At 45.5% G+C, this 111,988-nt stretch overlaps 1 protein-coding gene across 1 annotated transcript; it reads right to left on the bottom strand.

The window, feature by feature from the left end:
* Positions 1-6,949: 6,949 nt before the first annotated feature.
* Positions 6,950-106,367, bottom strand: NLRC5 (NLR family CARD domain containing 5). The gene is made up of 47 exons (XM_059713294.1): positions 106,203-106,367; positions 104,280-104,659; positions 95,347-95,398; positions 94,734-94,833; positions 88,030-89,782; positions 87,356-87,439; positions 73,186-73,269; positions 73,010-73,093; positions 71,971-72,060; positions 70,394-70,444; positions 69,403-69,468; positions 65,566-65,670; positions 64,376-64,459; positions 62,393-62,482; positions 61,320-61,385; positions 59,291-59,362; positions 58,232-58,315; positions 57,200-57,283; positions 54,506-54,595; positions 54,324-54,371; positions 53,517-53,591; positions 52,306-52,389; positions 51,437-51,520; positions 50,050-50,139; positions 49,856-49,918; positions 49,017-49,100; positions 47,764-47,847; positions 46,569-46,658; positions 45,666-45,731; positions 44,116-44,199; positions 43,915-43,998; positions 42,354-42,440; positions 42,056-42,136; positions 40,745-40,828; positions 32,998-33,081; positions 30,299-30,382; positions 28,733-28,816; positions 28,104-28,187; positions 27,275-27,358; positions 25,140-25,223; positions 23,362-23,445; positions 19,502-19,585; positions 15,496-15,579; positions 14,993-15,076; positions 12,473-12,556; positions 11,096-11,179; positions 6,950-9,954 (listed from the first exon to the last, which is right to left on the bottom strand). The coding sequence occupies exons 1-47, from the start codon at positions 106,365-106,367 to the stop codon at positions 9,873-9,875; spliced, it is 5,862 nt and encodes a 1,953-aa protein (XP_059569277.1). The 3' UTR covers positions 6,950-9,872.
* Between the last annotated feature and the right edge of the window lie 5,621 nt (positions 106,368-111,988).

Raw genomic sequence — 111,988 nt, 5'->3', positions numbered from 1 at the left:
GACTGCCCACGTCCCAGAATCAGCCATGCCAAATTCTGTGATTCTCAATGTCTGAGATCTCACCACACTTGAATGATTGGAGATTTTTCCTCCCCCTGACTTTTGCAACATGGATGAAACTGGCTCCTGAGGCAGAAGAGTGACTCACTGGCTGTTAGGACTGAACTCCTTGTTCAAGAGGTGATCAGAGCTCTGTGCTCTTCATCAGGCAGTCACTCAGCTGCTCTTGCCTAGAATCCCCTTCTCCACACTGGAATTACTTCTCTCCTGGGCATTCTTTTGCCCTGACTGCAAACACTCTACAAGTGGCTACAACTTGTATGTGCCAAGGAACCTTTTAAAGTACATACAACTACTCAGCATGAAGGTTAAAAAAAAAAAAGTAAGCTTGCTGGATGTATCCACTATAGAACCAGCAATGTAAGACTAGAAGAGACCTCAGATCATCCCCTCCAAACCCTGCATTATGGCAGGTTCATGTGTACCTCCTAGACTATCCCTGACAGACATTTGTCCAGCCTGTTCTTGAAAACCTCCAATCGTTGGGGAATGATTCAGGTAGTTCAGCCTAGTAACTGGAGTCAAGGGTAGATCTAGTACACCAGGTGAACATCAGTTGCCCAAGGTCTACAGCTGACCCAAAGTATCAGAAGCCAGAGACCGAAAGCCAGAAGTCAATCCAAAATCAGGGGCCAGAAGTCTGGATCCAGGATAGGAACAGGAAAGAAGGGTAACAGAAGGGGGGGGGAACTGATTGCAATCTGGAAACCCAATGAGTTATGCAGCAAGAGTGAGATACTAGTCCCCCAATGAGTTATGCAGCAAGAGTGAGATACTAGTCCCTTAAATGAGGAGCTGGAGCCAATCAGATGTTTGAGCAAAAGACGTCTTGGAACCCAGCTGGAATAACTTATCTTATTTGGCTGGAAAGCAGAGGCTTAACCTTTATACCAATGAGGGAGAGCCCACAACCACATCCGGTTCTGGGGTTTAACTGTGTGTACAGCAGAAAAAGCTTCTCCCCATATCTAACCCAGATTTTCTTTGCTACACACAAAGCTGATTTCTTCTGCACCTACCCCCATGTAAATGGAGAACAATCAGTCACCATCCTCTTTATATTATGACCAGTTTTCTATCTGGACATTGACTTCATGTGCTCTGGCCTCATGTTAACACCTGCAGTCCTGTGTTGATCCTATTTTAAGATGAGACCTGAGTAGAGAAGCTTGGGCACAGAAGAGAATTTACTATAAATGGAAGAGCTGTTCAGGTTTTGATTGTAACTTTCTTTTTTGTGTGTTTCAAAGTTCTGTTCAGGAGTGTGGACAGGACCCACTCAGGCTCCTGGATTTAAAGATCATTCTAAAATAGAGGGAGCTAAGAAGAGGACTGAAAAGGTGGTGTATCATTGAGACACAATTGCCATCATCATTTTAAGCACTGTGTTCTGGATAGCAACACAAAAGAATGTTTCTGAAACTAAACAGGCTCTTTGGTCAGAGCTTTATTTACAGATGCTGCAACTGGAGCTAATATTCTATTATAATAACTGGGCACAGAGTGATATACTGGTTTCTCCTCCAGACTCTTTTCTCCTCCGATCCCTGCCTTTCCCTGCAGGTACTATGCAGGTTATTACAAGTCACATACCTACGTAGTTCTCCCTGCCATGAAAAACAATGAGTCTGGAATGCTACATAGAAATACAGTCTTAACATAGACACTCTGTGTCAGGGACTGGACTGGACTGGACTGTCTTGAGGCTTTGCCACTGGCCCCTGGCCCATTGAGAACTGTCGTTGAGGGTACTAAAGGAACATCATGGTAGTGTGGAATGGTAGAAGCCAAAGTTGGAAAAGTCTGAGCATCTGTTATGTTAGATGTCATGCAAACTGCAACGTAAAGACCCCCTACGTGGGTCACAGCCAACATACACAGCACAGCCCTTTACCCCATCAGCTTAAAGGACTAACTCTGTCAGCTGGTAAAAGTGGTAGCCTGTTTTTCTTTATGACTGGGACACAAAACACACTGCACAAGAAGGTTGTATCATGGCAGCTTTTCATCTTGATAGTAGTAATTTTTCTATGGCAAAATTGCCCAGACATAATGTTTCTTAGTGGAAAGGCAAGATCTCTCATATTCTTAAACACCCGTAAGTGCCAGGCACTGAAGCCTAACAATGACAAGATCTGGGCACATTTCTATCAAGCCCTCATTATTTATGGATTAAAGGAGGTCAGGATAAGGATCACCATTTTACCAGTGGGGAAACTGAGGCACAGATAAGCTAAATGACTTACTCAGAGTCAGTTAGCAGAGTCAATGACAGAGCTAGGAATAGAATCCAGATCTCCTGACTCCCAGTTCAGCCAATACAATGTGCTTGACTAGGTAGAGTAGTGAACTGAGCTTTTCTCTTAATTGGGTGTGGGTTTTTTCTGGCTACATCCTCTTCTTCCTCCCGTTCAGCAGACAAGGTTATTTGGGTGACTCTGATACCTTTATTAGACCAACTTAAATAGTTAGGGAAAAAAAAATTTAGCAAGCTTTCGGGTTTAAAAGCCCTTCATCAGGCTGCAGTTGGTGTGTGGTCTTCCTGGATGGAATGAATGCATGCTAAAGCTTGCTAAAACATGTTTTCCAACTATTTAAGTTGGTCTAATAAAAGATATGAGATTCACCCAAAGAACCTTGTCTGCCTATGTCCTTAGACCACCACAGCTACAACCTACAAGCTTTCAGGTGCAATCACCCTTCTGCAGGCATAGGGAGTCCCCGCTGTTCTGAGATCTCCAAAGAATGAAAGAAGCTAAGTGTGACAGGATGTCAGTGGGAATATAAATAGGTGGAAATTAGGGACACAAAAAGTAGAGAAGGAAAGGGAGGGGGTGAAAGTACACTTCTCTTTTTCTCTCTTTTCCTCCCCTCCCCTCCTTTTCTACCCTGTCTTCCTAATTTCCAGCTATTTTCTTTTTCAGAGACAGCCTCCTTTCTACCTTGGAAAACTACTACAGTAGAGTCTCCCTTACTTACCTTTGACTTTCCTTCCCACACACCTCATTTTCACACCACACTGCCCCCCCCCCTTTCTCTACCCTTTGTTTTCCTAATTTCCACCTATTTACAGTCTCACTGACATCCTGTCACACTTTTAGCTTCTTTCATTCTTTGGAGATCTCAGAACAGCAGGGACTCTATGCCTGAAGAAGGGTGATTGCACCTGAAAGCTTGCTAAGAACTTTTTTCCAACTACTCAGTTGGTTTAATAAAAGATATTAGATATTCATTTACCCAAAGAACCTGGCTTGCACCTGCTTCAATGTTTTTTTGGTACAGCACCCTCTATTGGGCATAATCACCCCTGTGTCCATAACACAGAAGCTCTATCCTTTCAAATCAAATCCTTAAAGTACACCTAAGGTGTTTAAACAGGCAGTTGTCCATTTCTTTGTTTGCCCCTTAGAGCCCAGTTCAAATAACTCCCAACAGTTCCTGCTTCAGATCAGAGGCCAGTCATAGCTTGGGCCTGCCCAACACTTGCAGTTAGTTTCTATAAGAAAACTAGATATTCAGATCTGGCCTTATCTTTCTGAAGAACCTGTACGTATCATAAAAGATGAAGTACTGTACAGATTTTCAGCCACTTGGACATGATAAACTTATACCTGATTGATTCTGCTGGACATTAAAACTGTTTCTTTTCTTTCTCCCTTTTAAAATAAGATGAAGTGAATCTAGGACGAGTGGGAGATGCTAGATTAGGGGTGGGCCGCATGTGGCCTGCAGGCACATGCAGCCTGCCAGGCCATTTTATTGAGCCCGCAGAGCCCCTAAAACATTTAGAAAATTAATATTTATCTGTCCCTGGCTGCCTGTCATGCAGCCCTCGATGGCTTGCCAAAACTCAGTAAATGGCCCTCCTTCCGAAATAATTGCCCACCTCTGTGCTAGATTCACAACTGAGTGAAAATCCCTTTATTCTCAGTCAGTTCTTAGGCTCCCTACTGTTAGCCAACTGAGATGCTAATTAGCACCCCTAACGCTGGTCAATTCTGCTTAGAAGTTTAGCCATTCAGAATTAGCCTTGGAACAACAATAGCATCAAACAGCTTCAAGACAGTAGTGAATCTGCAGTCCCTACAAAAAAATGTAACCAGTGGCAGAAACTGAGCAGAAGGAAATTTCAGCCCAAGAAATTAAAGTCTGGCCAGGTTAAAACCAACTGAAAATAGGGTCTAATAACAGAAAGGGCTAATAACTGTGGGCATTTCCCCCATGTCCTCTATGATAAAAAAGAAGCAAACACACATAGATGCCATCACAAAGGGACTCTGCCCTCCTGAGGGAAATACCACCTTTGGCTCTGAATGTTATTCTATCTGTCCCTGTGAGGCTGACTGCTGCATTCCTGTTTAGCAACATGAGCTGATACATATCCAAAATTAATCCAGGGTCTCGGACACATCTATACTTTTGTCACTTACAGCATAGACAAACCTGAGCTAGGTTTTAAACAAACTGATACGAGTACTAGTTGCCATCCAGCCACAGCAGTACAGAGCTCCCTGCAGCTAATTTACACTTAAGTTATTGACCTGTAGACATGCCCCCTGGAAGATGAGATCTAGATAGAGGACATGTTTCCTTAGATTTAAATAATGTTAGGAGAACATGGTCACCTTGTCTGACCTCACCACAGGTCAGAGAATCTCATCCAGTGATTTCTGCATTGAATCAATAACTTCAGGTTGAGCTATAAATGTCTGCTTTATTCCCAGAATGTATGAAGGAGAAGTCTGAATTCCTAAAATCAGGTCAGTGGGGCAAAAGATAAAAAGATGCTACTTTGGAAAAATGAAAAATAGCAACTCATGCAAAAAGAATTTGGAGAGCTGCACAAGAATACTGGTTTGTTTACTTGTAGGGCTGCTGGGCTGGATATGCTGCACTGCTATTGTAGGGCTGATCAGGAGGGTGAGGGTAGTGCTTTTTTTTAATGCACACTGAAGCATGTACTTAAAATTGCAAAGATAACAAACTGCATGGACTTTGCAAATAGATTAAGAGGGGAAAAGAAGTGCCTTAGACCATAAACCTCGTAGCACAGTCAGCATCTACTTGAATGTTCAAGCAATGAGCCGGATCTGTGTACCTCTTGGCATAGCTCTTTGCATCAGCCTGAGATCTGCCCCAGAGTGTTTGTAAGTGTGAATATCAGTTTTCATGATCAAGCATGGAGCGATCTAGCTGTTTCCTATTAACACCCTCTGTCTGTCTGTCTCTCAGATTCATCTGAAAGGTACCAGCATCACATTATCACTTCAATGTGTGAAAGATATGGAAGCAAGAGCAGAAGTACTGCTACAAGCACAGCATCCTACTTTCTGCCAACCTAATGGTCTGGGGAAGCAGCACAGAGAAACCCAGAGAGGCTTTTGTGGCTCTGACAAAAAGTACAGCAATGGGACTGGGTCTCCGGAGCCTCATGTGGGAGTGGGTTCCCCTGTGCTCTCACATTCTGAAGTGTTTAGGGCCAAACAACTGATGCAAGAAGATGATAGGCACTTGAGGAGGAAGGGCTGAGCTGAGACTTAGCTGAAGGGACAAGTCACCTCAGTAACCAAATGAACCATTGGATGTGAGGGGAAATGTAGGCTGAGACAGGTGTCAGTGCTGGCTTTTGCTGTCACGAAACATCCACATCACAAAACCCAATACAAACCTCAGCTTTTTTACAATTAAAATTAAGAATTTCCAGTCCATTGCATCTGAGTGACATAGAATCCAAGAGCCTTGAGCAGTAATTAAGCCCAATCCAGCTCCCAAGAACACATGACCTTGAGTTCACACAGTTCAGGTCAGAATGTATGTGCTCAAAATACAGCAGCTAGCCCTATTGTGTACCTGGTTTCCAGAACAGGGACAGAACATTCCCCTTAAGTTATACTGACACCTGCTGTTTTGGAAGAAATGGGATTGGATTGCATGCCTGCATTATCACTTGGATTATTAATTTTTTTCTGCTTTTGCTGCTAGAATGAGCTTCTATATGAGGCAGTGCCATCCAACAGTGCTGTTCATCTCAACAAGTGACACCTTACTGGTCAAGTGTTTGGAGGCTGGTCTTGAATCTTGAAAATGGTGCTATAAGCCAGCTAAACCTTGCATTTCATTTTGAGAACAGAAGATGGGATATGATGTGCCAGATCTTATTTCACCTATTAGGCATCTAAGTAGCTTTTTAGTCTTTGAGAAGCTGTTAGCATGTGCATTTTGTCCATCTTAGCATTAAGACAAAGTCAGTAAAAGTAGCAAGGAAGAGGATGATCCACCCACCTTTTGTGCTAACTGTCTTTCAGGGACTTGAGTAAGCAGAATAAGATTGCACTTAGTTTTTTAAGTACCACTTAGATGCTTATAGGTGGAATAAGATCTGGCCCATAATACATAATGTGAACAGAAATTGTCATGAATTCCATTGTTTTGCAGTTTGAAACATTGCAGTGTTGCCAACTCTCACAATTTTATCCTGCTTTCACACTATTTGGTACATGACTTAAAGCCTCCAACTCTCAGTCATGTAACTATAATCACTTTGTAGCCCTCAGAGTTGCAGAAAAAGGCATGAAAATGCAAACCACACAACTTAAAAAAAAATCAAAATGGGTAAATAAAAGAGAACTTAAAACTTACTTTAAAAATTCCCTCATTGTCCAGGGACCTGGTTTTCAATTTGAGTAGTTGGAGTTGGTAACTCTGCATTTGCTTAATTAGACTGCATGCTTACAACATACCATATTTATACTGTGCTTGGTACAATGGGACCATGCTGGTTACACAAACAATACTTTTAACCCCAATACAGTTTTGATTTAAACCCTAAGACCCAGAAAACAAAACTGACCAGAAACAGAAAATGAAGTTATATACAATCATCAAACGGTTGCAGTTTCCAAGGCGTTTCCTGTTTATTCACACACAGGCTCCCATCAAAATAAACAAAAAAGTGAACAGAAACAAATGAAATTGATGAAAAAGGTAAATAAACATCTATAATCCAAACAGGTTAAAATGTAGAAATTGCAGCATTATGAGGAAAATGACAAAACAGTTAATGGAATTTGTTTTTACAAGTGTCACAGTACACATGTGTTTACTTATGGAATGAACAGGTGTGCACGCCTGTGATAAAAGCAATGGACTTTTGCAAAGGTTGTTCGTGTGAGGGTCAAAATATAATGATTAATTTTGTGCACCACGCCCACAGCTTTTCTAATTCAGATAGCGCAAAATTCTGCCTCCATTCCTCATGTGGAGCAGCACTTAACTCTGACTAGTCTCACTGTAATTACAGCAGCGCAGGCTTAAAAGGCAGGAAGAAATCAACACAACTAAATCCCAGCCTGGGTTTCATGGATCTGAAGGTCAGAAAGGACCATTATCATAGATCTTATCTGACATCTTAAACTCCCAGAAGCAGCCTGGCAGAATGCAGGTAGGGAACAGCTAGTATGCCAAGTACACATTCTGAATGAAACCTTCTCTAAACTCCATACCATGGCTATGTTAAGAGGTGATGAGTAGAGGGTGCACATGGGTCCAAGTGTATCTGCTGAGCATGGCAGTGCACCCCCTACAAAAAGGCACTGCTGACACTGCCAGCAGTGACTGCGGCTGGTCGCTGCCCCTAGGTCAGTGTTCGGCATCCTGCGGCCAACCGTGTGGGTGGCATCTGCAGGAGGTACCCCCCTTACTGCTGCCACGCTCCTGCCACTGCCGTTCCCCTGCAGCCACCGGGCAGGGTTCATGTGTCGTTCATGGCTGTGTTGAATCTTGAGTAAGGATTCCTACAATTACAATACAATCCCAAAGTTGTTGTCACCAGATCAACAAAGCTAGACTCAAACCTCAGGCCAACCTACTACAATACCAACCCCATGAAAAGGACAACAGAATCCCTCTGGCTGTCAGCACAGCCCCCAGATCAAACCTCAGACTCCATAATGGACGAATGATTAATTATGGAGTAATCTAGCTGTTTCCCACTAACAATCCCTCTCTCCTCCCTTCCTGCCTTTTGTACTCTAATTAGTCTCATTTTATACACTACTCTGTACATGTCCTTTATGAGTTTGGGCTCATGAAAGCTTATGGTATATATCTCTGATTTAGTTACTCTGTAAGGTGCAAATCTACCCTGCCTTATGCTTGCAAAACCACTGGTGGAGACAACTGTTCCAGCTACTGCTTAGGGAAGCGGGTGCAATTCTGGAAGCAGAAAAATTCCTACTGGAAACGTTAAATCCAGAACAGGGGCGTGGCCACCATACAGCTGCAACCACAATTAAGGTCCCATAAATCCTGATAAGTAAACTAAACCACAGACAACTGCTAAGGGCAGGAGTCAAGTTCATGGTACATAGTTGTGTTTGGGTTCAAGTGTCTACACCATGGCTTCCTGAGCTCCTTAGTCACTAGTGGCTAGGCTGACAGAGAAATATTTTCACTTACAAACAGAGCAAATTAGATCTAGAAACGGAGGAAGCGAGGAAAGTCCAGATTCAACAAAGTGCATATGCACTTTGAGCACATGCTTCACTGAATTGGCTTGAATTATGGAAACTCGTTGCATCTTTGCTTAAAACACACACACACACACACTTTTCAAATGTAACTGCTCTGTAAACCACCAATCCCTTTCCCAGAAGAGTCCTATAACTCAAAACCAAAATACACATCCCAGGAAACCCAGCATGAGAATGGCTGTTATTCCATGGAATTGAATGTACTGCCTAAGAATTTATCAGCATTCTCCTTTTTTTATTACAAAAAGCTGCCTCTTCCAAATCAGACTCCCAATCCAAAGCCAGTAAATGAGCAAATAAATAATCCCATTTTGGACATTGAATACTTACAGTACAAAAGACAAAAGTCACTCCCAGAGTGAACTTTTTTAAATAAGGTGCACATCTTTAAATAGGGTGAATATTTTTAAACCAGAGCCCCAATTTGCAACTGGATATGTACCTGTGTGCACAAAAGGGGCCCCTCTCACATATCAAATAGCAGGATTTGGCAGTATTTACACAACACGCAGGCATCTTTTCTTCAAATAGTTCAGTGCAACTTTAAGTACAAGTGCTTTAAGCCATTTAGTCACTCAATTCTAACAGATTTAACTGAGCCAACTAAAGCTACATGAAAGAAGGGAAAAGCTTCCCCCAGATATTTCACATACAATATTTACAGCTTTGTTGCAAATCATTTTACCTGTCCCAAAAATTGTTTGATACAAAACAGCTGTCTTCTCATTGGCATGCATGGGGAAATATTCTTTACATCATCCAGGTGTGGCTATTGTTGAAGCAGTTTTGCAATGTCCATTGTTTGAGGTTTTAGCTGAAAACTATGGATCACAATTTTATTGTTAATATTTTACTCAGACTTGGAAAATATTTGAGGGTATTTGTAAGAGGATTTCTTATTTCCTCACTTTCAGTTGCAAAATTCTTCTGATTCACCCTGAGTGTAAGTATAAGGATCCAGATTAAGGATACAGCGATATTCTCCTGAGTCACCCTGACAGCCAGACCAAGTTGGATTCAGTTAGCTTAATGCAAGGGAATAAAAATGTGAGGGTTTTTTTTAATAATCTTAGACTATCCAACCTCACTAGGAAGAGCCTTTTCTGCAGTTTATATTCAGTGTTAGATTCCACAGTACAGAAACACCTGATTGAGTGAGCACATACACATGTGCTCAGTTAGCAGCAGGAAAGGAAAATCATATATAGAGAGTTATGATTTCCCACTTCTTTCTGGCAGATCTTCTCAGCCACTCTCCATCCATGTATTGCTCTTTCTTTATTAAAAAAATGAGAAGTGCAATCTTGAGTCTTGCCTCATTAAATTCTCTTCAACATCCTTGGCTATTGCATTGTTCCACAACCTAAAACAACAGTAAGTGTATGATAGGTTAGAAATGCTTCCCAAATCATTTTTCCTTTTTCCTGATGTCATGTAACAGCTCAGAATTGTCAGATCACAGAGGTTGTGGTAGAGAAGGCCTGAATTACCATTAAGCATTCTCAGTGGTGAGAGGTGATTAAGACACAGAGGCAGGGCAGTAGCTGATGTTGGGGAATATGGTGGCTTATTATCTGTCAGTGAGTGTGAGTTATCTACCTTAGGAGAAAGATTAAAGATTCGAATGACAAGAGTCCACTAGGATATCTGAAGCTGGAAGAGAAGCTGATCTAACACAGAAAAATACTTACAATAAATGGGAGAAAAGCAGGGATGCATAAGACCTAGAGCCAAGAGGCACAGCAAGAAGTTAGAACTTTGCTTGCAGCAACGTGGACTAATACAATGACTTCTTCAAAGACATCATTCTATAGGACAAGGAAGCAGCTGTGGTGTAACTGCATGGAACACTGTGCTCAGTTCTGGGTCCCTCCTTACTGGAAAGATGTCAGCAAGGAGTTCTGATTAAAGGAAGTAAAATCATCTGGGTGGCCTGGCAAAAATTTAAATGGCGCTCAACTGGGAGAGTTCAGCTAAACAATGCCTCAAGCTGGGGAAACATGAGCAGTGAAAAGATGTAGGCATCAAGATTGAGTAGAAGATCTGGGAGTATAACTAGGGGTAATGAGAGAGAGAGAGAGAGAGAGAGAAATGTGTAATGGAATATGACTATGTCATACTAGGATAAGCTTCCCACCAGTGAGATACAGGGCTCTCCAGAGGGCAGAAGCCCCATAATTTGCTCCATTTGAAATAAGAGCAATAGAAAATGTGCAATAGGCAAAATCTTATTCTGGGTGAAAGGATGGATTAGATGGGACCTGCTGAATCTTGTCAATTATTTATTTCCATCACTTGTTCTGGGAAGGGGTAGCTTGACTAAGCAGTAGTGTCTGGGAAGCCCACCATATCTTCCTTTTTAGAGGGGGCACTGATTAGCATTTCAATCTACTTCAGCTTGCCTGATACTGATCACATCAATCTCAGAAGCACTGCCTTGCAGATGGGCTACCTCCTGGTGTGACTGGAATCCCTGGTGCCACCTGGCCTGGGCATTTACTCACCGTATGACTTGAATTCCATAGCACTTGGTGAGTTCCTCTGCCAGCCTACTAGCACCACGGGCTGAGATGCGGTTCTTGTCCAGACTTTCAGAAACAAAGAGAGCGTTACAGATGAGTTTCATAACAGAACAAGAAAAGTGGCAAAAACTTCTCAAAGTCTTTTCTCCCCCAACCTCCTTGGGAAAAGGTTCAATGTCTGCTATGTACTGTGGGAAGCCACTCTCCATAATTCACTTGTCAGATTCAGGCTTTTTTCCTTCATCATTATTTACAAAAGGAAAATGCTGATGCATTCTCCACAACAACCTCCAGAGATTCATAGATGCATAGGTTATTAGGGGCTGGAAGGGACCTCGCAGATCATCACGTCCAGCCGCCCTGCTCTAGGCAGGAAGATAACTGGGGTTAGGTGACCCCAGCAAGATAACGGTCTAGAGTCCTCTTGAAAACCTCCAGGGTAGATGACTGCACCACCTCTGGACAGAGTTTATTCCACAGTCTGGACACCCTGACTGTGAAGAAGTTTTTCCTGGTATTAAGCCTGAAGCAGCCTTCCAGGAGTTTGTATCCATTGGTCCTGGTCTTTCCCAAGGGTGCCCGAGTGAACAGTTGTTCTGATCTGCAATGAGATCCATTAGTATGAACTCCAGCACTTATAAACAGTCTCACTGGGTACCATCCAGTCAGAGAAAACTGGAACCTCAGAAAAGAGACCATTAGCCTGCCCTGAGACAGGATCAACTATATCTAAACCATTCCTGACAAATATTAATCTAACCTGTTCTTAGGAACTTCCAGAGCTGGTACCTCTGGAGACTTATTAAGCAGATTTATTTAATTCATTAGATCCTGTGACCAGATCAGGGTCAAAGATAGTTAAGAATAGACCACCTCCTCCTCAAAATACAACTTTCCTGCTAGTACCTGAAAAACAGCTAGTAAAACTGACCTAGTTTTCTTGCTGAAGTTGGGTGGCATAGAAAAAAAGAGGAAAAAGTTCAATAATGAAAATTAGCTTTAACTATCTATTCCTAGAGAAAAAGCTCAAGAAAGCTCCTAGTTCATCAAAATATGTTCTCACTCTCTTCTTATCATAAATTTTAATTTTACCTAAAAGTCAACAGATATTTCTTTAGTGCATATAATGATGTATTTTCTGGCAGTACATTACTGACTATGACACATCTCCCTTCACGGTGTCATGTTCCAAGGTTTGCTCCATGGTACACAAGACAGGAACTCCAGCTGTGTGGAAGTCTGCTTGTGTCTACAGTTTGTAGCAATTTCAACAAATGTCTCCTATTTAAAAGCTGTGATTCCATGCTCAGAGAGTTCAGTAATTAAAATTCTCCTTGGGTTACTTTTGATAATACTCACTCCAGTATCCTCAGCTTTGTCATTCCTGGGAGAATCTCAGCCAACTCGAAGGCACTGTCATCACCCAGGTGGTTCCAAGGTAATCTAAACAAAAAAAAGGATGAATTGGTCTGGCAAGGCAAGTGAAAGTATAAACACAAGAGAGGCAGCTTTGGTGTGGCCTCCTTCACATTTAGGAGACCTGTGGCAGGTCACTGGAGCTGGCAGCTGCCAGGTGCCTGATTAGGGCAGCCATTTTGGGATCTGGGGCTGCCCATATAAACAGGGCAGCTCGGCTGCTGGAGGCCAGGCAACAACTTCACCTGGCTGGAGGGCTGCTGATATCATCTGGAGGTCAGGGAGGAGCTGTAGGGGATGGTCAGGAGGCTCCTGGTCCTGGGTACGACCTAAAACTGCACCTTGCTAGGAGGGTGTGGCCTGGTGGGGCTCTCAGTGGCATGGCAGGAGCCCCCAGGAAAGGCCAGGCCAGTTACCACCCCGGTGAAAGGTGGGTCGGGGCGCCTTAACCCCAGCCCCCACCGCAGGGTGGGTTACCCCTTGTTTTGGAGGGCCTAGAGGGTGGACCCTCAGAAAGAGGAAAGGGCCATTAACTCAGGACCTGTCTGAGTTTCCCCTGACTGGCCCATGCTGGGGCCAGGACTGGAAGGGTCGAAGGGCCAGGGGGCCACTGCGAGGGATGCCCAAGAGCTGAGGGCCTGGGGTCCCAACTGGCCTGGAGGTGGGCCAGGGCTAGATGAGCCGAAGGTCTTGGTGTGGGGAGCACACTCGAAGGGGAACCAGCTCGGGGAACTATAGTGCCCGGTATGATGGCGGAAGAGTCCGCTTGAAGGGAGCAATCCAGGTGGGGTTCAATAGTAGGGTTCTGGGGCCCAGTGTGGGGGCCGGTGATTAGAGGAACATCTAGATGCCACCTGTGAGGCTTGGGCTGCGGTGTACGGGAGGAAAGGAGCTGCAGATAGCGCCCCCTGGCATCGGGGCATGAAATGGGCAACCTCCCACTTAATTAACATCGATTAATTAATTATACCATCAAGGCATGGCAGGAGAGAAGGTGGGCAGTTAGCCCAGGAACAGGTGGGTGGGCCGCAGGGAAAGCGGCCCCAAGAAGGTCCCCTGTTACAAGACCCCAGAGAAAACCACAAGATATTTGCTTATTTCCTGTATTTAGTTTATTGCACCTTCACCATAAAGGAAAGTGTTCCCTGGTTAAAGCCCAAGGAGACTTTATCTGTTCTCTGGCTATGTCTACACAAGACGCTGACTGCACAGTAGCTCACTACTACTGTGCAGTAATGTCGCATGGCACGAAATGTGATGCAACGCTCTTGTGCAGTCGTAACAAGCTCCTGCGTAGTCAGCATCACCAAAACACGATTTGGGGTTGCTACCACGCAGTAACTCTGGTCACCGTGCAGTCATTTAGTGCTTGTGTATGCAAGTACTAAATGACTACGCAGTAACAACTGTGCCATCATCATCTCATGTACATGCAGCCTCTGATTGACACCTTTAACCTTGGGCAACTGCATCATGGCCACTGTATGTTTTTATGAAAGACACGACTCCAAAAATTACCATGCTGGGGCCTGATACTACATCTGAAGTACTGAATGCCCAGGGAGAGAAAGATTAAGAACATGGGAATCAAATCAAGATTAGGGCTCAATCTACTTATACCATTGAAGTATCAGGGTAGACTGTAGCTAATGGAACCTACAAATATACTTGTAAAATCTCCCCTGTACTCTCAGCTCTGTGGAACAGGATTTCATCTGACATTTCAGGAGGAAATTTAAAATAGGTTGAGTTTTTCTGAATGGAAGGGGCTTTGTTTCCAATTCTGGGACACCAGCTGAATGGGATGACTTTGCAAACACTGTGCCAGGCTTACTCACCACCCTAGAAGCAAACATGTCATGAGTCAGTTCGTGCTTTCTAATCTGACTAGTTACTCAGTCACTCCCATGATTTCCTTACCATGGGCACTAGGTGTGTCAGAATTTCTGTCTTACATTTATAAAAAAAAAGAAGAATAGAATCGTTTTCCATGCATAGGGCCCTATAATCCAACAAATCAATAAGCCATATAGGGAAGTCACAAGTATCATTACCTTGCAAACTGGAACCACATTTCCCAGGGACAGAAGTGATAGCTGTCAGGTGTCACAGTGAAAGGCTGCCCCCAGGCTGCTCAGATGTAAATGGACATGAGGTCATTCAGGCAGATGGATATAATGCTAACCCCACCAGTTCCTGATGTACTGTTGGTTACAGAAATTTCCATGCCTTAAGCATGCTAACCCAAAGAGCCTTCTTGGCTGAAGCAGGCTGTGACTAACTAATGCCAATTCCAAGGGGCCCAGAGGAACATTATAGTTTCATATCTGCTGACCTGAACTGGCATTCAGGTTTAGCAGAAATTAATAGGCACTGTCACCATGAGGCTGGCAAGTGCTTTGTAGAGAAAGAAAGATATGTTAAGACACTGATGTGATCTACATACTCATTCTCTATACTTACATAATCTCTTCAATGAAGGGACACTGACTGAAGCCAAAAACAAGGGGCTTGGAAACACCATCACCAATTTCACAGAGCTTCAATCTAAAGGGAAAAGCATTACTAGTAAATATAAACTGAAGAGTCAGCAGATGTGATTGGAACATAGTTTGTTAAGGGGCGGGGGGGGGTCAGTGACAGCATTATTATATCTAGATGTGTCTTTGAATTATTGAGTGTCTTGGTCTGACCCCGTTGATGGAGGAGGCCAAGTGCCTCCTTTGTCCTCCCCCACACCCATGGCCTTTCTTGATATCAAGTATAAATTAAAGCAGCTGCAGGCTGCAACCACTGGGCCAAATCTGTGGCTGACATAAAAGGAGGTATTTCTACTGAAGTCCATGCCAGCTGAGAATCTGACCCCATTGGCTGTATAATCTCCTGCAGTCTCCTCCTAGAAGTGCTACAAACTGAAAACCAGCCATGGAATGAACCTGACAGAGTCCACAGAATCCTCAACTTACTCGATCCTCCTGAGCTGTGGGAAGTGTAGAAGCCCCTCTGAGAGAGCGTGGATGCCTTCTTCACCAATGTTGTTTTCTGACAGACTGCAAGGACAATTGACATGCTTTGAGTGGCTACCAAAAGCTACAATCAGGGCTGAGTCACAGTTAGAAAGCAACCATGTCCCTTAGGGAATAGCAACCAGCCCCAGGGTTGAGGAGACTATACAAGAAAAGTGACCGTCCAGTGATTGGGGAACCAGTTTGGGACTTGAGAAACTCAGATTCAGTTCCCTCTTCTGCTACAGACACCAAGTGTCATCTTAGCTTCTCCGACACTCAGTGATGGAAAGTACCACACTGTGCTACCTCACTGTGGATTGTGAGGATAAATATATTAGAATGATGTCAAGATACTCATGTACTACCATAACAGAAGATCATATTAGCATGGAAAATGCAGTGATGCTGTTTTCTATAATGAAGCAATGGTTCAGTCTATCCTTTTGTTTGCAATTGGGGATAATACATCCTATTACACTCTGTGATTGGTTTATTTGCTTCTGAACCTTGCTTTTTGGAAGTCTCATAGCTGATAGCTCAAAAAGTAGCCTGAGGCTAGAGGTAAGTGCATTCTCACTCTTACCAGTAGATGGACCCAACCTGTTGTATTAACAAGCATCAAACCAGGTGAAGTGAGGTAATATCTTTAATTGGACCAACTTGCAGTTAACGGCTATAAACCAAGCCATTAATTATGAGTGGGTCCACAAACTTTGCTTCCTGCATATTCTCTGGACCATCATGGCTACATCAATGCTACAACATGTTTTCTAACAACACATGCATGACATCATAGTGATTTCACCTCTCAAATATCTTTTAAGTCCCACAGTTACCTATGTTCTACTTAAATGTGGTGTCCCTTTCAGCTATTTTACTGAAAATTATATCAGAAATAAAGACACTGGAACTACAGAATGAGTACTTAACCATAAAGGAAAGAAGCCCAAAGCATTCTCAGTTTACTGCATGCACGTGTATTTGAGTGTGTGTGTGGGGGGTGGGGGAGAAGGAAGGGAGCCAAGACATTCACTGTGGAGTAGACTAACTAGCTCTGCAGTAAATGTCTTGCATCTACATGTGCAGGGCTATTAGGTTCCAGGAAACTGATAAACTCCACAGCAGGGTAGTACTTGTAAATACAAGTACTATCCTACAACAGGGTCAGTTATAGCACAGCAGTGCACATATAGACACTGATCCAGGAGTAAATGGCTCCCAGCTAACCCAGCCAGCAGGGGGCCGCACTCCTGCCTGCTGCCTAGTTACACGGCTCAGCAGCTGCAGGAGCCTTGAGGCCCAGTCAGATCCTCCACTGGCCAACACAGCCACCTGCTGCCTGAACCTGGCTCACCCCCACGCCCGCCACCTGTGCCCTCACACCTGGGCAGCTGCAGCTGGAGCCTGGTGCTCCCCTTGGCTGCTGCAGGGGGGCAGAGCATGGCAGGAGCAGCCCTGGCCTAAACTGCTCCTCCCTGGTTCAATTTGCTGCTGTCTAGGGCAGTGGTTCTCAACCTTTTTTGTACCAGGATTCATTTGTAAACATTGGTAGCCAGTCCTGACCCAGTGCCCCTCACTCCCAACCTGCTGCCCCCTGCCCCCAGGCCTCAGCACCCCAAATGTGTGGGGCAGCAGGGGAGTTATATGGGGGGTCCCAAGCAGCCCCCTGCAGGCTGGAAGTATGCCAGCCTGCAAGGGAAAAGCCAGCTTCTCATTTTTTTTTCCTTTAAAAGAGAATCCATTTTTTTAAAGTTTGTTGATCTATTTTTTAAGTTTGTTCATGACCCTTTCATATATTTCTGACAGGAGGCCAGGAGAAGGCCAGGTCTCAACATTGGCTCACTCACCTGTTTATGTGGGGCAGTCCGCCCAATCTCGCCTGCCACAACTTGCTGTTTGATAACCGGTGTAAATTGTGGGAGGCTGCTCCTTTTAATGCCCCGATGCCAGGGGGCCATTGTACCCAGCTCCATACCATCCCTACACTGTGGCCCATGCCTCGCACATGGCATCATAAGTAGATCATAACTCCAGCCTGAGTTCTGCCTCTCCCATTCTACTCTCACACTCCGCTCCCTTTCACAGGGCCTCATTCACTCCGCCCGCTCTCACAGGGCCTCTTACACACTGCCCTTCACTAAGTCACTCTCAACCCACCCTGCTCCTCTTGAGTGACCCCCTGGGCCATCAGGCTTACCTACTCTCACGCTGGTCAGTGCATAGGCAACACCTTTGGGTTGCTCAAGCTTCACTACTCTACGAGGCACTGACCTTATGCCCTGCCCTGAGTGGAAGTCAGCCTCTAGCCCCTCACTGGGCAGCTTGCTCCTATTTTCACTCACATGGGGGTTGGCCCATATGGTGCCATTCAGGTCACCCCATGCAATCCTACTCTGTACCCACCAATGCCCAGTCCACCAGATGCCACCGTGCACCCTACTCTGGGTGAGCCACACAACTTCTGTCCCATTGACTGGGACCATTCTCTTCCTCTGCCCCCTCTCTGGGGCCTCCAGGGTCTTACACCCCTGTGGGGCTCAGGTGCCTCTCTCTAGGCATGCCTGCCCCTTCCACCCCCGTTCCCATTCCTAGTTACCCACTGAGTAGTGGGGGCTGGGGTTATAAGGTGCCCCTACCCATCTTTCACTGGGGAGGCAACTGGCCTGGCATTTCTGGGGAACTGCCCTGCCACAGGCAGTCCCACCAGGCCATCCTTCCCCAGCAGGGCACAGTTTCAAGTCATACCCAAGGCCAGGAGCCTCCTGCCATCCCAATAGCTCCTGCCCTTACCTCCAAGATGTTCCAAGCAGCAGCTCAGCCAGGTGTTATTGTTCTGGCTGCCAGTAGCAAACTGCTGCCTCAGTCATGAGAGCCTGGATCTAAAATGGAGGCAGCTCAGCCCTCTCCTCTTATCCCAGGGTGCTCCTGCAGTCATGTGACTTCCTCATTAGGGCTAGCCCACACCTGTAGACTGCCCTGCTGCCTGCTCAGAAACCTTAAAGTGGCAGGCACCAAAGGTGCCCTGCCACAATATTCTTGCGACCCACTTTTGGGTCACGACCCATTGGTTGAGAAATGCTGGCCTAGAGTGCATGTGTAGACACTGGGCCTGGGAGTAGTTTACTGTGGAACAAATTGCTCCACAGTGTATTTAGTCACAATAACTGCACATGTAGATGCACCTATGGTGTGCCCCTTTTCTGTCTTAGCTAGTTGAGGTGGTGCTTAATAACTGTGGGTGAATTTTTTTACCAGAGACTTTTTTCCTGAAAAAATGCAAATCTGTGTTGTTCAAAATCTTTCATGTCAATTCTTGTCAAGTTTACTGACTTGTTTTGGTCAAAACTGAAACATTTCTTAGGAGTCAAAACTGTTTTTTTTCGAGATTTCTAAAATGAAACACTTTCCTTTTTGTTTAAAACAATGCTTTGTTTCAAAATTTGTTTTGATTTCATTGAAACTAAAACAAAAATGCTCAAAAGTTAAACAATAGAAGAGCATTGTTTGACCCAAAATGATTCATTAAAAATTCAGGATATTATTTCATTTCATATCAATCTGAAATCATATTTTTCAACGTTATGGTTCTATAAAATGACCCCCCAAAATTGTTTTTTCACAAAACTCTGGAGGTTAAAGAAAAGAAGCCTGATACTGGTGTTACAAAACAAGGAAAATACAGGGAAATCTTTCTGCTGCTTTTTGCTCCCCATTTTCAGCCAGGGTTCATAAAAGCACTGTGCATTTTCCCATGGGCAAAATCCTGACCTTGTAACCACCGAGAATGTTGCCATTGACTGCAACCGAACAGTCTATAGCTAAGTGGAAATTGTACAAATTCATGTTGCTGCATACAGTTGTTTGTAAACTTTGCATTAGAGAAAAATCCATATATAATGCACACAGATGAAGATGTATCAAGTCATAGTTCTTAAAGCATCTAGGTGTTCCAGGCAGCTCTTACCTTATCTCCTCTAACTGCTGACATTTAACCAGGGCTCTGGCCATTTGAGTCCCTCCAAGTGAACTGATGCCATTGGACTGCAGGCTGGTGGAAGAAGACATTCAGGCACAAGCTTTTAAAAAAAATAGCTAATACTTTTATATTAGCTGCTTCTCTTGAGCTGGTATTCAAACTGAACTGCAAACTTGTTATTTTTACATCTTTTACACTTCAGCTGCTATAAGGAACAATGGGTTTTTGAATACTGCAACCAATCAATGGAACAACAGTGATCAGAGATGTGAGATTATATTCATACTAGCCTGCACTCATACATATTGTGTATACTCATAATAACAACTCACACATGCATATTATATAACAACTCACACATACATATTGTGCTTACACTCACCTAACTATACCCACAGTTAACACTGGGACTCAATGGGAAAACCTCTAGAGGAGTTTAATGGGCCCAAAATTTCATCTGTAACCATATCCAGGGTGGACATGCCATGTGGTAACTATGCTATTTAACAAAGCTGACATCACTTAACAGAAAGATTTACTCTTTGTTAATAAAATGATGAACCAAGAGTCTGCCGGCATTGTAAGAAGTCACATGCTCAGGAAATGTAAAGCTGCCTTGACTTAGTGTACCAGACCTCTGCCCAGGTCAGAGGGATTAGTCTAAGTCAGGGGCAGGCAACGTGTTTTGGCCAGAGTGCTGAAAAAAACCACAGTGCCTACCTTGGAAGGTGGCGGAGTGCCAGCATGCCACAAAAACAAAATGAGGGCAGGGGGTACATGGCAGGATGCCCTGCTTGTGCCCCTTGCCCCCCACCCAAAGCCCCTGCCCCCCAGCCCTGCTCGTGCCCCTTGCCCCCCACCCAAAGCCCCTGCCCTGCTGCCCCTTGCCCCTCCCCCCAGCCCAGGCTCCATGGCTATCAGGAGCTACCCAGAACCTGGGTCAGCTACAAACAGCTGCTGCCTCCCCGGCCCCCGCCCCAGCCCTGGCCCCGGCTGCCTCCCCAGTGGGTGCCGCACTTCAAGAGGGATGTAGATAACCTGGAAAGGGTTCAGAGGAGGACCACATGTCTGGTTAAAGGCCTACAGGAAAAACCCTATGCGGACCAATTGATGGACCTGAATCTCTTCAGCCTCTTCAAGAGAAGGCTGAGAGGTGGTCTTGTGACCGTCTACAAACTCATCAGGGTGGGGAGAGCAGGAAATAGGAGATACGATGTTTACCAGGGTACCCACCAGGGTAACTAGAAACAATGGCCACAAACTGAAGGAGAGCACATTTAGATTGAACATCAGAAAAAAATTCTTTACAGTGAGGGTTGCCAAAATATGGACCCCAACACTCTTTCCTGCCCAGGGCACGGGGTCAGACTCAACGATCTAATAGGTCCCTTCCGACCCTAAAATCTATGAAATCTGAGTCATCACAGTCAGTCTCATGCAACTGCATTGTATAATCCTGTTCGTTATCTGATCAAGCCTTATCGTAAATTTTTCTGTGTCTTTTGTCCAAAACTACTCCTATCAGAAGACCATTCCAGATCCTCACTCCTCTCATAGTTAAAAACCTCCTTCTGATTTCAAGCCTAAATGTAGTCATGGTCTGAATATATTCATGGCCAATTTATAAGCATTTTTTCCTGTGCCAACAACATCGTTTAGCTAAAACAGCTTTCCTCCCTCCCTGCTGTTTACCCCTCTGATGTATTTATAGACAATAATCTTACTCCCACTCAGCATTTGTCTGGCTAGGCTAAACAAACCAAGCCCTTTCAGTCCCTCAGTCCCCGCTATTTGGCTGCTTTGGCACAGCATGGCACTATTCTATTGACTAGAGGTTTGGAAAGATTTCTACACAAGGTTTAAGAAAACAGCACTGTTTAGTTAATGAGTAGAGATGACTAAGAGGAAAAAATGAAGTGCCATACGCTGCTTTTATACTCCCGTATCACGGTAGAACAAGAGGACATCCAGTGGCATTAAAAGAAAACATATTCAAAACTGTTTACAGGATTATTTTAATTCAGTTGCAATTAATCTGTGGAATTCATTGTCACAGGATATTTCTGAATCCAAGAAGGAAAGAAGAAAGGACAGGACATTAATTATAGATTCACATATGTTAATGAATAATCATGAAATCATGTTAGGTTGCACTGGGGGGGGGGCTTTAGCACAGGTTACCTTTATAATTTCAGGTATCTGTGAAATTGTATGGCATTTTTAAAGCAGTCTCAAGTGAAGGCTTCATGTCATTTCAGACCTGCATAACTGTGACTTCCCACTAGAGGACTGGCAAGCAGGGGAATGGACAGGAATCAGGACTATTCCTCCCGTGATGGGAGAGGAGGGGGAGTGTTGCATGTAGCTAGGAGACAGAGAAACCAGCATGGGGTCTTCCTTCCCTCCATACCCAGCAGGAGCACAGCAGCCAGAGTGGAGGGTATGAGGGGAGAAATCTTGAAAAACTGTTTAAAGTGAGACTGGATCGGGTTGGGAGAGAATAAAGAGAAAGAAGTGAAAAACAGACTTAAAAAAAGTTAAAGGACAAAAATCTCTTGCATGCATTTCAGTGAACTGGGATTGGGTCGGAGCAGGGAGTGGGATTGGGGGCAGCAGGAGTTGTGCTGACTGGAAGGCTAGGGCTTGCTTCCCTGGCTCCAGCGTCCCACAGCTGTTCAGCCATTCTGTAAGCAGTTGCATCAACTTCAGCCTGAGCACAGACCTTCAGGGAGGCTACTTCTCTGGTGCTCTGTGCTCCTGCTGAAACTGAGGAGGCCACTCCATGCTTAAAGCAGAGGGACAGGGGCTTGGCCAGAGCACAAAGCCCCTGAAAAACAGCTTCCTCAGGGCTCTGTGGTCTGGTTGAAATTGAGCTTCCCACATCCAGGCGAGGTGGATGGGGGAAACAGGCTTCCCCATCTCCATGGTGTCTCTGCAATTAAGATCAGAGCAGTTTCCCTAGAGTTCTGGAGGGTAGGAAGGGCTAGAGTGGCCAGGAGCTGTGCACCCTGGGATGCTGGAGGAATGAAAGTAAAGCACCATTCAAACAATACCCTGAAACAGCACAAGTAAAAGTTTCCAAGACAAACCTTTTTGAGTGGCTTATCTTTTAGAGGGTAATTATGGTGGTTTAACACCCCTTAACTAATGACTGCTCTCATTTTAATGCCTTTAAGATGTTTTTTAAGGTAGCTTGTGCCAAGGCCCAAAGGTTAGGTGTGTGCCAAGGTAGCTTGTGCCAAGATTAAACTGACTCTTGTTAATTCTTTGTCCATGTAATGAATTCTGGATTTATTAACCAGATCAATACACCAATTCATTTTCACCTGCTTCAATATTCAGTCATTTTATCTCATTTCCAGTATTCGCAGGATGTCTTGCCTCAACTCTGGAACTCTCTCCCAAGCCTGAGCCTGGACATCTATATTTTTTAGAACGGGGCGGGCAAATATTTTGAGCAGAGAGCCATTTACTGAGTTTTGGCAAGCCATCAAGGGCCACATGACAGGCAGCCCAGGGCAGATAAATATTAATTTTCTAAATTTTTTAGGGGCCCTGTGGGCCGGATAGAATGGCCTGGCGGGCCGCATCTGGCCCCCAGGCCACATTTTGCCCACTCCTGTTTTAGAAGCACTGTAAGACCTTCCAATTTGGGCGAGCATTTAACAAACAAAGCTAGGCTGGGATATTGTTTGTGGGGGTGGCTGTTTCATATTGATACTGTGGTTGCCTTTTAACAGTATAACTTATAAAACAGGAGAATAAACAGGGAACAAAACAACTCTAATTGTTTTTTGAGTTGGGAAGGGCAGCAATCATACAAAAAACCAAACAAAGTATGCACCTACTGGAGAATCTTCAAGTGGCACATGCCAGGCAGACAGAGGGACAGTTGTGCTGCAGCCTTGTCACCAACAACAATTCTAGCTAATCTGAAAATAATAGAATATGAAACATAAATGATGATGGACTAAAACTTGGTGTAATTTATCACCCCAATGCATGTGTGTTGGTGTCACCAGGAATTATATCTGTTGAGGGTAGACCATAAATGTTGTTGATCCTTGGAAATGGTCACAAACAAAAACAATGTTCACATTTTACAGTCCAGTGGTAGAAATTAAACAGTAGATTAAAGTATTGTATAATTAATTACAGTGTTGGTTTTGTTCCCTGATACCACTGTAATTATAATTCATATATCTAAAGGATTAATTAAATAATTCAAATTACTTATTTTCTTTTAGACCCCCAACATGCATTACATTATTGAGAAATCTGTGTGTTAATAGTGTAATAAATCATTACATGCCACACGTTCAGCCAACTTACTATACAGTAAAATAGCGTATTAGCCATAAAGAAGTTCCATATTAAAGGTGGAACATCTGTGTGGCTAGTTTTATCTCACTTTAATTTGAACATGTGGCATGTGGCCTGGTTTTAGGCTGTAAGGTGTAGCTGTAATGTCCACAGGGACAGGAAGCTCATTTGCCAGCTTCATACAAACCATTTCAGGGTGCAGGGCACAGGCACCTAGGGACTGAGGAACTCCCTAATCCACAACTGCCCACATTGCAACAAACATGTGAGATGGGAGCTGAAGAATTTTATCTCAAATCCAAACAATTGTGTGTCCTGCCATAGCAAACCTTGAATGTTTGGCCTGGCAAGACACATGATTGTTAAGATCCAGGAAAAAAATCCTCAGATCCCAGTGCGTGATTAAATTAACATCTGTCAGAGGCCTTACCATCATAAAATTAGGCTCTGATCTTGCAGTCCAAGTAGCCAGGGTAATTAGCGTTTAAGACAGAACTCAGGACCTTCCACAAGAGCTTGAGCTGAGGACAGAGTCCTACAACTCCCGGCAATATTAGTCTGTTGCCCATCTATCTGTACTGGCCATTAAAGGGAGAGGCAACATAAATTTCACAAGTGTTATGCCCTCTGCATCTATGTGGAGTGCCATTGACCCAGTAGACTTGAGTGTAATGACCATTCACAACTGATGGAACAATATGACTGGGGCCTTGCACTGTAATTATGCTTAAGTTATACCACCTTCTGGAGGCTAGTTGAATGGATCACTCATCTTAAGTGCAACAGAAATAATTTCATCCATTCTGCTTTTGAGGTTTTATTATTCAGTAGGGTATGGACACTGCCCCTTGCAAACTAATAGGAAATTAGATAAATGGTACTAAATTAAACAGTAATCCTCTGCTTAAAATAAAACCTCAAATCAGCCTCTTCACTCCATTTTTATATAACGACAACAGAGATTTAAAGTTGATTTCTGAGGTAGCATAGATATTAGGAGAATGTGCAAACGGACTGTAAACCCTGCATTTCTGAAAACCTAGCTATTATTCTGCAGACAGCACAGATTTGAGTTCTCCTCCACTAACACAGCATTTACAGTACAAAGCTACCAATGACTGCAGACAACATACTAGCTCTGAAGCCTCAGAACGGGGCACCAAATGATAAAGGCAGTGTTTCTTTCTTGCTCCCATTGTTGTTGACAGTAACACTCAATCTGGCTTCAATGGGGCAGCATGAGGTTTGCTTCCTATAACCCTGATGCCTCTGCCTAGTTCCTGAAAGGGCATATGAGACTTACAGTAATTCTTCAACCTGCTTGCAGTGGGACAGAGCCTCTATCAGCTTTTCCCCTCCAACAGGACCAATGCTGTTCCCAGAGAAGCTAGAATAAGAAAGGAAACAAGCAGTATCTCATCAATTATTCCATCCAGAGGAGACAGAATGTACAGGAAAAAACATAAGCTATGGCATGGATGGTGCTTTAGCTGATTGCTGTTTCACTGGTAATTGGTATGACAGGAAGCACAGGGCACTACAATGATAAGCTGTGGCTGCTGCCAGTGTGGAGATGCCTGTCCAAACCTCAACCAAATACAATTTCTCCAACAAACAGTTTGAAAAAGAAAGGCTTTCTAATGCTTTTGATACTGTCCTGGTATTCCTGACCCTGCACGCACTGTGTATCATCCATTTGTTACCTAGAGCTGAGAGAGATACTGTTTACCTGCCTCACAATGAGACTTTGGATCTTTTGGTGGTTCAGGTCTCTGCTTCAGAACAGAAATTATTTGTATTAGGTTTCCCACAGCCCACGTGAGTGCTCTAGCAACCCAGCTGTTAGCTATTTTGAAATGTGAAGATTTCTCCCTTACTGACTTTGATGATATTGGAGACCCAAGAAACACTCCTTGAGCAAACATTAGGCAAAACTGAATGCACTCTTGGGAAGAGTTTTGGTTTCAACAAGTCAATGTTTTCTTACAAAAAAACTGCCAAAATAATGTAGAGCTAGCTATAGATAATTGAGTCAATAAGTGATGCAGAAGGAGAAAGAGCTCACTGAGTGCACTGAGTGATTGGTGTTACAAAGCTAAGGCTCTGCAATTCATAAGCAAGCAGCCTAGTCCCAGGTTGCACTGCTGAGTTCCCTGAGGTTACACTAAAGCAAATCCCTCCAGGAATCTTACCCCTATTTCTGCAGTCCCACATATCATACAACATACTAACCAGTGCTTTTCTCTGACTGGAACAGTGACCTCAAGGGGGATATCCACACGAGCAGGAGTGTGCCTTTGCAACAGCACAAAGAGTAACGGCACAAATTTGTGCCACGGGGACTAGCCATCCCCTGCACTGAGGCACCCTGTGGCCCGGCCAGCCAGGGAGAGGCACATGGAGATGGGGAAGCAGGCAGCCCAGGGCTGCCTGCTCCCTCATCTCCATGTACTGCGGAGCCCTGCTGCTGAGGCATTCTGTGCCCCAGCCAGCTGCTCCCTGGCTGGCTGGGGCACAACGTGCCTTGAAATGGAGGAGCAGCCAGTCCAGGGCTGCTTGCTCCCCTGTCTTGAGGCACCCTGCACTCCAGCCAGCCAGGGAGCAGCTGGGGAGCACAGGGTACTTCAGCACAGTCCTCTGTCTCTGTGTTTGTCCCAGTGCCCACAACTTTGGCATGGTTTGCGCTGCTTTTTTTCCAGGGGTTTCTATTTATTTTTTTTTTGCTATCTGGAAATCACGGAAGTAACTTTTGCCTCAATGCTGCACATTAGCAGTGCCACACACTGATTAATGTGCAACTCATGTGGTTTGTGGTGCTACAGAGAGGTTTGCAGTGCCACAAACCACACGTGCCTGCACATCTGGATCCAGCCAAGGAGTCTATGGCAGGTCTCTTCTATACAGCTTGAGATTTGGGCTGAGTATTACCAGAGTCTGAACAAGACAAAGAGGAAATAAATCTCATTTTTATCTCTACATTTGTTAGTAAAAGGAAAATGATGAAGTAGTGAAGTCCTACACAATGAAATCCTCCACATAGAAACAGAGCAGTTATTGTGCATGACTCTTCTACTCAGCCCAGAGGCAAGGGTAAGTCACGGTCTGTGGTAAGTTCAACCATTGGCCTCTGCTGATGCCAGCTTGTGCCAGGCGGTACAGTTTTTTGTGCTGCAGACATCTGCCTGCAAATAAGTGTTCTGAGATTATATCACAAATACACAGCAACTTTCACTCTCAAAGGGTCTGATTCAAAGCCAGATTAATTCAATGGTAAGGGTGTCTTTCTTTTAACATTTATGGCTTACCTATCAAGCACTTAAAGACAGAATAAAAGTTTACATTATATAGAAACAGGTAATATAAAAATCAGACATGAACATCTCCTGCAGTCTTAGCACTAACTAGTTCTGTTGCTCGAAACAAAAGAAAGTGACTCACTTGATTTTCTTTAGATTTTGCATTTCCAGCAGGGTTGTGGCTATTTTTACCAGGCCAACATCTTCAAATTTGTTAAGGCTTAAACTTTAAAGGGAAAAACATGCCATATTATTAAAGAGAACGCTGAGCTCCATCCTGACTACAGCATTTTATTTAACAGATCCCATCCACTGGATGAAATTAAAGCTGCTCCAATATTCACAGAAGAAGGTACTTTGAAAGTCAAAGAAAAAGTTTTTTTTTTTAACTTTCTGAGGAAGAGTTCAAACTACTTTATGAGCTATTAAACTATCACATATCTAATTAGCTGGTCCCATTAAATGGTACAGTAATACATTCACTTCTTTTGAGAAAATACATTCTGTACCTTGTCCTGTTTTAGAGGAGAGAGAAGACTGGGTTGCAATGAAGAAAACAGTCAAAACAGAGATATGCTGAGGCTAGAAACAAAATCAAGCATTTCCAGAGCTTGTAAATGTTGGTACTGGGGTACAGGATTTAAGTCTAGTCCTTGATAAAGGGAAGCCAAATACAGTACTTAGTTCTTGATCCAGATTTTGCCAAAGAGCATTTTAATCTGCAGGCTTCTTAAGCAGGCAGCAGCTGTTTAACTGGAATCAGTCTTCAGCTACTTCATATTTTGGAGCTAAAATCTTGATTTGCTCCCCATGTATGTAATTCTGACAGTTAACTATTTTGTAGTCTTTATAAAACTTGTTTATTTCCTATACTGGCACTTAAGAACTCATGGAAATATATCCACTTCTGTGCCTGATGCATAACTGCCACCCACCCTTTTTGGCAGACAGATTTCAAGAAAGGAACCCACTTGATTTCTTCCAGGCGATGAGTATCCTTCAGGGCTTCTGCGAGATGGATGCAACCTTCATTACCAATACTGTTATTGTTCAAGCTGGAAAGAATATTCCAAAAATACCATGTATTAAGTAACGTAACTTTATGGAGAGAGGATGAAATTCACTACACAGTGCAAAAACTATAAAACCAAAGTCCCATGTAAGCCTTCAGAACTGTATCTCATTGGCTTTGGGAGTACCCATACCGATCAGATTATAAAAGAAAAAATAAAACATTTTATGCACGATGCTTATTAGAAAATGAAACCTATTGTCATCCTGTGAAAAAGCTGCAAATGCTCTTGATAGGCAACCAACAGTGCACTTATCAGGGAAATGCTCAACTCAGTGGTGGTTTGTAATAACTGTAATGCTTCATGCTTCCATATTGAAAATTATGATGGCATTGCCAGTGAAATTATGCTCTTGGCTACATGTTTGCAAGGTTACTCGATTTGACATATCAGACCACTCTGAGCAGCTAAACTGGGCTTCAGTGGAAGATTCAAGGAAAGAACTGCAAATGTTCCTTCTCTCACTAGGAATTCATATGGCCCCAAGAACACTGTAGTATAGGAATGCTTCGGACAGGCATACTTACATAAGTCTTTTCAGTGAAGGCATTTTGCAAATGCTAGGCACCAGCATCTGAATGGCTATGTCATCAAGTTTCAGGAAGCCCAGACTAGGAAGCAAAGGGACACAGGAATGAATGTTCACAGATTTAACTGGCTAATTCAGGAACAGCAACCTTCTTGGTAATCAAGGAGCTGTCAAAGCAGAGGGGGGCTGAAAGATCTCAGTGGTCTGCATGAAAACTGTCATGAGGTTAGTTGATTAGGCAAGGGAAGCATCATAACAGCCGTATTAATGTTTTGTAGTTATGTCCTATACAGTATAGAAGGCTCTAATGAAAAATCCTCATTTCTAAGATTGAAAAACAAAAAGGGCTTGATTATAGTCCACTGAAGTCATGGGAGTTTTGCCACCACCTTCAACAGAAACAGAATAAAACCAGAAGTGTATGATTCATGTATAGATATGTTTCAGAAAAAAACAAGCTCTTTTTTCCCTTTCAGGTAAAACTGTCCCCAAGAGAGATGTGAAGAAAAGAAGTCTTCCTTCTCTAAGTCTGCAAGTTAAAAGGGGCAGAGACCTATAAGTTCACTAGTAATAGATCTGGCTGGAATTTGTCAAATATAATCATACATTATCATTTTTTTTTTCAAAACAAAAACATCATGAAATCATTTTTTTTCCTCAGAGCAAAATTCCTTTGTTTTTTAAAATGTCCACAGTGGAACTTTTAATGAGAAAAATCAGTTTGTTGATTCCTTTGTAACAACATATTATTTCATGCATTTGTTTTATTATCACTTTTCACTGGAAAATATAGACATAATGTTGAGAGGGTTCACTTCTAAAATGAAACTTTTCCTTTTAGGAATAACCAAGGGATTTGAAAGGGTTCTGTGACTTTAGGAATTTTGACAACCACTGCATTAAACCAAATGGCTTCAGACACTACCAACCCTGAACCTTTTCAAACTGAAGTGTCTTTAGAACAAGAATGGTGTTTAACATAGATTTACAGAGCTCCTAGCAAAAGGAGGATACCAATATGATGGATGTTTCTACAGAGATATAAATGATAACTTCCTGTATGCTCTTCAGGTGGTAACACCCATGCTAGGGATGTCTTAGGCTACTGCTAGACTTTGGCCCAGGTGGTGGCAGACCAAGGTCAGAGCTGTGTTGTGTTAGCATAACTTTACCCGCAGAAGTGCTTCTGTAAATACCACTAACTGTCACTAGCAGATGTTGCCTTCCAGTGCACTTTCTAACATGACCAGTGTCATTCCTGAAATTACCACCTTTCTGAATCAGGACATGGGTGTACATGTACTTCAGAGGTACTGAGGATACCAAGGACAGCTACAACCAAAATCCCTGAGGATACCAAAGCACTTGAGCTGTCTACAGCCTTCTGTCCCACCCCTGCTTTTATGCCCATCCCACGTTGCAAACCTGAAGACATTCAAACATCTTCCCCAGCTGATGTTTACTAGCCATCAGTGAAGTTACACCCATCCAGGCCACAAGCTGGAAGGTAGCTATAGTTTAATAATAAAGCATACAGTGGCCTCACAGATTAGAGTTAACTTACTTCAGCTCTTCAAGGCCATGACACTGTTGCAGCCCTGCAACCAGCTGCCTTATTCCAATGGGCACAATGGTACTTGATGTCAGCCTGAAAAATAAGCATAGCACTGAATTAGAGCAAAATAGTTCACTAGGACAGGAGTGACAGGAATCCCTTTGCCCACCACAGATGTGCAGTCACTTCCAGGGTAAAAAATGAAAGCTTTTTAGCAGCATATAAGATGACTGTTTAGGATAGGAAGTGACTAACCCCAATTTCTAACAACATATTAAAACACCTAAAACAAACAGCTTCATTCCAAATGAAACTACAGGAGAAAATTGAAATCAACATAGATTCATAGACTGTTAGAGGCTGGAAGGGACCTTGCAGATCATCAGGTCCAGCTCTCCTGCTCTAGGCAGGAAGACAAACTGGAGTTAGGTGACCCCAGTGAGGTGACTGTCTAGTCTCCTCTTGAAAACCTCCAGGATAGGTGACTGCACCACCTTTGCAGGAAGTTTATTCCACAGTCTGGACACCCTGACTGTGAAGGAGTTTTTCCTGGTATTAAGCCTGAAGCAGCCTTCCAAGAGTTTGTATCCATTGGTCCTGGTCTTCCCCAGGGTGCCCTAGTGAACAGTTGTTCACCGAGCTTCTGATGCACTCCTGTGATATAGCGGTAAGCCGTTATCAAGTACCCTCTCAACCTTCTCTTCAAGCTAAAGAGGCCCAGGTCCCTCAGCCTTTTCTCGTATGGCTTGCCTTGCAAGTCCCTGACTGTATGGGTGGCTATTTCTGGACCCTCTCAAGTTTTTCTACGTCCTTATTGTGGTGCCCAGAACTAGATGCAGTACTTCAACTGCGGTCTCACTAGTGCTGAGTACAGCGGGAGCATCACTTCCTTAGTCTTACACGAGATGCGTTGGTTGATGCATGCCAGTGTGTTGTTTGCCCTGCTGACCACTGCCTCACACTAACGGCTCATATCCATACAATGGTTGATTATTACCCCTAGGTCCCTTTCGGCCATGGTGCAAGTCAAGCTGTGGCCATCGAGCCTGTTTGTATGTTGAGGGTTGTTTGCCCCCAGATGGAGCACCTTACACTTGGAAGTGTTAAACTTTACCTGGTTCCAGTCTGCCCAACTCTCCAGCCTGCCTAGGTCCACCTGTATCTGCAACCTAACATCTGGCATGACCACACTGCCCCATAACTTGGGTGTCATTCACAAACTTGGCCAGTGAGCTTTTCACTCCTCCATCCAAATCATTGATAAAGATGTTGAAAAGCACTGGTCCAAGCACGGATCCCTGAGGGACACCACAGGCCACTTTGCATCAGAATGACACAGACCCATTCATGAGAACTCTCTGGGTCCTACCGTGTAGCCTGTTTTCCACCCACTAAACTGTCGAGCAGTCGAGCCTGCAATCTTCCAGTTTTCCCACAAGGATATCGTGGGATACTAGATCAAAAGTCTTTTGGAAGTCTAGGTGTACAACGTCTGCCATGTCTCCTGTCTCCAGGAGACATAATTTAATTAAATGTCACAGGATTTAGTCATAGAACAAGAGCAGATAGCTGTACCTTTGTAAAAGCATCAAAGGACTGTTGGTGTGAGTGGACCTGGAATTTGGGGCTTATGCTCATACAGTAGAGCTCTGCAGTTATTTCTGCCTATGTTAACTTTCTAAGAATTTGCATAAAGGATTCCCCTGGTCCCTTGAAGCTTTGCCCCAAATTCAAGTTCAGGTTCTGGGCAGAGTTAAATCCTGAAGAGTCAAAATGCTGCAATAGAGCCAGTTCTTGTGAGATTTCAGAGAGGCATCCAAACATTAACAGGAACAATGTCCACAGTATTTCCCTATAGAAAGACAGAGGCTCTAGTCCTGTCTCTCATCCACACTAAGGCTACTCTGCAACACTCTGATAATTTAGATGGACTTTAAAATAAGGGTCAAAGATTCCTACATCACACTAGACCCTTCATTCAACATGACTAGAGTCAAAGGGTGCTGACAGATGTGGGGAAAAAAACCCAGTGCTTTACCAGAAGAGGAACTGCGTCATTTTGACTCAAATCCCCAACATCTGTATACCTCACATACTTCAGCAGGGCTTTTGGTGCTTTTATCAAATTGTTGATTTAATCAGCTATTAAATAAAAGCACTAAAAAACCCCATTGAAGCGCATGAGCTATACAGATGCTGGGCGACCTGGGTCAAACTGACATGATTCCTCTTCTGGTCATGTGTTGTGCTGGGTGTGAGGGCAGGCTGAACTAAAAGTAAAGCAGTGGGGTTTTTTTCCACATCTGTAAGTACCCATAGGCCACGTCCAGACGAGTTTGGCTGTGTGGTATATGGGACTGCAGATGCATCTGGATTCCACTTTTCCCAGCATCTGGGCTTTTGGTTTGATCCATTATAAAGTTAGGGTCTAGGTCTGGAGTCCTAATCCTGCTTTAGGTCTGTTTTTTGTTTTTATTTTCAGAAAAAAACCTATGGCACATGCTGTTCCCAGAAACCAAAATTTCAGGCAGATCATGGAAACACCATGTTCGATTTGGTCTTCTCAACAGACTTGAGAGAAACATTCAGAATGCGAGAATTTCACAAAAGAATAAGGTAGGGAACTGCAACAAGCTGCATCTTGTGAAGGAGGAGATTGTAAGAATGTACATTCAGCAGTAAAATAATTTTTTAATATAATTACATACTCAAACTTCTTCAGCTCTGGAAGAGATAGAAGAGCACGGGCTAGAGTTGCTGCTTCAGTATTGTTGAGATCAATGTGAGACCATCTGTAAAGACAAAACACCATCTACTTTGGAGGTTATGAACAGAATCAATGATAATGCTCTGACCATAGACCACAGGTGCATTGGAGGGTTGTGATATTTGCAATTATTCTATATGAATTTCTGATCAATGTGAGCCTGGAGTGATTTTTGCCAGACCCATGGTCCCCTTCAAAATACATTAAGGTATATGGAGTAAGCAAAACTTTGGTTCAAAGTTCTTATATCAACATAATCTCATTATGATACCAGGCCAGAAAATCCCTGCAGTCTGAGGACCAAGTAGTAGATGGAGTTTGGGTTCATCAGATATATCATGCTTATAACCTGGACTCCTCTATCTCTGACTACCCCAGGTTCTCTTCCAGGAGTTCTATTAGCAGAATGTACTAGCAAGTAAAAAAACAAAGACTTTAGCATGAAGAGTTACTGCAATTAGAGATAGTCCTCTTCTAGCAGCAGCAGTTTACTCTATTATCAAATCTTAAATTTACTTGTACATATGCAGGTTACTATTTAAAATGTGATTAACCTGTTAATTGCATCTTAAATGTAACATGTCAGGGGCCTAAGGAGAATTTTCAGACCCACCAAAATGCCAGTACATGGTATGTTGCAAAATGCTTCAAACTTGATATCTAACCTTCTTGTGCCCTGTGCCCCAACTCACAGCAGGGTATATACACCTGCCTGAATGGTGACAAATCCTCTCATGTGCAGGAGGGCACAAAGCAGAATGTCAGACTGTACTGGTACAGACTCACAGAATCACAGAAAATTAGGGTTGAAAGGAACCTCAGGAGGTCATTTAGTCCAACCCCCTTATCAAAGCAGGATCATCCCCAAATAGATCATTCCAGCCAGAGCTTTGTCAAGCCGGGCTTTAAAATCCTCCAAGGATGGAGATTTCACCGCCTCTCTAGGTAATTTGTTCCAGTGCTCCACCACCCTCTCCTAGTGAGAAAGTTTTTCCTAATATCCAACCTAAACCTCTCTTGCTGCAACTTGAGACCATTGCTCATTGTTCTGTCATCTGTCACCCCTGAGAACAGTCCAGCTCCATCCTCTTTGGAACACCCCCCTTCAGGTAGTTAAAGGCTGCTATCAAATCCCCCCTCAGTCTTCCCTTCTCCAAACTAAATAAACCCTTCCCTCAGCCTCTTCTTATGAGTCATGTGCCCCAGCCCTCAAACCATTTTCATTGCTTTCCGCTGTACTCTCTCCAACTTGTCCATACCCATTCTATAGTGGGGGGCCCAAAACTGGACACAGTACTCCAGATGTGGCCTCACCAGTGCAGAATAGAGACAAATAATTACTTCCTTTGATCTGCTGACAATAATCCTACTAATGCAGTCCAGTATGCTGTTAGCCTTCTTGGCAACAAGGGCACCATACTGACTCAAATTCAGCTTCCTGTCCACTGTAACCCCCAGGTCCTTTTCTGCAGAGCTGCTGCTGAGCCAGTTGATCCCAAGCCTTAAGTGATGCATGGGATTCTTCCATCCTAAGTGCAGGACTCTGCACTTGTCCTTGTTGAACCTCATGAGATTTCTTTTGTCCCAATCTGCCAATTTGTCTAGGTCACTCTGAATCCTAGCCCTACCCTCCAGTGCATCTACTACTCCCCCTTGCCTAATGTCATCCATGAACTTGCTTAGGGTACAATCCATCCTATCTTCCAGATCATTAATGAAGATATTAAACAAAACTGGTCCCAGGACCAACCACTGGAGCACTCTACTTGAGACCAGCTGCTAGCTAGGCATGAAGCCATTGGTTGCTACCCAATGAGCCCAACAATCCAGACAGTTTTCTATCCCCCTTACAGTCCATTCATCCAGCCCATACTTCCTCAGCTTGCTTGCAGGAATGCTATGGGAGACAGTATCAAAAGCCTTGCTAAAGTCAAGGTATACCACATCCACTGGTCTCCCTGCATCCACAGAGCCAGTCATCTCATCATAGAAGGCAATCAGGCTGGTCAGGCATGACATGCCCTTGGCAAACCCATGTTGACTGTTCCTAACCACCTTCTCCTCCAAGTGCTTAGAAATGTATCCTTTGAGGACCAGGTCCATGATTTTTCTGGGGACTGAAGTGAAGCTGACTGGTCTGTAGTTCCTCGGATCCTCCTTCGCTTTCTTAAAGATGGGCACTATATTTGCCCTTTTCCAATCGTCCAGGATCTCCTCTGATCACCACGAGTTTTGAAAGATAATGGCTAGTGGCTCTTCAGTCACATCAGCCAACTCCCTCAGTACCCTTAGATGCATTGCATCTGGCCCCATGGACTTGTATATGTCCAGATTTTCTAAATAGCCCCTAACCTGTTCTTTCACCAGGCTGACCTCCTCCCCAAACTGCACTGCCCGGTGCAGTAGGCAGCAAGCTGAGGTAAGATGGAGGTAAAAAAGGCTTTGAGCACTTCAACCTTTTCCTCATCATGTGTCACTAGGTTGCCTCCCTCATTCAGTAAGGGACCCACACTTTCCCTGACTTTCCTCTTGTTGCTAACATACTTTTAGAAACCCTTCCTTTTACCCTTCATGTCACTTGCTAGCTCCAACCCCAATTGTGCTTTGGCTTTCCTGAATTCATCCCTGCATGCCTGAGCAATATTCTTATACTCCTCCCAAGTTGTTTGTCCAAGCTTCCACTTCTTGTAAGCTTCCTTTTTGTGTTTAAACTCACTGAAGACTCCTCTGCTAAGCCAAGCTGGTCACCTGCCACATTTGCTATTCTTCCTGCACATCAGGATGGTTTGTTCCTGCACCCTCAGTAAAGTTTCTTTAAAATACAACCAACTTTTCTGGGCTCCTTTTCCCCTCAGACTTGCCTCCCAGGGGATCCGCCCTATCAGTTCCCTGAGGAGCCAAAGTCTACTTTTCTGAAGTCCAGGGTCCATACTCTGTTGCTCTCCACCAATTCTTCCCTGTTTGTGAGCAGTAGATCAAAAAGAGCACCGCCCTCAGTTGGCCTCTCCAACACTTGTACCAGGAAGTTGTCTCCAACGCTCTCCAAAAACTTCCTGGATTGCCTGTGCACTGTTGTACTGCTCTCCCAGCAGAAATCAGGGTGATTGAAGTCCCTCCTGAGAACCAGGGCCTGTGATCTGGAACTGCTCCTCCTACTCACTTCATCTCCTGGAGGCACTTAGGCGCATGTCCAGAAAGGTATTTAGGTATCTAACTCCTAGTTAGGTGCCTAAATAAATTTTAAGGATCTGGCCCTTAGACTTCTGACATGTTACATTTAATATGCGAATAACAGGTTAATCATGCCTTAAACCAGGGGTGGGCAAATACAGCCTGCAGCTGCCCCTGGGGTGCTCTGCAGGGGGTCAAGCCCCAACCACTCACACCAGGGCAGCCTGCTGCTGGTGCCAATGGTCCAGCCCTGACCAGCATGCGCAGCTTCTGGCAGGGCTGGTCCCAGTACACCTGCACCCAGGTGCTGCTCTGCTCCCCCTGACTCCAGTGGTGGCTCCTGCTCCTGATCTTGCCCCTACCATGCTGCGATGCACCATGCCATGCCACTGTGGATGAGCAGCTTTAGCCAGGCAGCTCCTGCCACAGCACATGAGGATCTGGCTCCAGCTCCCGGCCACTTTCTGTCTTAAGGTGGCTGGTAATTGAAGCCAGAGCCCCATGCACTGGGGCAGGAGACACACAGCTGAAGTTGGCTACCTGCCCACCTGCTGGGAGTGGCATGGCATGGCGTGGTGTGGGAGATAGGGGGAGCACCACTGGAGGTGGGGGGAGCACAGCAGCACCTAGCCAGCTGCAGTTGCACTGGGAACAGCCCTGCAAGAAGCTGCTCAGCACAGTGTGGTATGGCATGGCAGAGGCAGGAGCCATCGCTGGAGGCAGGGAGAGCGGAACAGCTCCTGGCTGGGCTAAGCTGGAGGCACTAGTGGGGTATGGCACAGGCTACCCCAGTGTGAGTGGGCAGGGCTCAGCCCCATGCAGAGTGCCACAGGGGCAGCATGCACTACACCACCCAGACAAGCTCTGCTGCATGTGCCCCCCGCCCCTCCCTCCCTCCCTCCCCCACTCACCCATGGCAGGTTCCTGGGACCTAGTGCCCAGGCATCCACACACATATGCACCCCCCCCAGCCCCCTCCCACACACACCCCACAACACTCCCCCCCCCCCCCCCAAAAGAGGGCAGAGCCAAGTAGGGAGCAGCCCCAGCTCGGAGATGTCTTTGCCCTGAGACTCAACTTCTTGATCCCAGCTTTGCCTGCCCATCACACTCCTGAACACTGCTCCCCACCTACTGGCAGCCCCATAGGGAGTTTTGGTGAATTGTTGCGCTGGGAGAGTGACGTGGGTGGGGTGTGCTCACCTGGCACATGACAGCTCATCAAAACTCCCCATGTGGCTCTTGGGCCCAAATAATTGCCCATCCCTGCCTTCAACAGTGACCAGCCACATGTGTAAGTAAAGTGTGATAATAGAGTAAATGAGTCACAGGATTATTTCATATATAATGTGGAATAACTTTGAGGCTCTTTTGTATCATGCCTTAAATTTTGTATGTGGCCACTCATGCCCTGGGGCCTGTCAGAACTGTGTGTGCTGCCCAACTGGACACGTGGTTTTGTAGGTCCCACTGCAGGGAGATCTGGGGATTGGGCTGCTGCAGCCCGATGCCAGGATCCCTGTGTGGTGGAAGAAATAAAACCATGTGTGCTGCCCAGCTGAGTGGCATATAGGTTTTTACTCATCCCTAGAGCACAGGGACCCTGGGATCAGGCTGCAGCAGCCCAAACCCAGATTCCCTGTGCACTGCAGCTGCAGTTTTAATGATCAGTTGACTGTCAGCTGGGGCTGGGGACTGGTTTGGTTCCTGGCCCCAATTGATAATCAGCTGGCTGTAAGCACCCCAGTTTCATCTTGCTGCTGCAGGGGGATCCCAGACTCATGAGCCCAGGCTACTCTTGTACCAGCCAGTAAGACATTATTGGGACCTAATCCCTGATCCCAAGTCCTGCCATACACGGGTGGCATGGCAGGAAGCACAACTGTTGGGATTGCAGATTAGATCCCATCATGTCTTACAGTGAATGTCTATCAGGGGCCCTGAAGTCAGAATATTACCTCTGCAACATCCATGGACTTCACTGGAGTTGGGCAGTGTGTGTACATCAAGGAAAAAGTGTTTAACCACTGCTGATAAGACTATCTAATTCCTCATTTCTACTGGTCATGACAACATAAGACATGCCAGACTGGGTCAGACCACAAGTCCATTTGACCCACTCTCCTGCCTCTCAGTGGCAAAGACTGGATACTAAGAGGAAGAGTGCATATGCGTGGCCTGTCCAGACTGTTATGCCTCAGCTCTGTGTTCTTGGGCAACCCTGGCACAGGATGCAGTCTGTCTGACTCACAAGGACTCACCCCCCCTCCCTCCCCTCCTCTACATAAACGAGACTGATTAAGATGCAGTGAGAGACACACCTAAGACCCTCCAGATAAGGGTGACAAGAGTGAAACAACTGTCCTAGGTCTCATTTGCATCTGAGATGGAACCAGATGACCATTCATTTACATGAGAGATGGAGAACAGAAAGCCTGAAGCAGAGACTGCAGTGAATTCTGGGACCAGAGAAGCACTGCATGATGGGGAATCTGTGCTCCAAATGTTAATCAACCCATGTTCACACACACCCAGCTCAGCATTTATCAGACCAGTTCTAATCTGGATTTACTAAGGACTTTCCCCCCCCCGCAGACACACACACACCTCTAAGTTTAATAGGCATCTTGGGCCATACATTCCCCAGTCCCACTATGGGAGGCCTATTTAAACTTGATTGACTAAAAACTCGGTTGCTGGGTTAGGGAATGCTGAGGCAAGAGACCGAGTCAGAGGGGTTATGGGCAACATTTGAACAATGGTTAAGGGTTCATCACAGCATCCAGCCTGTTGGAGCCCTAATCACAGGTGTTGTCATACTTTTGCCGAGACGACTGGTGGGAGTCCTCTCCACAAAAGGTTATGAACACCCCAATAATTGCTTTAAGTCTGTTAAAAGTCTATAGTAAGATCTGGAAAAGTCATGCTAAGCTGAGGCTTGTGCACAACAAGTGAAAATCCAAAATCCTGATGTTGCAAGCTATCTATTGTTTCTGAAGAAACCATGAGATATCCCATCAGTATATCTGCTATCCATAGGAATTTCAAGCTGGCTCCGAAGTATTTGGTTAATCCCTAATCTTAAGTGTTTCTTGATTATCAATCAGTTTCTTGAGATGTTCCAAACCAGATAACCCCTTGTCAATAGAAAAGACAATGATTTACACAATTAAGGATGCTTTGAAGCAGATGAACTGAGGGTATAAAAAAATGTAAAAAGTGTGTGTGCTTCAAGAAGAGGAAGAGAGAGGTGCTTCAGAAAGAAGAAGAAAACTCCTGTGCTGACACCATCCCCTGTCGTTCTTGGGACACTGAAAGAACAGATCGTCTCTCTCTTCAAGAATTGTGCTACGGACTGTGCCTGTCAGCTTTGCAGCCCGAGTACCTTGGACTGGTGAGATCCCACCGCTCTCTCTCTCTTTTCTCTCTAGGCATAAATTTCTGAACCTGAACTGTATTAGTTAAGCTTGAGCTAAGTTTCCCCAAATACTTAGTGAAACCAGGGTAGTACTGTAATTGCTTGTGTTTTTCCTTTGCATGTCTATTACTACTAGTACCATTATATATTTCATATGCTTAGCAATAAATAACTTTTATAGTCAAACTGGTAGTAATTGGGTATATTTTTCCTTCTCTGCTTCTCTTTCCTTCTGTGCTCTGCAGCAACGCTTCTTTTACCTAAGCTAAAGATCCCTGTGAAGCCCAAAAATATTGTGGGGTCTGCTCATCAAGAGGCCAAAGACTGGGACGTGCTGAGTTTGAAACACATAAGGGGATCAGCTTGTACAGGCTGATTGACCCAGTTTGACTCAGACGTGCCCTTATGAATTGAATGCTGGTCCATGAGGGTGTCAGCTGGACACCCAGCCGGATTCAGAGGGATTCTGTTTACCTGTGTGCTTGTGTCTGACTGCATTTTATTGTTGCTCTTATGAACTGATTCTTGGCATATGAGGGTATCAGCCTGTCCATGCTGATCAACCCGGCCGGGTCAGGCATGTCACGTTAATTTGTGTGTGTTTGTGTGTATGACTGATTTGGTGACTGGAGGAACCCAGCCCCACTGAGATTGAGTCCTGCAAGATAGCTCCATTGGGGGTGAGGGCTTGCAGAGGGGAGAGATACAGCTCCGTATAGTAACACAAGCAGCACACTGACAGAATTATCAAGACCCTAGAAACTATCCCTAATGTATGAGCACACCCAGAAGTAATGGGCAAATCTGGTAACAAGACATATCCCTCCCCAGCCCCTCTCCCCCTATAGCTTCCAGCATTCAGCAGCTTAGGAAGGCCTAATTTGGAGGCTGCACCCCTATTATGTTTAATATCCACACGTGGGCCTGTCTTCCATGCACTTATCCAATCCACTTTTAAGCTTGGTTTAAATAATCAACCCCAACATCTTGTGGCAATGACGTCAGCCCAGGTGCAGAGAAGCACTATTCTCTCTTCATGGCAAGGGCAGTAAATGGTTGCCTTCCAAAGGGAAATTGTTATGGTGTGGGGGGAACTCACCTCAGTTCCTGAAGCTGGGTACATTTCTCAATAACCCTTTGGAGAAAGTGAAGGTGCTTGGCTTCCAGCTCACACTGATTCAGCCTGAAAAAGGCAAACATGAACACAAACATGAATGATCTCTGTAAATGAAAGTCCAGACTCACAATTACAGCTAGCCTTTTAGGCTGCAGCATCCCAATGGCCTTTAGACCAATATTCCCTCTAAGGAGCAGCGTTCTGTGAGCGCGCCACCTTGGTCCATTGAGCGTGCCATCTCAGTCTGGCGTGGGACACTTACCGAAAGGGGCTGAGGGCTGGGAGCCGGAGTTTGGGGGCTGGGACCAGGGGCCGGAGGCTGGAGCCGGGAGCCAGGGTCTGGAGGCTGGGGCCAGGGGCCGGAGGCCAGAGCTGGGGGCCAGGGGCTGAAGTCGGGGGCTGGAGGCTGGGGCTGGGGCTGGGGCCAGGGGTCAGTGGCAGGAGCCAGGGACCAGGGGCTGGGGCCGGGGAGTGGAGCACTTCCCCAGAGCCGGCGGAGCCCGCGCCAGCCACCCGCGCCAGCCTCCATCCCTGCCTTGCCTCACCTCGTGGAGGAGCTGCTGCCTGCCCCAGTGAGGCTCCGCCGGCTCCGGGACACTGCTCTGCTCTCCAGCCCTGACACCACGTACCTCCTCACTCCCTGAGCCGATGCAGGGGAGAGGAGCAGTGTCCTGGAGCTGGCGGAGCCTCACTCTGGGCAGGCAGCGGCTCCTCCCCGAGGTGAGGCAAGGCAGGGATGGAGGCTGGGGCGGGGGGCTGGCGCAGGCTCCGCTGGCTCTGGGGAACTGCTCCACTCCCCGGCCCTGATGTGGGGGAGCAGAGCACTTCCCCGGAGCCAGTGGAGCCTGTGCCAGGCTCCTGCCCCAGCCTCTCCTGGTGCGCAGCCTTGAAAAGGCTGTGCGCGGCCAAAAATTTAGTTGTGCGCAGCTGCACATGCGCACACCTTAGAGGGAACCTTGCTTTAGACCCTGTATAGCTGGCTTGGGAGCCAGACCTATGCAAAACCTCTCTCCAGGCTCTCTGTTGAATGGGGAGGGTGCAGCCTGCTCCCTCCTGGCCTCCTTGTCCACACTATGGTCAAATGAAAGGGCATTATTGAGGGGAATATGTCCTTCCCCAACCCCAGGGGTGCACAGAGCAAACACTTAGGCAGAAGCCAGCATCAACCAGGCTTCAAGGCTTACTCTATTTAGAGCTCCTGGTTATTCATCATACCACAGCAGGGTTAATGAGTTCTTTTATCTTATGATGTGCCACCAGCAAGAAAAAAAACCACAAGATGTATATCCCCACCTGCTAACAACATCCTCCATTTTCTCCATTCGATAAGGAAATTCTTCACCCACTTTGAAGAGTCCTTTGTCCTTCAGGATCCTAGGAGAAAGTAAAGATAATGATGTCATCAGACCAGGCATTTTTGGTGCCCTGTACAACTTGTCCCAAATCTATTATATCTAAGTATACTTTCCAGAGCAGGGAACACAGAATGTATGACATGCAATACAAATAGAAATAAGCCAATTTCTAAATGCAGGCTAATTTCTATTTTTAAAACAGGAACTAAAACAGCAGCTATTTAGGTGCAACTTACGTGATCTCTATAATGTTCCCCTGCACTTGGACGGCCAGCTCCAGAAGGGTGAGGAGATCTTTGTCACATACCCATGGTTCATCTATGCTGCAATCCAAAATGCAGCTTTATTTTATTTGGTGAGCGTGGTTTATCTAAAATGTGCCCCTCTCCATGCTGTATTTGAATAACACCATGTCCACGCATATTTGATTAACACCTAGCACTCAGCTAACTAGACACAGAAGCTGCCTATACATGTGCTCATTCAGGTTTTAACTAGACTCCACGTTCTAATTAAAATGCTCTAGCATTGCCTCATCATCATGTCTATTAACTTTCTATGCATTTTAAAAAGGCTGCTGGGGCACTTTAGCTAAACCTCATGGAATGATGTTTAACTAAAGCATCCTGTGGCTATTCTTAAATATGCAGGGGCTTAATAGAGGTGATGATGAGGTGTTTTAATTAGATCGTCTCTCTGGGAACCACTTTAATTAAAATGCTCCGCCCCCGCCCCAGCATGCATGTAGATAGCCAGAAGGTGCCCTTTGTTTCTCAGTGAAATGCTGTCACCTCTGCATGACAGTAGAAAAGCAGTGGCAAAGCTTCAAGCCATCCTCCCCCACTGCCGAATTCGCAAACCCTGAGCCCTACATAGCAGGTTGGGGCCAGGTCGCTCTCCTCCCCCCACCCCTGCTGCTGGGTAAACCAAAGCCATGCCCATCCCCTGAGGCTGGATGAGGCTGGACCATGCCTCATCCAGGGTTGGGTTAGGGCCAAGTCAAGCCCCCTTATCCCCACCCCACGGGTCCAGGTCAAGACCCCTTCCCCCCACATGGCCAAGTTGGGGCTTGGATGCCTCCTGTCCCGCTCTGTGTGGCTAGATGGGGCCCTATCACAACCACCCCATGCTAGATTGGGACTATCAGCTGAATCTGGCTCTCAGATGGCCTCAGCACTGCCTATGCAGCTGCTGGCCAAAAAGGTTGAGCATCACTGCACTAAATGGTCACACACTGCCACTAGGTAGAAGGTAGCAGCACCTATGCAGTCTGAGATAGGAAGTAAAGAATTAATTATCTGGGTGAAATATCATAGGGTTAATGAACTTGAAGGAGTTTGTTAAGACACTGAAGTTAGAATAATTTCATAGATTTCATAGACATTAGAGCTGGAAGGGAGATCATCAAGGGAGATCATCAAGTCCAGCCCCCTGCCCCTAGGGCAAGAAGTCTCAATTTGCTCAGACACTGAAGTCCTTAAGTTCCTCTTAAGGCAACTACCATGAGATTTTAAAGAACCACAAGAGGCCATGGCCACTGTTTTCCTTGTATCTTGAAAAATGACACTTCATATAGTACAACAACCCTAAGGCCAAGCTAGAGACTAAAACAACAATGTGCCAGGATACTAAGTCCCAACAACTCTGTCTTCAATGTCTATATTTTCCCTGGAGATATGTCAGCCAGGCCCAGATGAAGCATAACCCCCTTAAATTCATAAGACTGGATGTTTTTTGGATCTCAGGCTATCAGAACCAAACTGGAATTTATTCACAAGCTTAACAGAGATTCTGTACCTTATTCTCAGCATACCCAAACTTTTCCTCAGAGCTCGCAAGAGATTTTCCACAGCTCTCATTGTCATGCTGTTTTTCGCTGATCTAGAATCAAAGATCATTGCAATTAAATATTATTTTAAGAAAGGCAAACAATAACTAAATACTCTTTGCCCAAGGTCAAGCTATGCCAATCAGCTTTCTCAACTGTGTCTAACTCACATGTATTCTGTCAGATAGTTGCACTTTTCCAAGAGCGAACACAGCTGTAAGGAGTGTTCTTGCTGAAAGTTACACTTTGTTAGTCTGAAAGAAAGAAGAAAAGTTTATAAGTCCCTTATGAGTAATTAGGTTGTCTGACCCAGAAACTGCAGACATCACTGCACTTTCAACTAAACTAAAGGAACAACCACATTTAAGTGCCACCAACTCTGTAAGCTTCCCAGAAAGATGTTGTTAGTGAAATTTTAAGAGTTCTTTGATATGCAGCTTAGTGAGGGCTTTATCAGGCACTAATACTGATCTTCCACAACAGTCTCCCCTGTAACGCAGGCCACAGGGATAATAGTGGATGATTTAGAGTTAAAAGAGCCAGACAACAAGCTGTAGTTCAGCTGCATTTAAGGGAGACTGATGGGATAACAAATTACAATAAGCTGGAGATCAGAGCTACAGAAGAAGTACAGTATGCCTGGATTTTCTTGCCCTCTCACTTGAAGAGACTATTGTTGCAAGGATAAAAGAAGGAAATGCACTATTTGTTATGGGTGTTATGTAATCCCCTCCCCTTACCATCCAGAAAAGGGATGCAGTGGCAGCACAGTTAAGGTATCTCATTTCAGCTTCAGAGGCATGAGTTTGAATCCCATTGTGGGCTTGTCCTAAAAGTTACCCTAGGTGTGTCTACATGTGTGCTTTAATGTGCATTGGCCTATTTTAATGCACATTAAAGCATCACGTAAAAATGTGCTTTTTAGTTAATGCACATTAAAATAAACTAATGCACCTTAAGTGCCCCTTAAAAAGCACGCACTTTAGTTAGTGTGCATTAAGACAGGCTAATGAGCATTTTCCTAGTACCTCACAATGGAGGTACTTAATTTAATAAGCATTAACTAAAGCACATTAATGCACATGTAGATACTCCCCCATATTTTACCCAGATCTAAATGTCTTCTGGGGCCTTTGAACTAGGGAGTCAAAGAAGGCAGCAGCATGTGATGTTAGCTACCTCAGTCCCTTATGTGCTGTTGCATAACTCTACCAGCCTGACAGACTAACTAAATTAGAGATGCATAAACTTTGGAGAGCCAGAGCTCACTTTATCAGATGCTATGAAAGGACATGTACAGAGCTGGTTATCAAATGGGGAGAGTGATTTGAATACAAAGAACACAGAAGAGAGGGAGGAAGGGGGCAATGCTGAGAGAGGCAATCAAGTAATAAACTCATAGGGACAAATGTTTGATAGCCTGCTCTGTGTATATTCCTTTGTAGCATCTGATGAAATGAGCTCTGGCTCATGAAAGCTTATGCATCTCTGATTTAGTTAGTCTGTAGGGTGCATCTCTACCCTGCCTTCTGCCCAATGTCAGACTAACATGGGTAGCTACCTCTTTCCACTAGCCTGATAAGCCATTTAGACTCAGATGGAACTTTTACCTTATTTTATGTGAAGAGATATTTTTCATTCTTCTTTACTGAGAAAAGACAACTTTATCCTTTTAGAGGGGATTGAAACACATTACTGGTAAAATTATTCACACAATTACCTTAGAATCTTCTTTGGTTCATCTTCTCTTGTGAACTTGATGAGTGATGTCTCCTCAGTGCACAAACTGCACAGAGAAGGCTACATGAGTTTAGCTTTTAACAATAACATGGGAACAAGTCTGTAGTGGGCTGGGCCAAATGTTAAGGGCTATGTTTATCATAGACCATGCAGTATCTCTGGCTCTGACAGAGTCAGCTTCTCAGCAGGATAATTTGGCTTTAGTGTAGTACTGCATAAACACAAGTATACACTTTCCCGTACCTAAGCTATCTTGGGTATCTTTACACAACATTGCCATGTGTTGTATTTAGGTGACACAACTGCATGTGAAAAATATACTTGCAAGTGTGTTGTGATTTGTATATGCATTTACCATGATCATGCATGAAAATGACGAGGGGGGGAATTTGGTTCAAAGTGAACCAGATTTTCCAAGTGAAAACTAAACAGTAATAAGCAGTAAGGATCCGCTGAGCAACTTTAACCATTAGGCAGAATTAGGCTTTGCCAGTATTGTCTCAGACTACAGTTTGAGACATAAAGAGAGACAAATGATGAGTTTAGGCAACATCACATTGAACACAGAAAATATTGAAGTGAATAAGCACCAAATTTTTAGAGAATGGAGGCTGAACTGCACACATCATCTGTCTTTCCATGTACATTACCCAGATTTGCCTCTACAGAATAAGGTTACTATGTGGCTAACTTCTACATTTGCACGTGAAAATGTGCATTTGACCAGTAGGAAAGGATGCTTGTAAACATTTTGCATTCGTGAAAAACATATATCAAATGAAAATTTAACCCTTGCACTCAACACCTGGGACCTCACAGTTCATACATTGATTATAGGATAATTAAAGTGGGAAATGTCAATGGAAAAGTCAAGAAAACATACCTGACTTGAACTTCAGATACATTTCTGCTGGTGGTGAGAGCATTAATCAGATGCATAACTCCATGTTGGGAAATGTTGTTATGGCTGAGGCTATAATAAAAGAACACAGTGATTCTTACTATGTTAGAGGACTCAGTTACAGCTCTGTTTACATTTTCATACAATCTGACATGATAGCCTAAAAAGGCTCATCTACACTGACAGCAGTGCGTCTTGCTGCTGAGCATGCCCTGCCCACTCTTTGACCCCCCAAATCTACTGACATGGCCCAGAACTTGAAGCTCTACACATAGGTTCTTCTGGGTTCACCCACAAAGCCTGCTTCTCAGGCCTGTGGGTGAGAGCTGGAGGGTGGATGATAGTGATGACTAGACAGCTTCACTGACAAACTTCTACCTCTGGAACACCTGGGGGAACCTGAGTTTGGGGGAGGCAGGGGATGTGTTCAACCCTGTGTTCTCTAAGACACACTACTGTGTTGGCATAGACAAGCTCAGAGTCTTTTGCTGACATCCCAGTCCAATGTATACCTGATAAGAGACTATCAAAGTTTTCAGTTCCATAGAGATACTGCAAGGTGCATTTCCCTTTTAATGTTTGGGTGTAATCCCCATTATCACTATGTGGGCAGTGGGGGTGGGTCCTTCCTGTAATGCACTGGGAGAACTCCTACATGATTGAAAATCTCATGCATTCAAGGTAGCTCCTCTTGTGCCTTGATTTGTGTCAGTAGGTGGGGTGCTCCTTCTAGGAAGCATCTCCAAAATAATAGCTCTCACTGAAAGAATCTGGCTACAGCTAAAAAGTGTTGGAAGGAAGCCTTGGAGACTAGAATTCTCTGTTTATTTACAGACAAGTTACAGATTAAAGAATAACTTCATGCCATGGTGCTCTTCTGAGCGAGAGATGCAACTTCCATTGAAGCCAAGAGACAGGTTTCACACTGGCTTTGTTGGCTCAATCCTGACTTGGAGGTACTATAACAAAGGATCTAAGTGGTTTAGTCCCTGAAGCCCACTGTCTCTGGCTTTGGTGATGAGACTGGACAAGAGGGTAATTAGTCCCTCCTGATCATCTACTGATCCAAGTAGATGAACCCCCCTCTCTTCTCCCCCAGAACCCTCTGTTCTATGATGTTTTTTATACCAAAGAAAAAGCAGTCAAGAGTCCTCAGACTAAACATATGCTGTCTTACTTCATTAAGTGGGAAACATGCAACCGGGGCAAGTGAGCCAGGAGGCATCTCAGCCCCTCATTGCCGAGCTGATTCCCAGAGAGGCTGAAATGAAAAAGAACATGGTGACAAAAACAAGTATCAGCCCTGTCCTTATAGCCAAGACTACTCCTTTAACCCAGGAAGATTAAAACCAAACATCCCAGGCCAAAGCCCCAACTAAGCAGCTCATGGTAAAAACCACAGAGCAAACTTTCCACAGTAGGGAGACTGGAAAACAAAAGACTTTAAACATGATACCATGATAAAGAACTACCTCCCAAACTATACCATAGCAAGCCTCTGAGAGCCACTTTAATTAGAATGCCCAGAGCATCTCATGTATCAGTGTTCCTGCGCTTCAAATTGGTGGTGAGGGAACTTCATCTCAAGCTTGTTGAACAAACTTCAGTTAAAGCACCCCTGCTGCTATTTTGAAGCATGGGGACACTGATACATGAGACATGGAGGCTGGCTGAAGCACACTAATTAGCATGCTCCAGCAGGCTCAGTTAATTGAGTCTGCTCTGATGTGCTGTAATTACAGTGCATTGGAGCAGCCTCCTGGCATGTGTACAGGCACCCTGTGGACCTGCTCCAAAGCCAAATGAAATCAATGGAAAGAATGTCACTGATTTCAATGAGCATTTTATCCAGCTCTAAGAGTTCAGTATACATTGGCCTGCAGTAGAATGGACACACCACAACAGAACTGGGCCAAATGGTAGAGTCAAACTCTTTCTGTGGACTCTGCATCTCCCTTGAGAGCTATAGAATTCTCCAGTTTTTCATGGATGGAGCAATGGGGACTGGAGCAAGGTATGTTGTCCCTCCACATCTGGGTTTTAATACTTCAGTAAGGTAGCATAAATAAAGTTTGCATTGCTTCTACTTGTGCCATCCCCAGTTTGATACTCTCTCTTGCTTGAGGCTGGTGGCCTCAAGTACTCCGTGGATGTACACATATCTGTAACTACCTTGTAGCCCTCTGTGACTCTGTAGCATAATAGAATGGCTTTTCAGGTTTTACTTGAGCAGTATCACTTTTCTACCTGATCCAATCCCTGAGTAGTCATCTTGTGTTCCCTCATTCTCTATCTCTTTTTTTCATTTGATGAGATACTGTATGTATCCATAATTAATAGATGAGGCTCATCAATGCATGGTGAGCTTTCTCTCACCCGCTCTGTACATCTTCTATTCAGGGTGATGCTAAAAATTCAAAACCCACTCACTCCAGTTCTGCAAGATGGTCACATTGTTCAAGGATTTTGCAGAGATCCTGTATCTCATTTGGTCCAATGCTGCAACTGGTCAGCCTGTTTAAAGATAGCCAAATGAGACAGAAAAGTAATCAAAGATAGATTTAGATATACTCCCTCACAGTGATTCAGCCTCCATATTGAAAGCTATGAATCCCTAGTTGATCTTCTTTCCAGGAGTCTGCTGGATCTTTCCAAATACGAAACCTCACAACATCTCTGTGAGGTTGGTAATGATTATCTCTATGTTTCAAGGGAAGAAACTGAGTTACAGAGAGAAAAATCCACATTTTCAAAGCTGGTTACTGATTTCTGAAAGCCCAAGCTGAGACATTTTGGGGCTTAATTTGTAGACATATTAAGCACCCACAACTTACATTAACGTAAGTGGAGGTTATGGACCTTCAATACTCTTGAATATCACACACAAGGTTTCTCATATTGAGCACCCAGACTTGGAGACTCTTTAAAATGCAGCTGCTAGTTATTTGGCCATGGTTGTAGGAGTCACTGCAAACAAACCCCAAGAGCTCCTTGCTCTACTTGCTAAAAGACCAGGTCATCAAGAAGTGCAGCTACTTGCAGTGAATCCAAAGCTTTTGTCCAACATGGCATAGATGTTTGACACTATCCTTACAACTGCAGGAGCATATTTAGGATGTTAAAAAAAACTAAGATTTCATTATAGATAATACAAATCTTAGCCATGTGTTATTTTGTTACATTTGATTTTGGTAGTTTTTTAACAAATGCTAACATTTTCAATTCATTCAAAAGAAGTGAAATTATAAAGAAATATTATATGTACCTACCTGCAGGATATTTCTTGGATTTTCATATTCTTTGCTAGACACAAAAAGGCATTTTCACTGCACCTACATTAAACATAAGCAAAGACAGTCTTCAGCCACTACTACACTCTTCTTAAAGGGCAAACTTTGAAATCCACTCATAGGAATTCAATAACAGCTGTGTTGCAGGGAACAAAGAGGTTTCATTTCCTTACCTGACTTCTACCTCTCTGATTCGCTCACATAGATTAATGGAGTTGGCCAGTAAGAGAGTGCAACGTGGTGATAACTTGTTATTTCTAATACTGATGGGGAGAAAAGAAATCAGTTTCATTTAAACAAGCTGAAATGCAAAGAAGTTAAAGCCTCGTTTTCAAAAAAGGTAGCCATGCTACTGAACACCTTGCATTTGAACACCCTGATTCACCATTGCTATGCTCCAGTTTTTGGCTGCTGTAACTTCACCTCTGTAAAGCTAGACCAATGAAATGGTGAATAGGTCCCTGTTTCTACATGCCTTTTTTTCCTGACTGCATTTGCAAATCAGGTGCCAGCCCAGTACATGCAGATACCCAGTTAAGGCAGAAAAGTAGCTGTGTGCACAAATTATTTGAAAGTATGCCCATCTGTATTTCTGGAAACTGACTTCTTCCTAGGCTATATGACAGTTCAGTGTCAGAGCCTGGATAGATTGCTTCCTTTTATTCTCGTCCATCAATGCAGCAACCATCATGGGCCTGAACAAAGTCTTGCTACTCATTACATTTCTGTGGTTCACTATTCAAAAAGTGCTTGACCTTAACTCCTTGGCTTGTATCTAGAGTTGCTGAGATTCTAAAGTGGTCTCCCATGCAAGTGGTAGCCAAACCTAGGTCTGCTTAGCTTCCAAAATCAAACAAGATCAGGTACATTTAGTTTGGCAGGGCTGCATGGATTAGGATTAAGGAACACTTAATTTCCAGATCATTGGCCCTATTTTCTTACATATACTTAGTGAAAAGCTGATCTAAAAAGGTTCAGAGCTTGTGCTGTTTTCTAAATATGCACCGAGAAACCTAAGGCAAAATCCTACTTAGTTTAATGGGGAGATTCCTGACATTATCAAAAAGCATCAGATCAAGCCCCAAAGCTTATCCAAACTAGACAATTTAAGTGAGCAGGAAACCATTTAAAAAGCTTGCTTTTTCTTGATATGTCCAGGACTTTTCCTTAAGGTGTAAATGCCAGAAGAATGGCTTTTCTTGTAGCATTTCAGGATTTGGGGCCTTTTTACACTCAGATACCTCGAGTGCGTGGGAAAAGGAAAAACATCCAAACAGTTCAATATCTTAACAATAAAGGATCAGTTCAAGTTTGGTTCTAAAAATAGGAGAGAAATTGTGGTGAAGAGCTTCCAGGAATTTCTGATTTTGGCCCTTTGCAGGTATTGATGTAGAATGATAGGATGGTCTGTTAGTGCTGCCAGGACACACTGCAGTATCGCAGCTTTCACAATACTCAGGAAGAGCTCATTTTACATGTCCTGGAGGGTTAGACTAGATGACCCCTGAAATCCCCTCTAACTCTAAAGTCCTATCTCATGACAGTGGCCCCAGATCTTACCTCAGTAGATTCAAACTATGCAGACGTGGTAGAAATGTTAGCAATCTTTGGATGCTTTGATCATTCAGTGCATTTTTAGACAAACTGCAGAGCAAGGGAGAGAACACACTGCATGAAGATTCAGAACAACTTGTAAGGTCCATGGCTAGTGCACAATTTTAAAAACGACATTTGTGTTAAAGGATAAATACTCGGCAAAGAAAATTTGCCTTGAAAGGTTAGCAATTCAAATATGGAAACTGTCCCTTTCCATGAACAAAAACTACTTAGGAAAACTGTTTCAAAATGGACATAGGTGGATAAATCATAAGAGACCACTAGATCATTAGTTTCATAATTTCTTTATGGGTCTGATGCACAGATTACAGGGAAAGCGTCTTTGGAGGCCAGGGTATCCAGACATAGATGAGAACAGACTCTTCTTGGCCCCAAAATCTACACAGGGTATGGAAATAGAAGGTGGTGTCAGCCCAATGTATGTTCTCTTGGATTTACATACAAGTGCATTATAGAAGGCCAAAGACAGTTGTCAGGGGCCTCATAAAGTCCATGCAACTGGCACTGAGGGGCTGAGGCCTACTGGGACAGCAACCCTAGTCAAGGAGGAGGTTCTGTGATCCCACACTGTGACTCTGGGTTGAAAGAGTGGATTTCACCTCTCTGATCCATAGATGCTCCACCAGCACTAAGCCTGATTAATCAAGGGTATTGCATCAGCTGGTATAAATGGGTACAGTTCCATTGGCAAAATAAATACAGCGCTGCTGGGAATCTGGCCCATTGGTTTTCTATTGGTAGTTTTTATCCTATATGAAAATGAGATAGACAGACATGTGGACAAATTTTTCACACTGCACAGCAGCACTTACTCAATTTCTGACAGCTCAGTACCTCCTGCCAGGATCTGACACAGCTTGTCCATGTCCTCTGGACCCACCATACATTCCCTGAGACTGAGGCAAACAAAACAATCAGAATACAAAGGCTGACAACACTGACAGCATGGGCAACACCATTTACATCTTAAAGCCTCATGTTTCAAGGCATCTCAGGAACCAGGATCTAGCCCCAAAGAAACATTATTTTGTGAGATGTCTTCCTAAAGAGGCAGCTTTGGCAATAAGAATTCCTTTGGAAACTGAAACGTGCTTTCCCTGTATAAAACATCTGATCAGTCCACTCTAAACAGGGCTTGAAATGTTACTCTGTCTCTGAGTGGGATTCCCACTCACATAAACAGGGAGGGAAGAAAGAGGTATGGCATTGTGGGGAAGGAACTCCTTTTCGCTAAATGTGGGCCATTCCAAGGCTATCTCCTTAGCCAGCCTGGTCCTTTAATGCCTTGTACTCTGTATAGTCATTTATATGTGGGTTAAGTGAGAGCAAAGAGCAGGCAAAACACGAGTGTGATTCTCACTTTGCATGGGTGTAAGTGCTTTTCCAAGATGCAGGCAATCAGGCCCTCTTATCTTATTAAAAACAAACAAGATCTCTCCAATACCAAAGCCAAGACCCTGTCTAAATAGCAGACTATAGCATATTCTTAGTGGACCAATTCACAGAATTATGATTTGTTCTGTGTGAGGGGTGAAATAATGTAATAACCCATAGGTCTGGTCATCATGTATTGTAAATCAGTATCAGTGGGGCTATGCCAAAACGCAAGAATCCAGGACTTATCTCAAATCACAAATATTTTAACTTGCAAAATGTCATCTAGGCCACTCTAGGATTGATATCCACACTGCTTTTCATATCAGTGCTGGGGGATCGAGGAAGGAGGTGACCCCAGCAGCAAGCCGCTTACCAAAAGGTATCACTGGAGGAACCCTCAATACCTGTAAGCTGTGGCCCCTCTGAACTCCCCACCTTCCTTCTCCACTGCTAGCTGTAGCTGGTGACCCACAGACATAGGAGACAGGCTTTTCAATGGAAAGGAGAATCTGTCACCCAACCTTAAATGAGGATAGGGACTAGGGGGATGCTCTCTGAAGGCTGAAATGCTGTGAAACAATGATAACACACTGCCCTTCTGATATTTCTGAGTGAAGAATGGAGCCAGAGAAGAAAACCACCTTACCGAAAGCAACGGGCACTCCCTGAAGGTTGTGGTAGAGCCAGAGACCTTCCTGCAGATCTTCTGGTGTTTCTGACCCTGGGGAAAGAATTCACCTTTTACCATGCCAGCAGGGCTGATACTATATTGAGTATGTGTGGATGATTCCCTTTGTTGTACAGTGTTCCACAGCATTCAGAGGACCCATTTGCCCATAGAAATGAAGACCCACAGCACTCCATGATTTGTACAATTCCTAGCATCCATCAGGTGGTCTTGCCAACTGGTTGAGTGGCTGCCCAGGAGGAAATGGACTAATGGACTGCAATCCCTATCACCACCTGCCACCTCATCCACTCAAGTCATTGCCACTCTCCCCTCACCATGATGCTGCTGCATCTCCTTACTCCTACCATTCCCATCTGGCATCCTATAAGATCCTTTCTCTGATTGTCTTTTGAGCTTAAGCAATTGCAAAGTGGCCATGTAAACATTGTGGTGATGGTGCACTTATGAATACAGCACTAGAAAGGGACCCCTGGACTACAAAGTCCAGTCCCTTGAAATCACAGACATCCATGTAAGAAATATTTCTCCATAAGAACATGCACTTCAACTTATCTTGCACACCACAGCCACAAAGCCCCCCATAATAAACTAAAATCCTTATTATGAGCCACTACAGAAGAGCAGGAGAGATACAAAAATGCCACGGCTTTGTATAGGTCAGAATAGAAATCTAATAAATAAATAAATGCTGTAGGCCTCTGCAACAGCAGGTAACTGGGAATACTTGAAAGGCTCAGACAGAGAGGAGGCCATGTTCTTTACCTGACACCTTCCTGAAATGTAAGAAGGATGAGCTGAGCTTTTCCCAAACTGTAACCAAAAGAGAACACAATGAATGTGTAGTCAGAAGAAAAGTGCTTGCGTCTTGTGGACTGAAGAAAAATGCCCCTCATCCCAAACAGTATTATTGATGGGAAACCTCAGAAAGAGCACTCTGAACGTACCTGATGTCTACTGTTTTAATGTGTTCCAGTAAAGACAAGGCTTGAGCTAAGCAAAACACAGTACTTAGGGAGATCTGATTACCGCTTAGCCTAGGAGAAGAAGACACAGAATAAAGCCATTATGATCACAGGATTAAATGATCACTTGTGTTAGTGATTTATACAAGGTTAACACTAACAGTAAAGAGAATCTTTGGTCTAAAGAGCTAGTAGTGTAAGGACTGGAGATAGAAAAGAATACTCAGTTCTATCTCTGAACATGTAACTCAGTAAAACAGAATATTAGTCAAAATAGGTGTAAAGGACTCCCATCCACTGTGAGTGAGTAGCTTGGTAGCTGGAACTTGGAACTAAATCAAGAGTGGCTTCCAGAACTAGGTGTCCAAAAAGCAGTCATTTATAATGTCTAGACATTTTGGATCTGCATCACACCCTGAGGAGACATTGAGCCAATCAATGAAGATAATTCAAGATGAGAAATTGACCGAGTCAATGAAGATAATTCAAGATAATTCATTAATATGGTGTATCCTACTCTTATAGTATCTCTAATTTCCTTTAGCATTTCTTTGTCACTTTTGCTATCCTGATCTTGATCAGGTGGTCATAAACACAGTCCTAATAAGCACAGTCCTAATCTCTTTATGTAAGCTTGGAATTTCTAGCCATAGAGGGCACCTATACATGAGCACAGAGGCACTGTCGGAGCAGACTCAATTAATCATTCAATGAACTTTCGTTCAAGAGCCCCTACCACCATTTTTAAGCATAGGGATACTGATACATAAGACGGGGAGAGAACCACTCTACTTAAAGCGCCGCCCCCCTACCCCCAGAGATTCTATGGTGCCTTCATTCAGTTGAAAATATTACATAGTTTGATTCTATGTGTAATCTATACTCTGATAGTGGAACAGAGCATTGGTGTGCTCTGTTACTGAAGGGGATGTGGTGGCAGCAGCAAGGCAGCCTACAGCTGGCTGCAATTCCAATTAGGCAGGGATGCCTGATTGGGAAAAGGACCCAGCTGTTCCTTATAAGAGCTGGGCCCTGAATAGCAAAGGCAGCAGTCTGCTGCCAGCAGCTGGAGAGACACCACTGGTTGAGCTGCTGCTCAACACCTTGGAGGTAAGGGAGGAACTGTTCCTGGGTACAACAAAAACTGCACCCTGCTGGTGAAGGATGGCCTGGTGGGGCTGCCCATGGTGGGGTAGTCCTTCAAAATGCCAGGTCAGTTGCCTCCCCAGTGAAAGGCAAGTATGGGGCACCTTATAACCCCAACCCCCATATCCCTGGTGGGTAGTAGATCAAACAGGGGGAGCCCAGACTCACAGTTGAGTCTGAGGCTGCACTAGGAAGCTGGGAGTGAGGCTCCAGGGGTGTAGGCCCCTGAGCCTGCAGGGAGCTATTGTTGAAGCTCCTGGGCAGAGGGATAAGGGTTATAGCCCAGGGAGGGCAGGGGGATGGTGCTTGGAGCCTTGAACCCATAATGTGGGCTTGGAGACCCAGTGTGTGAGGCTTGGAGTCCAGGATGAGGCCTCGGACCCAGAGGAGACTTGGAGCCCAGAGGGTGAGTAAAGAAAGAACCCAGTGTGAAGGTGCTGGGACCATGAGCTCTGGTGAGGATCCTGTGCAAGACTCTGGAGCTCGGGTTCTAGTGTGAGGCACTGGAGAAACATCTGTGATGCATGGGACACAGTAAGGAGTGGTTGGAGTCATGTACATAGGCCCTTGTCACCAGGGCAGGTAAATGGGCAGCCTCCCACCTGCCGACATCTTGTAATCATTAACATAAAGGTGCGGCAGACAAGGAAGGCAGGCATTTAGCCCTAAGACGAGAGGGCAGGCCAATGATCAGACCATCCCTGGGACACCCACTTGTTACAGGTAGAAATAAAATAAAATAGAGGGCTGTCTTTTATATCAAAAGCAATCATATCCTGCATACAGCATTAAAAATGGGAGTACTGGGTGACATGCAAGTGTGTTGGATAAAGATAAGCTGCCTTAGGACTCTTCTAGTATATGGCTATTATCTCCCTACCCTACTTTAACCTGTCTTCTCTACCCAGGAAGACTGCACTACTGCAGTTGTTGAGCAGATAGGAACTGTTTATAGATGCATCCTTCAAAGAGCCCACATAATTAGGGAAGTATCATTACTCCTACTTTACAGAGAACAGAGGCAGAGAGCCTAGTGTCTTGCCCAAAGTCATGCATCAAGTCTGTGGCAGAAACTGAAGCCGGATACTTTTTGACTTCTGGTTCAGCACATTAACACAGGTTAGCAGCCTCTGCAATGGACTCGGTGTTTAGCTCTCTGCCAAAACATAAGCTGTTACTTGACTATGGCAAAAACACAACTAGCATTTAGAAACCGCTAATTAGTTAAGATCAAATTCTGCTTTCCATTATCACCAGTCTAATTCTGATATTAATGGATTTCAATTGTGATCAATGTGTCCCCTTACATCTGCTGTGTCAGGGTACATGGAGGTGAGAAAAGGCTCATTAGATCAATGAATGCACAAATGAAGGATATAACAGGATGTGCTACATTTGATCTTGGCCCAAACCCAAGACAACTTATAGTCCCTCCCCATGATCAATACTCCTGTGGAAGCCAGCCCAGGTAAAAAGAAAGAGCTGTCCAAATACTGTGAGCAAGTTACTTCATGAAGAACAATCACTTACCCTAGTGAACTTAGTGTTTTCAGCTGTGGAAGGAACTGAACCAGCTTCTCAACTCCCTGGTCTCCTAGAGAATTATTTGCCAGACTAGGATTTAAAAGAAAATATGTATTATTCAGTAAAGAAAATACTATGCATTATCCAATCCTTTAGTGTCAAACCCTCAGAACCAGAACAGTGGCCTTCTCTAAGAGCAATCCAGACAGAAGGTAGATCATCCATCCTGCTTCCCTTCTTGTTTGGGGAGAGTTTGACCAGTTAGAGCAGGAGTAGGCAAAATGGTGGATCCAGCTGGTGGCCAGAGTCCATTTCTCAGCACCCCCACCCATTTTGCTGTGGCCAGTTTCCATGGAGACCCCAGGAGCATTGGGGCCTGGATTTCTATAGAGACCAGCCCCAGCAGCACTGTCAGGGCATGCGGCTGGGCAGGGAGCTGCTCTGGGGCTGGGGCCAGGATCTAGTACTGGTGACAGCGTGGTCCGGAGCTGGGGAACAGTCCACAATCTACTGCCCACATACCCAGCAGATTGCAGCTCTGCCCCGGCTCCAGACCACATTGTCACTGCTGCAAGATCTCAGCCCTGGAGTGGCTCCCCACCCAGCCATGCACCCTGCCAGTGCTGCTGGGATCAGTTTCCATGGAAACCCTAGCCCCATGCTGTCACAGCGCTACCATTCCTGTGGTCTCCATGAAAACCAGCTGCAGCAACAGGGGTAGGGGCTGCTCAGTAATGAAGTCTGCTGTGGGCCTGATCTGGCCCATGACTTTGCTCACCACTGAGTTAGGGGAACTGAAGCATTTCACTTTTAACTCAGATCCAATTTAGTACCCAGGAGCCTGATTCCTGACCCGCTTACAGGAGTTACAGCTGTTCTGTACAGGCCAAGCAAGCCCACTGTATTGCTGGGGCCAGCCTGCTTTCAGTCCCCAAACTAGTTTGTTTGCAGTAGACTCAGGAACCTCTATGCTGATGCTCTAAAAATGCTGTTATAAACAAGATTCCCAAGTACCAAATAGAATAGAAAATGACTCACTCCAGGGCTGTTACTCTGCTACAGTGCTTCAATACAGTGCACAACTTCTCCAGATCGTTCCTGGGAAAATGACTGTCTGTCACTCTGAAAAGGAAACCAAATAGCCATGTACAGAATTGCCAACCTCAAGCATTCAAACATTGTGAGTTTATGTCCTTCCCTGCCTCTCCCCCTCAAAATCAGGAGACTGCTTTAAAAATCATAAACATTTCATTCATGGAGTCTGTGGCAGATGAAGACATTGAACCCACATCTCTGAAGTTGTGAATAAGTTTTTCAGTCACAATTCCATCCTTCCTTTCTACAGCCTACCAGAGATATGAGGGTATTTTGAACTGTATGGGTTAATATAATTTGAATTAGATCCAAGCCCAGGGTTGAGTTCAGGAACTTATTGCCATGCATGTCCCAGAACACCAGTAGCCAACCAGCTCAGTCACTCAAAATTAGCTCTCTGACACGGTAACTAAGGGCATTTTTACACATGCTCTGGGGTGGCAGGGGGGGGGAGCAGTGCTTTAATTAGAGCAGCTCTGAGAGCTGCTTTAAGAGCTGCTCTAATCAAAGCACTGCAGTGTCTTGTGTATCAGCATCCCCACACTTAAAAATGGAGGCGGAGGCGCTTAAACTAAAGCTCACTGAACAAGCTTTAGATCAAGCACCCTGCCGCTATTTTGAAGTGCAGGGACACTGATATGTAAGGCTGCTGGAATGCGGTAATTACCACGTCCTAGCAGACTCAATTAATCGAGTCTGTTCTGATGCACTGTTATTACAGCGTGTCATAGCAGCCTCAAAGCTTGTGTTTAGGCACCCTAAAGTACTAACATGATGGTCACCAGAGCTATTGGGTGAATGAGACTTTATGTGAAGGAACTGGACAAAGTTCTTGCAAGGAAACACAAGCCCTAACCAGAGGCACCAGTATGGCTCTTTAATGGGGAATGACACTTCCTTCAACAGCCTAGTCGGTGTTACTCATCATTTGGGCTCACAACAGAAATACAAATCAGCTGTAGATAAATAGTCTGTGAACACCCATGAAAAGTATTATCTTACCTTATTCTTCTAGGGACCATAGGCTTCTGGCTTTCATTCCCACCCAACTGATCACCATAAGAGGAAGTATCCCTGTACCAACACACATTATTGAATATGAGCATGAACTTTTTTTTAAACAAAGCAAAAGGGAAACTACAGAGAACAAGTTAAGAACTTGGGCAGAAATAACTAACATTGGAAAAAGCAGCCCTTTCATAAGAAGGCCCCAGAAAAAGTAGGAACAAATTACTGGATTACCAGAGATATGGCTTCCCATGTTTATAGAACTACCTATAGAACTACCTGCCACTCTGATAGACTCTGAAGGCCCTACCTCTGTCCACACCATTCCTCTACTCTTGTCTAACACTAGTCTCTTCTTCATTCCTGCAGTTAACCAAATAAATGCAGTAAGAGTGGTTGGTTGTAGGCAGACAAGGTTAGGTGCTTGTTTGAAGGCTAGGATGGGTAGCTCTGGGAAGTTCTCTTTAAGAATAGGGTCTCTTTCTAGTATGGGTTGCAATTGTTTGAGGATTTTCCATACAGGTTCGAGGGAGGGGTGATATGTCATAATCAGCAGTGTGTGATTTGTGGGGGGGTTTCTTCTGTACTGCAGCAGTTCTTCACATGGTATCCAGGTGGCTCTTTCAAACATGCAATCTATTTCTCTGGAGGAGTGTCCTTGTTGGGTGAAAGCCTTTTTAAGATTGATGAGAGATCTTCCCAGAGCCACTCATCCTAGCCTTCAAACAAGCACCGAACCTTGCTAACCTCATCACCAGAAGGAAACTTTGTCAGGCCCAGAACACACCAAATGGATCCAGACCGTGCCATGACAAGAAATGCAAAACTTGCCAACACATCTCCATCACCCCCACTATTACTACACCCCACAACAGAGCCATCAGCATTCCTGGATCTTACAGCTGCACCTCCAGAAATGTAATACATCTCATCATCCAATGCATCAAATGCCCTGATGGAAAATACGTAGGAGAGACCAAACAACAACTGCACACCAGAATGAATGCACACCGGAAATCTATCAAAGATGGGAATACCCAATTACCTGCGGAGGCACATTTCTCACAAGAAAACCACTCTCTCTCCAATCTCTCAGTCCTAATCCTGAAAGAAAACTTACAAAACACTTCCCAGAGACGAGCCTATGAACCTCCATCAACTTCTTCATCAACCTCCTGGATACTAAAAATCATGGACTAAATATAGACATTGGATTTATGACACATTATAACCTGCCTGATATCTGACTCCCCAAGTACTTCTCCACTATTCATCCCTCTTCTCTACCCCCCTCCCCTAACCCCTGCCCTCTCTCTCACCCATTGACTCCTCAATCTACATCTTCACTGACTGCTTATCTTGTATGCATATCAGCCCAGACTCTAGCTTCTTTACTTTTCTTTCCACCCAGAAAGAGCACACACCAACTGCTGAAACTTCCTTAGCCTGATGAAGGGTTTTTGAACCCGAAAGCTTGCTTAAAAATTGTTTTCCAACTATTTAAGTTGGTCTAATAAAAGATATCAGATTCACCCAAAGAACCTTGTCTGCCTATGTCTTTAAACCAACACAGCTACAACCTCAACCCCTGTAAGAGTGGCTGGTAATTTCTGACCTAAACTGCATGCTGTTATACAGTTGCTATGATGATTACATTGTCACAGCATAGTCTGCTATATTGGAGGTCCTGTGGCGTGAAATATGTTGCAGAGATATTAGACATTGTAATCAGAGTATAGGAAATCTAAAAGAGAATTTTCAAAATTGGTTGGGATATGAGGAAACACCATGGTTAGAGTGAGCAGGAGAGGCAGATCGGTGAAATTACCAGGATAGGCAGTGCACCCCACTGATCAACTCAATTGTATGTTCAGCTTCGTTCCAGCTTGTACAAAAACAGGAAATGAAAGTGAATGCTAGAAAAAAAATGTTATATAGCAGCTGTGCTCTGACTCACAACAGATGCTGTCATGGAGCAGTACACCCCTCCACCCCAAAAACCATCTGTCCCTATGTTCTGTACCTAGATTGGGTAGAGGCAAATGCTTCAGCTCCTTCAAACTTCAGGATCGCAGTCTGATGGTGAAGGCTGTGTAAGGAAGAAAAGATGAAAAATGATTCCACACTGTATTCACCTATTGTCACTAATTCATGTTTTACTAATTCTTGATTTTTATATAGATCTTTTCAGAACCATTTGGTGACAATATTCTTACAAAAGCAATGAAAATATTACCAAAATAATCAACCATCTCAACTGGCTCTTCATACTATTTGTGTCTAACAATCCATGTTCAGATGAATAGTGCAGGAAACCTCTCAAGGAAGTGATTCTGTCAAAATTACTGTACTACAAAAAAACCAGGAGCTTGACTCAGGAGAATCTCAAGAGAAGAAACCCTAAAGTGCTACCACCAATTCAGCCAAACCCGTTAGAATTGCCTTCTCAAATTCCTTAAAAAATGGCTAAAGTTGCTGTTAGGTCATTTGAAATTCAGCTATCATACCTGATTTTCAACCCAGTCACTTGGGAGTTTTACTGTAAAAAGTTGCTGATGATTAATGATTACTATTAAAAACTGTGTTTAGCTAGAGACATGTTTTTTGGGGGAGGGATATCTTTTACTTGATCAACTATTAGTTGGGAGAGGAGTTAAACTAGTTTCGGGGTACAAAATGCCCTTCCTGGGGTCTGGGAAAAAAGTAGTTGCAGCCTAAACTAAATACCAGGTAGAACAATTTGTTCAACCTCATTAAGTACATAAAAGTGGTCACTTAAGAAGTAAAGTGGCAGTAAACCTGTGGAGCGAAGAGAAGTTACCAGAAGACATTACCAACCAAATCTTGCTTCTCCCATCTTCTCTGTGCCATCAAGGATACAAGAACACTACAACGCTACTACTTTAACTTGATAGAAATACACATAGCTGTAAAATTTATATATGAACATTTAGTCCCTACTGCCTACTTTTAGAGCTGGTCTTATGTAGATGAATATATTAAAGTTTGTGAGATATTCAGACCTGGGGCCAGCCAAGAACCTTCGACAGACAGACAGGTCAGCTGAGTATAATTTACTGATCTAATTCTGCATACCTGGCTTCTATCTCCACCAAATTCAAGCAGGTGTTCATTGAATTCAACACACAGCAAATGCCATCAACAGAGATGTGGTTATTACTGAGGCTATCAAAAAAGGAGAAGACAATTACATACTCAAAAATATGTAAACAGTAAGACCATGAACATAAATTAAGTCAGTTAAGGGTCATGTTTGTAAGACGGACCACTGTTCTAAATACTGGGTATTTCAGACATGTCCTACACGTTTAACTTAAAAAATGCTTGGAATTTTGTTAATGGTTATTAAGGCACGGAGCTTTTACTGTGTGACATAAGATTTGAGAGAGGACTTATGCCGGGGGAGGAAATGACTTCAGGTAGAGGGCCAATTAATGAGGTTTGGTGAGCTGTTGAGGGCTGCAAGGGTAGCCCCACCCCTTGATGGCTGCCCTGTCCCCTGGTCACCACCTTGGAACCAGAAGTCCCACCCCCTAACCCCTGGCCTTTGCCACTGGAAGTCCCTCCTCTTGCTCCCCAGAAATACTCCTTTTGGGAGGTGGGGGTTGCCATCTTAGAACCAGAAAAAACCAAATCATACACTAGAAGTCAAACACCTACTATAACATATTTTAATTTTATTACAAAAAATATTTTTGTCATGATTTGTGTTTGTGTAGTGTATATAGAGGTGATTGCATAATACCTCAAAAATAAACTCGTATTAGTTTTATATTGTGTGGGTGTAGGTGTGTATGGGGGTGGTGTGGGTGTGGGTGTAGGTGTGTGTGGGGGGGTGTGGTAGGGTGTGGGGAAAGTCTGTGAGGGGGTGTGGCTGTGTGTTGTGGGGGCATAGGGTATGTTGGGGATTGTGCAGTGTTTGTGGGGTCTGGGGGGTGGCTTTGGAACACACTGTCTTTTCCTGTAGTCAACTCAGGTAACACTGCGGGGGGGTGGTGTCTGTGGGGTTTGAGGGAAGGTGGGAGGGGAGTGGGACCCCCTCACACTCCTCCCATGGCGCAGCAGCAGGTGGGGGCACTGGTGCCTGACTCTGGCCAGTGCTGCACATCACAGTGAAAAGTGCAGCCCCCGCCAGGCAGTCTCTATCACTGGCGCTCCAGGCACTCATGGGGGCTGCCTTCCCTGCCCCAGCCAGCTCCAGAGCCTGGGGCTTCCCTCCCGCACCTGGGGCTTCCCTCCTGTGCTGCACAAGTGCAGGGAGCACCCATGATTACAGACAGGCTGTGCTTGTCGCCATGATGTGCAACGCTGGCACAGCCAGGCACCAGTGCCGAGCATGAGCGCTGCTGCTGCTGCCCCCACTGCTTGCCAGGGCTGCTTGCCATAGCAGGAGTGTGGGAGGGGTCCCCGTACCTCCCCACACTCCCTCACACCCACACCCTGTCCAGCCGAGCTCTGCACTGCCCCCTCCCCTCTGGGTGCAGGCTCCACGTTGCCACCAGCCCGAGCCCCACACTCAGGCTCCCACTCAACTGCAGCCCTGCCCCTGCCATTCTCCCCCCCCCACGCAACGTTTCCCTACCTGCTGCCTGGAGGAAGTAGGATACAGGGGAAGTATGCAGCATCAGCCCTGTCTGGTGCTGACTGGGCCAGGCCCTTCCTTCCACGAGGGTGGGAGTGAGGCATAATAGGGTATGTTGGGGCAGGTGTATGTGCCTTGCTCCCACCCATGTGGGTGGAAGTGCCAGCTGGGGTACAATTTGTTGGTGGGTGCCACGGGCTGGATGAAAGTGTAAGGTGGGCTGGATCTGTCCTGCGGGCCGTATTTTGCCCTCCCCTGCCTTATGCAGACCATCTTTACAGGGTTGGATTTCACTCCAGGAAAGTCTGAGTACAGATTCAACTGCCTTTTCTGTCCTGGTCCCACCTCATTACTCCATCTGTGTTCCTCCATGTTAGCTTAGAAGAGTGGTAACTTCCTGGAATCCTGCTTATATTTTGGTATAATCAGTGCAATCCCTAATGGCAGCAATTCAGTGTGTATTATGTAACACTTACTCCAAACACTTAGAAATCTGTACTTCAGGCAGGCTTTCCACCAGCTGTCTGCAGCCTTCATCTCCAAGGTGGTTACCTGATAAACTGAGGGATTTCCAGTTAGAGAGGGTCATTTTGAACAGCATAACTAGTAATAAAATCTGTCCTTCCTCCTCTTCACTTCTTGTTGTCTTTCCTGGACTTCAATTTTCCCTTCCCTGTCCCTGGATGAAGTGACTTCAAGAGGGAGTCTACCCATCATGGAGTCCCCCCTCTCCCTCACATTGCTTCTCTGTCAGGGCCAGACACAGGCATGGGCAAACCAGGAGGCCACCCCAGGCCTGGACAGAAAGGCGGCCTGCAGATGGCAATTTTTTTCCCATTGTCTGATTATTATTATCATTATCTCTGGTGAAGTGGGGGCCCAATACTAAAAGTTCACCCAGGGCCACCATGAATCTAGGTACAGTACTGTTCTCTATGGCTTGTATGTTAAAGCACCTGAAGAGGGGATGTGAGCCACAGGAATCACATTAGCAGGTGGCTCCAGACTTGAGGCAAAGGAGGGAAATTAAAACTCTCTAATCCAGTCAACCAGAGGTCTGGGTTTGGGATATCTCTTATATGGAGTGGGCAAATCATTTTGTAGTGGCTTTTCTGGAATTTCCTGAAGCCTGTGTGCTAAAAGGGAATCTTCTGAGCCAGGCCCTGACTGGCTCCATGTGTACAACAGAAACAAGGCAGGGTTTGATGGTCACCATGAAGCAGAAAAGTGTGGAGGTTGGTTATGGTGGAGCTCCTCTTTTCTCTGGCAAAGCTGGATAGCCTTGGAAAGATGAAAGGAGGCTGCACCCAGAAGGTGTAACAGGCAGACTTCCCATCCATGCCAGAAAGGACTAGAACATGTGTTTTCTGAAAGATCGGTGCCTCCAGGAGATGCATCAGAAGGGTACATTTGCCTCTGGCCCATGAGATGTTGACATTTCTAGTTACATTTCCCTAGCGCCAGAGTCTGGAATTATTTAAAGGGCTCAAGGGAGTCAAGCACCCAACTCCCATTGAATCTTATGGAAAATCCCCACTCAAGGCCCCAGTATGTCACAGCTGGAAGAAGTATGTCCCTCCCTCTGAAGTGAGAACTTTCAAATCAGCCTCATCATGTAATGTTCCCTTTCCCCCAGCCTCTGAAGCAAGATCAAGTGGAAGGGAACAAGGCTTTCTCTGATACATACTCCACTTCAGATAGCTGGGAGCAGCCCCTGAGAACAGCAGTGATCTCCTCTGTATGGTGCGAATCAAGGCTGCAATCTTGTAATCTATGATGAAGAAAATTCGATTTAATAAGCAAACAGAAGACAAACAGGGCATCTAACATCTTTCAATAGGCAACGCTGTCATCTTTCAATAGGCAATGGAGACTGAGTGGGAATTCACATCTAAGATGAATGCCATTGCCGTTTTTCAATGAAACTCAGGTGAAAAATTTTCAACCAGCTCCTCCCAATTTACAAATGGTAACACTAGGACCCTGAGAGGCAGGAAAATGTGAGGAATAATAAAATATTACTTTGTGTTGGTTTTATTTTTCCAGTTTTTTTTCCATTCCAAAACACTTTGTTCTTATATATGAGAAAGGGCCCATCAACATCCCCACTCTATCGTCTCTGTTATTTTGTGTAGCTTTATGATTTGATTCCAATCAAGATGACCAGCCCATGCCCTGTCACAGGGAGGTGAGGGGAACAAAGCTGGCTGCATCCCAAACAGAGAGCTCCATCCCACCACAGGTGTAGGCTCTGATGGACTAGTTCCATGGCATGGAGATATTGTAATGCAAACTATGCCATGTGACATCACAACTGTTTATTGTAAAAGTAGGTCTGGTAAGCCCAGCTCACAGTAACCAGGGATCAGAGAGAGAGAGGCTGGAATTTTATATTTTTAACTCAAGTACCCAACTGTATTTCAAATAGCTTTTAAATAATGATGCAGAATCACACTTGCATATACCAAACAACATGATATCACTCTATTCCTGTGAGGAACCTCTCACCTGAAGATCCAAGCTCATTGATACATTTTCTTAGATTAGTTAAAATGATTGGGTTGGAGACAAAGAGAACAGGGAACCAATTTTGACTTTTACTAGGCAGTTACCGGATTTATCCTTCTCTAGCCTCACAGAGATTCAAATTTTGAAATGGGGTGGTGAGGCTATGGAATCTAATGAATGGGGCAAAGCCTAGGAAAAAGGACACTGGCCACCAAACTGCTCTGTGACTTGTAGTAACTCACTACATCGCTTGATGCCCGAGTTTCTCTTCCCATATTATGTCTATAAGACTTTGGTACAGTATTGTGGCAACCAGTTGACCTATCAGGAGGAGTATTTTCAGTGTATTTTTGTAAACAACCCACACACTGAATGTGCAGCAAGTTTCACAGGCTCCGCTAGTATAAATGAACATGGGAGATCAGACCCTGCTGCTATTTCTGACCTCGTATTCTCTTTCTGGCAATGGCCAGCACTAGTCATTCTAGAGAAAGGTAACAGAAGCTGGAAGTAGGTAGTTATAGACTAGCCGATCCCCAGGGAAAATTCCTTCCTAACTCCCTCAGTAAGTGGCTGGCTTTTGCTCTGCAAAATAAAGGTTTTCCTTCCTTCCACAATATTTGACTTAAAATATCTTTACTGCCGTAACTGCAGATCTTCTCATTGGCCATAAATTACCTTCCCCTTTCCTTCCTGGCAACGTTTTTTGGCTGGAGTGCTGAAAAAACCCACAATGCCTACCTTGGAAGCTGTCAGAGTGCTGGCATGCCAGAAAAACAAAATGAGGGCAGGGGGTACATGGCAGGGATGCCCTGCTTGTGCCCCTTGCCCCCCACCCAAAGCCCCTGCCCCCCAGCCCTTCTGCCTCTTGCCCCCACCCAAAGCCCCTGCCTGCCAGCCCTGCTCATGCCCCTTGCTCCAAACCCAAAGCCCCTGCCCCCAGCCCTGCTGCCCCTTGCCCCCACCCAAAGCCCCTGCCCCTTGCCTCCCACCCAAAGCCCCTGCCCCCAGCCCTGCTGCCCCTTGCCCCCCACCCATAGCCCCTGCCCCCCAGCCCAGGCCCTGTGGCTATCAGGAGCTACCCAGAATTTAGGCCAGCTGCAACCAGCTGCTGCCTCCCCGGCACCAGGCTCCGGGGAAGCAGCAGATACAGGTGATGCTCCCCACTGTGCTGCCCTCACTGCCACTTCTGCAGAGCAGCATGTGGAACCCGGCAAGTCAGGGCATAGGGTGGGGTGCAGAAAGCTGCCTGCCACTCTGAGCTCCCTGCTGCCCTGGCCCCACTTCCCCTGCAGGCAGGGGCAGCAGCAAGGGGCACAACCCTGCGTACTGCCCACACTGCTCCCGTGCACACAGGGGAAGGGTGACCCGGGCAGCACGGGGCTTGCAGCAGCAGGAAGCTTACCTGCGTGGCCCCTCTGTGTGCTGTTGCTCTGGGTTGCACACGCTGTGCTCCCGGCCCTGCTGCCCTCCCCTGGGCCCTCCAGAGCACAGCGTGTGCAACCTGGAGCGGTAGCACGCAGAGGGGCTGCACAGGGAAGCTGCCTGCTGCTGCAAGCTCCATGCTGCCGGGTCACACTTTCCCTGTGTGCACAAGAGCAGCATGGGCAGCATGCAGGGTTGTGCCCCTTGCTGCTGCCCCGGCCTGCAGAAGTGTGGCCAGGGCAGCGGGGAGCTCAGAGCGTCAGACAGCTTTCTGCGCCCCCTGCTGTGCCCTGCTGCACCAGGTTCCACACACTGCTCTGCAGAAGTGGCGGCGAAGGCAGCATGGCAGGGAGCATCACCTGTATCTGCTGCCTGCCCAGGGCCAGGTCTGGGGCTGGGAGGCAGCTGGGGTTGAAGCTGGGGCAGGGAGGCAGCAGCTGTTTGCAGCTGGCCCAGGTTCTGGGTAGTTGCTGATAGCCACGGAGCCAGGGCTGCTTGCAGCAGGGCTTCCATCCTCCCAGCCAGCTGCTGGGAGAAGCCCAGGCTCAGTGGCTATCAACAGCTACCCAGAGCTGGGCTGGCTGCAGCCGGGAGGCTACAAACAGCTGCTGCCCTCCCGCCTCAGCCCCAGCTGTCTTCCGGCCCCGGACTCTGAGAAGGCAGCAGGTGCCAGAAGTATGCCCATTGGGGCCAGGAGGCAGCAGCTGTTTGTAGCCTCCTAGCTGTAGCCAGCCCTGGCTCTGGGGTAGCTGCTGCCAGCCATGGTGCCCAGGCAGCTCCCAGCAGGGCTTGCAGACTGCCAGCCACCTGCTGAGAGCAGCCCAGGATCCCGGCTAGCAGCAGCTACCCAGAGCCAGGGTTGGCTGCAGCCGGGAGGCTGCACACAGCTGCTGCCTCCCCACCCCCGGCCCTGGCCCCGGCCCCCGCTCCAACGTGTGCCAAGGAAAATGGCCTTGCATGCCATGCTCAGCACACATGCTGGGGGTTGCCAACCCATACTAAGTTTCTGTCTTCCATTATATCTAATGGTAGTGAACTAACCTATGAGATGTTTTCCTGTTATTCAGTTTATATCAGCTATTAAGCAGTTCCACTGAACACCACCTTCTCCTTGATTTATGAGAAAGGGTGAATATTAGTTCCCAACTTGCCTTCTCTTCGTTTACCATTCATTGGCCAGTGTACTTTTATCATCTGCAGCTAGATGGAGGGAGGCAAAGAAGACTAGCAGCTTCCCAATGCAGACAGACCTCTTCTGCTAAAAGCACTATCTCCATAGAGGACATGTTGACATGGTATATGATACTGACCCAAACTTCCCTGGGGCAACATATCATATTACAATGGAATATGGCAAAATCATTTTTGCTGAGTCCAGAACCTTAGGTTGCCAGTTTGGACAGGCTGGGATATTTTTTGTTTTAAAACATTCATCCATGTTTATTTCAAATACATCTTAAATTGTAACATCTTCTGCCTTTAATGATTAGCATAACTGCTGCACTACTTCTAGGAATCTGTCATCTGAAGATTTAACTGATCCATGGATATTTAAATACATTTCTTTTACCGTAACATCACGTGTCTCATTTGAGCAGCATTCTCCTTTCTGGTTTTCCGTCTCAAACTTGCTGATCTGCAAATAAACACAATACTAACAGGCTTCTGAAACATCATCCTAAGGTGCTTGAGAATTTAGCAGCTGTTTAATATTCCAGATAAATCATGGGACACAGCAAGTAGACAGAAAAAAATAAGTTTTTTTGGAAGCAGTCAGTCATCCTGAGGCTAAACAATATTCAAGATGATGATGGCTCACTAGAGATTAAAACATTAGCAAAACTACATTGCACAGCACATGATGAAAGGTGCTTCTTACAGGGGCATTATCAGAATAATCACTGAAGAAAAATGAAGGTACACAGGTTGTATCTGTACTGCTTCCCTCAAGCTCCCAAATGAGCCACCAAGTAGCCCAGATTTGCCCATCAGCTTCTGCTCTTCACATCAAACCTGGAAATGGGGCAGTGAAGCTGCCCTAAAGATGCCATCTGATGTCACTCTCATCAGCTCACTGTACAACTGAGAGCAGAGCACAGTGCAGTGTCATTGCCTTGTTTTCAGGTTTGGTCTGTGCACATCTCAGGGCTGTGCTCCACAATGGTGCCCACAGGAGTGCTGGGGAAGGTACGTAGGCAAACCAAAAGTTGATTTGGTATTTACTTAGAGTAAGTTAATGCTGACCCCACATATTTGCATAAGAAGGAAAAGAGGCAGCAAAGCATGATAAAAATGTCCCCCAAAACTTATTCATGCCTCCAAATCTCTAAGCCTTGTTCTCATCTGCCTTGCAGCATGCACGGTCATTTCCTCCTGCACCAAATGCTATTATTCTGCTTGACTAGTGTTCTCCTTGTATAAGTGCTAATGACTACGTAAGACGCAGGACACTGAGAAATCCAGGCCCATTTCTGGAGCTAGTGTTCACCAATGTCCAATGGAGAACATCATTTGAATCAGAATTACCTTAAAAACTCAAAATGCCAAAAGCAGTTTCTTACCTTGAGACTGTTTCAGGATGGCCAGAAAATAATATGATTATAGTGTCCCCCCTGCAAGAGACAACAAAACATTCAATGGAAGGCAAATAAACTCAGCTAAATTCCCACTGATTTCAGTGGGGTGGAATGAAGCCCTATAACAGCAGTTCTCAACTTTTTTAGATGCAAGGTACCCCTCGGAAAATACCAGCTCTTAGCTTTCACTTGTTATTTAACTACAGAAAAATATGAGAGCAATACTTCTGTTGCAAAGAACTCAGAAAGACCACAACACGTCAGAAGGTTTTTGATATTATGGATTTTTATCTGAAATCTCTGGGTTTATTTCATTAATCATCCATAGGTGTTTGCATACCTAATGGTAATAATATTACACAGAACTCCACAACACCCCAGTTGAAAATCACTGCCATAGAAGCACACTGCTCTCAAAACGATTTGACAAATGAGCCAAAAGGGCCTACAGCAGGGGTATTTTATTTTATTGTTTTTCAGATGGGTCAATGAAATCCATAACACTGGGATTAAGCTTGAGCAAATTTCTTAGTGGGGTTCCTCTTTCCTTGACACATTTCTTATAAAAATACGACCTTTTTCTACCTGTTGATCCCAAATGCTGCAGCCTCTTGCAATGATTTGGGCCTTAGTGGCAGCCGATTTTGGGCCTCTGTTGGATCACTCCAGTCCACTACCAGAAAAAGTTGCTGACTGCTGCTACAGAGAACTCTCAGACTGAATTGCTCTTTTATGCTCATTTGTGAGACAAGCTGTCAGCAGGTGCTGTAGGTTGGAACGTGCAGGTTGGAACAGGAGTGGTAGGAGGGACAAATTTGGAGGGGTACACCAGGAAGCCCTCAGGAAGCTCTATGTGCTCAGACAGTGTGTGGCAGCACTGACACAATGGACCACATGGCTGAAATCAGCATCACTACAGTTTAAATGGAGTCCTTTTTGTTTTTGAAAAGGTGCATGAAACGGGTACTGCAATAATTCAGTCACATGCATTTTTCAAGGAGAAACTCAGAAAAAAAGGCAAAACATATGCAACATGACTGTTTAGAGTTACACCAGGGATTCACTTGGTTCATTAAGTTTATACATCAACATAAGCCCATGGTAAGATCTATGATTTTAATTCACCACTTACTTCTAATACGTTGGCAATATTCAAATATCAAACCCCAAGTTTAAAGGTGCATCAACTATACAGGAACGTAAACTATTTCTTCCTCAGTCAGCCAAAGTAATAAGCAGCTCTTTTAGAGCCACAAGCAAACTCAAGAATCTCACAGTTTAACTGTTAACCATCTTGGAGTTGCATATCATTTACAACCTTCTAAAGCAATGTGTGATCCAAAGAGTTAAATGAGCATGTATAAATAAATGCAAATGAGTCCACATACATAGAGTATCTGATTTTAACTTTATTTTTCAAACAGGGGATAAGTGGAGTGGGTAAACTCATCTGCACTGCTCTTCATTAAAAAGCAACTAAATTAGAAGGGGAATGCAGTTTGTAAAGTAAACACTTAGAGAAATAAAAAAGTATTTCCATAATGGCTTTAATTTTCCAGTACCTGATATGCAGTTCAGTAACATTTGGACACATGATGGCTCTCTTTGCCAAAACAAGAACAGCCTTCGTCGAAATATCATTGTGGCTTAAACTGTGGATAACAGAGCATCAAAACATCAGCTGCTTTCATCTGACAGCAAGTCCCTTTATTTTGTATATGACCACTTCTCTATATCCTGTGTATCCAAGCGTGCATGTGCAAGTGTGTGGGCACATACGCCCATGCGCACCCCCCCAATGGAATAATTAGCACTTCTGAGTGGTAGTGCCAGTTAGCCCATACTAATTAACCACATCCATGAATGCTATGTATTGGCCAATTAACATGGCACATTGAGCTAATAATTAGTTCATTCAGCAGTGCTAATGAGACTTCCTGAATAGACGTAGTTACACTTATTTTGGCTTAAGAAGTAGCCTGCTTGGCTGTGTCAGACATAGCAAGTTTACTATGCAGACATGGCTACACACGTGTGTATATGTACATGCGCACGCGCACACGCACACACCAGGATTCTATTAGCAATCTAATTGTGCTTAGACTGTAAAGCCAGGAGGAACCACGTGATCACTGATCATCAAATGTATAATTATATGCCATAAAACATCATTGAGGCATTCTTGTCTAAAGTCCTTTTGTTTGTGTTTGCAGCAACACAGGTACCAGAAAAGCACCTGGGAACAAATTTCTAATGTGAGTGAAGTGCCCGTCTCCTATTAATTCTTAAGGGACATAAGTACTCAAGTATCTTACAAAAAATATTTCCAGTTTGGATTTGAAGATTTCAAGGCTGGAGAATCCACCATTCCTCTTGGTAGCTTGTTCTAGTAGTTAAGCACCCTCACCGGTAAAAAGTTGTACCCCACCATGCACCCCACAGGCAATCAATGATTTCCAAGAGAGTCCTGGGTACTCCCCACGGGTTCCTTGTCTCATCATAATGGTCCCTGACTTGATGTTGATCCGAAACATTTTGACTCTGACCTTCCTTAATAGCTGCCATTTTAAATAAGCATAAGCAATTCAAACTTCTACTTACTCTATCTTCTTCAATTTTTCCATTCTGGAAAATACTTCAAGCACCTTTGTCATGTCTTGGTCCCTCATTCGATTGCCTTGCAAACTGCAAATCAATTTGTGTGGTTAATCCTGCCCCCAAAATACTCAAACAATTTGAAAAAGGTATCATTCACCCCATTAATACAGCTCATTTACTTTATTTCTTCAAGTTGAGTGCAGTGTGGAAAAGCTTGTCCTAGGTTAGCTAGTCCCAGGGCAGTGATATTGCCACCAGTTAACCTGAAAAACATAAAGCAGATCAGAAAGATGTGAGCAAGAAAAATATTTTCCTCAGACATATTCCAGGAACTGTTTAAGGGACAAATTGAAAATGCAGGGACTTGTGAGACCATTCCAAACTTGGGCAATACAAGTTACATATATATTGCTGCAGGGCAGAACTGAACCCCAGAAGCTGCATTTTGCTGTACAGGTTTCCCTCAATTTATGCAGCAGATGCTTTCCCAGGGAAAGGTGCATACATCAATGCATACTATTTTTTAGATATATAGGGAGTAAAAGGAAGGCCCAGGGAGGAATAGGACCACTGCTAAATGGGCAGAAGCAATTGGTGACAGATAGGGGGGACAAGGCTGGACTCCTCAACGAGTTCTTTGCCTCAGTGTTCCTAAGCAAGGGGCACGACAAGTCTCTCACTGGGGTTGTAGAGAGGCAGCAGCAAGGCGCCAGACTTCCATGCGTAGATCCTGAGGTGGTACAGAGTCACTTGGAAGAACTGGATGCCTTTAAGTCGGCAGGCCCGGATGGGCTCTGTCCGAGGGTGCTGAAGGCACTGGCCGATGTCATTGCAGAGCCACTGGCGGGAATATTCGAATCCTCGTGGCGCACAGGCCAAGTCCCGGAGGACTGGAAAAGGGATAACGTGGTCCCCATTTTCAAAAAGGGGAGGAAGGAGGACCCGGGCAACTATAGGCCGGTCAGTCTCACCTCCATCCTTGGTAAAGTATTTGAAAAAATTATCAAGGCTCACATTTGTGAGAGCCCGGCAGGACAAATTATGCTAAGGGGAAACCAGCATGGGTTTGTGGCGGGCAGATCGTGCCTGACCAACCTAGTCTCTTTCTATGACCAGGTTACGAAACGCCTAGACACAGGAGGAGGGGTGGATGTTGTATACTTGGACTTCAGGAAGGCCTTCAATACGGTATCCCACCCCATACTGGTGAACAAATTAAGAGGCTGTGATGTGGATGACTGCACAGTCCGGTGGGTGGCGAATTGGCTAGAGGGTCGCACCCAAAGAGTCGTGGTAGATGGGTCGGTCTCGACCTGGAAGGGTGTGGGCAGTGGGGTCCCGCAGGGTTCGGTCCTTGGACCGATACTCTTTAATGTCTTCATCAGCGACTTGGACGTGGGAGTGAAATGTACTCTGTCCAAGTTTGCAGATGATACAAAGCTATGGGGAGAAGTGGACACGCCGGAGGGCAGGGAACAGCTGCAGGCAGACCTGGATAGGCTGGACAAGTGGGCAGAAAACAACAGGATGCAGTTCAACAAGGAGAAATGCAAAGTGCTGCACCTAAGGAGGAAAAATATCCAGCACACCTACAGCCTAGGGAATGACCTGCTGGGTGGCACAGAGGTGGAAAGGGATCTTGGAGTCCTAGTGGACTCCAAGTTGAACATGAGCCGGCAGTGTGACGAAGCCATCAGAAAAGCTAATGGCACTTTATCGTGCATCAGCAGATGCATGACAAATAGGTCCAGGGAGGTGATACTTCCCCTCTATAGGGCGTTGGTCAGACCGCAGTTGGAGTACTGCGTGCAATTCTGGACGCCACACTTCAAGAAGGATGTGGATAACCTGGAGAGGGTACAGCGAAGGGCAACTCGTATGGTCAAGGGCCTGCAGACCAAGCCCTACGAGGAGAGACTAGAGAAACTGGACCCTTTCAGCCTCCGCAAGAGAAGGTTGAGAGGCGACCTTGTGGCTGCCTATAAGTTCATCACGGGGGCACAGAAGGGAATTGGTGAGGATTTATTCACCAAGGCGCCCCCGGGGGTTACAAGAAACAATGGCCACAAGCTAGCAGAGAGCAGATTTAGACTGGACATTAGGAAGAACTTCTTCACAGTTCGAGTGGCCAAGGTCTGGAATGGGCTCCCAAGGGAGGTGGTGCTCTCCCCTACCCTGGGGGTCTTCAAGAGGAGGTTAGATGAGTATCTAGCTGGGGTCATCTAGGCCCAGCACTCTTTCCTGCTTATGCAGGGGGTTGGACTTGATGATCTATTGAGGTCCCTTCCGACCCTAACATCTATGAATCTATGAATCTATGAATCAAATTCGCATAAAGCGAACCCAGTTTACAATGAAACAGATTGGGATGCATTCCCAGGACAGTGAGGGAGGGAGGGAGGGAGTGGGGGTGGGGCTGGGGCTAGGGAAGGGGTGGGGAGAGGGATGCAGTGCAAGCAGGAGGCATCTCCCATTCCTGGGGCTGCAGCAAGGGCAGCACCAGGCTTGTTGTGGCACCCGGGGTGGGCAGCAGCCTCACTCACCCGACTTCTCCCCATTCATCCCACTTCAGGGCCAGGCCCTGCTCACCCGCCCCTGAAGTGCCGCCACCGGCCTGAGTCTGCAGCAGCAGAGACTGCAAGCAAGCAGCATCTGCTGCTCCCAGGGCTGTAGCAGAGGTGGGCAGCTGCCAGCAGCCAGATGAGAGCAGGCTGAGGCTGGCCAACGCTGCCAGCTTGGGCTGGCAGCAGCACCAGGCTCTTCCCAGAGCTCAGCAGTGACACTGCGAGGGGAAGTTGCGGGGTGCTATGGTGAATTTTGGGGTGGCAGCAGCCCCCCTCCCATTACCATGGCCCACCCCGAATGCCAGGAAGAGCCTGGTGCCAATGCTGGCCCCAGCCTGCTCTTGTCTGGCTGCATGCGGCTGCCCGCCTCTACTGCAGCCCTGGGAGCAGTGTTCAGCTTGCAGCTGCTGGGCTGCACCATGACGGGGGGATAGGGGCACGGTGCCCTGGGGGAAGTAGAGCCCTGGACGGTTTGGGGCACACGGCGCAGCCTAGCGGCTGCAAGACACTTGCATCGGCTGCTCCCAGAGCAGCTGCAGCAGGGGTGGGCAGCCCCATGCAGCTGGATGAGAGCAGGCTGGGGCCAGTGGCCACTGCAGACTTGGGCCGGCAGCAGCACGGGGCTCTTCAGGGGTAGGTGAGTAGGGCCCGGCCCCACAGCCCTTTCCCCTCCCCTCACAGACTCAGACTTACCTGCTTGAGGAAGGGCAGAGCGTGCCTATGCTGATCGCATAAGATCAGCCTATGCCGATCACATATATGCAAATTTACCTTGCATATAACAAATTTCTGGTACAAAAGGGTCATCGCATAAGAACGAATTTGCATAAATTGAACCCGCATAAATCGAGGGAAACCTGTACTTGATTATTCTTTAGTGCTTGAAGGAATGTGGCACAGGTTTGCTAATCAAGACTCCTAGTGTGGACAGAGCATGAGAGACTGACCTGGCTCATGATCTGTGATGAGGAGATTTGCTATGGCCGTGCTGAAGAAGCAAGAAATAGAGCACCTGTTGCTGAAAGCCAATCAGCAGAATGGCTCATTATTACACTGTAGAATTTTACCATCACCAGCACCCCTAATACAGCTAGTTTTAAGCCCAGAGTCATGATACACTACAGTGCGTTGTCTGTGAAATATACAGTGGAGCAAAAATGTATTTGGCAGAAGCCACTGTGTTGAGAATCTATAGTTATACCAAATAAACTGCATTTCTGCTGAGAAAGATGTATAGCCTTGTTAATCTAAAGTCGGGTAGAAAGCAGGGCATGGTAGCACCTTGAGGTGCTCTGGTATGGAGGGGGCAGTGCTTTAATTAGAGCAGCTCATAGAGTACCTGCAGTGCTGTAGCATCATGTGTATTCAGCATCCTGTGCTTCAGAATGGCAGCAGGGGTGCCTTAACTAAAGCTCATTCAATGAGCTTTAGCTAAAACAACTCCACTGCCATTTTGAAATGTGGGGATGCTGAATGCATGTGATACAGAGGCTGTTGGAGTATGTTAATTAGCATGCTTGAGCAGACTTGCAGCAGATTTGATTAATTGATTCTGCTCTGACTGTGTTAATTAGTATGCATTAACTGCTTCCAGAAGCAGTGCATGTGAGCAAAGTTACTAGGGTTTACTTTCCACTTATCCTGTAAAAGCGTGCCCACAGGCTGTTAGAATCGTAGAAAATTAGGGTTGTAAGGGACCTCAGGAGATCATCTAGTCCATCCACCTGCTCAAAGCAGGACTGTGAAGGAGTGAAAGTAAACAAAAGGCCTGAGGTGCCTTACCTATAGGGCAGGGGAAGTCAGGAGAAGAAAAGTAGCCAGCAGCAGCAGATGGGGAAAGTGAAAGCAAGCAACACTTACAGCATGGAGGGCCACAGGGCTGCAGAAGCAGACCGGAAGGGAAGAGAAGCAATCCCCACACTTCCAGAGAAGCATCTTGCACCAGATTGGAGGAGGGAGGCTGCTCAAAGGTATTTCTGGTCCCAGAGAGGGGCAGAGTGGGGTCGATTCCCTGTGAGCCGCAGAGAGAGGAGCGGCTGAGCATCCTAGCAGGCAAGTGTTGCAAACTCTGCCAGAGAAACACTGAGGGTGTGACCCAGAGAAGGAGGCAGGCAGAGGTCTGCCCACACAAGGCTTCTGATCACCCCTAGAGCGAAGTGACAGCTGAGGATCCGGGGCAGAGGCCGGAAGAATTGCTGTTTTCAGGTTAGAGCAGGGGCGGGCAATTACTTCAGGCGGAATACCACTTACTGAGTTTTGGCAAGCCATCAAGGGCTGCATGACAGGCAGCCAGGGGCAGATAACTATTGATTTTCTGTATTTTTAGGGGCTTTGCGGGCTGGATAGAATGGCCTGGTGGGCCTCATCTGGTCTGCGGGCAGCATTTTGCCCACCCCTGGGTTAGAGCTTCGCTGCACATGGGAGAGATCCCACTGGGACTGTGAATGCTCACGAGTAATCTGGGGCAGGCCTGTGCAGAGCAGTGACTGAATTAACTGATTTTTTTGTTGTGATTTGGACATGAGAAGCTGACCCCAGGTGAAGGGGACATGGACCGAGTTTGACAAAGAAACTGAGAGCAGTCGGGGTTTGCTTTTTTTTTTGTGGATATTTGAGTGCAGGCCAAGGCCAGCCCCTGGAAGGGTGTGCGCCTACTAACTAAAGCCAATGGTCACCCTGGTAGCTGAGGACAGAACAGTAGACCAACAGGCAGCATTAAGATCTGGCTGCAAAGAACTACGAGTGCCACCTGGAGAGGCTAGGGTGGGCTAAAGGGGAGGTTTGGAGCCTCACAAAAGAAAACAGGGATTGAGACCTGGTAGGATCACCTTGGGCATTGCCTCCTAGCAATATAATATCATCAAAGTCGTGGCAGGTGAGAAACACAAGACCAGCTTCCTGGCAGACCATGTGATCCGAAGCTGAGGTCCACTCTGTCACCGCCTGTAGGAAAACTAGCTCAGGGCAGTGGCAGCAAGCCCTACAACATTTACAGCCGTCACATTGGTGCATTGGCCGGGAAAGCAGAACCCACCCCAGGGGTAGCCATGGAGTTAGATCCACCAATAGGGCCTGGTTGTGCAGTTATTGCAGCAGCAGCAGCAGCAACAGGCAGTCAGACTGATGGCAGCGGACAAGCAACTCATGAGACAGCAGGAGTTAATGCAGCATCATTTGGTAGATTTTCAGGCACCAAAAATGACACCGGAAGATGACCCTGAAGCATTTTTAGAGAGTTTTGAAAGAACCGCCATGGCAGCAGGATTAGATCTATCAAAATGGGCTGCCAAGTTAGAGGTAGTGTTAGTGGGACAGGTACAGGCAGCATATAGTAACATGTCACAACAAGACTCACAGAATTATGGGAAGGTTAAGGAGGAAATTTTGTACTGTTTAGATATTACCCCAGAGAGAGAGAGAAAAATGTTCAGGGCATGGAAAAAAAAGAAGAGAACTCCTAGGGCCCTGCTACAAAGGTCAGTGGATTTACTGAATAGATGGCTGAAGCTGGCAGTCATGTCCCTGGAGGAAGTGACTGACATAGTCCTATTAGAACAGTTCCTTGCTGATTTAAAGGAAGGCACACAGTGGTGGGTAAGACATCGTCGTCCCAAGGCCTCTAGAGAGGCTCTGCAGTTAGCAGAGGATTTTGACTGTGCACAGGTGGAAGGGCCCCAAGAAAAAATGGATAGGCCCAACAGTAGCGTAAGTGGTAAGACTGGAGAATGCCGGGGAGAACACGATAGTAAGGGGCTTAAACCAGCCAATAGTGATGGGAATCACCTGCTTTAGATGTGGGAAGAAAGGGCAAATGGCTACAGATTGTCCAGATAACCCGTGCCTATATAGGTCCAAATTTTATACACAGCAAGAAGGGAAAAATGAGTCAACAGGGGCACAGGAACCATCTCCAGTTAAGATGATAGATTGTAGCTTGGGGAAAGTATCAGAGAGAGGATGACGAGTCAAGCCATCAGTGTTGGTGTAGGTGGCTGGCCAAGTGGTCCAGGCAATCATAGATACAGGATGTGATCAAACCTTGGTTGAAAAGGGTTAGTACCCTTGAGTGAAGGAGCAAGGCTGACACCGATAGAGATGGTATGTGTGGCGGAGCACAGGGTGCTCCTGCCACTTTAAGGGCCTGGAGCTGGCAGCCTCCAGGTGCCTGATTGCAGCAGCCATTTTGAGGCTTATATAAACCAGGCAGTTGGGCTGCAGGAGGTGAGGCAGTAATACTGCCTGGTCTTAGGGCTGTTGTGAATGACCGGAGGTAAGGGGGAGCTGCAAGGGGATGGTTAGGAGGCTCCTGGTCCTGGGCATGACCTGAAACTGCACCCTGCTGGGAGTGGGTGGTCTGGTGGGGCTCTCAGTGGTGTGGGAGCCCCCAGGAAATACCAGGCCAGTGATCACCCTGGTGAAAGGCGGGTCGGGGCGCCTTAACCCCTAGCTCCCACCACCACCGGGTGGGTGACCCCTGAGCTGGATGAGGGCCAAGAGGGCCAGGGTTTGTGAGGGGCCCAGAGAGGGTGGACCCCGAGAGTGGGAGTGATGTGGGCGAGGTGCCGCGGTTGCTCCTAGGAGGAAGGGAGTAGCGGCACGGTGAGGCCCGAGGAGTAGAGTGGCTAGAGAGACCCAGCCTGAAGGGGAGAGTCCCCTCGACTGGCCCATGCTGGGGCCAGGACCAGTGAGGGTCAAAAGGGCCGGGGGCCCACCGTGAGGGACGCCCAAGAGCCGGGGGCCTGGGGTCCTGACCGGCCTTGAGGTGGGCCAGGGCTAGGTAGCCGAAGGTTCTGGGGGAACCACACCCGAGAGGGGAACAAGGCTTCGGGGGGGCGAGGTAGCCCAGATGATGGCGGAGGGGCCGCCTGAGTAGAGAAGACCATAGTGGGGTCTTGCACGGAAGATTGTGGGGCCGGTGAGATGTTGAGCACCATGATGCCATCTGCAAGGCTTGGGCTGCGGTATTAGGGGAGGTCGGAGCCGCAGAGCGCCCCTGGGCATCGGGGCAGTCGAAGGGCAGCCTCCCGCTTAATTAACATCATAATTGAACTCATTATCATCAAAGGCGTGGCGGGCGAGATGAGCAGGCGGTTGCCCAGAGACAGGTGGGCGGGCCATGAAGAGCTCGGCCCTGAGTAGGCCTGCTGTCACGGTGACAGGCGGGCGGGCCACAGAGTTCGGCCCTGGCAGGCCCCCTGTCACAGTATGCTTGCATGGACAAGGCTGCACATACCCGAGGATGAAAGTACAGCTCACAGTAAAAGGGGTCACTTGGGAACGGCCAGTAGGTGTAGCCGATGACTTGTTGTACCCTATGATCTTAGGCCAAGATTGGCCAAAGATATATCAATTGTTAGCAAAGGAACAGGAGCAAATGGCCTGTAGTGAAGGGCTTGTAGGCCAGGAAAATGCAGAAGGATCAGATAGGGAGGATGCTGATCTATGGGATATGAGTACGTTTGCTGGTGGGGTGCAATTCCGGGAAGCCCAATGGGAGGAACCTGCATTCTGAGTTGTCTGGGAGTCAGAGATTGCCAAAAGAGAGAAACAGATGATACGTCCAAAACTGTGTGACCAACTGCTACGTTGTGAGGCAAGGAAAGTTTTTTTTTGTACTGACTTAATAGGGGGTAGTGGGATGATGAAGTGCTAGCCCAGATCATGGTACCAGTCTTATCGCCATGATCTATTGCGCTGGCCAATGCCCACCCACTAGGGGGTTCACCTGGGTAAAGAGAAAACTATAGCCCGGGTGACGCGTAGTTTCTTTTGGCCGGGGTGCTATCAAGATGTGGAACCGTTTCATAACCAAGGCCCTGAGTGCCAGAGGGTCAGTGTAAAGAAGCCTCCAAGGGTGCCCTTGCAGGTTATGCCCATAATAGCCGAATCATTCGAATGTGTAGCCCTGAACGTGATAGGTCCACTCCCAAAAAGCGTGGGAGGGCATCAGTTCACATTAGTACTGATTGATTATGTGACCAGGCATTCGGAGGCAGTTCCGCTAAGGGCTGTCACGAGTCTGAAAGTGGCAGAGAAATTGTTGAAATGGATTTTGAGGGTGGGGCTGCCATGGGAAATCATTACTGACCAGGGTATAAACTTAATGTCCCATGTGATGAAGGGACTGTGCCAGGCACTGCGCATAAAGAATTTGCATACAGCGATCTATCATCCCCAGACCAATGGTCTGGTGGAGCATTTTAACAGGACATTAAAGGCCATGTTGAGGAGGTGCGCTCAGGAGGACCCTCAACAATGGGATCTGTTGATCGTGTCGTTACTGTTCACGGTTAGAGAAGCACCTCAAGCATCGTTAGGATATGCACCATTTGAGTTGGTGTACGGGAATACCCCACAGAGCTTGTTAGATGTAGTTCATGAAGGGTGGGAAAAGGAGGGAGATGAAGGAACAACCCCTTCCCAATATGTGACAACTCTGAGAGAACAACTTTATAAAGGTGAATCAGTTGGCAAGCAATCACCTAAGGCCCAAATAAACCAAAAACAGCAGTATGACCAAGGAGCCAAAGAAAGAAAGTTTCAGGTTGGGCAGAGAGTATTGGTCCTGTTACCCAGTTCAACTAGTAAATTTCTGACTTATTCCAGATCATATGCTGGGTTGGTCCAGTAGATTATGAAGTATCACGACCAGAGCATCGGAGGGACAGGCAGATATTTCATATTAACCTGTTGAAGTTGTGGCAGGAACCTGAAGGATTGTTGGCTTCTCCTATTCCAGCGAAAGAGGAATTTGGAAGGGAGTTAGGAGATATGGGGACAAATGGGTTTGACTTGGGGGCAGTGGTTACAGGGTCTAGTTTGATGGAGAGGCAACTAAGACAGCTGAACCAGGTACTCGAGAAATTTGCTGATGGATTCAGTGAGATTCAAGGAAGAACAAGGGATGCAGTACATGGAATTAAAACACCAGAAAGGGCCATTGTGCGGGAAAGGTAGTGAAGGATATCACACTACCATTATCAGGCAGTAAAGGATGAGATAGGGAAGGTGCTCCAACAGGGGATAATTAAGACCTCCAGAAGTCCGTAGAGAAGCCCCATAGTGACAGTCCCCAAAAAAGATGGGTTGCTCCGCGTGTGTATAGATTTTCATAAACTTAATGCCATCACTCAGTTCGGTGCGTTTCCCATGCCATAGATTGGGGAGTTGCTAGAAAGAATAGGGCAGTCAGAATTTATCTCCACCTTTGATCTAGCCAAAGGATATTGGCAGATCCCTATAAAACCAGAGGACCAGGCTAAAACAGCGTTTGGAATGCTGTGGGGTCTTTATGAGTTCTGTAGAATGTCCTTTGGCCTAAAGGGTGCAGCTGCAACATTTCAAAGGCTGATGGATTGGTTACTAGCCCCTCATCATGAATATGCAACTGCATATATTGATGATATAGTCGTATATGTGACAGCTGAAATTGTTTGTGTGATAAAGGTGCTTGCTGAAGGCCCTATGAAGATTAGACCAAGTGTTTTTCTGTATTTGTTTAGATATTAAGCTGTATGTTGTTGCTAAGAGCCTAATTAAAGTTTAAGATGTAGTGAGGCCTTGTATAAAGTAAGGCCTAATAAATTTAGCAAAGCCTTGAAGTAGTAAGGCCCTGTGGCGTAGTTAAAATGACCTTATCAAAGAAATGCAAGGCTTGTACTGCTAATTGGTCAGTCTAAGGACAGTTGAAGTAAAAGGAATCTGAGTGGTCGTTCGTTATCAGTATCATTCAGAAGCTATAAATGAGCTGGAATATTTGAAAACTATTCAGAAGGCAGAGACAGCTCTGTAAAAGAATTAGTTAACTGTTGCCTGGATCAATGGGCCCGTGGACCTCAAAGAGCCCAAGAACTGCATCCCAGGCTCCTTCATGGTACCTCTTTGGACAGTGTTGTTTGGGGACACCTGACTTCGCTGAACTTTGTGGAAAGAGAAGCTTGCAGTGTATCAGGCATCAGAGGGGACTGCTGATAAGTTGCCGACGCTAATTGCTTTTGTCTGTCATTGTTTGTCTTGTTACTACACATAGTTGTGTTTTTAAGTCAATAAATCTTTCTTTCCTTTCTACCCCCGACCATACTCTCAATCCCGAACCCTCCGCAGGCAGCTGGGACAGTATATACCAAGACCTGGAAGCAGCACTTAATAGTTGTCCAGGCGGTTTTACAAGAGTTGAAACAATCAGGATTGAGGGTTAACCCTAAGAAATGTGCATTGGGACAGCGTGAGATAGATTATTTAGGTTTCCGCATGGGGCAAGGACAGATTAAACCACTAGTTGATAAGGCTGAGGTAATTAAAAGTTACCAGGTCCCTCGAACAAAGAAACAGATGAGAGTGTTTCTAGGTTTAACGGGTTACTTTTGAAGGTTTATTCTGAAATATGTGGAATTAGCAGTTCCACTCACTAACATGATCAAGGGCAGTGTTCCCTCTAAGGAGCAGCAGTCCATGAGTGTGCTGCCTCGGTCTGGCGTGGGACACTTACCAAAGGGGGCTGAGGGCTGGAGCTGGGGCCAGGTGCTGGGGCCAGGGGCTGGAGGCTAGAGCCGGGAGCCAGGGGCTGGGAGCAGGGGCCAGAGGCTGGGGCCATGGGCTGGAGCTGGGACCCAGGGGCCAGGGGCCTTGATTCAAGGGTAAGGGGAATGGCCATATACACTGGACAGAGATACACCAACAAGCTTCAAGGGGGTTAAGAAGGCCTTATGTAAAGATGTTATACTACATGCACCAAATTTTACACTGCCCTTCATTCTTCAGATAGATGCATCGGGTCAGGCATTAGGGGCCATGCTTTCCCAAAGGATTGAGGGAGAAGGAAGACTGATAGCCTATGCCAGAAGGAGATTAAACGACCATGAAAGGTATGCCACGGTAGAAAGGGAGTGTTTAGCGGTGAAGTGGGTTGTAGAGTATTTTTGGTATTACCTGCTGGGGCGGGAGTTCATAGTTATAACAGATCATGCATCACTGAAATGTCCGTCTTGGTGGATTTTAACCAACGCCCATATAACAAGGTGGGCCTCGGCTTTGCAACTATTTCAGTTTATGGTTGAATATCGACCAGGTAAAGATAATGTGGTGGCTGATTTTCTCTCTCGTTGCCACTTGAGGGAGTCCCGTGAAATACAGAGAATGCTAGGAAAGCAGGTGACAGTCCAGGTAGAAAGTCCCCCTTATGAACAAAGAAGAGCGCCTGATGGCATTTTAAGTGGGGGGAATATGTGAAGGAGTGAGAGAGAGAGTAAACAAAAGCCCCAAGGTGCCTTATGTGCGGGGCAGGGGAGGTCAGGAGAAGAAAAGCAGCCAGCAGCAACAGATGGGGAAAGTGAAAGCAAGCAACACTTACAGCATAGAGGGCCGGCAGGGCTGCAGAAGCAGACCGGAAGAGAAGCAATCACACTTCCGGAGAAGCAATCACACTTCTGGAGAAGCTTCTCGCACCGGATTGGAGGAGGGAGGCTGCTCAAAGGTATTTCTGGTCCCAGAGAGGGGCAGAGTGGGGTTGATTCCCTGTGAGCCGCAGAGAGAGGAGCGGCTGAGCATCCTAGCAGGCAAGTGTTGCAAACTCTGCCAGAGAAACACTGAGGGTGTGACCCAGAGAAGGAGGCAGGTGGAGGTTTGCCCACACAAGGCTTCTGATCACCCCTAGAGCTGAGGATCTGGGGCAGAGGCCAGAAGAATTGCTGTTTTCAGGTTAGAGCATGGGCAGGCAATTATTTCAGGCGAAGGGCCACTTACTGAGTTTTGACAAGCCATCGAGGGCTGCATGACAGGCAGCCAAAGGCAGATAACTATTAATTTTCTATATTTTTTTAGAGCTTCGCGGGCTGGATAGAATGGCCTGGTGGGCCGCATCTGGTCTGCGGGCAGCATTTTGCCCACCCCTGGGTTAGAGCTTCGCTGCACATGGGAGAGATCCCACTGGGACTGTGAATGCTCACGAGTAATCTGGGGCAGGCCTGTGCAGAGCAGTGACTGAATTAACTGATTTTTTTTGTTGTGATTTGGACATGAGAAGCTGACCCCAGGTGAAGGGGACATGGACCGAGTTTGACAAAGAAACTGAGAGCAGTCAGGTTTTGCTTTTTTTTTTTGTGGATATTTGAGTGCAGGCCAAGGCCAGCCCCTGGAAGGGTGTATGCCTACTAACTAAAGCCAATGGTCACCCTGGTGGCTGAGGACAGAACAGTAGACCAACAGGCAGCATTAAGATCTGGCTGCAAAGAACTACAAGTGCCATCTGGAGAGGCTAGGGTGGGCTAAAGGGGAGGTTTGGAGCCCCACAGAAGAAAACAGGGATTGAGACCTGGTAGGATCACCTTGGGCATTGCCTCCTAGCAATATAATATCATCAAAGTCGTGGCAGGTGAGAAACACAAGACCAGCTTCCTGGCAGACCACGTGATCTGAAGCCGAGGTCCACTCTGTCACTGCCTGTAAGAAAACTAGCTCAGGGCAGTGGCAGCAAGCCCTACAACATCTACAGCCATCACAAGGACCATCCCAAACCATATTATCCCAGCCAAGGCTTTGTCTAGCCAGATCTTAAAAACCTCCAAAGATAGAGCTTCTACAACCTCTTTGGGTAACTTCTTCCAATTACTACGGAACCACTGCCCACTTTTACTACATAGTATATTGTACATACATCTGTACCTTTGGTGTGTATTTCTTCTGATTATCTCTTAACCTGACCGTGTCATCCCACCCTCTCATTCCTCTCAAGTCCACATATAGTTCATCCATGTTTCAAAGCCCTTCTTGCCTACATCATGATCCTTGTCTCTTTGACCTCTATCACTGACTCATTCATTTCCTTTTCTGTTTCTATCACTAGGAATTTAACCATGTTGCATTTAATGCACAGAAACTTATCATCACTAGAAATAATGTTCCCCATCTTCTGACTACTGTCCTGTTCCAACATGGGCCTTACCAAAACACTTCACATGTTGACTATCTAGTTGAGTGGTAATCAGCGATTTAGAATCTGGATATACTCTTACTGCAAGTTGTTTCAATTTCACATATATACCTGTCTTGAAAAATAGAAGGTCAAACACAATGGAGCAATTCCTTCTTCCAGAAATTTCAACCCAACTCCAGTGCTTAAATCCCAGGTAGCAATCCAGTCTCAACAATGGACTTCTATCAGCAGGCAAGATAGAAAGCAAACTATATTGCCACTCACACAACTCTCTACCTTCAAAAACTAAAAACTAACATCACTCCCAAAATGAAATACCTGTTTACAGCCTAAGGAAAAGAACTTGAAAAAAGATGTGTAGCACCAGCAACTGGCAACTCCTGCATAACAAGATTTATGTTGTGGTGGGGCCTTGAAGCCTCATGTAGCTCAAGCCATATTATGCTAAGCACTGTACAAATACATAATTAAAGAGTAGTCCCTATCCTATGTATTCCTTCACATCACTTTCTCTCCTGGAAGAGAGCTATTTGTTTAAAATTTTATTTACACATTTAAATCTTCACAATAGGTCATCAGACACTGCAGCATTAGGCAAGGCAACTTTTTTCTTGGTATTTGATTACAATGCCAAACAGGAACTGACTATAATATTTCTCTTGTATTTCTGTGGAACTATCGTAGTCTAGGGTTCCTGTTGGGGACACAAACACAATACAACAGCATAGTGTAGATAGCATCCCACAGAACAAAATATTTAAAGTAAAACAGTGGATTACAAAATGCAAAGAAGGCAGCCCTTTTCTTTCCATGGATGAAACATAAGATGTTTTGAACTTAAAAGCAAATGCTTACTCTAATTTTTTCAGACTCCTGATCTTTGGTAAGGTTCTGGAAAGAACAGCTGCAAATTCATCACCGCATTTCCTACTCCTAAAGCTGAAAGAAGCAAAAGAAAGTAAGTTTAAAAATGTAGCAAAAAAGACCTGTTGATTTCCCCACAACATTACCTATTGTATCAGCCTGCTTTTTTGCATTATTTTTTTTACCAAGATCTGTGTTTTTCAAAATATATTTCAACCTAGTCAATTATGCAAAGGGAGGGAAATTTCTGTTTTGCTATTAGGAGAAAACATGCAATACTTCTTGCAAACGAGAGAGAATCTGACTGCACACAATGCTAGACCTAGGATTCAGAAGAATTCATTATATAAGGCTAAATTTTGCTCATGGTTATATGACAGTAAATTTGACTCATGCTATTAGGAAGGCCTAATGGCTCCTGTATGGCTTAGTCTTGACAAATCCATGTTGTTGTTTTTTATATTGCTGTTATTGGGTGCTTAAAAATGATTACTCTGTAATCTGTCCAAGTATCTTTCAAGATACTGGTTTTAAGATGACTGCCTCATTTTCCAGGTCTTTCTTTATTCCCTTTTCAAAGATAAGCATGGTATTGCCCTTCAAAACTGTGAAGCAGCTTTCAAAATCTCAATCCAAGCACATGTATCCCTTATTGCTTTTCTTACCTTAGGCACTCAATATTTGTACAGCTGGCTAGAACTTCCAAACAATCTAGTTCCATGGGACATCCTGCAAAATCCAAGTGTGTCAACTCTTGACCACAATTAATGACAAACACCAAAGCTGAAATGTCAAGCGGTGTCAACCTAAAGTTTTTGAATTCATACTTGAAATTCAGCTGGCTCCCAACATGCTGAGCTACCTCAAGGTCTTGAGTTTCATAAGTGCAGTGGCACAGCTCAATTATCTTGGGCCCTGTGAGGTTAGTAGCTGCCAGCTTTTTGAGAGACTGCAAGATGACAGCTTGCTTGGCTTGCACCCAAGCCTCATTTTGTTCAGATAACTGTGCGAGGAATTTCCTGCAATCTTTTGACGAGAGGCCGGAGAGAAAGATGTGAAAACTCTCCATGAATTCAGTCCTTGCTTCATTCTTTAAAGTCCACTTTGACTTCAAAGAGAACTTTTTCCTTAGGTAGTTTCTGTCTGCTGTCTTACTTAGCATCACACACAGAGCAGCAAAAAATTCCTGCAAACTTAAATGCACAAAGGCATAGCCAGCCTCTGGGCGGTGGTCACTCCTCTTTACTTCAAAAACTGTCAACAACCCATGCAGGGAAGCAAACTCTTTTACATGTTCTGGGATATCATCAACATAAAATACTAATTTCTTCTCTTCCAGGCCCTTCAGTGCAAGTTCACACAGGCCCAGAATAGCAACCCTGTAATGATTCAGCTGAACTTCATCCCTCTGACTGCGCTCTTTTTGCTGTTTGCTGATAAAAATAAGGAGCATTTGAATATAAAACTGGGTCATGGTTTGAGGAAGCTCCACACTCAGCAGCTGTTTAATCAGCAAATATTCCAAACAGATGCAGACAATGTAGCACAGAGCAGGGATAAAACACATGCTGAGGAGCTTGCTATTGTTTTTCAGCTGAGCAATAGCTTGTTCTTTGAATGCATGCTCATGGAAGTAGTGATTAACATATTCCTCAACCTTCTCATGGTCAAAGCCCCAAATTTCTGCCAGCAGGTCAACTGTGTTTAACAGGAAGTCAGGACATTTCTTAGGGCGGCTGGTGATTAACACTGTACATCCAGGCAGGAGTTTTCCATCACAGAGATCAGTGAAGAGCTCAGATATGGACATAGGCCTGGGAAAGGCAGGGTGCATCTCTGGAGAAGATGAAACACCAGTGTTACCCACAAACTCATCCAGTCCATCAAAGATGATCAATACTTGCTTGGCATTTTCCAGGAGGTGCTGAAACACTGCATCAGGGCAGTCTTCTGGCTGAAGGGAAAAGTCAAACAAAAGCTCCTTCAGAGTCAGCTTTTGGCTTATTAGATTCAGCTGCCTAAACTCAAAAAGAAAAGTCAGCAGAAACTGATGTAAGGATCCTTCTGCCCACTTCTGGCAAATCCTGTGCATCAGCATAGTCTTGCCAGTCCCTGGCTTGCCAAAAAGAAGGATCACCCTCGTGGTACCCGAGCTAATGGTGTCAAACAGGTCAGATACTTTCACTGCTGTATCTGCAACCTCTTCTGCTTCCGGTGAGCCTGCCAGGTCCTCCTTGGGTTTGTCCAGTCTCTCCTTTAGTCGGGAAGCTTTACTCTGCCTGATCACTAGGTTGACAAAGAGTTGGTGGCAAGCAGGAGGCTGCACTTGCCCCAGCACCGTTGCTTCTGGTGCTCTTTGACTCCTGTATCTTTGATTCATTGAACTGATGAGGAGGTGCCGGTACCGTTCAGCTGAATCTGAGAGAGACAGAGAGCTTGGGTTAATTTTAAACAACTAGATTGCTCCATGTTTGGTCTTGTAAACCGATATACACCATGATGAATATACTGGGCCTTTTCTCAAGCTGCTGGAAAAAAACTATGCCAGCTTATACAGGATCTGACCTATTGCTTGAACATTCAAATAGATACTGGCTGTACTGGCAGGCTCATGCCCCAAATACTTATTTTCCCTCCTATTTGCATATTCCATGCACCTCTATCTCTGTATTTTTAAATGCATGCTTCAATGTACATTTCAAAATAAAGCAGTGCTAGTTGCACACCCCATATGCATTCTCAGACAACCCTACAAAACCAAAGCACTTTCATGCACAGTTATGTATCGTTGTTTTCCAAAGTAGCATCTTTCCATCTCCTGCCCCACTGACTTGGTTTCTACCTCACACAACATAGGTAATAAGGCAGAAACATATAGCTCAGTCTGAAGTTCTGGACTCGATGCATGAGATGTAGGCACGACTGGGTGAGGGTTTCTGCCCTGTGTTACACAGAAGGTCAGACTAGGAGATCACAATGACCCCTTCTGGCTTTGAAATCTATAGATCTATGACATTAATAAGGAAGAGAAGAGGGCGTTTCCATCAAGCCCACCTGCTGGTTCAAAAAACACACAGCCTATCCCTGCAGTGCTATAAAATACACAGTCTATCCCTGCAGTCTCATCCATTCCCAGTAAAGAGCTTGGTCTAGTTACATGCCAAATAACTTTAAGGAAAGATATTCCCTGCCAATATGGCCCCTCCCGAAGAATGGGGATTGTTTGGTGTGTTGCCAGACTGGATGCCACAAATGTAGCTAACTCACAGGGGCAAATATAGTGTGAGCACAAGAGCTAAAGGTCACATTCGCCTTCTCAGAAAGGCAAAGTCTGGTACTGATGTTACCAGGGTGCATATGCAGATGAGCAGCACTCATAGTTAACATTACTCTGATATTTTCATCATCACACCCCAATTTCCATTTCTGGGTGTAGTTTCAGTTAAAAATGATCACTTATTTCTGAGGAGGACACTGAGGAAAATAGAGTATTTTGACATGTTACAAAAAGTCCCTTCATCCTTTTCATCAAGACACTCTGCACCTCCCTGCTTTGGAACAGGGACTAGAAATTTGCTGCGGTTAGCCTTTGTGTCAAGGGTGTGTCTTGCGGCAAATTTGAACAAGTGGTTAACTTCTACACGTTTGCCCATGTTCAATAGAGACCGCTCAGGATTTGGCAGCTACATTTTTTGAAAACTGTTTACACTGGAAAGGGTATTCCCCTATGTGCGATTTGGCTGTGCAGGTGCACACCCAACAAAGCCACTGAGTATGCTCCATCCTGGGGCTACCTGAGTAGAGCAAGACATTCCCTGTCAGGCACTGGAAGTGCGAGAAGGGAGGTACTGCCTTTGTTGTTCTCACTGTTCCCCTTGTCAATGCCCAGGCAGCTCAGAAGAGGAGGAAGCAGCAACCTGACTTGCATGCAGAGCTGAAAAAAAGTGAGAGAGGAAGGATGAGGGTGTTGGAAGGAAGCCAGAAGCACAGGACAGGTGAGATGGGGAAAGGGGAAAGAGAAGAATGGGACAGAAGATGCAGGAGTGGAGTAGAAACAGGCACAGGGAGAATATACAGAGAATCCAAGGACAAGCAAGAGTCAGGCAGGGTTGGGTGGGCAGCATAAGAAAATATAGGGACAAAACGGGTGCAGGGGCATGGACTAGGAGCAGAATGTGATGAAAAGAAGCAGAGAGCAAAAGGGAAGGGGAAAGTCAGGAGAACATAGTGGGAGCACACTTGCCTCCAGATCCTAGAATGGATCCCCTTATGCCTGCAGGGGTTTAGGTTGTAGCTGTGTTGGTCTAAGGACATAGGCAGACAAGGTTCCTTGGGTGAATTTGATATCTTTTATTAGACCAACCCAAATAGTTGGAGAATATTTATTAAGCAAGCTTTTGGGTTCAAAAACCCTTTGTCAGGCCTGAAAGCTTGTTTAATAAATATTCTCCAACTATTTTGGTTGGTCTAATAAAAGATATCAAATTCACCCAAGGAACCTTGTCTGCCTATCCCCTTATGCCTGACTTTCAGCAGTACTTTGCCATCTAGCAAATGGCTGGGAAACCAGTAGTAAACTGTATGTCTCCATCATGCACTAGTGGCATGTATGTATAGAAGATAACAGCTTTCTACTGTTTCCAGAAGTTCAAGGAGTAAAGGCCTTCCTTGTCTGGGAACCTAAGGATCTCAATCATTCTAATGACCCACGGAAGGGTCAGTGTGGTTTCAAATGAACGGATCCCATTTTCCCCCCACCCAATATCTAACTTTTAGGAACTGCCTAAGAAATTACACTGGGGGAAAGAAAGAAAGAAACAAACAAACAAACAAACAAACCTGAGTGAGAGCTGAAGTCAAGCTTTCACCAATTAGGAAATGTCATAATTAGTAGGGCTGGGTGAAACAACACCATTTCGTTTTGATGTCCATTTTGCCATTTCAAAGGGACAGTGATTTGTTTCGTCATTTTGTTTAATTTTGAAGCACTATTCCGTTTCACTTTGTCGAAACTGTTTCGCTGTTTTGACACGTTTCAACATTTCACCTATAAGCTATAATGGGGAATCATGAAAACGCCTAAAACTTAGTAATTTCTTGCCTAATTTGGATGTAAATTGCAGGGATGGTAGCCCCTTCTGAGGGCATGAAGCCTGCCAAGTTTCAAGAAGATAGGTGTAGAGGTTTTTGGGAAACTGCACCTCAAACTGTTCAAAGCAAAACTCGTGACACTTGCTGGCAGTGGCAGCCTCCTGTGATCTGGTGTGCAGATCCAGGGGCAGCACACCCGGGATGGCTGCAGGGCGGTGCCAGACTCCTCCCAGGGGTGCAGGTCCCTGGATCTGCACACCAGATGAGAAGAGGCTGCCGCTGCTGCCTGGGACCAGTGCTGGGCACAGCCCACACTCAGCACCAGAAAGATTGCTGCTGCTACTGGCCCCAGGCAGCAGCAACAGCCTCCTGTCATCTGACACACAGATCTGGGGGCCTGCACCCCTGGGAAGGCTATGGGGCTGTGCCAGACTCCTCCCAGGGGTGCAGGCCCCTGGATCTGCACACTGGATCACAGGAGGCTGCCACTGCTGCCTAGGACCGGTGCTGGGCACAGCCCACACTCAGCACTGGGAAGATTGCTGCTGCTGTTGCTGGCCCCAGGCAGCAGCGGCAGCTTCCTGTCATCCGGCGCACAGATCTGGGGGCCCGTGCCCTCAGGAGGAGTCTGGCAGCTCTGGGAGGGCAGGTTGAGCTCCGTGGGGCTGGCAGAGCCACTCAGAGAGCAGCCCTGGCTCTCCCTGCCTCCTGCCACCAGGCTGCACTCCAACCAGCTCCACCAGCCTCACAGAGCTCAGCCTGGCAGCAGGAAGTGGAGCGCAGCCCTGGCTCTCCCCTGCCTTCCACCGCTGGGCTGAGCTCCATGGGGCTGGTGGAGCCAGTCAGAGTACAGCCTTGGCTCTCCCCACCTACTGCCACTGGGCTGTGCTCTGAGTGGCTCTGCCAGCCCCACGAAGCTCAGTCCAGTGGAGGAAAGCAGTGGGAGATCCAATGGTGGAACCACTCGGAGCACAGCCCAGTGGCGGGAGACAGGGGAGAGCCAGGGCTGTGTTCTGCCTCCCATCGCCGGGCTGAGCTCCATGGGGCCGGAAGAGCCACTCGGAGCATGGCCCAGTGGTGGGAAGCAAGGGAGAGCCAGGGCTGCACTCTGACCAGCTCCGCCAGCCCCATGGAGCTCAGCCTGGCGGTGGGAGGTGGGGGAGAGCCAGGGCTGTGCTCAAGATCTGTGCCCTCATTTTGTTTCAAAACTGTTCCAAAGCTTTTTGTTTTGTTTCGATTTCGCTGTTTCAAGCTTGAAACGCGTCGAAACAGCTTTGAAATAAAACACTCAGTGAAATTTCGCACCGCCCTAATAATTAGGCTTACCTATGCAACCTTTACTCATTTGCAGTTCTGACTCAACTTTGAATTTGGGTCCACACCCAGGCTAGGACCCTGCCCCTTACCCCCCGCCCCCCTCCCATGCTCAAAATTCTCATCATTATGCATTTCACTTTAGATGCATCCCACTTTCCAAGTAGACTCCATGATTTTCTCTTTCCTCTGGAGTGCTACGAAGGCAGAGTGGAACAAAATCCTATGCTTGACCTGTTTAGACACACTCATTCCAGAGATACCTGTGCTACAGAAATGCTTCCTGGCTCTGCTTGGCCCTGCTGTTTTCAGTTCCCTCTGTTTTACTTAATCCCTTTACCCTCTTGTGCAGAAATGCAAAAGAGCTATAATTTGTTTTTTCTGATTTGTGGGTAATGGCTCAGACCTGCTGGGTTTTGCTAGTGACAACCTGTCTTACAAGCAATTTCTCAAACCACCTATAACATTCCTCCTCAGTTCCTGGGGGTTTTGAAGTTATGCTCATGCCTTTTTTAAATATGCTAAAGAGCTTTGGAGGCTGACTGGGTTTCATATTAAAAATGCCAGAGTGTTTGCTGATTTGACTCTCCTTTCACAACCAAACAAGTTCTCAGAACGGCAAACTGTGAAATGCCTTCTGTGTAAGTTACACTTCAAAGGGGTTATAATGATAGGTTACTACAATCCATTTTTCCCCAGTTTAGTTATTGTTGAATCTTTAAACTAGTTTTTTCAAATCCATAGGGGATTGGAACTAAAAAATAAACAGTATGGTCTTGAAAACCACTGTTACATATGAGATTCTGCAGCCTCTCAACACAGGCATCCCAGCTACCTGTAAGAAGGAAGGATGAGTTTATGGTATCCCTGGCTCTTTATGAACAAACTTTACTGTGCTATATATGGCCCAGACAGAGACAAAACATGTAATTTCCCCAATATATAATTTAAGATATCCACATACCCAACCGCTGCTGTTTAGATTCTTTATCAATGGCAGCAGAATTGCCTCCTGGACGCCGTCTTCCAGGTCCTGAAAATTGAAAGGCAGCAGATGTATTAAGCTGGCATGGTGGAGTTGAGGTCAGATTAACAGTTAATTTGACAAAAAATGCAGTTCAGGGAGGATGGATAGGGGAGGGGCAGAGGTGAGGGAATGGAAGGTGACAGAGTAAAACCATTTGCAATGCTGGATTGAATTCAGTGAATAGTTTGGGCCAAAAATATATACTGGAAGTGGAAAATGTTTTCTTTCTCCATTTTCAAAATGTACTGTTTCCATTTTTTTTGTTTTGTAAAAAAAGTTTCAAGGCTAGATTTAGCTAAACTGAATTAAAACAATTTTCAAAGGATAAAAACAAAAACAACAAAAAACCCTATCCCTTCAACTAAATAGAATGTTGTGAGCTTGAATTAAGATGATTTTTTGGAGGAGGTTGTATACATAAGAAAGCCAAAAGTTTTTAGTTTTGAGTTAACATAAATTCCACCCCTCCATTTTTTTTGATTCAGTTGCTGAACCAAGAACAGCATTTATGCAGCTTTAGATAACATAAATCAATAACAGCCAATCAAACCACAGAGATATTTTCAAATGCAGCCTCTACTCGTGCATCCACATTTTTGCAACTGCCAGGGAAAAAATATGGGCATGATCAGCTGTGGGAATGACTGGTTGAACACCAACATTGACCTGATTTATGTGCGACACTCATTTGTGCTTCAAAGGGCAAGTAAAAGGTGTGAATCTTATCAGTTGTGCAAACAATTGACTGGAGGCATAAAAATGTTGGTTCAATATTAGAGGCTATTTGTGAAAGTTTGGCTTTGAGTCTCTTCATTGGTAACATTCAAATTAAAGGGGCTCTGTATAAAAGACATTTTCAGATTAGGAAAGAATTGCCAGGTGCTTTCAATTAATTAATTTACATTTAAGTAATAAGCAGATGTATCACCAATAGATCCAGAAAGGTGCTCCTCCCCCCCATTTGGTGTTGGTGAGGCCACAGTTGGAGTACTGCATCCAGTTCTGGGCACCGCACTTCAAGAAGGATGTGGACAAGCTCGAGAGGGTGAGAAGAAGGGCCACCTGCATGATCAAGGACCTAGTGGACAGATCCTATGAGGAGAGACTTCAGGATCCGGGGCTGTTCAGCCTAAGTAAAAGAAGGCTGAAAGGTGACTTGATAGCTGCCTACACATACGTCAAGGGAGAATGCCAGGACCTAGGTGAACAGCTTTTCAGAAAAGCTCCCCCCACTCCCCACCCGGGAAGATGCAGACCAATGGACACAGGCTAGTTGAGGAAAAGTTTTGGCTGGACATAAGGAAAAACTTCTTTTTTGTACAGGTAACTAGGATCTGGAACATGCTTCCAACAGAGGTCATGCAGTCGCCATCTCTGGTGGTCTTTAAGAGGAGGCTGGACATATACCTCGTTGAGCTCATTTGAGCTCAATTACCTCCTGCCCATGGCAGGGGACTGGACTTGATGATCTTATAAGTCCCTTCCAGTCCTTCTTACAGTGAAGAAAAATAATCAGATGCAAAGATATAAGGATGACAGGTGGTGGTAAAAAACTTGGCAAGGCAGTGACATATGTAAAGAGAAAGCAGCTGCATAGGATGTGGTTTTGAATATGTGGAATAAAACATTTTTTGCAGATGTGAGACAGGGATCTAGTCAAAAGCTGTGCCATGGATTACAGATGCACATTGTACCATCAACCACAATTTCATCACATTTTCCACAATCCTGCCCTTATTTGGCCATTTCAGTTACAAGAATGTGGGAACATCTGTGTTAGGATATGGCAGTCCACGTATGTGCTCAGAAGCTATTTCTGAAGCTATCAAGAAAATTTTAATTGTAGGTAAGCCACCTGGCAAAGCACACCTGGCTACTCTCTGAGAGCTGAGCCAAGAGCACACAGGACTGGATTTTAAGATTGGAGTTAGTAAGCTCTGAGGGTTATATCCCTCATCCTCCTTCAGATACAGGTTAGTGCTCAGGAAGTCTTCCATTAGGTTATGCTTGGTCCAGTGCAGTGCAAGTATAGGGCTAGAGGAAGAGCTAGAAGATTATCATCTCAAGAGCCTACACTGCCTATAGGATTTGACAGTAATTGCTTCTAGGTTTAGACTGAGATTCCACTGTAGTTAAAGGGAATATGGGACAGAGGGGAATGAGGGTGAGGGCTTGTACATTGTTATTTGATGTATCTGGGCTACAGGGGAGATGATGATGCCCTGAAGAGCAAAAGCCTTGTAGAAACCAAGCGTACTCATAAATTACATACTGATTCCAATACTCATTGTCCTTTCAATAAAGCCTATAGATTTCTACCAACTAAAGACCAATCACCCATTAACCCTGCTAGCTGTGAAGACCCCTGGCTTTTTGCTGAATTGTTTGAAAGGAACTGTGAGGGTGTTCATCTTCTCAAATGCTGAGGAATCCAGGTGACCTACAGATTAGGATTAGGTTACTTCAGAAAGACTAGGACATCACCTTGGAACGCAGATCAAAGGGGCATGCATTTACATGTTAATGGTAAAGGACAGAAGTGTAGTTATCTTGAAACCAGACACTTAAATACATGTAGCAGCATCAAGTCTTAGTTTGCAGAAGAGAAGACTGAGGGGGAATTTTACAGCAGCCTTTACCTATCTGAAGAGGGGTTCCACAGAGGATGGAACTAGACCAGGGGTGGGCAATTATTTCATGCAGAGGGCCACTTACCTAGTTTTGGCAGGCTTTTGAGGGCTGCATGGGTAGCCCCGCCCCTTGACAGGTGCCCTGCCCCTGGACTGGTCCCAAGATGGTGAGCAGGGGTGGGGTACCTATGTCCCAGGGCCAGCACCAGTGGGCCCAAAGTGGGGCACAGGCTGGCAGAGGTCTGTGGAGCCAGGCTGGGCTGCACCAGCAGGGAGAGGGGGGAGCTGGCCCGGCTCCATAGAGCCCCTGCTGGCTGGGACCCCTGTACTCCTGCCACCCTGCTCTGGGCCCTGCCACTGCTGGCCCCAGGACACCGGTGTGGGCCCCGTGCTCCCACTGGCTCTCCGTCCACTCACTCCCAGTGACCCCAGCCCTGCGGTACAGGCAGGGGGCAGTGCACAGCCCTGACATGCTCACTGGCAGGGAAGAAGCTAGTGATGAGCGTGGGGAAAAGTGGCCCTGTCCCATGGCTGGCGCTCCCTGCTGCAGCTGCTCACAGCCCGCGTGGGGCTGTCTGGAGCAGGCACAGGCAGCCCCAAAAGGGCTGCAAGCGGCTGTAACACTGGGCACAGGGCACGTGAGGGGCCACTTTTCTTTGCACTCAGCACCAGCTTGTAACCTGGCCCTGCTGCCAGCTTGGACCCCATGCTGGCCCTGGGCTCGCCCATCAGAGCTGCATGTGGTAGCAGCAGCTGCAGGCCTCCTGCTTGCTGCACCGGGCAGTGTTGGCTGCTGCTTCCCACCCAGAGCTCGCTTGTGTACTGGGCAGCACAAAGGCAGTGATGGCAAACATTGCTCAGTGCGGCAAGCGGGGGGCGGGGGCACAGCTGCTGTCGCCACGTGCAGCCCTGACGGGAGCATCACTAAATGATGGCACAGTAACAACAGCACTGTAGGGGCATGTATAGATGGCACAGAATTTTACTCCTCAGTAAGCTCAAAGCACATTAATAGCACATGTAGACACTCTTTTGATCTTATGAGATCTGCATACAGGTTTATTCATTTTGCAGTCCACAGAATATAAAGGATCATATTTCTACATGCAGTTTTACTTGCTTATGTCTTTGAGGAAATATAAACATTGAGGGAGAACTCTCTATCTGTAAAAAGTAAGCTACATTGGAGCAGATTCCATCTAGTGCTACAGTTCACCTGCTTATCTACTCAGGAAGTGATAATGTTGCAACAAGTTACCCCATTCTTTCAGTCTCTATCTGTCACTAGACTCTTCATGTGGGTGGGAGATTTGGTTAGTGGTTTGGTTTTGGAAATCAGGCAGCTGAATGAGAAGATGTTGAGTTTCTTCAGCAGCACATTGTTATTGAATAGTGTGCAGCTACATTAATGATCTTATCTGGCCCCAGAAGCTAAGCAGTCTTGGGCCTGGCTAATATTTGGGTGGGAGAGCACACTAGAAATCTAAGTACTGTTGATACAAGCCAAGGAGTCATGGTAGAACAGTTGGAAAATGGCGAATCAGATAACTTTAATCACCTCCATCATTGCTGCTGAGCAGAGAGAGGCAAGTAAAAGGAAGGAAATTGTTGTCGCATTGATGGCCATTAGGTGACTCCCATGAACTGAACTGTATGAACTCATATGTGATTATGAGTATCTTCAGGGGTATAAGCCTCTCCTGAAATATTAGATTAAAGGCTTTGGACTTTTGAGCCACTGATCTTAATCAACGATCTTGTTGGAAGTGAAGCATTAAACTCTATCAATTTATTATATAGACAAATAGTTTTTTCACACTGACTCTTATTCCTATTTTAATTATCCAAGTCATTAAATGCAATAAATTATCAAGAAAGGAGGTATGTTACAATGGTCTGGGCTTGGAAAGGAGGAAGAACTGCAGAAACTGTCAGCAAATTCAGGGCCTATTAGCAGGAGTCTACCCAACTCAAGGAGGTGGCTGGCCAATTTCACAGATAGATCATGCCGCTGACCACCATTTTCAAGGGCTTATCATGGCTGGGGCTTCGCCCAACACCTCTGATTGGCTGAGGGGACCTTTCCCCGCTACTGATTGATGGAGTGGGCTGTCCATTGTATGTTCCCACTGACTGGCTTAGAGGACTGTCTCTCATACAGCCCCATCCCTTCACCACTGATTGGTCTTATCAACCAATCAGCAGTGAAGGGCAGGGATAGCAGGCATCTTGCCTACTCACCTTTGTGCCAGCAGCCCTCTTTCCCCCCTTTCCCCCAGGTGGACTATGTGGCCAGGAGGACTGCTGGCTTCCACTGGGGAGCCAGTATTTTATTTTTAGTATGTTATTTTTTCCTGTGGATTTCACAGAGTTCGTCTGATTTTGTGATTTCCACAAAATCTGCGCAATCACAATTTGGGTAGGTCCTTACCTATTAGTCTTTCTGAAACATAAAGAAAAGAGAAATTAAAATTTGCCAGATTAAGATTGTCTGAAACACTGATAGGAGAGAACCACACAGTATGTGTGCAGTTTCCTGCAGCCGGTTACTCCTACATAAATCTTACTACTTTTCTTTTATGCTTTATTGACTTCTACTATACGGGGGTACAGTGCAGTGTGGTGCAGACAGCTGTCTTGCATGTAAGGAGAGCAGAGGAGCTCAAAGAACATTTAATTGCACAGAGAAGTCTTACCTGCAAACTGAGAAGATGGAGACTGAGTTTCTTGTTGCTGGTTTAAATTTCCTACAATAATTAATTGAAAATAAAATAAAATTATCACCAGTAACAAGGCAAAAATGGTCTACACAAACCCCTTTGCAGCATCATTGGCCAATCAAAACCAAAGATAGGCAGAAAGTGCCGCTCTCTACCAGATCATTGTCTGGCAGGCTCAAGACACTAGTTACCCTAGAGCTTTCCATTTGCTCTAACACACAGTTAACCTGTTTTTATCATGGATAAGTGAATCTCAACCTTTATACCAGTGGTTCTCAAACTTTTTAGCCTCAAGGCACTCCTCAGTAAATGCCAGCACTTAGCTTTCACTCATTTTTTCCACTATGGAAAATAATAGAGCAATTATTTTGGTGCAAAGAATTCAGAAAGGCCACAACCAGTCAGAAATGTTTTTGACACCAGCCCCTAATGTCTATGAAATCTATGACATTTTCAATGTGCTTCATTGTTTCTGTATCAACAATGTGTTAGTGCCTCATGGTTGTTAGGTAGAAGACAGAGGTTTCAGCAGCTGAGTATTTTTTCTTATGCTCAGGAATATGCAGTTTTTATTGTGGAGGAATAAGCAGTGTAGCTGGATGATATTGCTCAGTCACCAAGTTATCAATATCCTCTTTAGATTTCAGACTTAATGCTTCATGGAAATAAATAGGACAGCTCATTATTCTCACAGCCTTTCTTATTTCAGACTGAGCTGGCAGTACCGTGATCTCAGTGCCTTTTTTTTTTAACATTACTACTACCAATCCCAGGTGTCAGCAGGAAGCAGAGAGGCAGGTAGTGTGCCTCTGGCATTGTGTCCAAACCAAGAACAATGTCCAAATTAATACTAATATATTAATACATACATTAAAGGTACACATGAATAAATACTGATTTTGTAGAGGCTCCCTTCAACTAACTGCTGTAAAATAAATACATAGGAACAATAGCACTAACATTTTACATAAGTTAAGAAACATTTTTTAAGAAGTCACTGAACCCTGTGACTAAAACGTCTCAGCCAAAGCTCTGGAGAAAAGTACAAGTCAATTATTGTTTCTAACCTATCCCTAGATACAGTCTTTCACCCACTTTCTGCTACAGTTGCTGCTGATGCATTTGACTGCCTCTTTATGAGTAATGTGGTTGCAACAAGATAACTTTCACAAACCCTCTGGTAAGAAAAAATGTCAGTTACTTGTATAACTTCCCGCTACAGCCAGGTAGAAGGCTGAAGAGAACCAGCTACAGAATAGTGAAACCCTGGCTTCAGTGAAGTCAACAGGAATTTTGCCAGAGATATCCACTGTGAAAAGGAAATGTTGGGATGTTGCCCTGGGCATCAGGAAGTGTTAAATAAATGTTTTATATATATACAATACACAGGGAAAATCAATAATACCAACAACAATGTATGTTAGCAGCCTCCAACTTTCTGGCTTTGAAGGGTGGATGAGTGGTTTGGGTTTGGAGAGTTGACCCATGGATCCAGTCCCATGCCACCCCAATCCAGCCCCACACTGCCTGCTGTCCCAATCTGGCTGTGTATCACACACCTACTAGCAGCGCATTGATCACCTGCCAGATCCTGTTGTGTGCTGTCCCCCACCCCAGTCTGGCCTCCCACCAGACCCACACCATCCCAGTCTGGCCATCTGGTGTAATCTGGTCTGAAAGGCCATGTTATGTGACCCATAGGACTCCCCATGGCTCCAGAAATTTGGCAGCAGTGGAGCAGCAATTAAGATTGCTGCCATACCACCAGTGCCAAATTTCCAGACCCCTGGGGAGCCCTGATGCAGCAGTATCCATGGGCTGGATAACATGGCTTTATGGAATGGATCTGGCCCATGGGCCAGGGGCTGAGCACCCCTGGTATATGTGAATCAAAGGTCACTTTCTGAAGCTACCTTAAGCTACCTTCTTATAAATGCTACTTAGAATCAGATTGAAACATGGCTTCCTGTCCTGTGAGAATTTTTGAGATTCTGAATGTTTTTCAATCATGAATCAAAAAAAAGTCAACCAGGCAAAATCTTCTAACTTCAAAATCAGAGGGGGTGAGGAAGGGTGGAGGAAGGGTGCTTGGACTATATAGATCAAAATATTTAAGTTGATTTCAAGTTATTTACATTTTTCATCTTAAATTTCAAAAAAACAATGAAATCACTTTATTTAAAAATGTTGAAAAGATATTTCAACAACTATGAAATTTTCTTTTTTTCAAATAAGAAATGGCTTAAAAAACAACTCTTTCCCACAGACAGTTTCATTTTTGAAGATTATACATTCTGGGCATATCTACATATGCATCAATGTGCACTTTTGCTACTGCACATTAAATTTAGTACCTCTAATATGAGGTACTACATAAATGCACCATAGGCTGCCTTGATGCACAGCAAAAGTGCATGCCTTTTTAGTGATGCTTAATGTACAATAGCCTATTTCTACTGAGCATTAGCATATTAGCACTGTTTTTGACGTGACACTTTAATGCACAGTAGAATAGGCTACCGTGGATGACACATGTAGACGTGCCATCTCAGATGAATAAATAGCATACTCAAAAAGCTCCTAACCAGCTCTGGGGCTTAGGTGTTACTCCATATGTGCTTCATATGCAACAGCAGCCCAAGCAGGGAGTGGAGCTCAGAGCCCAGGGCTTGGGCACTGCTGGGGGAGTTAGGGAGCTGCAGACCTGGGGGACAGCCACAGCTGGACCTGCATCCTGGTAAGTGAAGGTGGCAGGGAAAGCTCTGATTTTCCATGATAAAACCCCCAAAATCAAATGCCAAAATGTATAGGTATTTAGAGTTTATTTTATTATAGTGACAGTATAGTAGGCTTCCAAATTGCTTTAAAATGGTACATTTATCAATATAATATTGTGTTCAACTGATACCTATATATATAGTGGCCTTTCCTTTTAATTATGGAAAAACATTAATTTTGTTTTTTTAACTCCAAGAATTTGTGATTTTTTTATCATAGAAAACCAGGATCCCTGCTTATCATGTTTCCTGACCACGTTAATCACCCTTTTGTCTTTTCACTCAGTTAGGCAACCCATACAGCAGAATGCATTGTCTTATTAACATTACAATCAGATGTAGCCCATATCTAGAAATCACTTCATTATCTTAGAAAGGAGATTTTGCCTTTGTGGACACTTCCAGTTGGATACTCATTCAAATACAGGCCCGGAGCATTTTAGCTCTGAAGCACTGTTAACCCTCAGTTAGTCAACCTCAGTCATAGTAAACATATTGACACCGCCCAAAATGACACATGCAAAATTATAACAGGCTGCCTAAAACTCACACCTGTTCTCTGCCTAGACACACTATCCAATATAGTGCCCCCTTACATCAGGAGGAAAGTAGCAGGTGACTTAGACTGGCAAGTACAAGAGTCAGACGACCTCCATCTGCTATATGGACATCAACCAGCCCACCATCATCTCTCATCAAGAAATAGCTTTTACACTGTACCACACCATTGGCCACATTACCAAAAGCAGCCAGAACTACCCTCTGGCAAAAACAATGGGCAAAACTAGGTGACAAAGCTGCTGAATGGAGCTGGCGAGGAATCACCCCCAGTGAGGAATTAGCATCCAGCTCCAACTACAACTGGCATACATGACAGAGTTTGAACAGATTGAGTGGGTCTTGGAGAATGCAACTTTCTCATGAAATCGAGGGGCCTCTATGCAACTGACAAATGTGTTTGTCAGGAGAAGCAAACCATGGATCATCTCCTGAGATGCCCTGTAGCAACACAATGCACCCCACATGATTTGGCAACACAAACACAAGCAGTGGCGGGTGCAGAAAATTGGGAACAGACCATATAGAAAGGCTGGATTGCAGATACGATGATGAAGAAGTCAACCTTGCATGATCAGGCCCATGCTTGACAAAATGGCTATCATTTGAACTGATGTATATGACTGTCTCCCACTGTATTTCTATTCAATATCCTTCTATCATCCCTAAAAAATCAAAATCATTTCTGCCATTGCTCCATTGAAGTCTATGGAGCTGCATCAGTATTTAATTTAGCTCATCAACTTTAACATGGCTAGACCTCAATGGGGTGATGTTAGGGATAAAGATTCTGGGTGCTTGTTTGGGAAGAAGTCAGTGGGGATTATATTCCAGTGTGAATTTGGGCTGATCAAACTCCCACCTCTTCCTCCTTTACCTTCTCCTGCAGAGCTCATGAGTTGTATCTCCAGGTCCATGGGGAGGTTGCATTCCATGCAGATGCACTGAACAAATTGCTTCTGAATGGTCAGTTCTACGTTTTCAAGCCTGTCCAGGAGCTCTGAGACCTTCTGTTTGCAGTCAGTGATGTCATCCACATATTTCAGGTCCACAAGGGGGAGGAAATGCTTGGCTTTCATGATCAGCCACTCAGAGTTATGACTGAGGAACTCCACTAGTTGTGGCCGAACTTTTGCTATGACATGCTGAAGGTCCAAATCATCCATCTGGAGTGGAACCTGGAAGGAATGAATTTGATGACTTAGTTGTTGAAAGCAAGGGACACCTACCCACCTTTACTGCAATTTCAACAAATCACAGCTGCCTGGAGTTATCTGGCAGCTTACAGAGGTGCACTGATATATCGGTCACATATCAGATTGGCACTGATAACAGGAAAATTCACATTATCAGCAATCATCTTTTTTTGTCCAGTAATGTCACCGATAAATGCTGCATACATGTGTTCAGCCACAGCATGCACACGGCAAGGAATGCAGCCCGGCAGCTTGGACAACAGCCTCCAGCCAGTAAGTCTGTCAGGGGAAGGGGCATGGGGGAGGGAAAGGGGGTTGGGGGGGGAGATTGAGGCCCCCACAGTGAGGAAGGGAGTGGGGCAGGGGCAGGCACTGCTTAGCTGGACTGGGGCACAGGATGGAGCCATGGGCAGCTCATCCATGGGGCATGGGAGGGAAGTGGGGTGGCTTCCTTCCGCTGTGCAGCCCCGCAAGGGAAGCATGGAGGGCATGTGCCCCCCCCCCCAAATTTGTGTGCAGAGCAAGGGTGGGCTGCCCTCTGTGGGCTCCGGGCCAGGGGTGCACCAGCCTCTTCCTGGATGGGGGCTGGGACAAGGCTGTTTTCGGGGCAGGCGGGGGCATTTTTCTGTTTTTAGATGACTAATCATAACAGCATAATCTATAACAGTGGTCTGAAACTTAAGAGACTTCAGAAAGAAAAAAAATTTCAATACTAATAGTGTTTCTGGGTGTGTCTACATGAGACGCTTTACTGTGCAGTAGGCTAATCTACTGCACAGTAAAGCATCACTATGTTACCATGAGCTGAGCTACTGCACAGTAAGATAGCCTAATGCACAGTAAATCTACTACCTGTATCCAGAAAGGACCCTGGCAAGGTGTGGGGCTTAGGGCAAAACAGCCTGTGCGGGGCCCAGACACAAAGAAGCTGGCTGGGGAGAGGGAGGTGGTGGTGAGCAACAGGACACAAAGCTGGCAGCAGCTGGGGGGGTGGCAAGTGGCTGGACACAAAGCTGGCAGTGGTGACGGGGGGGGGGTGACAAGCAGCTGGACATGAAGCCGGCAGCGGTGGTGGTGGTGGTGCGGAGTCACCAGCACTAGGCGGGCCCTGCAGGCAGGTCTGTAGCCACTTCACCCAGCTCTGCAGGGGCCCCCAAAGCGCAGGGCCTGGGGTGGTCACCCTGACAGCTCTGCCTGTATCTAAAGGTAGTAGATTTACTGTGCATTAGCTATTCCACAGTAGTGCAGATGTAGATGCTGACTGGGAGCAAATTTGCAAGGGTGGCTTTTTAGCAAACACTGGCTGGGCTTTAAGACCCCAGCTTGACCCTTGGGACCTGGGCCAGCTGATGCCTGCCCCTGGCCACTGCATGCTGGCGTGGTGGACACATGATGGCTGCAGCAGCACTGCAGAGCCCTGGCCTGGTGCCCAGGCCTCTGCCAGCTGCTCTTTGGCGGCACATGCTGGCTTCAGAGTCCCACAGGCTGTCATGTATGAACAGGAGAGGGATGAGGAGTATCACACCTTCCAGGACAGGCTCTTCACCGTGGAGGAAAGACACACTGCCCTCCTCAAGAGGATGCTGGAGGCATAGGAGAAGCAGGTGGCCGTGATGGCCCAGGCAGTGAAGGCCATGGAGGAGGACTGCTGAGTACTGGACACCATTTGGGCCCTGCCAGTAACCTTCATGTTGCCCACCGCCCAGCCCCTGGCTCCGGCTGCCACCTGGCAGCCACCCACCATTAAGCTGCTGTCCCTGGCCCCAGCTCTGCCCCACCTGCTGCCTGGCAGCCAGCTGCAGCCCCACATCAAGCCCATTGGTGGGTTTGGGTGGAGGTCCAGCAGTGCCTGAAGTAGCCAGGGTTCCTTGCTCCTGCTCCTGAGCTGGATCCCCCAGCAGCCAGGCCACCCACTTAGGCTGCTGCCCACTGCTCACCTGCCTGCTGTGTGGTCCCTGAGTGGGAAATAGCCCCTGGAGGAGGGGAAGCAGGCTGGACAGTACCTTTCCTCACCCCTGGTTAAGCCCCCAGGCCACTGGTCTTGTCTTAGTGTCTGCACCTGCAGCGGTGCTCCCAAAGGGCAGGGTGCCAGGTGCCTCTCCCCAGGCTCTGCACCACAGGCACCTCCAGCCCACCATTCCCTGCAACACTGCACCAACCACATTCTTGCAAATAGTTGCATGGGGAAAAAGGTGTCTTATTGTTGGTGGGTGTTGGGATTGGGAGGAGCTATTGTTGGGGAAGGAGGGCAGGATGGAGTGTGTTGTCATAGAGGGAAATAAAGATTGTTGATTCAAAATTGCCCAGAGTGAGTGTGGTTTTGGGGGTGCACTATGGGCCTGGGGTTTGTGGGCAGCAACCCAGGTGCCCTACTGCAGAGGGTGGGAGAGAGGGTGGTCTGTGAACACTTGCAGATATGGTACCCTGTCAGCCACTGCCAGGGGGCAGGGTGGAGAGCATCCATGGAGCACTCGCCACAGACTCCCGGGACAGCATCCCCAGCCAGGCTGAGCCTATCTTGCCAGAGACCCCTGCCAAGCTGAGCCTGTCCCCACTGAAGACCCCTGACAGCCTAAGCTAGCCTCCCCTGGAGACCTCTGCCAGGCTGAGCCTGCCCCCCTGGAGACTCCTGTCACTGAGGCAGCTGCATTCAGAGCCTGCAGCTCCTCCTGGCTGGTGCAGGAGGTCAGAGCAGGGCAGGAGTGGACCTGGATCTGCTTAATCCTATAAGGAGCAAATCTGCTCCCAACAGGGGGCACATGTAGATGCCTTCCCAGGGCTGAGTTACTGCATAGTAAATGACTGTGCAGTGGCCACATCTACACAAGATGCTGACTGCACCTTTCCAGTAGCTTAATACTGCTACACAGTAGCATCATATCATGGTTTTTGCTATGTGACACTACTGCGGAGTAGCATTGGGCTACTGTGCAATCACGGTCTGATGTAGACACAGCCAGGAAGCCTAAATAACATTAATTGCACACATGATATTAATTGCATTAACTGCACCAACTTTGGGTTCTGCTAAATTTGACTTCTCATTTTGTCTTGATAATAGACCATCTGGAAGGCTTGGACTTGAATGTTTACATTACATTTTTATAAAGTTAGACTGTGTCACTCACTCTATTAGGCTCTATGGCAGGTTCATGGCCAGGTTGGCGACATGCGACCTTTTTTGTGCCGTCTTCTGTTCCCACTCACTTTTCTCCTTTGCCACTCCTAAAAAAATGTCTTACTTGCATTTCTCTGTGGTAGATTCCTTTTTGGATCTTCTACCTGCATGTTGGAAACATATCCAAATGTAATTGTGGGTTTTCCTCCATGTCCTGTGGAATTACTAAACTGCTGGCATCACATTTTCAGCAAATGTTGGTTCTTGGATGCATTTATGTACATGTAAGTGGATATCTTTTCCAGTTTTGTAAGGGGAGAGAGGTCAATTGTTAACAGAACAGGATATAAATACACATAGAAAACAAATTGAAAGGACATATAATTATGGGAATTACAGATATAGAATGGCATCAAAGGACTTGTAAGAGCTTTTCATTTTTAGGTAACTGATTCAAATTCAGTAGCAATCAAAGAATTTTACTATCTGATGACTGATCAGAAGCCTACAGGTCTACATGAGATGCTAACAGTGCAGTAGCCTAATAATACTGCGTAGTAGCGCATCACAGCACAAACAGTGCTAATATGTTAGTGCACAGTATTATTAGGCTATTGTGCAGTGGCATTACTAAAAAGGTGTTCACTGGCACTACTGCACACTAATTCTGGTTACTATGCATTTCTTTAGTACTTGATTATACAAGTATTAAATTAAATACGTGGTAACCACTGCACATTAATGAATGTGGAAATGCACCCTATAAGAAGTTAACATTGGTGTGTTTGGTACATTTCAAACAGACAGGTTTTTGAAATGCTGTGTGGAAGGCCATGTTACCTAGAAGCTAAAGAGAGGACAAAGAGGTAAAACTCCTGGATTCTCCTTTGAGAACTGTCAGCTCTGGGACTTTTGGTAAGACAACTAACCCTTTTTGTATATCAGTTTCCACCTGGTGGTAATAGCAATTGGAGCAGCAAGAGACGTGTTTGGTGAGCAGAAAGGATCTCCAGAACCTTGGATGTGCCAAAAAACTCTAGAGCACCAGCAGTGCCACAAAATCACCAACACAACTGATCCTAAAAAGCACCTCTGTAGGTGGTTATAGCAGAGATGTTCAGAAACAAAAGGGCCATGAAGACCAAATTCCCCTCCCACTCTCCCTCAATAGGAAGAGTCCTATCTAGCCCAGGTCTGAAGTTTACTGATGGTGGCTCGGTATAGGGAAGTTTACAGTGGGTGTGCCTACATGTGCTCCTGACTACACAATTGTTACTGCGCAGTCATTTAGTACTTGTTAAAGCACTTGCTAAAGCATGTACTAAATGACTGCACAGTAACTAGTTCAGGTGGTGCACAGGGCATTTCCACCCCACTGCACAGTAGCAACAAGCTATTGCAAGTGGCTTGTTGCTACTGTGCAGTAGGGTCAGCATCACAGTTCATGCCGGCTAATGCTACAGCAATGTAGCTCATTGCTACCATGATATAGCATCTTGTGTAGACACAATCACTGTTAACACTTAACAGTCATCACTAGCATTAACCATTGAAATAAATCAACAAGGAAGTCTATCTCAGCATTTCATATTGATGGTTATCACCATGGTATCTTGGACTCTCCCAAGAATGCTACCTGTACTTCAGACTGCCTTTTTGTCAGTCAAGACACCTTTTGTCATCAGTAACTTTCCTTACTATGAGACTACTTAATCAAGGGACTGTATTGTGGGCAAGTCAATGCAGAAATTGGTCTGTGTGGCTGAGAGAACAAAACCAAGTGAGTATGCAGCCCCTGGTAAAGGCTGAGGTCTGATTCAAAGCTCACTGAAGTCAATAAAAAGATTCCCACCAAAAACAACAACAGCAGTAACAATAAACTGACCTAGTGAGCCACTTTTCCAGAAATCACTATATCTGCCAGTAGATGGTACTGATGAGCCATACTGATGTAATCTTTTTATGTAATCTTTTTTATGGTATATCTAGCTTTTGCAAACTATATCTAACTGAATACTTAAGGCAACTTGCTGGTGCTGGGAGGGGTGTGGTATGTGTGTGTTAAGAGATGCTTGCAGAGCACAGCATGTGGGATGCGGAGGATTCCTGGAATGCCTCCCTAACACCAGCAGGATAATGTCTCCCTGTCACCTGTAAGATAGCAAGAAGTTCAGAAAAAGGTCTCATTATAATGCTAAAAATCACACCCCTGGGCAGAGCAAAAGTATGTTAATGAAACATATATGTATGTAAATGTAATACATGGCTAAAACATAGGTATAGAGACATGCTCAGTAGAGAACGTCTTATGTCAGTGGCTTGTAACCAATCACTGAGCGATACACTTGCAAACGTATGTATAAAAGGTACCCAAAGGTAGAAACGTGCGTGCTTGTTTTGCGAACGATCGCCAAGCACCCCTCTCTGCGCAGACTTGAAACAATAAAGATTAAGTTGGATCCTCCATCCCTGTGTGTTTATTGGCAAAAGCGCACCGGGCACGAACTCACACTGTCCTTTGGAGACAACAATACCCTTTCTTAAACCCACACATTAAGGTTGTCAAAACCTACCCAGCTCTTCTAAGACCCCACAACTTGTCCCTCTTTTGCTGAGCCATGAAGAAAGATAGGTGTTTTATACGGAGCTGAGGGAACAAGCCCAGCAGCAGAACAAAAAAACCAAAAAGCCCAGATGAAAGGAAGGAGCTCCAAACTATAGCCCAGGGACTCTTGTCAGGCTTAAACCAACATAGGCACAAAGCTTCCCTCACCATTTATCCCTCCTCCTTCCACAATAACCCTTAGGACAGCCTAATTTGTTTTAAGACAGCTTGAAAATGTATTGAAGGGATTATGTTACAGAGTTGTCTGTAACAGCAGAGAACTAAATTCAAAGACCAAAGGGATAACCTCCAGACCTAAATTTTTAAAATCCAGCAAAAGCACCACTGTATCTTGCCAAAGACAGAAGTGATTGTGCAATGGTGGCCAGCCATTTTGGCAGGCATGCTACAAGTTAAGCCCCACCCTCGCCCCAAGTGCTCGCTGCCCCTGCCTGATCTGCTGTTCTTTTCCTCACCCTCACCCTAATATGCCATGAGCCAAAGAGCGGCAGCTACCTGTGCCGCTTCTGGCATGCATGCTGCGGGCTGGCCAACTCTGATGTAACCTATTCATTTATTTGTAAAGCCTTTGAACCTCAAGACAAATTGACTGATTTTTTAAGGCTTTGTCACCAAACTGACTGGTATTTGAAATCGGGGCCAGACAATTTAACAGGTTAATTTGGGCTACTCGTTCTCTCATTCTTCTCAAACTCTAATAACAAATCTTAATCTCACTGCATACATTAGCACAGGGGTCTGCAATGTTTTTGGCTGGAGTGCCAAAAGTGCCCCAGCCTCAACTTCTAAAATGTTGTGTGCCAGGGACAGACAGTGGGGGAGCCACAAGGGGCCTGATCCTTGTTGGGACAATGCAGCCTCGGTCCCTCCCCTACTGTCTGCCCAGAGGTGTGTGTGCACCTGCCATCAACGACAAGCCTGGATCTGCTTAAGCCATCTGCCCAGAGACAAACTTCTTAGAATGGGATGTTTCAATTTTTCATTTTGAAATAGCTTTACATTTTGATTTATATACTATAAATAATAATTTAAATGAAAAAGCAGAAATAGAAACCAAACATTTAATTTTTCAGATTTACTGGAAACAACTTTTTTTTTCCAAAAAACTGTTTTGTGTCAAACTTCAAATTTTTTTGTTTCACTTTTGACTATGAAGAGATACAAACACTGAAAGGTTAGAATTCCTTTAAGAATAGAAATTCCAAACTTTGACCAATTCTTCTTGTAAGTCTTTACAGACTATTATTTTGCTCTCCACAACTGAGCAATTAAATTGGCTTTACCATGTACTGGCCTGGCATTTACTCAACCGATTAGTTCCATTGTTTTACAAGGCTTCTTGCACAAAGCTGACAGTAACGCTTAATAGGATTGAAGGTCATTAGTCCGGAAGGGGAACCCTTGTAAGTAGAATAAAAATTGAACATAAATCAGGAAACTGGGTACAAAAATCAGTTCAAAGCATGTGCTGTATTTCAAAGCTTTTGTCCAAGCAGAACATGGTAAAACAATAGCACAAGGGAATCCAACATGCCAACATATAACGCAAGATAGCAAGCACCAAGCA

Source organism: Alligator mississippiensis, chromosome 10 (genome assembly GCF_030867095.1).
Source record: "Alligator mississippiensis isolate rAllMis1 chromosome 10, rAllMis1, whole genome shotgun sequence".
Taxonomy (NCBI): Eukaryota; Metazoa; Chordata; order Crocodylia; family Alligatoridae; genus Alligator; species Alligator mississippiensis.
Note: the sequence above shows the minus strand (reverse complement) of the source record. Positions and strands in the feature narration are given on the sequence as shown.

What these genes read in the sequence shown, in the direction of transcription:
- NLRC5 (XM_059713294.1), bottom strand. Translation starts at nt 106,367, where the DNA reads ATGAAGGTTACTGGCAGGGCCCAAATGGTGTCCAGTACTCAGCAGTCC. An exon ending in GGGAACATTATAGAGATCAC is followed by an intron (nt 42,137 to 42,353) that starts GTAAGTTGCACC and finishes ACTTTCTCCTAG; the next exon opens with GATCCTGAAGGACAAAGGAC. An exon ending in ATGGAGGATGTTGTTAGCAG is followed by an intron (nt 40,829 to 42,055) that starts GTGGGGATATAC and finishes TGCCTTTTTCAG; the next exon opens with GCTGAATCAGTGTGAGCTGG.